Here is a 144,179-nt window from a genome sequence, read left to right as displayed (position 1 = left end):
TATGTTTAAATGGCATTTGCAACACAATTAATCTTTGTCCCTCTCCATTCTAATAGAGGGATTGGAAAACTGGAACCCACTAAATTGTATTGTGCTCCAGGTCTTTTAACTGATAGGTTCCCCTCTTGAGAACAATTATCTGACAGAGCATAGACCAACCTTTAGGCAGTTACAGTATAAGCATTTATGGAGGCACCAACGAACCAGGTATGGCATGAAGACTACCTCAAGGGCTTCCCTCTTCCTGCATTCTTGTTTCCTATTATATTGGCACATAGCCTGAATATATATTCTGAAAAAGATTTTCAGTGCCATATACTGTATTTCTGTCTCAGAATATTCTTCATACATTTTGTAACAGGAATTGTCATGTTCACCATTGCAATGTTTAATGTACATCGTAACGTTTCGCATGCCATGGTGCTGATGCGCGTTCCGGTTGGGAGGGAGCTGCTGGGAGACCTTGTACCAGGCTTTCTATCTGTTTTCATGGGGATGGAATGTGTTTGGGTTATCGTTTGTGTTCAAGGTCCTTTTTACCCGTTGATTAGCAGAAATCGTTAGGAGCACCTGGGATGGGGAATTTGAAACAGTTGTATGAGGGGGAGGGCTTACATTCGCACCGAGGGTTTTTAGTTTGTATTTGGCGTGCTTTTGCTCATTCTCAGCTTTCTTTGTACTTGCATACTATTCTTAAATAAACCAGATTTTATTCAAGCTCTTGCTTGTGAGTCTGAGAATACTTTAAGATAGGCAGCCATTACAGGAATTTACAAATGATGATTTGAGTTCATGCAATAGATGATGTGTTTTGATAATGAAAAGGAAAAAAAGTTTATATTGACATTACATACAGGAATAAATCAAGGTGTCACAGTGATCATGTCTTATATGGAGTCTTTTTCTCACTGTGAGAAGATGTTTCACTTCTGATTCCAGTAATTAGTAACCTAATTGGCAGCAATCATTGTTACTGTTTAATTCACTTTATTGGAAAGTCCCAGGCTGTGAGAAGGAAAAATAGGAAAAAGTGAATGGTAGTAGATTTGGGGGCTGACCTGACGACATGCAGCTATAGCCTAACAAAAGAAACTGGAAATCTGCTCCATGTTATATGATTCTGCACCATTCATTTAATCATCATCATCATTTTTGGAATAGTTTTTGAATGTTTTCAGTGCAGTTCAAATGTAGTTAGTAATTCAGTATTGCCCTAATTTAAGCAATGATCCTCCCTCCCCTCCCTCCCTCCCTCCCTCCCTCCCTTCCTTCCTTCCACTTGGATATCACCTGATTCCAACTAACTCTGGAGTGACTGAGATTGAGTGACAGTGGGTTTTTTTTAAAGTCACCTAGTGGATACATAACTATTGTGAGATCTGATCATCACATTTTTGACAACTAAATGCTATTCTGACAGAAGAGGCTTATACTTGTATGTAATAAATGAGCAACAGTTGCATATTTATTTCATTAAAAGGGTTGTCACAAAAGGCATGCTCTGCCCAGCAATGACATAGACACACCAGTGCCATAACTGCTTTCCCAACCTCCTGCAAATCTGTCCCAGAGAATTTGGAGCAGAAGATGGAAAGGAATACAGGAGACAAGAGATGAAGAGAAGTTCTGTTTCACACGAACGTATCCAATTAAGAGAGAGAAAGAGAGAGAGGTCCCATTCCCCATAGGATGATTATCCAAGTGACGCTGTTAGAGTGACCACTTTACAAAAGTTTGGAAATCTTAACAGTTATTAAACAAAATGTCAAAAGCCATGTGTCTTTATGAATTAATATAAAGTTATTATATTGAAATATAATATGGTATGATACAATATATTATAAAATAACTTGCACCACTTATTAGTAATTCCAGAGCTATATTTTAAAACTTAATCACTTCAAATCTTGTAGCTTTAGGACAGAGTACCCACTCTGAAAATTTTGGGAAGGGAGCCATCTTAGGGAACAAAAAATGTGGAAGGCCAACTGGCTTAAAGTAAACAATTCCAGCCCTGACTCTTTCCTTCTGCAGGATTTAAGGGGGGTTGCTAGCCTGGCCTACACCAGTGGAACAGATGTCACTATTGTACTGAAATGGCAGTGTCCTCCATTATTGTGAGATTTCAAAACCCTTCTAATCTTACACCTGTTGGGGGGAAGGGGAAGGCCACCTTTCCCAGTGCATCTTATCATCTGAAACTTGTACCATGACAGCTACTGAGCTCACAAAGCTGTCAGCTAAGCCTACAAATGGCTTAATGGTAGGTATATAACCTCCCATTAGCTCAGGTTTGCCTGGGATGCTGGCAAGTATCTACATGAAATGTTGCCCCGCCTGTCACAGCAGATAGGATAGCCAGGAGAGCACCTGGCAACCTCTTCTTGAATGTATCTTTTAATTGCTCTGAGGCAGCAGCTGCCAACCTTGCTAAGTAAACAACAAGTTCTGCACTTGCTCGAACAAACCTTGCCCTCTCTCTCTGCCCAGCAGGTGACAGGTGAGGCAGCTTCCCTGCCCCCCCATACAATGGCCTCAGGGATTAGTAGGTCTATCAGCACTTTCTCTGCTATGTTTCCTCCTGGCTCTCTCTCCAGAGAAGTCTATTCAGGCAACAGAAGTGGAAATAACCCTAATTAGATATTGGCATTCTGGCCAATTCCACCTGATATTATGTCCCTGTATAGCAGGTGTGCATGCATATCCCCTCTCCCTTCCACACCCACCCACCATAATAACAGAGGACTGGACTGGCAGTGGAGAGAAGAGAGTCAAACATTTGGCAGCTAATATCTTCATGAGGTGTCTTGTTACAATAAAGGATGCTTGTAGCATGGAAAAGTCTTGGGAAGTTTTTATTCTGGGTAGCAGAGTGAGTAAAGGTTTGGGACATCACATAACCTGAATTGGCACTGAAGTGATGGAGGCTAAGTTCTATCCCAGGGAGATTTGCCCTAAAATCCATGGTTTGGAAATTGCATTAGTAACCAGCTCCATACTGTGATTCATACAGAATTGTCAGTTGGAATTAAGTGCATTTGTTCACTCCTGGAAAATGATCCTTTGCATGGTAGAAAAAAACTTACTACACTAAGAGGTAGAAAGTAGTCTACCTCTTAGTCAGATCAATGCTAATCCATCCTAACCAGCAGTCATTTTGTTTATTTGAAGAGCTAAAGCCTTTGTAACATTTCAGCTAAAAGCGAAGCTATGATATTTGAAATATTATTGCTTCACTAATGAAGCACCCTGTATCGATTTACAGTTTGTTTAATCTTTAACAAAACCATATATACCAGGCAACAAATCTTTCCTGCCCTTTTGAACTTGAATTGCTTTGAGTTACATATAGTTAAGTAAGTATTATCAAATACTACTGGCAAATATTTGCTATTATTTCTTCTTTATGGAGTAATGTATAGGAACAGGAGTTATGGGCACTCACGTATAGAAGCCAGTGGCCAACTACTCATTGGAAATATGATTGGATGAACAGTATATGTTCATGGAGATTGCTCACATGGCTCCTCAACAAAGCATTAATAGTCAAGGAAGAAGCAGAGCTTGGTGTTCCCTTCCCCACCTCCCTAAGAGTTGATTGGTGTGCAAGCTAGTTGCTTGTTACTAACTGCTTCATAAGCTTATTTTGATTTGAGCCATTGACTAGATAAGAACAACAGCATACTGAGGGCAGAGACATTCCTCATAGGAGTCAATATCATTCTCACTTAAATGTTAAAGCTGTCAGTCTTTTTGAGAATCATGGGCTCAGATATCCCAATAGTAAGAAATCTCTCTGTAACCAGTCAGGTCTCAGTAAAGTATTTCTTTATTGAAAGATACAGTTCCATCAAAGTGGCTAAAGCAGTGCTTGGATACAACCCAAAAAACGACAGAATGATCTCAATTCGAATTCAGGGCAAGCCATCTAACATCACAGTGATCCAAATATACACCCCAACCACAAATGCTGAAGAAGCTGAAGTAGAGCAGTTCTATGAGGATCTGCAGCACCTACTGGACAACACGCCTAAAAGAGATGTTATTTTCATCACAGGAGACTGGAATGCTAAGGTGGGCAGTCAAATGACACCTCGAATTACAGGTAAGTATGGCCTGGGAGAACAAAACGAAGCAGGACACAGGCTGATAGAATTTTGCCAAGACAACTCACTCTGCATAACAAACACTCTCTTCCAACAACCTAAGAGACGGCTTTATACATGGACTTCACCAGATGGACACCACCGAAATCAGATTGATTACATCCTTTGCAGCCAAAGGTGGCGGACATCTGTACAGTCGGTAAAAACAAGGCCTGGAGCTGACTGTAGTTCAGATCACGAACTTCTTCTTGCACAATTTAGGATCAGACTAAAGAGATTAGGGAAGACCCACAGATCAGCTAGATATGAGCTCACTAAGATTCCTAAGGAATATGCAGTGGAGGTGAAGAATCGCTTTAAGGGACTGGACTTAGTAGATAGGGTCCCGGAAGAACTATGGACAGAAGTTGGCAGCATTGTTCAGGAGGCGGCAACAAAATACATCCCAAAGAAAGAGAAAACCAAGAAGGCAAAATGGCTGTCTGCTGAGACACTAGAAGTAGCCCAAGAAAGAAGGAAAGCAAAAGGCAACAGTGATAGGGGGAGATATGCCCAATTAAATGCAAAATTCCAGAGGTTAGCCAGAAGAGATAAGGAATTATTTTTAAACAAGCAATGCATGGAAGTGGAAGAAGACAATAGAATAGGAAGGACAAGAGACCTCTTCCAGAAAATTAGAAACATTGGAGGCAAATTCCAGGTCAAAATGGGTATGATCAAAAACAAAGATGGCAAGGACCTAACAGAAGAAGAAGAGATCAAGAAAAGGTGGCAAGAATATACAGAAGACCTGTATATGAAGGATAACAATATCGGGGATAGCTTTGACAGTGTGGTCGGTGAGCTAGAGCCAGACATCCTGAAGAGTGAGGTTGAGTGGGCCTTAAGAAGCATTGCTAATAACAAGGCAACAGGAGACGACGGCATCCCAGCTGAACTGTTCAAAATCTTGCAAGATGATGCTGTCAAGGTAATGCATGCTATATGCCAGCAAATTTGGAAAACACAAGAATGGCCATCAGACTGGAAAAAATCAACTTATATCCCCATACCAAAAAAGGGAAACACTAAAGAATGTTCAAACTATCGAACAGTGGCACTCATTTCACATGCCAGTAAGGTAATGCTCAAGATCCTGCAAGGTAGACTTCAGCAGTTCATGGAGCGAGAATTGCCAGATGTACAAGCTGGGTTTAGAAAAGGCAGAGGAACTAGAGACCAAATTGCCAATATCCGCTGGATAATGGAAAAAGCCAGGGAGTTTCAGAAAAACATCTATTTCTGTTTTATTGACTATTCTAAAGCCTTTGACTGTGTGGACCATAACAAATTGTGGCACGTTCTTAGTGGTATGGGGATACCAAGTCATCTTGTATGCCTCCTGAAGAATCTGTATAACGACCAAGTAGCAACAGTAAGAACAGACCACGGAACAACAGACTGGTTTAAGATTGGGAAAGGAGTACGGCAGGGCTGTATACTCTCACCCTACCTATTCAACTTGTATGCAGAACACATCATGCGACAAGCTGGCCTTGAGGAATCCAAGGCTGGAGTTAAAATCTCTGGAAGAAACATTAACAATCTCAGATATGCAGATGATACCACTTTGATGGCTGAAAGCGAAGAGGAACTGAGGAGCCTTATGATGAAGGTGAAAGAAGAAAGTGCAAAAGCTGGTTTGCAGCTAAACCTCAAAAAAACCAAGATTATGGCAACCAGCTTGATTGATAACTGGCAAATAGAGGGAGAAAATGTAGAAGCAGTGAAAGACTTTGTATTCCTAGGTGCAAAGATTACTGCAGATGCTGACTGCAGTCAGGAAATCAGAAGACGCTTAATCCTTGGGAGAAGAGCAATGACAAATCTCGATAAAATAGTTAAGAGCAGAGACATCACACTGACAACAAAGGCCCGCATAGTTAAAGCAATGGTGTTCCCTGTAGTAACATATGGCTGCGAGAGCTGGACCATAAGGAAGGCTGAGCGAAGGAAGATCGATGCTTTTGAACTGTGGTGTTGGAGGAAAATTCTGAGAGTGCCTTGGACTGCAAGAAGATCCAACCAGTCCATCCTCCAGGAAATAAAGCCAGACTGCTCACTTGAGGGAATGATATTAAAGGCAAAACTGAAATACTTTGGCCACATAATGAGAAAACAGGATACCCTGGAGAAGATGCTGATGCTAGGGAGAGTGGAAGGCAAAAGGAAGAGGGGCCGACCAAGGGCAAGATGGATGGATGATATTCTAGAGGTGACGGACTCGTCCCTGGGGGAGCTGGGGGTGTTGACGACCGACAGGAAGCTCTGGCGTGGGCTGGTCCATGAAGTCACGAAGAGTCGGAAGCGACTAAACGAATAAACAACAACAGTTCCATCTACATCTAAAGACTCAAGTGACTAAGATTCCCCAGTTCCCTCCTTTTACTCACCCCAGTTTCCCACCTTCGTTTGAAATTGAATATTTACAACTGCTATTGGGTTTTACAACATGATTCCCAGCAGCATTCTTCACTGTCCATTTGCTGATAAGATGGTAGCCACAACACTCTGGCATCAGCTTGCTGGTTCAGTCCATGCTGTCTCCACTTCTCACACAGTAATCACTCTTCCCCCTCCCTCCTTTACAACCCATGACAGATGAGAAGGCCCAGAAGGAGTTTTATAGCTTCTGGGGCCAAGCCTCTGACAATCTGCTTCTACCAAGCAGGTATATAATGCTGTCATTTGTCCATTGGGCAATCAAAGTAATATTTTTAAGGTACTTGCTTGAAAGTCTTAAAATGGGGGTAGAAATCCTATGGCCCTCCAAATGTGCAATACTCCCTTGGTTGTTTAATGTATTCATAGATAAATTTATAAGGAATGTTTGTAGTAAAGTTTTGATGTTGATTAGGGAAGTAAAGTGTACATGGACTTTTGTAAGGAGAAGATGTGGCCATTTTTGGCTGATAACCTGAATGATTTGAAGCAAATGTTAGACTGTATGATGCAGTCAGGGGTATGGCTCTAAAAATTAATCTATCAAAGTTGAAGGTCGTTGTGTAGAATGTTTACTGAAGATGGGGAAATGGATGGAGAAATGTTAAGACATGCAAATGCTGGTAGAAAGGTAATAGGTACTAAGTGGTCCGTTGCAAAGAATGAATGTTTGTTGAAAGAACAACATTAGTTGTGTATAAGAACATGCTTCTGCCATACTTACATGAAAGTGAGAGTAGGATATGTCAGGAGGAACATAGAAGTAAATTGAATGGAATAAGAATGAGTTACTTAAGAAGTATTCACATGCGCTAAAGGTGAAGATATAGGTTAAGAATGAATGGGTGCTAGATGAATCTGGATTGAATACAAATGTGAGTGACCAGTATGAAAGAGGTATATTGAAATGGTTTGGACAAATGAGGAAAAAGAGAGAAGTGAGGAGTCCAAAGAACAAGACTCAGTATATGGATGTGGTGGAAGCTAGGCTAGCTTGAAAGGACAGAAGGGTATGGAGGGTGTTGTGAATGTTTGGTGGAAGCTAGTTTTGGCAATATTTTGTTCTCTTAAAAAATCTTATGTTTTTAATTTCTTGGGCTAGTACATTTTACTCTGTTTCTGCATTCTGCATAATGTTGTTCACCACAAAATGGAATAACATGATGAGTATGTATATATATATGTATGTATAAACTTTTGATTCATCCTATTTTTCTTCTAAAATATTAAAAGAAAATATTGGATGTAGTCTTTATTGGACCTTCCTTCCTTCCTGGATCCATATTCATACACAGTGAAACTTTGATTTAATGGACCCTGTTTAATGAACTTCAGGTTCAGTCATTCAAATAACTGCCTGGACAACTCCCTGAAATAAGAGAAGACTGGTGCATCTGAAGTAATTTGGACAAGGCAGTTAAATATATACTGTGTGTGTGTGTGTATAGTATATATATTCTGTATATACATATATACAGTATATATATATATATAGTATATGTATTCTGTATATACATATATACAGTGTGTGTATGTGTATATGTATGTATGTATGTGTATATATGTATATGTATATGTGTATATATATATATATATATATGTATGTATGTATGTATGTATGTATATAATTCACATTTCTATTACTGCCCAAGAGGGGAACTATATATATATCAACATCCTCTGTAATTGCATCATGATGTCATTACTCAAATGACATGAATTGCCATGATGACACATTTAATGGACATTCATGAGAAATGGACCCCCCCATGGTCCATTAAAATGAGGTTTGACAGTAATAAACTCTAACAATTATTATTCCCACTCGTTATCTTTTATTATAACAACATAAAGCCCTTTAATTTAAATAATCATTATGAATGGAAAAAAACTAACATTTACTATTATGTATATTTATATATAGTCTCCTGTAAAACATCTTAAAATTCTGTACTATTCATTAAAAAAAAAACAACTCTGTTAAAAAAGTTAATTTAAAACAAGTATAGGAAAAATGGATGAGAATAAAAATAAGGCTGTATCTCTTGCTTGGGATAAAAGATAGAGCTTCAGTAGGAGATTTTAATTATGTAAAACTAGGTCCCCTTGATTACTAGTGAGAAGAAGAGGCTTCCGAAGATCAAGAAGTTGAAAAGGGCTATTTGATTATTCTTCTGGAGATGTCACTCAATAATTCATAATACCCTAAGTAGGATCCCTCTAGATTATTTTAGTGATTGTGCAGGCTTATAAAGGGGGAGTTAATCCACTAACTATACGGCTTGCAAAAGTCTGGATTAGCCACAGGTACAATGTAAATATCCAGTTGCAATGCAAATAATAATACAAACTCTAAACTATAGACTGATGTTTGTGAGAATGAGTGTGTATGTTGTACGAAGCTTTGAATGAATTATCTAATTCAAAGGAAAGGTGGTCAAATCATCCATTCAAATCAATTTTTTTGAAGTGCTTCTGAGATATTTGAAAGTGATCTGAACATTTGAAGGACTTTATGGCTTTGCAGAATCTCATACTTGTGTGGCAGCTTTTTATCGAAGTGGTTGTTCAGAGATGGTGGATTCTTCACTCTTTAGTAAGAGCTTAAGTTTTGAAAAGTTTCTATTTTTAAATTGAAGTAGGGTACTTTCCACATTGGTTCAGCAACAGTTTACTATAGGGCCCATGATGGGACAATTCAGAAGCTACTGTCCTTTTAACATTCCTGTAATCTCTGTGTTAGAAGAGATGCAGGAGAAGACACCCTGGAAACTATACAGTTGAAACTTTGAAGATTAATGTTCTCTAAAGCAGTGTTTCTCAACCTTGGCAACTTTAAGATGTGTGGACTTCAACTCCCAGAATTCCCCAGCCAGCATGGGAAATCTACTAGCTCTACTTTTACTTCCTAATTTGCATGAAATAAAACAGTTGCAGGAATTTAGATGCTTTCCTCATCCCTGTCAAACTTTTATCAAATTTCAAATCAATTAGAACTGTGGCTGTCTTCACAATCTCAAAATTCAAATTTGAATAAAATCTTAGCTGATTCATACACACAGAGATTGGCAATTAATAATTGGCTTATTTCAAATCAAACAACATGTTATTTTTAGAGCAACTTTAAATATATTTTCTCCATATGATTAGCACTTATTGCAAGAATGTACTTATTGCTATCAGAAAGGAACTTCAGCTGAGAAAAGTAAATTCTACTGAATTTACTGGACTTTACTCTGAAGTTGTATGTAGAAATCTGTTGCCTAAAATTTCAACTGTGGGAAGGAAGGCTCAGGTGGTATGGACACGTCATACGCAGCAAAGAAGACTCGGTGGTGAAAACAGCCATGCGCCTGGATCCTGGTGGCCAGTGGCCCCGTGGTAGATCCAAGAAATGGTGGCTGGACTGCATTAAGGAGGACATGGAATGCGTGAACGCCACCCCTGAAGATGCCTTGGACCGAGCCAAATGGAGACGGATATGCCGACAAGCGGACCCTGCCATAGCGCGGGGAAAACGCTAAGAAGAAGATAGGAATAAATATTTGGGTCATATCCTATGCTATTTAGATGTATAAATTCCAAAGATTCTGTATTTGAACAAATAATAAACAATGTCAACATACATAAATAAAATATTAACAACTAGATCAAATTTACACCAGAGAAAGAATTTAAAATGGTTAGCAGAGCCCTGTGAATGGGAGATGTTCTATAGCAGCTGGGAACTGGGAATCTCATTTGTTTTTTTTCTCCCTCTTCCAGCATGGTGAAATTAGGTTATTAATATTGTAACAGAAGATTTTGAGATTTCACATTTTTACTACTAGCACTAGAAAAATTATAAAGCTTGGTCCCATCAGATGGTATTCTCAGATAGATGGGACCTGGAGGGAGTTGGCACTGTTCAATCTGATTGGATGGGCAGATGAATATGGGAGAAGGGATCCCCTCAGAAAACCAGTCCTGGGACCATTTGGGGCCTTAAAGGTGACAATCAGCACCTTGAATTGCACTAGTAACCGGTGTAGCACCTGAAGCCATGTAGTCACCTGAGGGTAAAAGGAAAGCTATTACTGCCTGGGCTGCCATATTTTGTAATATTGCATTACATTATAAAGCATGAACCCTTTCTTTCCCTGTTTTATCACATAGTGTCTCTGGGCTAGGTATTTCCCTGTTCTTTTGTTGTTTCTGCTCCATTAAATGGTAGATTGCTATTCTTTGGGCAAGGGTGTAGTTTATAAAGAACTGTAAACACTGATGATGATGATGATGATGACGATGACGATGACGATGATGATGTCAATGACAAGAACAATGTAGCGGCAGCTGGCAATTTCAGAGCAACAAGAAAAACAGGTGTGGAAACTATTTTTTAAACTGGTGAAAAGGAAACAGAATTAAAGCTGGAAATCAGCAGTAGTCATAACAGCCAGAAAATCATGATGGGACTATGAAGTGGCTCACCAATTCAGGAAGGAGAAATGAAAAAATAGGAAATATATCAATTAAGAGGCTGTTCCAAGATAGCCAAAGAAAATGAAAGCATAATTGCAAGAGATCGAAAGAGAGGAAATCAGGTTTACACAACTTTCTGCAATGAGTTACATCATTTTTTTCCCTCTAGTAAAGATGTTAAGTTTTCCTTGGTATCTAAAGCAACATTATATCACTCACTGCAACTGGGTCGTGTCATTTTTTTGTCTTCAAAGTCAGATTGATACAAAAGTCTTTGTTCATAAAAACAAAACAAAAAGTCCTCCTCCAAATCCTTTTTACCTGACCCATGAAAGTTATCCTTGGAAATATTAATACTATCAAAAATGAAGAACATTTGTTATAGGCCATCATACAGAGGCAGAGGACAAAACTCTGTAGGAGGTTATCTTCACAGCTAAGGCACATTTCTATCAAGGATATACCGGTGACAGTAGCTGATACTTTAATCACCATTTGATGGACTCTGAAATGTACTGTGCATGGGGCTGCTTTTGGAGGCAAGCTTGCAGCTACAGGTGGTTTAAAATAAAGTGGTAGGAGTGCCTATAGAGAGAGAGAGAGAGAGAATAGCACCCATCCTGAAACCACTGCATTGGCTACTAGTAGACTTCTGGGCTCAATTCAAAATTGCCAGTTATTACCTTTAAAGTCCTGTATGGTGCAGTACTAGGAAACATTAGGCAATGCCATACCACAGTTGAATTTCCCCATTGGGTCTGGATATCTAGAAAGGATCGGTTGAAGACCCACTCCCTTGCAAGGTACAGTACATGTGCTGTGGAGTAGGTGTCAGGCCTTCTCTGTGGTGTCTTCTACTCCATGGACTACTTTTCCCCCAGAGGCAGAGGTGGCTCCAACTCTGCCTGTGTTTCATAAGGAAGTTAAATCAGTATTAGTCCAATGTGCTTTAACTCTTAGTTGATTCTGGGTACCCATCATAGGAAGTATAATTATATGATTGTTATTTTAACATTTTTATATTGTTTTTTTAAAAAAAACATTTATGTGTGGTTGTTCACTGAACATTGCCTGTTAGGATTGGGGTAGGTTATAAATATTGTTGAACAAATAAATAAAAGCCTATTTCAGCATCATCTCCCATTAAATGTTTAAAGCAAGTTTTAATACTTGCTAAATATTTGACATCTATGGCTGGTGTTGGCAACCATCCATCATCTTAAAAATTCCATCCACAAACTTCTCAAAGCTTAAAATGCCTCAATTCTAAAAAGCCTGCTGAAATGGGGTATACCCCTTGAAATCTGGCATGATCTTTTGAAGTGACAATGCTTGGTGCATCTTGTAAAATTGCAAGAGTTCTTTGGAGTTTGACAAGTTTCTGGAACTTATTTACAAAAAGGTATGGAATTAAGGGTTATGAGAAGGGCCATCTGCTTGTATGAGGAAATATTGAATATTATGCTAAAATGGCTGTTTGTCAGCAGGGGCTCTAAGCACTGTTTTTCATTTCTCTTTGACAAAAAGTAAGGCTGCCTGATGCATAATATGTGTTTATTAAATCCAAATTAAAACTTACCATACAAAATGAATTGATAATGTATAATATAATTGATATCCAGGAAAAATCATTTCTCAGAGTTTTGGTTTAGATGTTATAATGTTTTTAGAGTTCATTTAATTAGGTTCATTTAATTATTCCCATATTTTATAGCTTTCATTTCTTGTTATATTTCCAATTTCCTTTTTGTCTTTTTAAAATTTTTGTTTTTTTAGATGGTATCCTGCCTTCCATCCTGGAGTTTGAGGTTTGTGTAGCACTCCTGTTTTAATTTGCAAAAACAGCCAAGGTAAGTTGGACTGAGAGGGAGTAACTGGGTTAAAGTCATCCTGTGAGCTTTCACACTGAGGGTAGATTTGAATCTCAGCTGCTCAATCCTTAATTGAATGTTTTAATCACTATATCACACTGGCTGTAGTAATATGGACTCTAGTATTCTAACCTATGACGGACGCGGTGGCGCTGCGGGTTAAACCGCTGAGCTTGCCAATCGGAAGGCTGGCGGTTCGAATCCGCGTGACGGGGTGAGCTCCAGTTGCTAGTCCCAGCTCCTGCCAACCTAGCAGTTCGAAAACATGCAAATGTGAGTAGATTAATAGGTACCGCTTTGGCGGGCAGGTAACAGTGTTCCGTTTAGTCATGCCGGCCACATGACCACGGAAGTGTCTATGGACAAACGCCGGCTCTTCGGCTTTGAAACAGAGATGAGCACTGCCCCCTAGAGCCCCCTAATGTCAAGGGAAACCTTTACATTTACCTTATTGTCACCTATAGAAGAGGTTACTGATATGCAGGATGGTAAAAACCAAATGTGATTGTGAAGAGCTCCGGTTGAATTTATTCAAAGTGGGTGAATGCTAAAAATGGCAAATGTAGTTCAATTTAAGGAAGTATAAAGTGATGCATGGAGAGTTAGTTTGGTCCAATGGTTAAGGAGCCAAACTATGAGCGGGAATCCTAAGACATCTTGCATGAAGCCATTGGGGTGACTTTGGGCCATGCTCTCTCACTCAGCCCTAGGAAGAAGGCAATGGCAACTCCCTTCTAAAAATACCGCCAAGAAAACTGTATGGCCTTGTCCATGTAGTCACCAAGATTGACTCCAAGGCACAAGAAAATAAAAGTGAGGCACATTGGGGCAACTTCCCCAACTTAAAATTGGGTCTGAGCTCTTGTCACTAATATCTGGAAAATATCTGAGGATCATATTGGATAGCTCAATCATTATTTCTGTAATTTCTCATGATTTGTTGATTTCAGTATTGTCTTAATGGGTGAATTTTCTTTGCCATTTTTTAAAAAATAACATTGCTTAATTGTTTCTCATTAGCTTATTGGAGCATATTTGCAGCTGCTTTAAGAGGTTATCAATATTCTATCAGAGTGTTCACATGCACTCTGGAGCACCCTTCTCTCTTTGAATCTGAAGCTCAGCACAGACTATTATGCAGTGCTTGCTTCAGCTAACCAAAAGCAGCATTCCAAAAACAACACCAGCAACAATCTGTCATGTTCGCCGTTTCAATGTCTTTGATGCATCGTAACGTTTCGCATGTCATTAATTGGATGCGTGTTTCATCTTTCTCGGGAGGATGGGAACGGTTATCTTTTGGCTTTGCTTTGGAATGTATTTGTATTATCTACTGCGCTCAAGGTTACTTTCCCAGGCTAGCAACTCTGACGATTGCTAGCACCTGTGTCGGGCGGGGCTCTTACGAGGGAGGCGGGATACGTTTGCACCAAGGGTTTAAGTTTGTATTTGGCGCGCTTTTGCTCATTCTCAGCTTTCTCTGTATCTGCCTTTAGTACTCTAAATAAATCAGATTTCATTTAGCAGCCTCTTGTGAGTCTGAGTATTTGGGGCTAGGGCAACCATTACATAAAGCTGAGAAACTAAGTTCCTAACTCCGCTGGCCCCTGTCCAGGAAAGACAAGCGTCTAACCCTGTGAGGGAGAGAGCCCGCGATGACTGAACCCGACATCATGATGATGGAGGAAGGGGAACCGGACTCGACTGTGAGGCAGTCCGGCCGACCGTCCCAAGGTGGGGAGCTGTCAGCCATCCGAGAGGAGGCGAGCTCCGCGTCGGAGAGTGAAGCCGGGGGGCTGAAAACGGCCCCAGAGACCACCGTAAATTCTCCGGGCGAGCTGCTCACCTGGGATACGACCCAAGGAGATGCCACGGCAGCGGGGGGTCCCTCCTGGAGGCAGAGATACCCATTGTCCCCCAACGTGGTGCAGGTGCAGCCAACGGAGGGCTCACCCACTCCAGATCGGATCCGAGTGTTGGAGTCCAAAATGGATTCGTTGGAGGCTATATTGAAACAGCTGAGCTTGGATGTGACCTCGTTGCGAGAGGTCCGGGAAGAATCAAGCCAAAGGCATTCAACCCCCTCTTCCCAGGGGCTGTCCCCGGAACGGCGACGGGTGGTGCGGAGGCGCGAAGGGGACCAGTCGGTCCGGATGGAAATCGCAGCATCGCCAGGGTGATCGCCCCGGGGCCCCGTGCCGCCCCAAGCCAGGGGAACACAAGCCGCGGCAGCACCGGTGGTGGGGCGCAGCGCGGCGGGAGGCGGCATGCGAGACTTCCCTGTCAAGTTTGATGGGGACCCGACCAAACTCTCGTTCTTCCTGACGAACGCGAAAGCCTATATGGAAGAATGGGGGGCGTTTTTCCAATCGGAAAAGGCAAGGATCATCACCATTGCCACCAAACTGAAGGGGAGGGCGGCAGACTGGTATGTCCAGATGTGCCAGTCGGAGGCGCCCGAACTGGAAAGTCTCGAGGAGTTCCTCTGGGCGTTGAAGCAACACTTCGAGGACCCCTTAGCAAAGGAGAGAGCAAAGCGAGCCCTGAAGGAACTCAAGCAGGGGTTCAGATCAGTGGCCGATTATGCTTTGGAGTTTAAAGCGCTAGCTGGGAAGGTGGATGACTGGTCCCAAGCCACCATTATCGAGCTCTTCAAGGATGGCTTGAATACAGAGGTGCTGCGCTGGTCCCTGGGGAGGGACGACCCATACACGCTGTACGAGTGGATCCTGCTGGCGGGGAGGGCTGAACATGCACAGGAGATCTTTGCCCAGCGGAGGACCGCCAAGTCGGGGCGGGAGGTGAAGCCCAGCCGCCCATCGACCACCGGGGGGAAACCGGGACAACGACCCTGGGACGAGGAGCGGGAGAAGCGGTACGCCAAAGGCTTGTGCCTGAGATGTGGTAAGGAGGGGCATAGAGTGGCAGCATGCCCGAAGGCAAAGGTGGAGGAACGGCCCGGAAAACCGCCAGCAAAGTCCCCTGCATTGCCGAGGAAGCAAAAAGCTGCGGTGGCTGAAACCGAGGGAGACGATGTAATGTTCTTCGAAATTGAGGGGGAGACCGAAATCCCGCAGCCGGCGGGAAACGCCAGCCACCTGCTCTAAAGGGCGCCGCTGGGCAGGTGGTAGAGGATGGGCGCGAGCCTCCATCGGTGAGTGGCACTTACCGCATACTCATGGTGAAATTGAAATTGGGCTCCCAATCCAAGACTGTGGAAGTATGGGCCATGATTGATTCGGGGTGTTCCCGCTGTCTTATGCACCCCGACGTGGTGGCGGCTTTGGAGCTCCCCACGTTCCCTTTACAGCGACCCATCGCTTTTACTCAGCTGGATGGGTCCGTGGCAGGGGGCCAACCGGTCACCCACTTTACAGGGCGTGCAGCCTTGCAACTGGGCAGTCACCAGGAAGGGCTGTCTTTTGTGGTGGCTCCGGTTGGGGGGCCATTGGTGGTGTTGGGGGTACCCTGGTTGGTGCAGCAAAACCCCCACATAAACTGGGTCTACCGAACTATCACGTTTAGGGATGGGTTTTATCAAGCGGCCGAGGGGAAGGGTGCCCCAGAGGAGATGGTGGGGGTTGCGGCAGCTGCGACTCCGCCTTACCCGGCCTCTCCTCTGGAAGGCTTGCCGGCCGAGTACTGGATGTTTGCTGATGTATTCGGTGAAAAGGAAGCCGATCAGTTGCCCCCCCATCGAAAGACGGACTGTGCCATAGAACTGTTGCCCAACACCCAATTGCCTAAACCAAAAATTTATTCCATGACTCAGAAGGAACTAACTCTGTTGAGGGAATTTGTGGACAAAAATCTGGCGCGCGGATTTATTGAGCCGGCAAATTCACCCGTGGGGGCGCCGGTTCTTTTTCGCCCAAAAAAGGACGGGACATTGAGACTTTGTACGGATTTCCGCGGATTAAATGCCGTCTCAATTTCCAACAAATATCCCTTGCCATTGATAAAGGACATGTTGTCACATCTGGCCAAGGGCAAGATCTTCTCTAAGCTTGATTTAAGAGAAGCCTACTATCGTGTACGGATCAAGGAGGGGGATGAGTGGAAAACCGCATTCAATTGCCCGTTGGGAGCTTTCCAGTATAAGGTGTTGCCGTTTGGGTTGGCTGGGGCCCCTGGGGTATTTATGCAATTAATCAATGAGGTTTTGCATGAACATCTGTTCAAAGGTGTACTTGTGTATTTGGATGATGTATTGATTTATACTGAAACCATGAAAGAGCATGTAGCTCTGGTAAAGCAGGTATTGTGTAAACTCAGGTCGGCTGAATTGTATGCTAAGCTGTCGAAATGTGCCTTTCATCAGACCCAAATTGACTACTTGGGGTATAGAATTTCAGATAAAGGCATAGAAATGGATCCTGCCAAGGTGCAGGCTATCATGGACTGGGAGAGTCCCCGCACCCGCAGGCAACTTCAAAGTTTCTTGGGGTTCAGCAACTATTACAGATTGTTCATAAGGGGATTCGCTGAGATTGCCTTGCCCCTAACTGAGCTGCTGCGAACCAAAGGGGTGGGAGATACTAGGAGAGTCAAGAATCCCGGAGCGCTGTTGAGGTGGACGCCTGCTTGTCAAACGGCGTTTGAGCGCCTGAAAGCAGCTTTTGTCAAAGAGCCAATTTTACAGCATCCTGATCCCTCCAAGCCGTTTGTTGTACAGGCAGATGCTTCCGATTATTCTATTGGGGCATTGTTGATGCAGAAGGATGAGGCAGGATGCCTCAAGCCCTGTGCCTACTTATCCCGCAAATTCTCTGAGACTGAAAGGCGTTGGCATGTTTGGGAGAAGGAGGCATTTGCAGTAAAAGCTGCATTAGAAGCTTGGCGGCATCTGTTAGAAGGGGCAAATCATCCCTTTGAAGTATGGACTGACCATAAAAACTTGGAGGCTCTTAGTACCCCTCGAAAACTGAGCCCCAAACAAGTTCGTTGGGCTCAATTTTTCAACCGATTCAATTTTCAGTTTAAATTTATTCCAGGGAAAAAGAACTTCTTGGCTGATGCCTTGTCAAGGCAACCTCAGGACTCTGGGGCAGCGCCAGATGTGGTAAGCACCCTATGGACGGCGCCCCAATTGGGCATGCAGGCTGTGACGCGAAGCCAAACGCGCGCGCAGCAGCCGCCCACTACAAGCGCTGTTCAGCCAAGTCCTTTGTCAATTCCCTCCCAGTTGCAACAAAAGTTTCTAAAAGAACTAAAAACGGATACTTGGTTGCTTGCAAATAAAGACAATGTTACTTTTGACAGAGGCTTTGCTTGGAAATCCGACCGCCTCTACGTCCCTGAAAGCCTCAGAAAAGATGTGTTACTACGTTCACACGATGACAAACTTGCAGGTCACTTCGGGTTTGTAAAAACCTTGCACCTCGTTCGGAGGCAATTCTGGTGGCCCACATTACGTAAAGATGTCAAAGACTACATTGCCTCCTGCACTGTTTGTGCAATGTCCAAGCGCAAGGTGGGCAAGCCCCAAGGACTGCTGCAACCGGTGGCAGCCCCTTCTTCCCCTTGGGAGGAAATCTCCATGGACTTTATTGTCGAGCTCCCGCCCAGCCAACGCAAAACGGTCATTTGGGTGGTCAAAGACTATTTCTCCAAACAGGCGCACTTCATCCCTTGCGTGTCCATTCCGTCGGCCCGTCAATTGGCTCGCCTATTCCTTGTACACGTGTACAGGTTGCACGGATGTCCCTCCCGCTTGATTTCGGACAGAGGTACACAATTTACCTCGCAATTTTGGCGGGCGTTTCTCAAGCTGTTGGGCACGAAACAAGCCCTATCCACGGCTTGGCATCCTCAGACGGACGGGGCCACTGAGGCGCTTAACTCGACTCTAGAACAGTACCTTCGAGCTTTTGTGAATTACCAGCAGGACAATTGGGTAGACCTCCTACCATTTGCTGAAGTGGCTTACAACAATGCAGTGCATCAAAGCACTGGCCAAACCCCCTTTCGGGTAGCCCTGGGTAAAGACTTTGTACCTATCTCTGATCTACTACAACCTCCGGCTGGTGCAGTCACTCCAGATGATTGGACAACACAACTGGCTGACTCCTGGCCAATGATTCAAAAGGCATTGGCAGATGCACAAGCAGATTATAAACTATATGCTGATCGGAAGCGGGGCCCCCAACCGGCATTCCAAGTGGGGGACTCTGTGTACCTTTCAACAAAGTTTATCAAGTCATCCCAACCTTCAAAGAAACTTGCGCCTAAGTTTGTGGGTCCTTTCCCGATTATCGCTCAGATTAACCCTGTGACTTTTAAACTTGACTTGCCTCATAACCTTAAACGCTTACACCCTGTTTTTCATTGCAGCTTACTCAAACCGACTATTCCTTCTGACCGCTGGCATCGTCAACCTCCACCTCCCACCCCCATCATGATTGATGGTCAGCAACACTTCGAAGTTAAAGAAATTCTGGACTCTAGACGCCTTCGCAATTCTTTGCAATACTTAGTTCGTTGGAAACATTTCCCTCATCCTGAGTGGGTCGCTGCACCAGATGTAGCTTCCCCTGTTTTGGTAGCCCGCTTCCACTCTGCTTATCCCACAAAACCGGGTCCCTAAGTGTATTTTTAGGAGGGCGGTATGTCATGTTCGCCGTTTCAATGTCTTTGATGCATCGTAACGTTTCGCATGTCATTAATTGGATGCGTGTTTCATCTTTCTCGGGAGGATGGGAACGGTTATCTTTTGGCTTTGCTTTGGAATGTATTTGTATTATCTACTGCGCTCAAGGTTACTTTCCCAGGCTAGCAACTCTGACGATTGCTAGCACCTGTGTCGGGCGGGGCTCTTACGAGGGAGGCGGGATACGTTTGCACCAAGGGTTTAAGTTTGTATTTGGCGCGCTTTTGCTCATTCTCAGCTTTCTCTGTATCTGCCTTTAGTACTCTAAATAAATCAGATTTCATTTAGCAGCCTCTTGTGAGTCTGAGTATTTGGGGCTAGGGCAACCATTACACAATCATTGCTCAACCCTTGGCACCTGTAGTGACTAAAATCTCTTTACCCTTGCTCCATAAAAAAAGAAATTAAACTTTCAGTACAAACACTGCTCCACATCGAACAGCATGTTGCATATATTTATTTAACAGTTTACACTTGCTATGAGACTGCAAAATGGTTTCCCTTTCTTTTCTTAAGAAAGCCAAAGACATCAAGAATTTCCCAAGCAAACTCTTTTCAAAACAGCTAACCATGATCATGTGTTGCTGCGATGGCAGGTGTGAGGAAATGGGCTTGGCTGTTTGTGGATGCTCGCAAGTCCTCCAGGGTGCACAGTAGCCCGGGTGAAGCAAAACAGGGTGAAACAGTTCTCTTTCCTCTTCTCTCTGGTGGAGAATTGCTGCCTGCAAAGCACCAAGCAACCATTTAGGTTTGCTTGCTGCACCCTGCCGCCACTTTCAGTTTAGATAATATCAAGTGATATGTTCTAAGGTAGTGCTTCTCAGCCTCGGCAACTTTCAGATGTGTGGACTTCAACCCCCTGAATTCTGAGAGTTGAAGTCCACACATCTGAAAGTTGCCGAGGTTGAGAAGCACTGTTTAAGGTGAAGGTCCACGTTGGTAGTAGTGGGGGAGTATTGGCTGCACCTGAATTCAGGACCCAGGAAATGAGTGCAAGAAGAGCTCTGACCAGTGGGGAAACCAGATGGCCCACAGGCTGAGCATTGCAAAGCCCTGCAAATGAGCACTAGCTTTGCCGCTGTCTCCAATACATCACAGCTGAGCTGGAAATAAACAGCCTCACTTCTTAAAGCCAGCAGACATCATGGAATCACAGGGCTCCAGAGCAGCTTTTAATCCTTGTGTGCTAGTGCCTCTAGTATAAAATGTGAAATAGAGGTATTTTCTCGTATTTGCTATTCAGAGAGAAGTTTCTTTTGGACATAGTTTTCTATGAACAGAAGGGTAGCTGTGCTATCCATCGTATTGTGCCAAATATTGCTTTCTATAACAATTTCACATATTTTAACAAATCCTTACAATTAATATTCATTGTGTCTGCAGGCTGCTTATATCACAACCCAGCAATATTATTAACTCATAGTAATTGATTATTTCTATGTCGAAATAAAATTGTCAAGCCCCAACTGATTAACATTCACAGTAACATAAATGTAATTTAATCAATATGTATGGGAACAGCAGGAATGGTATTATTAGTGTTATGTAGGAAGCCCTTGGTGAATAAAACATAGAAAAAAGCTGTTACATTAAATGGAATTAATCAATATAACTTTAGATTCAATGATGCTGTGTTCAGATACTTTTGAATGCAGCAATTGCTTCCTATTATAGCACAAATAAAGCAAAGGATCTGTAAACTCTAGAAATAAAGAGTCAAGGATCACAGTAAAAAATGGGACTAAAATTAAATATAAAGAAGGCCAAACTAATGACAGCATGTACACCAACCAGTCTTAGAAATGAAAATGAAGATATTGAAGTGGTGGATGGCTTCTGCCTTTTAGGATCAACCATCAACAGTAAAGGAACAAGTAGTCAAGACAGACATTACAGACTAGCACTAGCAGCCATGAAGGCCTTGGAAAAGATATTCAAATGCCGTGGTGTATCTATAGTTACAACGATCAGAATAGTTCCAGCAATGGGATTCTCTATGAAAGCAAAAGTTGGACTTTGCAGAAGCAGAATAGGAAGAGTATTGATGTTTTTGAACTTTGGTGTTAGAGAAAACTCCTGAAAATATTGTGGACAGTCAAGAAAACAAACCAATGAATCATTGAACAAATCAATCCAGAGTTCTCACCAGAAGCACAAATGACTAGGCTCAAATTATCCTACTTTGGACACATTATGCAAACTCAGCTCTGGAGAAGGCTCTAATGCTAGGAAGGGTGAAGGGAAAGGTGGAAGGAAAGAAAGAACGACCAGCAGCAAGGTGAATGACCAGGTTAGGGACAGATTGTCACAGAGAAAATCTATGTGGTTGCTAACAGTCAACACCAATTTGATGGCACATAATCAATCAATCATAGCATAAACTGTGTGTTACTCCCCCAAAATAATGCACTTTCACATATGCCAGGACAGTAGATGAGGAAAAAATAATAAACTTTCCATTTTCTAGGCATGACATGAAGACTTGTCATTCTCAAATTATTTCTTCCTTCATTCAAATCCCACTATTTGGATAAGAGTAATATTCAAAATGTTTGTAGTTATAATCCAGGATTCATGTCTTTGGTGTTTTAAAATGACATGCTTTTCTAAAGCAGAAAGATGAAAAATTAAAGTAGTGGTGTCAGGAAAGCTAAAATGAGCCAATTTTCCATATTGCACTAGGCAGACCAACTCAGATGTCATTGAATATGGAAAAAAAAAAAAAGAGAGAAGCTTGTATAAGATCTGGATTTCCTGTCCTGAAGCAGCATACACAGGGTGGGGGGGAAGGTCTGATTTACTCAAGTCTTTCTTAATTTTATTCTTAAAACTTTTCTAAGACGAGCATGAATTTTATTTGTACCAATTATTGGCACACTTGAGACATAAAATGCATCCCTGGAAGATTACTCTTAAGGACCACTCCTCCTTCCATGCTCTGGGCTGACCTGGCTAATTTATACTAACTTGTGGCCTTTTCCCAGCTGCTTGTGCCTTGCTGTTTCCTATAGAGGCCCTTGGATCCTTAATAATGACACAGAAAGGAGTTCACCCAGTGCATCTTTTTACCCTCATTATAGTATTACTGTGATGTGACAGTTCACTTTGGTATGGATATGACAATCCAATATATCTCTGTGTGAAAACAAAGCTGCTTTCTGCTATATAAGGTATAGTTTTGACCACTGTCCTCCATGCATTCATAGTCTGCAGAATCAAAATATTAAAACTAGATTTAGTCATTACCTGTACAAAATTCACTGAAAATAATCAGATTGCATTTAATTGAATTGCTTTGTACATGTATTGCATATAACTTAGGAACAATCCTAACCTCCAAGTACTCTGTCATGAATCTCTAATACTTCTAAAGTATTGCTAGCAAAAAACTAGCAAGGTGAAAATAATAGTTGTGTGTCTTTCATGCTCCCTTGAGAGAAACAGAGAGATTCCTTACCACTGTAACCTGGAGAGCTGATCTAAAGGTTTTTTTGGGTTGGGAATTGTGGAGGGCTGAAAGAACTTTAGGTTCAGAGAACCCATAGATTCTCCCAGCATTCTGCATGCCAAACCCTCAACCATTTTCTTCCCCTATTTCCCCTGCAAAGAAAGAAGGAAAGGATTTTCCCCCCTGATCCTTCTGCAGTCAAAATTCTTTGAGGAACATCAAATAATCCTATGGTCTCTGTAGTACCATTCCACAGGCTAATCACTGATAACAAAATACCACCCAAATACCTTCCAAACCCACTCACCCACATGTGTCATGAGGCTCCATCTACTTTGTGGCCTTCATCCACCAAAACAGTAAAGTGTGGACCTTGGCCACCAAAAGGATGCCCATCTCTAATTTAGTGTATACAACTATTTTTAAAAAGAAATAAATCGAAACAATAGCCTATGCCACTTACAAACGGAGTAGACAACTATCATCTGAAACATATTCATGCTTTCTCCATCTTTCAAATATCCAATAAGTACCTTATTTTCTTTTAGCACATTTAAAAGAGGGGAGGGGGGAATAATCAACCAACCAATGTTTATTCTTGTTTTTATTTTGTTTAGAATATTTTGATACTGAAGCCCAAATTGTTACTTTTAAGGGACTGGGAGGGTCGAGCAAACATGTAGACAGAACAAAACTTTCCATTTGTATTATAATCTTGTGATCAATTATTTTTGTAAGCAAACAAGTTTTCTTTAAAAAAAGAAAAGACAAACAGCACCACTGATGAAGCATGATCCCTGAATTCTAAACCAAACACTGTATCTTAAAAGAAAAAAAAAATCAGTCAGTCACATTTAGTCAGGTAATAAAGAATAATAAACCACAGCAATGCCGCTGAAATCAATTGTTCCCCTTTCTGAGAATTTAACACAAAGTGTATGTGTGTGTGTGCGTTTGTGTACTTCTTTGGTAGAGGACTGAGAGGCGTTTTCATTTCTCTATCCAAGGGCAAAAATATCTATTTATGGTAAGGATACATAAAAGTGTGTTCCTCACGCATGTTAGATATGGGTTGATTTCACATTGCTTCAATCCTGGGCGGGAGAAAGACTTCCCTAAAAAAGGCATTGAATGGCTAGTGTCAAAAGAGATGTAAACATTCAAAATACTGACAAATAATAATAATAACATACAAAACTCAGTACCAAAAACGTTGATCAACTCAGGTGTTTGGAAAGCAGTAACAAAAACCAAACCAAACCAAACCCACCACTTTACAGCAGTACAAGAGAATTATGGCAACAAAGTAAAGCACTTTTCTTGTAACATTCATGAACAGTACAAAGACAACAAAGTATTTCTACCGGCTAAATTATCTTTTAACTATCAAATATAGTACAAAAAGAAATATGTGCTATAAAAAAAGCAGCTCCTTTAAATTAGGCAAAAAATACTATTTTGTTGGTTTTACAATGACAAAGCATGATGACTGAAGACAACAGGACTTCCCCCTTCAATTCAGAGACATTTGGCAACACAGGTCCATGCTTATCTGCCAACAGGTCTTCTCCCCAGTGTTGCACAGGATTCCTGCTGTCACCCACAGGAATTCAGTGTCTGATTCATCCTCCCATATGGAAGCTAAGATGATCCTGCTAGATGGGGTTTCTGATCTCCTCCCGAGTGCTGTTCCTTGGCCTTCAATGTATTATGCAAAACCAGAGACTAGAGCAACTTCTCTGAAATTGTGTGCGTGTTTATAAGGACTGCAGCATATGAACATTTCTCTTTAGAAACTGCATTATAAAGCACCATCTGCACCAGTTCAGAAGAAACTGAGCAAGAAATTCTATGGTCCTGAAAAGAGAATTCAGTAACTCACCCTGACAACACATACCACTTTTAAAGATAATCTATAGGACACATTTTTGCTTTATGGCTCAACCTTTCCCTCCCCAAACCAGATTACTGTCATGCACTAGATCATAGAGGGTAAATGGAATATAAAACTGTGAGTGCCAACTTCAATTTTTCACACTATTATTTCAATAAAGTAGAGGATTTCCACTTAGAAAACATTTTGCAAAAGACAAAATCCACATGGGAAATGTCCCAACAGTATGTACAGATCTTAACAATGTTTGTAAAAAAACATTAAAGATGATGGAATATCTTTCTCACAAAAAAAAACAAACTTGAAAACAAAGATGAAAAACTGTGGATATTTACCAATTTTTAAAGTAGATGTTATCATCATGCATGAATATGGACTTACAATGACTTTTTGTGCTGGTTGGTTTTTATATGTTGTATCACAGAGAACAGGAAAGGAGCTAGTGCGGCCTTTTCTCATATCCTGATTATCTTATTATTTCTTTTTTCTTTTAAATTAGCATCTGGAGCTGAACATTTTCAGTAAAGTGTAAAGAGGGAATGTGAGAAATGTAATTTTAAAATTTTCATATACACATGCTTTGGAATGAATGACAACTTGACTTGGGTTCCTGAATATCCTTTTTCCAGTATTTTAAGATGTGAAGCTCATATTAACACCCTACATTTTTGTTAGAAGAGATACTGAGGCACCCATGGCAAAAATGACAAATGTCATAAATGCCCTGGAAAGGTGAACATCTTTGTTTAGATCTTCCTAAAATGCACCAAGTTCTAGTCCTGCCTTGGGCACAAAGCCAGCTGGGTGACCTTGGGCTAGTCAGGCATTCTCAGTCCTAGGAAGAAGGTGATGGCAAACAACTTCTGAAATCTTGCCAAGAAAGTTGCAGGGACTTGTCCAGGCAGTCGCCAGGAGTCAGGACTGACTGAAACACACACACACACACACACACACACAGCACCAAGCAGAAATCTTGCTGCTGCCATGTTTTCAGGGGGCTAAACTATACATATTGCACTGCAAGAGAGGGAACATTGGCCCAACTGCCAGGAGGTGTCTTTCTCTCCATTGAAGGCCAATAGGACAGCTTTGTTTGCCTTAAATGACATCAAGTAGCTAAACATGACTAGCCACCTTGCACCAGGACCCAGATGTGTTCTCTATATGATTCCTGATTGGTTGGGATCATGCAAATCCTTTCAAGTTAAAAATGCACAGCAGCAGATAATGGAAACCAAAGCTGTGAACAGACATGAAAAATACATGTAGAAGATTAGATGACAGGTGTTTCACAGATACCTGCCTCATGGCCATTACACCTGTATGAAAAATTTAAATTGATCATTATTCAAACATAGCTCTAAGGTAAGCCACTCAGTTCTTTGAGCTGGTGCATTTGACTATCTTCCCCAAGGAAAAATGCTTCTCCTTTTACGAAATTAAAACAGCAAGTGCATGTTGTATTTTTTCAAGATATGAACAAGAAGCCATTTCCATGAGTTTCTTCCTATAAAGTTACAGTGCCTTTTCACGCAGACTAACACTGTGTCATGCTGCCAGTTGCCTGTGGAGGTTAGAGAGTTGCATATAGATTTACCCCAGCTAATGATCTCTTCCTCAAGAAACCCAAACTTTTCCACAACATTTTGTCCAATGCCCTAGCTACTGCCCTACACTATTTCAACATTCTAAGGACCATACTATTTTTTAATCTGCTACTTCAAAAATAATCCATGGGAAGGTGAAAGCTTATGTTCTCCCTTTTTACTATAGCCACTTAATTCGCAGAGGAGGAAGCTTTATGCATATGTGTATGTGTAAGTATATGTATACACACACACACACACACACACAGGATGCTACAGAATTTGAAATGAAATAGAAGGAAAGTTGCTGGTGTAAGAATTCCCTAGCATAACCGCACATGGATAAAGCACCCTTGCCCATTCTATAGATAAATTCATGTCAAAAACTTCCACAAGACAACCTTGTAGAGTATTGACATAGTACCAATATTTGGGCAAGAATGAGGGAAGACAAGAACATGGAAAATTAATGTAATACTTTTTTCTTCCAGTTAAGAAATATTATAAGTCACTACTGCCACCATCAGGCATTTCCAAAGAGCAAATCAAATTAATTTCAGATGGAACACTAAGAAATAGTAGCTTAAGATTCGCAGTGGAGAAATGTTGACAGGTATGTAATAATATTCAGCATCTCTTGCCAAATCCTTTTTCATACATGCTATATTAATAATCTACAAGCATGTCATCCTTATATATGCTGGCATGTACCCATTATGAAAGGAGTTACTTTTCCATCATTAGCCAAAGTTGATTTAGATTTTGATTTAACAGTGGTAGATCTGAGTCATAAAAAATTGTGTGGAAAGAGCTATGCATATACGTAGATGGGTGTATTAAATTGCAAAATGGGTACACAGGGAAGGAATACTAAAGCTTCCTTTGCTTGCTGTTTATCAGCAGGTAGGTTGCATTGTGCATGAGGCATCATTTTTTCCCAGCTAAGCTTAAATCTGCTACCAGACATCAGTAAACTGGGCCTGGGAGAAGATGCTGTAGGAACATGGTTCCAGTGAGTGTCTTTATCAAGGAATTGCTCAGATTCAGGAACATCCAGCTTTTAAAACATTTTTATCAATAGTCATTATATCTAGTTTCCTGCCCCACTTACTCCAACAGTTAAAACAGAACTGTTTTAATGTTATGTTAGCCACACCACATAGACAAACAAATGATGTAATCTGGAGACACCCAGGCAGTCCAAACTTTCATTCCAGACCATGATGCTTGCAGATAAATCCTATGCATGTTTATGATTTTCAATGCAGGTCAAAATGCATAAGATTGTGACTCTAAGTGCTTAACTTTCTCTGAATTGTGCTCAAATGTCCTATGGCATGCTGTGGGAGCTACCATTTCTTTAGGAATGATAGAAGACATTCCAGCTAAAAACAGTTCACAATTACTGAATCTGGGATTTCACCTACTGTATTTAATACTGTACCAAAAGGGTCTTTCAAGATCTTCTTGAATTTAGTGAACACAGAGACACATGCATGTTTAACAAGTCCATCTATTCTGAATTTTACAAAAACATGCCTTTTAAATCTATATTTTGAAAATAATCTCTCCATGGGTACCTGAAAGTGCTGAAATATGCATAAATCTTCTAAAATGAGTGCTTTAGTAAGGCAATTATAATGGTGTAATTTGTTTATACTGTAGAATATCAAGGCTAGGGTTAGCACATCTGCTATGAAAACAGAACAGGAATTTAATCCAGTCAAGCTACAAGACCTCTGGCTAAAGGAATGTAAGCCTGCTTATTCCAGCTCATTAAGGAAAATAGATTTCATGTTTAATATGGCCCCATAAAAGTATAATCTCCAAACAGTAGAGCTTTACTAATAGGTAGAAATGCCTGGAAGTCTTATGTACTGTTTAATAATAAGAGAGGATAAAATACATATAATACACTGAAGTATATTTTAATACTTATTTTTTAAAAATCCTCATTACATTAATACTTGAGAATACAAAATAAATGTAGAATTGTTTATTTCAAATAAGAAAATATTAGCAGAGATTCTAGTGCAGCATCTTGCTATTATATGAGGTGGGAAAAAAATGTCAGTTCTGTGAATGGATTACCAGGCATGGTTAGTAAGGTTCTACTGTGTGGGTAAGAATGGTACATTTCTCCAACATTTATTAAATTCTGGTGATTAAATTCATGTGATAGCATGCAAGTTGCTTCCACTTTACATTTTATGTTCACTTTAGAGGAAACACCCCTCACTTTTAAGATAACCAAGCATCTCCTCTTGTCAAGTTCCATATTTTTAACCCTTTACAATACTTTCCTTATCAGTACAAAGAACTTAGCAATTGCTACAGTTCTTCCAAAATAGTTTGGTGGCTATATATTTTGTATATAACTAACATAAACTACTAGTAACTACAATATTGAGAGTAAGATTGTAATATTGTATTGTAAAATACAATATTGAGAGTAAGGTTTAGTATCCCTTTAAAATCTCTTCATTCCTCTACAAGGCTATACAATATTTGTGGGGTAAGTTGTATAACAAAAAAAATGTTTTAAAATAAAAGTTATTTTAAAATATCCAAAGTTGTAAACATATTTAAAAGGTCTATAAATCATACAATTGCTTTGCTCTTTTGAATCTACAGAAACAAAGCATCACTTTTGGGTTGTTGAAATGATATCATTGCTCAAAACACACTTGTTTAGATATAATATGGTGTGTACTATGTATATATGTTAAATATCTCACTTTAGGACAAAATTATAAGTGAAATTTGAGGAAGATAAATGAATTAATAAATTCTATTATAATATTATTCTCCTTCCCCTGGACTTCTAAAAGAAAGATTCTAGTTTGTTACAACTTATCTGTTGCCTGGTTTAATTATAATCTACTTAAGTATGACAGCTTCTTATGAAGGGACCAAATTACCCACATCAGGAGCCAAAGGATCAAAGTCAATCACTGCTGGCAGTCTTGGCTCCAGGTATGCAAAACCTGCCTAATGGCCATTGCAGTGATGGCCTGCTGAGGGAACCCAACTCTCATTCTTTTTTACTATTCTCTTTTCTTCATGGGCTATGGCTGTCCCGCATTCTTGTGCTCTTTCACGCACCGAAATGTGGACCTGTGAGGTTTGTAAATCTTTTCACTGGGAAGATTGGCTTATAAATGGTAAAAATAAAATTCTGCACTAAGACATGGACAATGCTGTATTTTAAGACAGGAAGAATGATGGGCATTTCTTGAAGGGGAATTACCAGGGAGAGCCATGCACGCCAACACCACTCCATTCTAAAGCATTCCTAGCAACATTTTTCATCCAGATACAGTATGGCCTACAGCATTCCAGTTGTTCTTCTCTTTTGCTTTCCTGCATGAACAAGGAATGTGCTTTGGATTCTACCGAACAACTAAACAAGCTACACACAATTTGGAAGGCCCTATGCAGTCATCATGGCAGAAGGCGCCACAGCCCTTGCATACTATCATGGCTTTCAGCCTGCAAGAGCATTTCAGTTCCAACTCATCTGCACTGCTGCTGTCAGCAAATTTCTGAACTGGGACTTGGGCATTTTGAATAGGTAGGCTTGTGGCTGTAGTTGAACTACTCCCTAGAATCCCAATAGATTTTTCAATTGCAGAAGTTGCCCTTTTGAAACTTGTGCTACCAAAATGTATTGTAGGGTAATTTCCACGCTGCTGCTGCTGCTGCTGCTGCTGCATCTGTACTTTCGGAGCAGTTAGTGGGGCAAAAGGCTTCTGTGATTCTGAAAGTAAATAGGAAGGGAAGTCGGCATTTTTCAATGCAAAAGCTTTTAACTGTTCTTTGACTTCATTCTGATCGTAGGAAGCTTGTTTCATGCCTAGCTCACAGCTGCTGCTTAAGCCTTCCTCCAAAGAAACAGGTTCTGATTTTATATTGCTACAGACGTTTGCCGGCTGAGGCCAACTAAGTCTTTTGGTGGTTTCCATAGTAACTCCTGGTTGTTTGTGATCACATGGAGCTTCTGCACTGGGAGGGGGAGGGGGTGGAGGGGGTGGGGGATGTATTAATGATTTATTCTGCAGAGTTTGTGAGGCACTGGGGATGTCATCACTTTCCTTAATTTGAACATTTGGGGAAAAAACAGTTGCCAGCCTCAGCTGGTGAGGTGCTGTAGACATATTGACCTCTCCCAGGGCCTTCTGCTCAAGGTGCCTGCTGAAAGCAAAGGAACTGCAGCCAGAGGGGGCTTTTAAAGTTGCCTGCATCAAAGTGGTTGTAGTAACAGGGCCTCGGGCAGCCATTGGCATTTGGTAGAAATGCTGCTGATGGGAGGTACTCGCTTCAGTGTGGAAGCTGCCATTTTTCTCTACACTAAATAAGTTCTTCTGGAAACTGCATGAGGGCAACGGCCTTTTCTGCTGCTTAATCTCTGGACTGTGAGCTATTCTGCTTTGAATGGTGTGCTTGCTTGGCCACTCCTGTTTAAACAGCTGACCATGTCCAAGTTGATTCATGCTAGAAGTGATTATGCAAGGAGCCACTTTAACATCTGTATCCATTGATGGCTTCCCAGGCTCACATTTAATTTCACCAACTGTCCTGGCTACTCTCTTTTTGGAATGATTTTCACGCTTGCGGATTTGTAGGGGGGGTATATTTGTGACTGTAAAATCTCTCCCATCTCCATTTGGGGAACTGGAAGGGTTTTCTACTGCATTTCGCTCAGATGTGGCTGATTTACATCTGGAGGTAGTTTGCAAAGGCAAAGGAAGCCGACTGATTTCTAGTTTGGCCCCTAACCTGGGCTGTGGCAATACTTTCTCCAGTGGCAAGTTGCCTTGCAGTAACTGGGTGACTAGAGGATTGTTGGCTTCTACTGATGACAAGCGGCAACTAGAGGTTCCAGCATTTGTAACTCTTTTCAGTGTCTCTGTTGTCAATGACAAAGAGTGCTCCATGGAATCTGTAACAGATCTCTTGGAGCTCTGAGCTGGCTGTGAACTTGGGGCTATTTCTCCAGCCTGCACAGGCATTTCAGGCCTTGCAAAATCTTCTGTGTCCATCCTAAAGCATTTGTCGGATTCATTTCCCTCTGACTTAACAGGCAAGGCTATGCTTGTCACAACATTTCTTGCATGCATCTCATGCAGATGTACCAAACCTGCAGGCTCTGTTTTCACATTTTTAAAACAGTTATTCTCTGAATATTCCTTATGCTTACTTGGGTTAAGGTGACTGACCAAAGACTGTTCAGTATTCATTACCTCATTGTCATTCCAACAGATTCGGCTGTTAGGATTATATGGGTTGGCACAGATATTTTCGGCTTCACTCTTGAAAGTCAAAGGACCTTGAAACTGTTCTGAAAAACCCTGGGTAGGAGGAACAACATCCAGTTGTTTATCTTGAGGCCCAAGAGGCACTTCTCGAAGAGCAGTACATGCTGCTTGCAAATGCTTGCCCTCTTGCTTTGTTGGAACATTGTTAAAACCAGAGCTGTGCTCCAGATTTTCATTACTAAGTAGCTCTGGCCTGCTTATGACAGACACTTGAGGACATGTTATGTTTTGTAAAGCAGTTTCAGTCCTAATTGGCCTGCTCTGCATTTCCGTGCTACTTTCTGTACTTTCAGTGGAAAGACCAAGAGATAAGTTTGAATTCATTGTTGTCATTGTGTGGTCAACAATGACTTTACAAGGAATGGATCTGTTCACAGGTGCCTGTATATATCCTACTGAGGATTTACCAGGCACATCTAACCGGCTTCTCATCCCCGAATTTCTCTCTATGCCATCAGTACTCATTTTGGTGGAGTTCTCATAAGAATTGACAGTCATCATGTTGCTGGCAAATATAGAAATGGAAGTCCTGCCGATGGACTCGCCTACTGGAAGTGCCTCACCTCCATGTAAAGCTGCCCTAACAGAGAGGTTGTTTGACAAAGCACTTGGGTCACTGCACCCAGTTAGGGATATCTTATCAGAAGGATATCTACTTATAGACCCCACTGGAGGAATCAAAACAGAGCTGCCAGACAGGTGATCTGGCAAATTACTTGCAATAGATGAAGTTGGCACAGTGGTATACTGACTTGAAATTGCACTAGTTGCATTGCTACTTGGCATTGGTAATATTTTCTCCTCTAAGGAATCTGACAAGACTGTGCTGTTGGCTGTGGCTGGAGGAGCAGAGTTCTCATGACATTTTGGCACAATAGCAATGCATGGAGTGTCAGCCCCTTGGATGGATTTCAGCATAGTGATATTGCTAGGCTTTGTGTCTGTACTTTCAACAGACATTAAAACAGAGGACTTATCAAGAGTACCTGCAAAAGGAAGTTCCTTAATTGCTCCTGACATAGCAGTGCTACACACAGATCCGGGAACTGCATTCTTGTTATATAGAACTGAAACACTGTTACTTTCTGGAGAGGTAGAAGACAGCATTTTCTCACATAAATGAGACACAGATATGCTTTCATCAGAATTGTGAATAGGGACATCAGTACTAGTTTCTGGCAAAGTAGTGGCATTAAGAGAGTGTTGCAATACAGCAGTAGCTTCACGAAGGTGAGCAGATTTGTTGCTAGGAGACCGGCAGTTAGGATTAACTATAATTACACCAGTAGAACCTTCAATCTTTGTTTCAGAAGCCGCAGAGGTCTCCACAGTTGATGGACCTTCTTTTAAGGTGTGCTGAGACTTGCTATCCTTGTTGTTCTGGAGCAAATGGGCTCTTGCTTGGTGCTTTGCAAACAACTTGGCCTTTGTCTGCTCCTTGATGTGGGCCAACGTTCTGGTCTTTCCACCTTCACAGGGGCTCCCGAGCCCTCCAGAAACAATGCTTGCAGCTGCAGCAACTGCAGCTGCAGCTGCTGCCTCCCTCTGAGCTCTGGCTTGCTGGGCTCTTGCTTTGATATCTGCAAGCGTTCTGGCCCCTGTGTTCCTTCCGCTGCTCACGGAGGTACTTGGAGCAGCTCTGGGTTCTGGTTTGGAAACTGGCTGGCTCTTGATGATAAAGGGTGGGCCAATTTTTGAAAGTTGGATCTGGATGGGAAAAGGGAATATATGAAAACCATATTAGAAATTATAATTTACAGTGGCTTTAGGATTTTACCATATGATGGTGGAAAATCTTATTTAGCACAAGCAAATGCTTATTATTCTATATATGAATTATTACCCCTCATTAATGTATTGCTTTATGAGCTGAAGGAAATAACTATTTCCATTTCAAGGCCCTTTCATATTTTCCAGCATTTCTGCTTATGCTGAATACCTCTTTCTCTGTGTATATGTATTATTATACAAAATGTACTGGTTTGCTTTTCACAATCATATTTTCTGATTTTCAGTTTCATACTCAGAATGTAGCTGTTTGAAAAAAAAAATCACTGAATTTTCTATAGGCTTTGCAAAATTAGAAGCCAGAAAAAAAAAAACAAATTATTTTCACTGGTATTTTCTCTTTATTTTCTAGCCATGGTTATAATTTAATGAATCAGAGTTTAAATATCGTAACTCTACTTTTGATAGTATTTGAACACCACTTCCAAGTAGCTCTAAGGGAACTTATGCATGTACAATGACTAAATAAAGCAAACAGAATTCAATGTTTATTGTTTGTATTCTACAGAATGTGTATGGCTGACCATCTGCTATCTAAGTAGCTGACAAAGCTCCGCAAAGCCCTGAGGATGTCACTCTTTTGTCTCTCATATGATTTCTCTCATTTATGGTTACTGATTCTATTCTTTTTTCTTTGTATAATATGATGCATCTTAAGAACTAGCAGCATGAATGACACAGTTTATGATTTTACAAATGTTACAGTGAACAATTTTCCTTTTTCATGAATGCATTACTCAGTGGCAAAACAAACATTTGCAAGGCATATCGACAACTTCTAACACTGTGTTCTTGAGGGGGAAAAATCACTTTTATATAATATAGTACGTCATAATGGTGATATGTCAACTGTCATATAGTTAGAGGATGCTATATGGAAATCTATTTATTGGCACCGTACAAAGAAAAATGAAATGATTTTGCAGGCAAAAATGAGTAATGATAAGGTGCTGGTTATTTGTGAAAACTGTTCATGGAAACTGTTAGTTTTCTCTATCTAGAAATGTTTCCTGAATTAGCTAAAAATACAGTGCAGGTAACATGTAAGCTTCCAAATGTCTATTTCAATTTACCTTTAAGGGTGGGACTCTGGGCTCTTCTCTAGGTGGCGGCTCTCTTTCAGAAGAGCTTGTTGATGCATTACGATGGGCTTGGTCATCTTCAATTCTAGCTCTCTTCTCTTTACAGATTCCAAAACCATGGTGTTCAGCTGTCTTCCTCTTTGGAATCTCCAGGTCTCTGCTTTCACTTCTTACTTCAGGTGACTTGGTGGCTTCACTTGACTTTGAAGAATAGGAACTTTCAAACCGATTCTGTACAGTCCCTTGAATTTTGTGAGACTTATTTCTGCCTATTTCTAAAGATGATGTTGAGGTATATAGCTTATCATGAGACTTAGATGGAAGAGATTCATTTTTGCACCCTGCTGCTTCTGTTAGAACACATACTTCCAGCTGAGAGATTGCACTTTTTTTTTCAGATCGTTGCTGGCCACCATGGTTTCTCATTTTTATCGTTTCTGGAGAAGAGCTTTCTGCAAGAGAAGAAATGAAAGGGTTCTCTATTTCAGTATGCGACCTACATGTTTGATTAGTAAGATTTCTAGACTGGGATTCTTCTGCTGTTGAAGGTTCTGATATAACAGCTTTCATAGCATCAGGTGCACCTTGAAGCAATTTTTGTTGTGATGGAATATTATCTTCTTGTAGAGTATTAGGAATACCACAGATTTCTTCTTTCAGTGGTGACAGGGATTCTTCAGACAAACACAACGATTTTCTTTGCTGAATAAATCTTTCACTCACTGGAGAATTGGAAAGTGGAGATGCTTCTGAAGGTAATAGTACACTGTTTGAATGAGATGTTTCAGAAGCTAAAAGAACAGAAGACACTGAAGAAGTTTCAGATGTCAAGGGCAAATCAGACACTGGGGAGGTTTCCGATGGTAAAGGTAAATTAGAAACTGGTGATGCCTCTGAAGTTAGGGGCAAATTTGATAACAGAGATGCTTCTGATGTTACAGGTGAGGCAGGCATTGGAGATATTTCAGACATTAAAGAAGTATTCAGTTTATCATCAACAGGTTTTTGTTGAGTATCAGTTTCAGTGTTTTCAGTGCAAGACATGTCTGATGAACACACCGTTTCGAGAGATACTGGTGTACAAGGTTCCTCTGAAGTAGACTGTGTGTCACCTCCAGGAGATGCAATACTGGCAGATGGTTCTTCCGGGCTTTCAGCAGAAAAAGAAGTTTCAGAAATACAAGCATTTTCCGAAGACAGTTCATCAGGGTCACTTTGCAATTCCATATGTACTGCAACACCTCCACCAGTGAATAAGGAACCATTGAGGACAGGGGAATATTTTCCATGAGGACTAAACTCTTTTATGGATTCCAAATCTTTTTCTTCCACATTACTGACAGAATTTGTAGATGAAGCAGACTGTGAAGGTGATAAACTACTTTCTAACTGATCTGTTATGACTGGCATTTCTTCCTGGGGATACTCCAATCTTTCTTCTACCTTGATTTCAACATGAGATAACGGACTTAATACATCATTCATCACAACACAGGATTCAGAATTCCCTGTAAGTGGTAAAACATCCGTTTCTTCATTTGTACCAACTGAACTAACTGGTTGTTCAGAATTCACATGTTCTTTTTGGTTCTCTTCCTGACATTCACAAATACTTGTCTCAACCTCCTCAGCAATTTCTTCTTGAATAATAGATTCTTCAGGAATCAAAATGTCTTCTGTTTCCGCCATTAGATCCTTGGACGGAACATGTTCCATGTTGCAAAGTGCCTGACAGAAATCTTTCTCTGGCAAGAGTGGCAACTGGATGGTTTTTTCTTCATGGTCATCAAAAGAGGGCTGTCTTGAAGGACCAGGCAAATCCAAAGAACCACAGAGGGATTTATTATCATCTTCATTATTTTGTATTGATGTAAGCTTCCTAGATTCTTCCATTGACATCCCCAGCCTAGTCAGAGATCACAGTTAAATTATATATACATATTTCAAGAAACATTATATGTCAGAAAAAACATGAGTTTCATTCTGTGCTACAACATACAGTCTCTAGAGGAATCAAAGAAAATACCAAATTCCTGATCTATAACAGTGCATTTGACTAATAAAATTATTTTAAAATTGGCTAATTCTATAAAAAACAATGTTTGCCATTTACATGCAGGTCTTGATATTTAATTCCACAGTGATACTTAGTCAGCTAAAGCTAGGGCAAAGAGACATTACACAGTTACATACAGAAAATTACTCTGCCTGCTCTGGTATCCAGCCTTCACTGATATCATAGAAAATCCATCAGTGGGCTGGAGATTGTGTTAAAAGCCTGTCATCTCTGGTCATTTCTCCCCTAGCAGTTTATAGCTTCTAGAGTCATCCAACCATTATTGTGACAGTAATGAAATGACAGTAATGAGGACAGGCTCTATACTACTTCAGTGATGGTTGGATGATGCCATGAAAGTGCTATAAGTCTCTAATGAGGAAATGCCCTATGTTTACCTCAAGTTTTATTATTTTTAATTTCATCCACTGGTGTTTTTTATTTCAGTATACCGATAAAAACTATTTTTGTCTTATCTACATATTCTGCCACTATTAAGATAGCATGCCTGTATATTTAGGGTGCACAATATTTTCAGGGCTGAGGGCCTGATTGGCTTTTAGTGATGTGTCAGAGCTGCACTTTTAAAAAGGGGATATGGCCAAAAAAATGATTTATTGAAATCTGAATTTCATTTTAAAAATAATTAAACACAACTAATATAATTAGTCATTTAATATTTCCTTCTTGTGTACTCCTATTATACACATGTAAACTCTTCTTTGAGTCAGGTTCAACTTTATGGATACATCCATGTAATTTTCTTGGTAACAGTGCTGATGTGATTTGGCAGTGCTTTCTGGAAGCAAATTTAACAGCACTTCTTTCAGAGCACAAATGTTCACAACTACACTGTCTTAATATGATATAATATGCTATGTTTGGATTTGTTATGAGAGAGAGGTGACCTCATGGCTAAATAATTTTCTTGAAAATGTTTATATATTAATTTAATGCTGTTCAGATGAGCTGAACTACAATTCCAAACAGCCCTGACTAGCCAATAACAACTTGTACCTGGGATTATAGGGGGAGACCAGGTGGGCTAAAAGATGAATTAAGCCAAAAAAGGCACATCAGACTCATTTTTCCTAGAATGAGAAGACACTAGATAATTTGGTAAAAGTTCTGGTAGTACAGATGCTGTCTGTAATCTCTATACATATTTTAAGTACTAGTGTGTCAAAAATGAACAAAATGGGGCCACTGAGTCTTCTGAAAAAGATGGAAGATGAGATAGCCATTTTGGAAAACTAGAAATTATATTCTTTCTGGGCAAATTTGCCTCCATGGATTTCCAAACTCTAAATTGGGGAGTAATCTTACAAAAGTTTTTGTGTTAATCTGGATGCATTTTTTAAAAAAGTAATAGGAAAAATATTTTTCGTATCAGAACTATGAAATCTATTTGTCTCCAAAACCAGAAAATACTTATGAATATAATTTGCAAAAATATGTATTGATATTACTACAATGATATAGTCAATCTGTATACAATATTCCTAACCAAACAATAACTTTTAGATAACACTTCTTTTGAAAGCTTTTAATTTTTTTTTTCAAAACTGAAAATATATACAAAGGAAGTAAAATGGATGCTGTTCTGTGGATATAATATACGTGATCACCTGCAGTGAATTTGAGAATCTGGCATAAATGTCTAATGTAAATGTTCTTTTTCTGATTAGAAAATAATTTCATCTGCTTAAATGATTAAATAGATAATATTGAATGTGTGTATATAATAGCTTAATACTAGTTTATGAAAGAATCAAGCATATTACTCTGAACCCTTTTCCACACACAAACATTCTTCCACTGCAGTACTTTTGTATTTATATAAAATATAATATACATGTACTGTATATTTATATACATACATATATACATACATACATACATACATAGTTTTTATTCACTCAAGTCAATGACCTAGTAAAGAGGATTGTGTGGGGAAAAGAAGTACTAAAATGTACATAAAGAAGTACTTTATGTATATTTTAATGGTAATTTTTAGATTGTTATGTTTTTAGTGTTATTTTATTGTAAACCGCCCAGAGTCCCCCATTGGGGGAGATGGGCGGTGATATAAATTTAATAAATAAAATAATAAAAAATAATAAAATATTTTTTGTGATTATATTTTATCTGATTTTATTATCTTTGCTTCCCTCTGAAATTTGAAGGTTAAAAAAAGAATGGTTTTTCCTACTCTTATATTCTATTTGTATTGTATTATCTGTATTTGAATTTTATATATCTGTGTTTAATGTATTTGGGGAGGGGGTTGGTGGAATTTTAGACTACTTTTAAGGTATAAAGTAGGAGGCTGAGAAATGTTTGAAGAAATAAATCCAAGGAAACTATTAGCAATGGCAATAGGAACAAAAATAATTGGTAAATTTATTAGGCATTTATTTTTTAAACTAAAATTTAGTCTACATGAAAGACAAATGTATCTATGCACGTTGATGTATATCTGAGGCCATTTCTTTCTTTTTCTTTGATACTTACTTTTCTCCATAAAATCTTTCAAAGAACTTCTCTTTCCAGGGTTCTGTTTTCTTTTCCTTTTCAATTTCTTGCCTGATGCGCAACTGCATTTCAGGGGTAAATTCTCCTAAAAGATATAAGTAATGGAAGGTTGAATGGAAGGTCCAAAGAGTTAATCTAAGGGTTCAACTGAGTTTTGTGTAGTGTAGGAATCTCTGCAGGTGATCCCTTATACAAATGCTGTGTGTGCAAAAGTTGCTTGGCCAACTGTGCTGTAGTGTTTTGAAAGTTGGACAAGTTTCAAAGATTTTTTGCACATCCTGAAACGCTACCACACATTGCCCTCCTAAACATCATACTCCAGCTGCAATTCCTGTGCTCTGCTAGCTGCTGCTTGAGGAGCCCCCACCTTGGGGCAGCAGTTTTTTGCGAGGCGTGGACAGCTGCAGTTTTCCCCTATTACAACTACCGTGGTTCAATAGATAACTCCATCCAAAATTAATCTGAGAGAAACCTATGCTAAGATCGTATTTGTAGTGCTGTTTTTAGTATTTCTAGAGTGTATTGGTGGGATTTAGTCACATGCATTTAGGTTTCCAAAGCTGACACTGATGAAAATGCTTGTTCATATTTTAAATAAAAGTACCCAATGATAATCTATTGTGGGGTTTAATAAACAGATGTATTTAACACAACTGGAAGATGATCCAGTGTATATAATTTTGATATCTCGCCACTTTACATGTTCTTGATTTCATTTCTTAGATTTCTATCCTGCCTTTCCTCCAGGAGCTCAAGGCAGTGTAATAGCACTCCCTCCTCCAATTTTTCCCACAACAACTGTGCAAGGTACATTGGGTTGAGAGAGAATAAAGTATTAAAAGTATTGAAATGTATGTTTTCCTGGCTGTGACACAAGAAGGCATCTCTTTATTGAGGGAAAAACACTGTTGGTTAAAGCTAGTAACAAGTAGAAAATTACCTTCTGCCAATCGTTGTTTCCACCCTTGTGCTGCATATGCAAAGAATTCATTATTTAGAGCGGAACTACTGAGGCGCAAAACTCCATCACTTCCCATCTAGAAAATAAGCCGATGGTAGCAGAAGACACTGTCAGAGATTGCTTCAACTAAGAGTACATAAGAAGAGAGCTCCGATTATGTGAAACAGGGAAGGATAGAAAGTAGGAATAACATAGGGAATAATTTGCTAATATTAAATAGCATTTTCATTATAGTCATCAAATTAAATGCAAGTGGCCTAATCCAGCATCAGTGTGCCTATAATAATGTTCTGTTGATTATGACAGTGGAATCCTATTCTTGTTTACGTGGAAATGTTAAGTCCATTTTGTCCAATAGGGCTAATTTCCAAATAATGATGCAGTCTTCGTTTATGGTCTAGAAGCAAATCAAGCAAACATTTTCAAGATGGAACCAACAATAGCAACACTGGAAATATTGATGTCCAACATTTATTATTCATCTCTAAAAAAAAATAATACATTTTCTGTGATGTTATTTCAGTGATTAGCAAGCAATTATTAGACCAACAGTATCTCCAAGCTTTATACGAAGTTAAGAAAACTTAAATAAAAATCTTGAATTAAATACATTATTTCAGAGAATTGCAGTGGATGGAAAGTCAAAGCTAATAAAACAATATACTACTAGGATTCTGTGAGCCTTCCTTCAATCAAGTTTCTAATGATGATCTTGAGATGAATGAAGTGCAATGGATGATTTGCAATGGAGGTAACATATACAGATACATTAAGAGGGGTAGGCAACTTTTTTCTTGGTAGCCGGGGGCTATACTTTTAAATTTGTTTGATTCTTGAAGTCTACAGTGTGCAGAGTAGTGATACAACTATGCCATTCATGTAAGTAGAATTTCATTTAATTTTTTTCTTGAAAACATTTATTAAAATTAGTGAGCCAGGGTTTTTTTCTGTTGTTGTTTATTCATTCCATCTGTATCCTGCAGGAGTCCAATGACTTTCAAGTGGAGTTAATTTTTTGGCTGTTAGCCCCCAAATTTTAATGGTGCAAACTAGGAGGGCTTGGGTATGCAAAAATGGGCTTTATGGCAACTTTTGGCCCACAGGCAGCCCATCCACTCCTGCAGTAGGTGATGTGGCTTGAAGCAATTATTAATAGAATGGATAAGAAGGAAGACACTTTTCATGTAATATCAATGCATGATCACAATGTTATTGTAGACTTTGCAGAGTGCATTGTATTGTGCATAGCAAAGTATGATTAAGAAAAACCAAAAGAAGAACTGGCAGTTCTAGCTTCTAGCTTCCTCCATTCATCCAAATCTCTTTTTATACAGAATCAAGGTTAGAAGTCAGGCAACTTTTTTCACTAGAAACATTTGAAATACAAAAGTATCCATTTTACATCAAGTAGAGTTTCACACTTCTCATGATCTAATGTAATTATATTAAATAAAATATATTGCTCTCAAAAGGAAAAAGAATAGAGGAAAATCTGTCAATTAAATCTAATTGTTATGAGCTTCTTTTAAGTCTTCTGGTCAGTATCAACCACTATATCTGAATGTTTTTAAATCTTTAGAGTATGTATTCTCACATGGAAGGAAAGAAAATGAAAGGAAAACTTAAAATTTCTAAATAGACACTTAATTCAATAGTCTATGTTACAAAGATGGCACAATTAACCACTAAATTAAATTAGTATTTGGAGGAACATGCTAATAAAGTACTTTTAAAGTACACTATTAATTTTTACAGTCCTCAAGAAATGCTATCCAACAGAGAGAATGCTTTAATAAGCCAGAACAACAAATATGTCATGAGTAAGGATGGCGAGCAGGGGGCTCTCACCCAGACTGTCAAGCGCATGCGTAGCACTGAGGAACTGTTCAGCCATTCAAAGAGACACAGATCGGGACCGCCTTAACCTTTGGGGTTTATATGGCTGGGTTTTCCCACGCTTTCTCAGTTTGTTAGGATTCTTGTTAAGTACTGCTAATAAATATTAGAGACCAAGTCCTCGCCTCAGTGTGTTTCCTAGTAATTAGGACAAAATGTTTTTGAAAGTTATTTTCTTCTTCTGTGAGGTTTGGAATTCTGATTTTGTCTAGTTAAATACAATGAAGTTACTATTCTCCAGGCATGCAATTTATGAAGAATTTTGCAAAAAATGTTAATTTTAAAAATACATATTTAAGAGAAAAAATATTTGTTAGAACCTACTAGTTATTTCCATGAGCCAAGAAAATCTCAAACCTGAGTAAATATTAGAGGCCTCGTGTGGCGCAGAGTGGTAGGCGGCAGTATTGCAACCGAAAACTGAAAACTCTCCCCACAACCCAGGTTTGATCCCAGCAGAAGCTGGATCCTCGGGTAGCCGGCTCAGGTAGACTCAGCCTTCCATCTTTGGGGGTCAGTAAAATGAGTACCCAGCTTGCTGGGGAAGGTGACTGGGGAAGGCAGTGGCAAACCACCCCGCTACAGTCTGCCAAGAAAACGTTGCAAAAGTGGCATCCCTCGAAAGGGTCAGACATGACTTGGTGCTTGCACAGGGGACCTTTCACCTTCACAGTAAATATTAACTTTTTTGTAACTGGAGTACATATTATACCATGTAAATATTCATTCTATAAAAATTCTATCAAATCTTCATGATTTCCTGAAATATATTATTTTACACATGCTCAGATTCTTCTATATAGCTGATACATTAAGAAGCATTCAACCATTTAAATCCATTATCTGTTTGACTCCCTACAGCTCAATCCAATATTACCATTACTATAATATAAAGCTACTGCTCAACCTTTCTACGTAATTGATAAGCAGAAGTATTTCTCAGATAAAAGATTCAGTTATTATAGGTTGTAATTCTATAGTTAATATAAGCAGTAATAGATGTTACATTATTTGATTATACTATGATAGTAAAGCTTTAGCTTTATAACACCAAAGGCTTACTTTAGTAAATTAACATTGTATCATCCAATATTGATTTCCCATTTTTAAAGGGAAATATTAAATTATTGCATTTTAGAAATGTGTGAAGAAAAGATAATTTTAGATTCTTTCTTGAAGACATTTAAGAGGAAGGTGCCAGTAAAGAAAGTGATTAACTATCATGTTTTTTTAGAAATTTAATAACACACACAGATTAAAGCTATATTTAAGACAGTCTATAAAATAAGGCTGAATATTTATGTCATGACTTGACAGTTTGGTCAAATGTCATAGGAGACTGTTTTCCAATGTGTAAAATGTGACTCCATTTCATATCCAAATGTGGCCACTATAAAGTTTGACCTTTAATCCAATGTATCTTTCAAGGCATGAAGAGATCTGGAGTCTGATACTATAGCTTTTACTACTATTATGTGATATGAAATAAACACACTATCAAAGAAAGATTGTGGCATTCTGAATATTCAAATAGGTAATAAGTGTTAGCAAATTAATAGAAAAATGTCCATGGCTGGCAAGTTCAGAGCAAAAACATCCACACATTGTAAGTAATTTAAAAAGATCACTGAAAACTGCTGCATGAATTATAATCTAGTAGAAATTACAATATACCCAAACACTTCAACCCAGCAACTTCCCTAAAAAATACATTTTTCAACAAGGAAACCTAGCAGCTAGATGAGCATCCTTGACCAATTCTTTGGAAACAACCTGCTCTGATGTGTGCCATTCTAGAAGTAGTCCAGTCTAGCTCTATCCTTGGAGTTGGAGGGGTAACAATGAGGGAGGACTGCATGGAACTCTACATGCCATTGTGTGATCAGTGATCTAATTGAGTGATCAGCAGTGGTCTAATTGCTAGGATCACTTGGAATTGGCAACCAATCTCTCAGTCACTGAAATCTAATACTTCCTTTCCCTATAATGTTTTACATAAATAACAAAGGGATGTTTGTGTGTGCGTGTGCAGCTGGCATGAATGCAGAGTTTATGGTCACCCTTTGGAGGGGGAACAATGAGGGAGGACTGCATGGAACCCTACATGCCATTGTGTGATCGGTGATCTAATTGAGTGATCAGCAATGGTCTAATTGCAAGGACCACTCAGAATTGACAGCCAATCTCTCAGTCACTGAAATCCAATACTTCCTTTCCCTATCATATTTTACATAATGACAAAGGGGAGTGTGTATGTGTGTGTGCAGCTGGCACATACAGTATGCATATTTTATGGTCACTCTTTGCACCTTGAAACCCAGGAGAAACAAATCCAGGCTGAAGCTTTTTTTGGGTCCAAACTCAGAACAGACTTAATTTTACCATTGTGTAATGGGAAAACTAACATTCTTCAATTATCCTATCCTGCCATGGGAATGCAGGGTTTGATGATCCTGATGCATACCTTAATATCAACTACCATACTGCAGGGATACATCAATGATTAAACTATTCTAAAATACATAAATGCCAAAGCTACTTCAAAACAATACACTGTACAAGGAAGTGAGTAATGTTATTATTTTTTCAACATGGTATACACCAGATGAATTGGCAATATTCCCAGTCTGGATTACCCTGAGAATTCCAGATGACCCATTCCTTAGCCATGTGAATGAATCTTATATGGGAAGGCCAAGTGAAATGCAAAAAGAGGGTGGTATAGATTTTTGTGGAGAGAGGTTTAATTACATTTATATATTATAAATGATTCATCTTTAATCTTATTTTACATACTGAATGGGAAATGAAAAATTATTTTCCAAGTAAAATTATTTGTATTAACTGATATATATATTGCCAGTTTGTGGAATGTATGGGTGCTTAGTGGGACACATATATCAGTTATACATGTTATGATAAACTTATCCCAGTAATTTCAACTTCCTCTGGCTGTAGCTACTGTAAATGAAACTGAGGAAATATTGGGCCAAATATTAGCAAATGCATGTTGCAATGGACATGCAAATAAAACAACTAAATGAATATGTTTCAAAGTACCCCTGGTATCCCATGTGGCTGAATGGGTTACAAGTCAGCTGCACATTCAGTCACCATGTGGAGATGTTCATTGTACAACTGGCTCCATGAGGTGATCTTGGCCAGAATCATAACAATTCATTAAGACTGGGCATGGTGACAGATTTAAATCTGGCTCTGAAACTATGAAAAGGCTTAAAGTGCTTACCTACTAGGTGCCAATTCATATACTCTGCATACCAACATGACGTTCAGGTATATAAGCAATGCAGCTTGGTAACATAACATGAGTGATTGTTACACTAATTGAAACTGTCATTCATGGCTAGTGAATTGATATGTGAAATTTACTGAATCAGGTCATTAATCTATTTAGACGAACATTGTCTGTTCTGAGTGACAAATCTCTGGTGAGATTGTTTACTGACATTTGCTGCCTTAAATTGGTTCCTTTAAGGACCTGAACTAAGGACATTCTGCTTACAAAACTTGTGTTCATCCTAAATTACAACCCCAGAATTGCAACTGAATAATGCTGCCCTTGCCACAGGATTGCAATGCAAACCTAGTTTTATATTCTATCTCTGTATACAGAGGCTGTGTAAACCAATCCCAGTGTGTTGGAGACTAAACATATGTAAACAGGTATGTCTAAGAAAAACTGCAAGTAATCAAGAATGTATCTTCCCAAGAGAAGCGAAAGAAAATTGGACTGCAAACCAATTTCTTAAATGTAACAGCCACAATCCAGAAAAGTACAAGCAAAGGATCTATCAGCTTACTAGAAAAACAGGTTACTATTTGCAACAAACAATGCGTGGAAGTGGAAGAAGACAATAGAATAGGAAGGACAAGAGACCTCTTCCAGAAAATTAGAAACATCGGAGGTAAATTCCAAGCCAAAATGGGTATGATCAAAAACAAAGATGGCAAGGACCTAACAGAAGAAGATGAGATCAAGAAAAGGTGGCAAGAATATACAGAAGACCTGTATAGGAAGGATAACAATATCGGGGATAGCTTTGACGGTGTGTGGTCAGTGAGCGAAAGCCAAACATCCTGAAGAGTGAGGTTGAGTGGGCCTTAAGAAGCATTGCTAAGAACAAGGCAGCAGGAGACGACGGCATCCCAGCTGAACTGTTCAAAATCTTGCGAGATGATGCTGTCAAGGTAATGCATGCTATATGCCAGCAAATTTGGAAAACACAGGAATGGCCATCAGACTGAAAAAATCAACTTATATCCCCATACCAAAAAAGGGACACACTAAAGAATGTTCAAACTATCGAACAGTGGCACTCATTTCACATGCCAGTAAGGTAATGCTCAAGATCCTGCAAGGTAGACTTCAGCAATTCATGGAGCAAGAATTGCCAGATATACAAGCTGGGTTTAGAAAAGGCAGAGGAACTAGGGACCAAATTGCCAATATCCGATGGATAATGGAAAAAGCCAGGGTGTTTCAGAAAAACATCCATTTCTGTTTTATTGACTATTCTAAAGCTTTTGACCATAACAAATTGTGGCAAGTTCTTAGTGGTATGGGGATACCAAGTCATCTTGTCTGCCTCCTGAAGAATCTGTATAACACCAAGTAGCAACAGTAAGAACAGACCACGGAACAATGGACTGGTTTAAGATTGGGAAAGGAGTACGGCAGGGCTGTATACTCTCACCCTACCTATTCAACTTGTACGCAGAACACATCATGCGACATGCTGGGCTTGAGGAATCCAAGGCTGGAGTTAAAATCGCTGGAAGAAACATTAACAATCTCAGATATGCAGATGATACCACTTTGATGGCTGAAAGCGAAGAGGAACTGAGGAGCCTTATGATGAAGGTGAAAGAAGAAAGTGCAAAAGCTGGCTTGCAGCTAAACCTCAAAAAAACCAAGATTATGGCAACCAGCTTGATTGATAACTGGCAAATAGAAGGAGAAAATGTAGAAGCAGTGAAAGACTTTGTATTTCTAGGTGCAAAGATTACTGCAGATGCTGACTGCAGTCAGGAAATCAGAAGACGCTTAATCCTTGGGAGAAGAGCAATGACAAAACTCGATAAAATAGTCAAGAGCAGAGACATCACACTGACAACAAAGGTCCGCATAGTTAAAGCAATGGTGTTCCCCGTAGTAACATATGGCTGCGAGAGCTGGACCATAAGGAAGGCTGAGAGAAGGAAGATCGATGCTTTTGAACTGTGGTATTGGAGGAAAATTCTGAGAGTGCCTTGGACTGCAAGAAGATCAAACCAGTCCATCCTCCAGGAAATAAAGCCAGACTGCTCACTTGAGGGAATGATATTAAAGGCAAAACTGAAATACTGTGGCCACATAATGAGAAGACAGGACACCCTGGAGAAGATGCTGATGCTAGGGAGAGTGGAAGGCAAAAGGAAGAGGGGCCAACCAAGGGCAAGATGGATGGATGATATTCTAGAGGTGATGGACTCATCCCTGGGGCAGCTGGGGGTGTTGACGACCGACAGGAAGCTCTGGAGTGGGCTGGTCCATGAAGTCACGAAGAGTTGGAAGCGACTAAACGAATAAACAACAATTTGCAACAAGCAGAGGAAGAGGGGGGGAGTAGTGCCAGAATGAAGAAAATACAGTCTTTTTCTGCATATTTTGGGTTGCTGCCAACAGGTTAAAATAATTTTTCATTATAGTAACTGAGTGATTTCTATTAAAAAGGGATATAAATAAACTTTCCGTATTACCCAAGGATAAAAGTATTTAAAAAGTTGATGCTCCATTTTTCTAATGGAACATTGGGCATCAATCATGTGGTAGACAGTGTTTTTGGAAACCATACCATCTATCCATTACATTAACTGATACTGTGGCAAGCCAAAATAAATAAATAAATAAAACAATTTTAGTGATAAATTTAGACTCTGTAACCAAGCCCTTTTTTGCTTTGCTACTTAAGGCTCCCCCATAGACAACACCTTATTGGGCTCTACTAATGCTTCCAGAATCAAAGGTTAGAGATAGAAGATGATGTGCAACCCATTTCTCGACTTTCTCATCCTGCCTTAGGTGTCATCAGGGTAAAAGAGGATCAATTTAGGTTGTTCTAGATCAGGAGTAGATAATGATTCTTGTCTAGAGCCTTGGGAGAACATGGGCGAAGTCTCTGAAAATCAAAACTGGCACAGTATTTGGGATAAGAAATCTAATATCAAATGGCCAGGGAGATAATAGGTCACATAGATGGAAAGGTATAAACCATCTTGGAAGGGCATTGGAGATATATAGAAGAACGATATCACTGAGTACATTATAAGAGATACAGGAGCCAACTACCCTTACAGCATGATTGGCAGATGGTTTATTTATGTGAGTTCTTCATTACAGAGTGGAATATTCCATGGACTTCTTGTTTAATGGGAAAAAGTCAGCAGCCCCTTCATTTATCAACTAACCTCGATGGATGTTTCAACAAATTCTTTGTAGAAAGAGAAACTGATAGGTGATAGGTCAAAATTTAGAAGGATAATATAGGTTTTAGATTGGCACTCTGGCCAAAAATACTTCTATGTAATAAATGGTTGTTTCTTTTTCTTTTTTTTTTTTAAAGGTATGGAGGTTGGTCTGATAAGGAAAACAGCTCCAAGAATTCTGCCCCCCTTATTCCATGGCTTCAAAACATCTGTCTTTAGAAAGAATTTGGGGTAGGTAAGGAACAGCTGGATTTTCTTGGTGTTCTAAAGGCCAGAGATAAATAGAGGAAAAATTAACAAAAAGAAAGGTAATATATTCTCCCATTTGTTTTATTACAGAGATTTCATCTGGAAGAGTTATTTATTTTTTGATTTGTTAGATTTATAGACCAACTTTTCATCAGGAGCTCAACATAGATAGCTGTCCTTTTTTATTTTGTTAGTTCAGCTTATGTTCTTTTTGAGGCCAGCTTGATTTAGGCACAATGAAACATTTTATATGATGGCAGCTAGGAATCTGTAAATGCCTTGGTCTATACACCCACTGAGTTTAGTTCCCACAGAAATCAGACCTTTAAAATACCTTAAGAGATTTTGATAAAATGTGGCCTAGGTTAGGCTTCCTTTGACACCTTCAGAGAGAGATTCCTGTTGCTGCTGTGCCTGCTGGGGCTATTCTTCCTATTTGTAAAATGTTTCTACAGGTAGTCTTCACTTAACTACCATAACTGGTAGTTACAGTCTAACTATAGACTGGCAACTCTGTTGCTAAGCGAGACATCACATGACCACAACGGACTTAGGACCTCACTTCTGCTGCGGTCATTAGGAGTATGATATCATGTGACTGCAACCTGTGATTTTACTGCTAGCTTCTCCATTGACTCTGCTTGTTGGAAGCCAGCCGTGAAGTGCCAAATGGCAATCACATGACTGCCAGATGCTCTGATGGTTGTAAATGCCCGCCAGTTGTGAAGTACCTGAAACTCAATCACATGTCTGCGGGGACACTGTGATGGCTGTAAGTGCAAGGACCAGTCATAAAGTTACTTTTTCAGCACAATCATAACCTTGAACAGTTGCTAAACAGTGTAGTTGTTAAGCAAGGGCTACCTGTATGCTGGTCTTTGGCCATAATAAAGTTTTTGTTTGTCAAATATTTCTAGATGAACATGTGGTGCAAATAAATAATTTCCCACAGGTTTCTACATCCTAAAAGTTTTCTAAGCATTTATTCACACCCTGATAAAGAAGTCCAGTGCATTCAGAATCTGCTTAGTGATATAGAACTATAACATTAAAAGAATAGGAATTAATACAAGTAATGATATATGCAGAATCCAACTCTTCAATACTTCTCCATCCCAGGCCATTAACAACAATCACCCTCTAAAAAGGATTTTGGGAGGGGGAGGAAGGCAGGTAAGCAATGATTAGCATTGATAACCTGCTCAATTATACTTTTTTCTCCCTTCTGCCTGGGCCATTTTTCCTCTGTTCCTTTCTTGGGTTTTAAATAATATTCATGAGTTTTTATTTACAATTTCATATTGCCAGTAAGTCACTTTGATCCTAAAAGGTAGGAATCATTGTAATAAATAAGAAATAAGATCAGAACAGATCTGATATTTGATCATTCTGGGAAGACAAATGTAAATAACAGAGAGAGGGAGAAAAGAAAAAAAAATCCTATTGCATAAATAATATTAATGAAAACATACATTATACAGATATTAAATACATCTAATAATATAATAAAAATATTATATGGACATGCAATGTCATGTATGATATTTTTTGCAGCTATCTTGCCAACTGTGCATAACCTGAATAAGCTTCTCAGTAGATTGATGAAACTAGCTTGTCCCACGAGGACAAGTAGGTAATTTTGTTTTGTGATGAATAGTTTTGCAGAGAAATCCAAATTCTTCCTAAACACTAGCTGAAGGGTCATTTAATGCGCTTTGCAGATAGATCACAAACCCACTGGGAGGATGATAGCTCTATTTTAGAGGCTCCAGTATGGTGCTGGTAAATATCCATGGATGTAGAGATAATATTATATCTCTGCTGTTGGTATAGCTAGAAACAAAGAATTCAAAGGTGTGTCAAGGATGTTTGCCTCAGTCTCTCAACAAACCCACAGAATGGACACTGTCATTTTCCTTTCCATTCATGTCAGTGGGTGAGAATTTATAAGAACACCAGGAAAACAAAGATAAAAGTTGACCTGTCACTTGGCAATCTGGCTGTCAAGACATAGAAATGGGTGATTCCTGCACCATTGAAATGCTTTATTGTGGAATAAGTGAGACTGAGAAACTGGCTTGCTCATTCATTCATTCATTCATTCATTCATTCATTCATTCATTCATTTTCTGCCTTTCTGTTGACAGGCTTTCAATTGGATTTTGTCTATAACGTACTCTGCTTTGTAATCTTCCGTATTAGATTGGAGTTCTGGAATTACAGGTAATATTTAGTAGATAATCTCATTAAGAGAGGATTGCTGGATACAGGTAGTCCTCATTTAGCAACCACAATTTGAGAGAGAGAGAGAGAGAGAGAGAGAGAGACTGTGAAGATCACTGGTTGCTGTCATCTCATTTAGATAAAGCTTTCTTGTGCAGCAATGCCAGGGTTACTCTTGCATTGTTCTCAGGTGCAGAAATTTGGAAGTAAATATGTGGATTGGTCAGAAAATGATTTTTTAACTACTGTTCATTACTTTTGTATTTGTGAACAGTCTGAGGCAATCGCTAAACAAGGACTACCTGTATTTAAGGAATGTTTATAAAGAGACAATTGTATTTAGGACCATGTGACCAAGTCAAGAAGTTTACAGGCAACTGATAGATCCAATATGGTTCCAGAGAGAGCATGGAGATTTCCTGAGGACTTGGTGGGCAGTTCTCTTGATGCCTTAGCTGCTGTCCTGAATGAGAGGGTGGCTGGGGCCTTGGATTGTATTGCCTCTATGAGCGTCTCTCTGTACTGGAGAGTGTACCTTGGCTTACCTAGGAGCTCCAGGGAATGAAGTGCCAGAAGAAATGCCTGGAATGCTATTGGAGAAAGACTCAAAGTGAGTCTGACCAGACATGGCTAAGAGACCACATTAGGATTACCATGTACCAGTAAGGGCAGCGACATATCAGTATTTCTTTGCCCCTACTGTGTCTGTTGATAATCAGCCAGTGGCCACACTGGCCAGGGAGGACCACTTGGGATATCTCTTGGGCCACTGTAAGGATTATTCAGGCTAGATAAAATCACTCAGATCCGGACTCTGCCTGGGAAGGGCAGATCCAGGTGCATGGGGTATGTCTGGCACTGTGATCTGGGATGAGTTTGAGCTGGTGACCTGAGGAAGTGGACAAGGTTCCCCGTGCTGTCAGCTTAGCCACATGTTTACTCGATCCTGGGTCATAAAAGCAGGCAGAGAAGTGACTTGCAGTTGGGTCCATGCTGTAATGGTAAGTGGGAATGACCCTGAGAGACGGGGGGAAGAGATGCTGCCTGGGATATGATCAGATAAAAGGGGGAGGAGTCCGTAACTGCATAATGGGCAGAGAAAGAAACTTAGAAAGGGTCCACCCTAATTTGTCAGCCAGTAAAAGAGATGGTGGGAGATTTGTACTTTCAGACTTGCAAGATTGATGTCAGTCTCCCAAGTAGACCAGAGAGGAAACACAATAAGATGAGCTAATACTGCTTTATTGTAAGGCTACATTAACAGAATCTTGCAAGTCTGAAAGTACAACTCTCCCACCATCAGATTTAACTTCCCTCCCTCCCTCTCTCCCTCCCTCTCAGCTGGAGAAGTACCAGGGCCTGAAAGAGGAACTAGAGAGGATGTGGAAAGTGAAGGCCAAAGTGATACCCAGTGGTGGTAGGAACACTTAAGGCTGTGACTCCTAAGTTGGGAGAATGGCTCCAACAGATCCTGGGAACATCAGAGCTCTCTGTCTAGAAGAGTGCAATGCTAGGAACAGCTAAAATACTGTGCAGAACCCTCAAACTCCCAGTCCTCTGGTAGAGGACCCAAGGCTGAAGAAGACACATACCTGGGAGTCAGGACAATACCACCCCATAGGAGTGAGAAGGGATATATATATTTAGCTTTCATATATATATATATGAAAGCTAAATCTGGTTGGTTCAGCAGGACTGCTTTCATATAACCTCCTGATGCTAGGTTCAGATACAAGACAATTGAACTATCAAAGATCATGAACAATAAAATGATATTGTACCAAATTAATTTTGAGAGAGATAAATGAAAATATAATGATTAAGATATTTTATACATCAGTCCTAACTCTAAATATGTTCACATAAATTAAACTACATTAATCTATTCATGTATTGATTTTGTGGCCCTGATTTTATTCCTAACTTCATTTGTTATGTTAACTACAGTATTTATATGTATTCTAAATAAATAAATAGTTTTTGAATTGTCCTTCAACCATATTCTTAGGGTGTGTTACAACTTTAGTTTTGGGATAGAGCCTTATAAAATATTCACTAAGATTATGAAATTTGCATAGTTTTGATATGCACGAAATCTGTATACATCTCTTCTTCTTGAGAGAAAGAAGGTAACTAACATAGGACAAGCCTTTTCATTGGACTCGTCATGAATGCTCTCTCCAAGCTATTTCCAAGATGGGAAATACGCGCTTTGATGTCCTCAGACACTTTAAACCAAGTGTGGAGAAACATTAGATATCTTCTCCCCAGCTCCCCACTTCTCAAAAGAAGTGAAAGTCCGTGTTTTCCAATGTTGGCTACTGGTTAGCACAAAGACCAGATAGGCTCCCCAATGAGATTCAGAGGACCCCACTGTATTATCCTTTCAGAGGGCTGTAAAAACCTGGTTCTTCACCCAGGCTTTGGGTTAGGATAGAAGTGAACCCAGCAAATGTTAAGAGTGTGGGAAGGCTATGTGATGTTGTGGTGCTGCATTTGGGATATGTGTTGCTATTGTGGTCTATTCTATTTCTTCTGTTTTTATTTAATATTATTGTGAGCCACCTAGGATTATCTTAAGATAGGCAGTCATAAAAATTTATGAATGAATGAATGAATGAATAAATGAATGAATGAATATCCTCTGATTGAGGGACGAAGGCGATCAATAGTATTGATTATGTTGTCTTCTCCTATCAATGTAAGTTTCAATAGCTCTACATACATCTAAGGGATGTTTTTCCCTTCCAAAAGATGTAGAAAGTTAACAAAGTCAGAAGGAAATAAATATTATATATTGATATAGGTCAATCCTCAGGATTTTAGAGAACACTGAAAGTCTAGATCTTAATGGAGGAGTATAGAAACCAAGATTAATCAACATCATAAAATCACTGTGGCCAAGATTATCAAAGATACTTTGATAAACTAAACATTATGTCTGTTTCTAAAAATGGCTGTTTTGAGTGCTTTTGGAAGAGTATTTTGGATATGCTTCCCTGTTTCCTAATGTGAATCTTGGATGTCATGTTGTTTATGTTGATCGACACACACTGAATCTGTGTTCAAGTTAATCTGGTATCCTAAGAAGAATACAGTAACCTGTAATTGAATTCTGTTCTAGATATGATTCCTGAAATAATAATAATAATAACAACAACAACAACAATAATGCCGCCTGACTCCCAGTGACTCTGGGAATTCTACTGAATGGTCATCAGACCAGTAGCAATGTATGGGCAATAGGAATAGTGCCTATGGATTCCTCAAGAGTGGAATCACATTGTGGGGGAGCCACTGTGCCACTCTAAAGGACCTTGTTTCTTGTTGACTGGGAAGAGAATTTAAGTATCTGAAGCCAAAGCTATATATCTATTGGTATATTCAGGGCATGAAAACTCTGGCTCTAACTGTGCAAATAATTTACCAAACCTTGTAGCATGAGAAGTGGGGATGGAAAATCCCTAAAGTGGCAGTCTCTTTTACCTTCCTGATCAAGAGGCCTGTATGCTAAAATAGCATGACCATGATGAATTTTCTCTTTGTCCTACTCTCATCTTAGAAGCTGCTGGAAGTAATTTATTTATTTATTTATTTAGGTATTAGTTTACTATTGCTTTTTTCCCCTTAATTTTGGAAAGTCAAGGATTCTGTCATATCTGCCTGTTATTGTGAAAGTCAGATAGTCTTAAAGGAAAAGGTCTAAGAGGATGTCATTTCTCTCCCCAGAAGTGACTTAGAGATGTTCTATTTTTTTAATTCCCCCCTCCCACCAGTCTTTAAGTTTTCAAAATAGCACAAAAATGACAGATATGCAGCGCTGGGGGTCAGGGTGGATAGCCAGGGTAAACTCCAATGAGGGCTGTTCCTGTCTCAGTGGGAAATAAATCAGGTCAAATATAAGAAGGACAGAAGGAATTTTAAGGACTGAACAGGAAAGTGGGGTACAGGGAAATATGGTATAATACAAAAGACCAGGGTACAGAGCAAGGGATGGAGAGGGGTCTGCTCCTGGGGGGTCTTCTGGAGGGCTAGCTTGTCTACCAATCTTCTCAACACAGTACACATTGTGCAGGTGTGGGAGGGGTGTTTAGACATTTCCTTCTTAGCCCTGGAGCAGGGTCCTTTCTCCTTGAGAGCCATTCTCTACTTGTGGAGAGAAATATTAATTTACAAATGAGTAATACCCACAAGAGGTTGACTAAATTTAAAGAAATATGTTGAAAGCTAGTGGCTTTGTGTCAAAAGTATACATGTCTACTGTTAATTAATTAATCTATTAATAAATAACTTGATCTGAGATTCAAAGAACAGTAAAACAAACTCTATGAGCTCATAAGAACCTGCATATTTCAAATAGCAACATCTCTAGCTCTTTTTGAAACTGATGTGATTGGTTTGCAAATATTTCCTCTCCATGAAATGAGAGACCACTTCAAGGAGCTAAATTAAGTGGGGAAATGAGCATTAAAGTTTAATGCTTATTAATGCTTAAGGCTTTAAGGAAATGGGCATTAATAGATGTTTCAGGTATGCTGTAGGGTGGAATGACAGGAAAAGTGATTCGTCTACCTTGTTTATGTCAAAAGGACACCACAGTCTGAAAGAAAGCTCATCTTTTGCGGTCATGGCAAAAACTTTCTGTTAGACCTTTTCACCTAAAAGGTACTCCTTGGTTGTTTTTTTAATGGCCTTTGCTACTGCCCATCAGAACAATTTCCATAACTAAGTTATATATGTTGTGTAGAAACACTTGTGTCACTCAGTCTGAACAATATTAATCAAGCTAAGCTATAGAAAAATAGCAATTGAAAAAGATTTACTATGAAGGCAGTTACTGTACATTTTTTTACTTACCTGCCTATCTACTTCTGGAAGTAAAAGCAGGAGGTATTGTTGGAAATGCTGAGGTAATGAAAGAAATGTGTGTTTGTTTATTAAAGCCCTCAAGTTGGTATTCACAAGAATAGATCCTGGTGTTTCTATATCAATGTCCTCGGCTTTGGTCCATTTCAAGTGTCCTGGATTAAACAAATAAGAACACATTTAACTCTATCACAAACAAAAGAAGGAGTAGGTACATTTAATAAGTAAAATTCAAAATGTTTATATCTCATATAATATAGCAACTATCCATGCTAAGGAGAGGAGCGCTTTCTTTTCCAACACTTTTGAGAGCATGCTTCTTACACCCCACACTTCCTTTCACATGTGCATAGCATTTTTTCTCTTTTCATATTATCAAAATAATGCTGTCTCTTTATTTCATAGAAGGAACTACCTAAGTATAGAAAATGAGTTAACTTCCAGTCTCATTACTTCATCAAACTATGCTGTTAAAATCAGTTGCTAAGCAAAATGTGTTAGAAACCAATAAAATGTGTTAGAAACCCACAATAAAAGCTGTTTTAAAATAGAAACAGTACTTTTCAAGCAAAAGCACACTACATCATAAATTGTTCTTTGTACACTTTCATGAAGGAACCAAACCCATTAATACATTGTAAAGTTATGAATTAATCTTTTTTATAAGTCTACATTTTCATCTTCTATGAAGTTTGAGTTGGTAAGGTAAGAACCAATAAGAACTAGAAGACAAAACAGGATGCTGGAGGTCAACAACTGGTTACATAGACCGTGTTGCTGAGAAGAGTCTGGATTCTATGACAATGGCCTAAGTAACCTTCATGAAGGACTGCTAAAGTAGACACCACACTGATCTCATCAGGAGGATGCTAAACTAGAAGAAAAGGGAAACTTGGCAAGTGTTCAGAAAAAAATATGCACCCAAGGATTAGACCCAAGAAAGCAGATTATAAAAGGAAAAGCAGGAAGCCAAAATGCAAACTCAGAGTTTCACAGAGAATCCAGTAGTCGGTGCCACTCAAAATCTCAGTTGTTTCTGCACATATGCATAGAGTATGGGAAATAAATAGGGAGACCTAGAATCCTCAATTAACAAGACGATCACAAAGACTGAAATATGGTGGTTTCTACTTACAACTGGCACATAGCACAGGAAGGCTACAACTTATTCAAAAGGAACAGACCCAACAAAAATGGGAGGGGAGTGACAATGTATGTATTCAAAAAATATACTTGCACAGAAATTCAGTAATCAAAGCATTAATACTCTACGGAAAGCATTTGTATAAGAATAAAAGGAGAACGAAGAGACAGAGGAGATATTGTTGTGGGCGTTTATTACAGACCACCTTGGCAGGCAGAAGATATGGATGAAGCCTTTGTGTCAGATTACCAATCTTTCAAAGAGAAACACTATAGCAAAAGTGGAGATTTTAATTATAATGACATGCTGGGGCTCTAATTCTGCCAAGAGTCAGAAGTCCAACAACTGTTTGTCCTCTCTTGATGACAACTTTATTTGTCAGTAAGTGAAAGAACAACAGAGTCTGCCATCTTAGACCTAGTCATCACTAGCATGAAGGTATTGGTTGAAGTAGTAAAGGTGACTGGTAGCTTGGGGAAATTGGTCATGTTATCCTTGAATTTGTGATATCCAGGGGAAGACATCATGGGGCTGGGGAACACAGAATCCTAAAACAAAATTCAAAATTCTGTGTCCATTAAAGTGGTATTCTATCAAGGATATAAACAATAAAAACTCAGCAAATATGTTTTCTTATTTTGCTTAATTTAACTTTCAAAGTAATTTATTAGATGCACTTATTTTCTTTCTTCCATTCTTCATGAAACTGAAGACGGCTTACATAAAGTTACCAGAAACTAAGCAGAAATGCTTAGTTTGAGCAGGATAGTGGTATCATATGCCATCAGGCTGTCTCATGAGGTAATAATTCTAGTAGTTAATAATAGCTAAAAACGAAGACAACATCTAGCCCACAGAAATTCTACTTAGCCCATCTCCTGATTTTTTAGATTTATTGATTTACTGATTTATTACATTTATAATCTCTTTCCTGCAAGCTATCAAGGTGGCACACACGTGAGGGGAGAGGGGGAGTGACATTTTTCTTACAGCAACAGCACAGTCTGTAGTCCAAGCGAATACAACACATGCGCACAAAAACATGCAAGGAACTCTATGTTTATGTGAAGACCTGAGCCAGTTCTCCTGGTCATTCCAACATCTTAACCATCCTCAGGAATTGTTGAGTGCTAGAAAAACGTTCAGCTTCCTGGGAAACAAAAGCTATGTTTCCCAGGAAGCTGAATTCTGTACTCTTGAAATCCTGCCTCTGCATAGAATTCACTCATCTATACAAAAAATGTACTTAGTCAAAAACAAATTAGTGGAAAGGACAAATGGTCCTGTTTGAAAAAAGGTACAATACTTCTGCATGAATGTATACATTTCCATAACTTTTTAATGAAAACATGGCTCTCAGTCCCAGGCAATGGCCCTATATCTTCAGAACAACAACACATATATGTTAATCATGCTTTATAGTTTTATTGCATACTTTTTATTATTTTATATTGATTGATGTTTTTATTATATGTTTTTATTATTGTGAGCTGCAAGAATCTCTTATTGGGGCAGCTTCTAAATACTGTGAAATAAATAAATAAACAAACAAACAAATCAGCAAGTGAGCAAATAATGTTTTCTCATTAATTGTGGAACAGAACATTAGTTACTGGTTTGGACATAAAGGACTGTGCATAGACAGCTATACTTTTTAGTGGCTCATATTTTATTAGTTTTCTATACTGATGGTGCTGCAGAACTTAGGGAGCCTTCTACATTCCCTGAAAACTTTTAGTCAGATATCCTCATATAACCAGAGGCTCAACTGGCTGTATAGAAATGGAAAATTAACATCCCTTCTCCCAGACACAGAAGTATTTTTGTGCTTGCATGGACCTCTTTGAATTCCAATCATTTGGCTGTAAGTAAGCTATCCCAATATTATATAGCACAGAACAGTTTTCAGCAAAGATTGATGGTTCAATTATCCCCTGAAATGCCACACGATCTTCAAAACTGTAAATATCACAATTTAACAGTTACAAAAAATACAGCGTTCCACTTACTTTTAATGAGATTAGGCAAAGAGGATTGTATTCACTGGTTCTTTAAGTGGAAGGCAACCACATTTTCATTCATAAAAAGCAGCTGTGGCTACCTAATCCAGCATTCTGTCCCCACAATGCCCAGTTAAATGCCTGCGGCAAGGCAATATGCAGAATACAAGTACAGCAATACTCTCCTCTTCATGATCCACAAAAACTGGCATTCAGAGACATGCAACTTCAGAGACAGAGAGCAATACAGAGCCATTAGGACTGGAAATTATCGGTAATTTTATGCTTCCTGCATTTGTCAAATTCTTTTTTATAATCATCCAAATTGCCAGACATCACTGATTCATGTGTTAATAAATTCTATGATATGTTAATTGAATTGTTAACTATCTAATTTCATCAGATGGCCCCACGTTCTACTCCACTTTTTCTACACCACACACATTTTAGATACTTCTGTCATGTCCCATTTACTCAATTTCTTCTAAACTCATTAATCACAAATGTGACTTTATCTCATATGGAAGATGCTCATACACTTTCATCATTCTGGTTGCACTTTTTTGCACCTTTTGCAATTCAATAGTACTGTTTTGGTCATGCAGTGAGCACAACTGTAAGCAATAAACCAAAAGCAGTTACACTATGGATTAGAATGTGTTTCATTATCGATGTGACAGATTTATCTTCAGTCCTTTCCTAATGACTGCCACCACTGAATTTTAACTGAATGCACTGTTCACAAGAGCCTCAAAAGGGAATGTTTTCATCAAACCAGGCACTAAAAATCCATTTTTTTCAACAGTCACCATCAAGGCTTCAGACCTTATCAGCACACAAGTAAAGCAGATTTGTAAAATCTCAATTTGCGTTACTGAACAATGTTTGAAATTCTAATATTGTCTTGGAGATACTGTTCTGGAATTTTTCCAAAATCTGTTTTATTTTAATCACCTTAAAGAAGCAAACTTGACTACCTCTCTAACTTCTCTGTCCCCGCTAGCTATGTGCCCTGAAAAGCCTTTCTGGAGGTGTAGTTAGTAACCACTCCTGAATAGCAGAGATTATACCCATGGCTGTGGTAGGAGGAATGCAGGATTTGTTCCCAAATCAGAAATGGGCAGTCCAAGGGAGCAGAAATTTGCATAAATCTCTTGCTGGATAATTCCACCCTTGGCCTACAACAGTGTTTCTCAACCTTGGCAACTTTAAGATGTGCTACCGGCTCAGGAATTCTGGGAGTTGAAGTCCACACATCTTAAGGTTGCCAAGGTTGAGAAACACTGCTCTACATTTCTCCTTAATGCATGCCACTCCTTCAGGAATCCTGGATCTTCCAGACAGGCTCTTGGGATTCAAGAGGGAGGAAAATACGGGGAAGACAAGCATGGCCTTCCTATTTCTATGCTCCTAGATTACAAGCCATAGTTTATCTTAGCCCTATAGTCAGCTAATTTAGATCCTTATATTATCTAATATTTAAAGCATATTCAAATGCATGAAGAAAAATTCTCCCACCTCCTCTTCATTAATTGTGCTTCCAAGTTAGACTTTATGAAGTTGGCACTCTTCAGAGCCAGTCATTCTTTTACTATCAGAGAGAGCCTCTGAAAACTTCTAAGCATGTCATTGAAGGAAACTGAATCGTGTTTTATAGACAGGAAGCTATCAAAGGATGAAGAAAAGGATTTTATTTTATGCAAAATGTTTCACATAAAAATATCACCTGAAAAAAACCCATTTTTGAAAAGAAAAGCAGCCCTGTATGTCTGTCTCTTCTTCCTTTTCTGCCAAGCTGTAATAAATTACTGCAAAACATAAATGTCTAAGCACAGGTAAACTAAATTCTACAAGACGTTCAATCTGGTCTTTTAAAAGAGTAAGTGCTAGTTCTGGTTATTTAATTAAACTGGAAAAGGAAAGATATAATACAATGAAGCTTATCAACCACTGACCCAGAAATGGCCATTTTTTTCACATTTACAGCTTCTTCTCAAGATTCCTAATTCAAAACAATGCCATGCATTAAAAAGTAAATCAGCACACTTCACACACACACACACACACACAGACTAGAAATAGCATTGTTGCCAAAACAAAGATTTTAATTTTATTCAGATGGATGGGAAGAATGGTATATACTGTATTTAATGAATAATAGTTAAGTTTTTTTTTAAACTACAGCTTTAATTATGAAGCAAAATTTCTGTTTTTTTAGAATCAAGATATAATTCTGAATTAATTCACAAAGAATAAAAAGATAGGAAGAGAAACTTAAAGAAAAACAAGATAAGGAAGATACAGATGCCACCAATAGCAAATCGCAATTTTAAAGGAGAAATAACTTGTTTGTGAGCATATTGCTAATTTATTTGGGGTAGTCACACCATTAGCTAATAGTATGAAATGGCTCCAAGTTTAAGGAAGATAAAGAACAGTTATATCATTAGCATTTTCAAAATATTTTAAAATCTTAAACTAGGTGTAGGTTGCAAACAAAAAGCTCAGAAAGGAATAAATGCAGAGTGTGACTGGACACATGTTATTTCTTAATAGACCAAAGAATCCAACACAAAACAGAAACACTTGCCTGTTTATTTGGATACTGAGACATGTTTATCCTATTATTTAGTTATCTTATTGCCTAGGATAAATATATTGCATATCAATTAGCAAAAAGGGGAGGGGGGAGCCCAACATAGCACTTAAAAGTCTAAGAGGATGAATATAAATATTAGTTTACAATATAATCTCAGCTATTTTATGCTACTAAAGAATGAGAAAGGAAAGCCAAAGTTAGAAAAGAAATGTGACTGACCCAGAGAAATATGTAATAACACGTTATTCCATTGAGGAATAATGAAAAAAGATAAAGAGGGAAGAAGTAAGAATAGTCCTCCTGTGAAAAGATGGTGAAGCAAGAAACAGCTGGCTTCAAAATGGCCAATTTAGGGTAGCTCCAGTCTGTCAGATTGAAAAGGGTTTTGACAGAAAGGCCTGCTGGGGAAAGGTGCCCTGAAAGGGGACACTCCTGCAGAGTTCAAAGGGACAAAAGAACACAGCAAGGGAAGCCCTTGTGCACTGAAAAAATATCCAAAACATCAAGAAAGAAAATGTGAAATATTGTATAGTGAGTTTTCACCTTTTCTATGTATTCTATAAAGTAAAAAGATGAGGGGGGGAAAAAGGACATTTTAGAGACCTACTCACCTAAACCAGATTTTTTTAATCTCTTTAAATGCTGGCTCATTTGTTTTCCAGTTGGAGACTTTGGCCCATGTTTCATTTCTTTATCAGAATTGTCTGCTTCACCATTTTTAGATTCAGATCCTTTAAAAAAGCAAACATTATACTGAAGTGCTTCCCGGTTTGGGAAAAACCAAAACCAAAAACAAAGGTAGATTTTTTAAAAATAGAAAAAAGAAAAAAACCCCTGATAGTGACATCTTTATCTGTTACCCTATTTAAAGGTTATGTTTTCTGCTGACAAGTTGATTCCCTGTCACTAGAAGCAATGAAGCAAAAGCTCATAAATCCATTAAGTGATGAAAACAAGTTTTCTGAATGTAACAGTCAATAAAGATGTTTGCTAATCCAATATAAATAAGCTTCTTCTCTGATAGCAGAGACCTCTTTAAAAATAATAATGCTCCCTTTATAACGGAACAAAGAAATAAAAGAATGGGAAATCCTCCCTTGGTAAGTTAATTTTCTCCCACGTCTGGGGGAAAAAAAAACAATCTACAATAAAAAGTGACACAGATCTCTGCACGATTCATTCACAGTGAAGCATGTAACAGCCAAAAGTAAAGGTCAGGGTTGCACTGTGGTGATTAAGATGGTGCCAGAACACAAAATCTTATTAAAAGGACAACTGTTATTGCAAGACAGGAGTATGAGAGTAATTCGCACTCCCAGAGGAGTTGTGATGGTTATTTATTTGGCTCCCTGATGGCGCGCAATGCCAATACGTAGCTCTCCCATTAAGAATCAGCATCCAAAAAGACTACTTTGCATTCCTTTAAAGCAGCTGTTGTAATTTTAATTTTTTTTAGACACAGTCTTTCTCTCTTGGTCTTCCCCTCCCCCCTCCAAGCAATGGAATTAAATTCTTCCTTCTTGGAATTAATAAAACTGGTTAAAAAAATGAAAGCAGAATCCATCTTGTGGGAACACCATCATAATTTCTCAACTTCCTAATTTTGTACACTATAGCTCTCACCCATAGGGAGGGCTCTTTGACTAGAAACTGTTGTCGCAGTCAGTCTGTAGCTATTTACCTGAAGGTGAATCCGACTGCTCATCAGACACCTTTAATGGTGTCAAAACAACACGAGGAACAGTCTTGTTTACCATCATTGAGACTCCATTTCTTCTTTTCTGCTGCTGTCTCAAAGCCTACAAAGAACAAAACAAAACAGAAAAATATAACACAAAATGCTGCTCACAAGTGAATGACACAAAACATTCCCCTTTCATTCAGCTAAGCTCCTTAAGATAATAATATTCATCCAGCTGCAAATTTGTCACTCTTCTATTTCATCCCTCTCTCATTCAATCTCCCTATATTTTAATTTAAGCATAAAGAAGATGCACCTTTAAAATCCAGAACAATGTTGACAACAAAGAAGCATTCATAACTGTTTGCTCTACCTTAGCAGCAGAAACATGAGAACCCATGGAATTTAAAACTGAGATTTTCAAGTAAAACAAATCTAAAAATAAATATTTCAAAACCAGACTAAAACTGCATGTCTGTACATCTCTTGCAGGTGCATCTTCTCCCGCACACTGCTCAGTCAATCAAGTTAACACAGTGTCATCAGTATGTACAGCATGTAAGGGCTACAGTATTGATGCACTCACTCAGCCGTGAGTAGCGCTGCACAAAATCACTGCACATGGCAGGAATCATTTATTTCTGCGAAAGGAATCGGTCCTAATCTTGGAAAACCTTGCAGCACTTGGCTTCTGTCTGCTTGACTTTGGGCATTAACCTTCAAAACACGAACATGGTAAATGTGGGAGAAAATCATATAAGAAGAAATATCTACAAATGGGGTGGGGGGGTTGTGTGTGTGTGTGTGTTTCTGTGCATGTTTTTTTTTCCTGTAACTGTATCAGCAACAGGGAGGATAATGCAATACAAAATATGAATAGGAACTGAATAGCTGCCAGGATATTTTATACAATAAAATAACCCAAACTGGAAGGTTAGGAAACATGAATGTGAGAATCTGCCAGTTAAACAATTTACAAGCACAAATATTTAAACTGAACAAGTTACTACAAATCGGCTCACTTCTGATTATCTGGTACCTGCTTTTAATCCTCATTTTACATTCTTATCTTTGATTTGTGTGTGCATTAAAAAGACCACTAAATTTTACCAAAGGAGATCATGCTTAGCATGAATTAATATCCTTTGTCTTCTTACGAGCATAAACGACTAATGACTTGTGAGCTTAATTCTGTAATTGCAATACAGCTGTAGTCTATTTAGATGACAGTGCTTTGCACACAACACTTCAAAGGCAAAATAATTAAAAACAATTGCTTCCTATTTCTCTGGATAATAATATTTTAGAGCACAAATTCTGCCCCAGAAAGAACAATAAAAAAGAAACAACTGGGTTATTTAATGGATATTTCAGTGCAGAATTTATCTGAGTGGCATGAATAATAAAGAAGAATTTTAAAAAATGGCTGTCAACCAACAAAATAATTTAAACTGGTTTAGTGCCTTAAATCATAAAGATTTACATACTTCTGCATGTTTGTCAAAATATAACCATATATTTTTAGTATATTGAAAGAAAACAGCTTCTCTTTAATTGCATGACAATATTTACAATTCAGTGAACAAAAAACTACCTATTAATGGAAGAAAATATAACTTTAATATTTGCTTCCATCAGCATGGAAACTTGAAATATAGGATATTTCAGTTACAGTAATATAACACAGTGAAATAGTTTCAATACGAATGTTCAATTCCCATCAATATTATGGCAAATCTTGGTTGTAAGGCTTATTGATACTGATTTTAGCTGAGCTATGTGAATTTTAGTAGCCTGTAATTGTTATTGAAATAAAAAAATGCATGTATCCAAACTGAAATGCCTTCTTTTACATTTCTTTATCATTAAATTTGGTGGCGTGTCTACATAGCCAGCCTAGCAGCATGTTCCACTGATTAACTGGAGAGCAAATTTCATCTGCAATTAAATGTTTAGTTGATTAAGCAACTAATTCAGTTAGGGGTTATGATCTCAATAAATACCAATATTCATGGCCCTGAAAGGACATAACACAGTATATAAAAAATCTAAACAAAGCTATTACAAACAATGGAAGTCATCACCTCTGATTTGCAAGTAATAGCCATAACTATTTCTGTCAACATTTGTTTTACCCCTCCAAATTTAAAACAATACAACTGTATTGTTGTACATAAATTACATTTCTAAAAGTACTATTTATTCAACAACAGAAGTGGCAGAAATGATTTTTATGGAGATTTAGTTAGACAAATATGCCTTACAAAACCTCATGAATCACCATGGCACAGTTCAGATGCGCTGATTCCCTCCATTACTGGAGTAAGATGGCAATATACAAACCACAGCCTATCCTCTCTCCCCATATCCAAAAAGGATTTCAGCCAAACCTCACCTGCTAGCTCTGTTGCTGACTGCTCACTAAATGTTACCATACCTGTGCCTAGCTCCTTCCCATTCTCTACAAACATCATATGAAAAGATAGCATATTTTTTTGGAATATGGAATCTAAGCAAGTGATTATCATTTACAACCACAGGAAAATGAATGACAAATTAATTATGTCTTTCCACATAGTGAATACTGGGAGACATTGTGACAGCAAGGACAAAGACACACATAAGGTAATGTCTAAAACAGCATTAACAACAGCAGATTAAGGCCTCAACAGATTTCAGAAGAATGATGGAGGGAGGCATGATGCAGAAGGTGGAGGAGGAAGAAGGAAGAAAACAGGTGGTGAAGATGATAGAATCACATGGAATGCATATAATTCATGCAAAGAAGAATAAGGGAGTTTTAACAAAAGCCCAAGATAAGTCTGGAATCACTTTGACAAAACAAGGGATATTAAGAAGTTGTTGTAGAGGAATATAGAGATAAACTTGAAGAAGGAATGGAAGAACAGTTAAATAACCATCAACTTAGTCCTGGGAAAGAAGAGGGATTGAGAAAGAAACTCAAGGTAACCCTATCTTGATTTTCTCTGGTCTAAAAAGGGGCAGAGAGAAAACAGTAAAGTTCCAGGAATCCTTAGGATGTCTGTTCCCTGACCTGGCCTAATTTGACATCAGTAGAAATGTTAAATATGCACAGATCATAGTATGGTATGCCATTGTAGTACATAACCCTAACCCCTAACCCTTTTTATATTTAATGCTTCTTTTATTATTTTATTTTATAATTTTATAATTTTATTGTTTTATTGTCATTATATTTTATTGCATTCTTATGACCTGTGGCTACAACAATAAACTTTACTTACTTACTTACATCACATGTATTGGGGTAGAGTGGGAATGTTAGTAGCCATGAAAAATGCAAAAATGTAGATTTGAAAGGAACCAAATAGTAATTTATAGGCTTTCTTTGAAAGTTGTGGAAATGCAAATGATCAAGATTGAATTTTCATAATTTTGAATCACAAAGTCACACTGAACTACTTATTTTTAATGAATACACAAGAAAATAGACACTAAACCCCTCTTTTTTCCATCTCTGACTAGAAGCAAAACTAGGTGATATCAAAGTTCTGGTGGATCACTGTGACTGATCAAGACTTAGCAAACTGAGTCCATAGACAGTGAAGATAAGGTTGGACATAGGCAGTCTGGTGCCCTCCAGAAGTTTTGGACCACAAGTCTGATAAATCTCAATCAATATGGCCAACAGTGGGGGTAACGGGGCTTCTGTCTAAAACATCTGGAGTGTCAGATTCCCTCTGCTGAGAAAAAGATGTAAAAAAAGTATGCTGGGGATAGATATGTAATCATGGGACAAGTGGATATCAATCACAAGAAAAAATGAGGGGAAAAGCCCTTAATCCTCCTAGTACAAGGTAACAGGTGCAATTATACTTATTTATTATTTATTTATTATTCAAATTTTGTTACCACTCATCTCCCCCAAGAGGGACTCTGGGTGGTTTACAATAAAATTAATACAATAACAATACAAGTTAAAATCCCATAAAAATAAAAGAAGTTACTAATATAAAATACAATATATATAAAATCCAAATGGCTCTAAAGATTCAATCCAGTGGGAGGGGCTCTAAGGTGCGAGCCACCCCCAAGAATGGCTACCCACCTTTCCACCCCAGGCGAGATGGCAGAACCAAGTCTTCAGGGCCTTCCTGAAGGTCGGGAGTGAAGGGGCCTGCTTCACCTCCGGGGGCAAGATGTTCCAAAGGGCAGGGGCCACTGCAGAGAAGGCCCACTTCCTGGACCCCGCCAGATGAAATTCTCTTACAGATGGGGTCCATAACATGCCTTCTCTGTCCTCTCTGCATGATCAGGTGGGGTGGGTTGATGTGATGGGGATGAGACGGTCCCTCAGGTAACCTGGCCCCATGCCATGTAGGGCTTTAAAGGTCATAACCAACACTTTAAATTGGACCCGGAAGCAAACTGGCACCCAGTGCAGCTTGCGCAGCAAAAGTGTTATGTGTGTCGATCTAGGGGCACCAAGAATAGCCTGCATGGCTGCATTCTGAACCAGCTGAAGCTTCCGGATACTCTTCAAGGGTAGCCCCACGTAGAGTGTGTTGCAGTAGTCTATATGGGAGATGACCAGGGCATGAATGACTGTTCGGAGGGCTTCTCGCTCCAGGAACGGGCGTAACTGGCACACAACCCGAAGTTGAGCAAAGGCCCTTTTGGCCACGACTGCCACCTGCTCTTTGAGCAGGAGTCGTCAGTCCAGGAGAACCCCCAGATTACGCACCAGGTCTGTCTGGGGAAGTGCAACCCCATCCAGAACTAAAGATGACAATTTCCCGGAAGCAGAGGCACTTCCTGACATGGATTAAAACCCAATAATTTAAGGTAAAAGTAATTAGACATCTTTCTCAGTGGAAAAAAACAAACAGCAAAGGACCCTCAAGAACCTGTAATGGGAATGGTGCTATTAACTGTAACTTAACTATTCTCAAAAACAAAAGCAGTCCAAACTCAAATTCCCCATTAAATCTCTTCAGGTCCTTATTATAACTTTAATCATGAAGGAAGTAATAGTTTCCTAGACATAAAGTTGATGATTATTAGCTGATACAGAGTACTTTTTAACTTCATACAATTTAAAACACAGATAGTAGGTAATAAAAAGTACTGTCCTGACATTTTAGCATAAATACAGGTCAACCACCCTGCTTTTCATGACATTTACTGTATCAAAAGTGACATATACATTAAATGAAATATAAACTAATTGGCATATAAATAATCTAGAAACAGTCTAGTCTTTATCAGTGTATCATTTAATTATATTATGTAGTCTGCAACAATACATTACGTTTGTCATGCATGGAGATCTATAAATAAGGAATCTACATTCTTAAAATCCCTGTCAGAAAATGTTATAATAAAGATCATGCTTACAAAACAAAAAATAATTTAAAAATCCCATGTAAACTGTGACCCATAGTCAAGGAAATCAATATTTTCATAAAACCCAAATGTAAACAATTCTAATTTTTTATTATCAAAATCAATTCATTTCATATTTAGAATCTTATTAGCAACATCAATTTAGGTCTGAAAACTATTAAGTATCAGTTTTCTCTAAAAACTTTCTAGAATGTTTGACGTAGCAAAGAATCAAAGTACCAAGTATAAAAGCAGAATACTGTATGTCTGCAAGGCTGCAGCCAATTTATTTGACAGAGAGTAATAAAACATGCTGACCTATAAAATCACTAAAGCATCTGCATCCTTAAATACGCTGCTTAACATTCTCTTGTATACAAGCTCAGATTCCAATAATATAAAATGATGGTCAACATTAGGTTCAGAAATCATTTGTTGATAATTTATACTGAAAGATCTAGCATGTGTAAGATAGAACAACATTCAGTGTCAATTCAAGAGAAGTATGTTCTTTCCAGTTACTATTTTTATCCTTAACCCATTACACAGTATTCAACAAACATTTCATCAATACAAATGATTATACCATAATTTTTCTACCTTGACTTGTTTTGCCTGGATTGATATTGCACATCTCTATTCATTTTCATTTTGTGGTGCAGGAGCATCTCCAGCACTATTTTTTCCTTCACCACAAAGGCAGTGTCAAATAACCTAGACAAAAAGGGGAGGGGGGGGTCCATTCTGTAGTTCCTACCTGCATTGTGATTGCCCCTGCCAAACACTACGGCAATACAGGTATGGGGAGAAGCCACAACCCACACTTCTGGCCCCAGGCTTTGGGACATGGGAAATAGCAGCATAGGTATTAGCACTCCCAAGCCATATAAGCAACTTTCTCAGGATCCTAAGAAGACTATTGGCTGTGGGGATAGAATTGGAATGGCATTATTTCTGACTGCAAAGTCATATTTTAATCACAGGGTTAGTTTAAAAGTCCAGGCTAGTATAGCTTTCCCTTGCTCTACTCACTTCATTATAAGAATAGATTTGCTGTATTGCGATATGTTCATTGCTTCTTTGCTTTGTAAAATCATACAGCACAAAGTTGTTTTACCTGCATCATTTCAGTCTGTGAAATAAATAGTGCTAAGCAAAGCTCCCCAAGCTAGTGTATTTCAGATATTTTGGGAATATGACTCCAGAAGTACTATTGTTGAAGTACTATTACAGATCTATGTGTAAGAGTCCTAACACAACTAAAAAGTATCAAGCTGTAGAACACTAGTCAAAGGTTGTTAATGTCATATTTCCCCACTACCAAAAAATGGCCCCGAGGTTCACTGATTCTGCTAATTCCACCTGTTTAAAATTAATAGTGTTCTTATTAATTATTCTGTAAACATGTATCAGAACAACTGAGAATTCACAGGTGCTTAAAGATCTATGTTTCACGTTCTAAATTTGTTAACAACAAAAAGCACGTTAAGAGTTACACATTCCTCTTTCTTATATAATTTCCAGAAACAGGAAAAACTGTTATGTGTAACCATAGATGCAAAAGTATTCATGCTAACACTGATGGGAACAGGAAAGGCAGAAAATATATCAACATTCACATTTTCAATTGCTTTTTCGTTTTCATTTTTTTTTTTTAAGAGGACAGGCATTCCTTTTTAGAAAAAAAATGTATTAAGATGTTAATGTGGTCATTTGAAAAATCTCCTGTAGGGAAATATTATCTCTCTTCTACCACAGCACAAAAGCAAACAAGCTAACTAGGAAGCACACTGCACCCTGCTGCTTTTAATGGCACTGCTGTTTGTTATTTCAACAATAAAACAAGTTTAGAATCAAAACAGCATTTTTCTAAAACCAGTGTTGTCAACAAGTTGTGTAGAACATCAGAGAACTAGCATCCAGTTTTTCTTTCATTAACTTATTTGCTGAACCAACATTTGGTCAGATAGCAGATTTTCTGGAAAGATGGGAAGAGAGCAGATTTACAATATACATCTTGCTAGGATCTCAATTCAGCATCAGTCCATACACTAAATTAGTGTTTCTCAACCTTGGGGACTTTAAGACATGTGGACTTCAACTCCCAGAATGCTGGCTGGGGAATTCTGGGAGTTGAAGTCTCCACATCTTAAAGTCCCCAAAGTTGAGGAACACTGCACTAAACTAAAGTGCAAACAGCTTTTTTGTCTTCTGAGCATTTTTAGTTGAGACATTATTAAAAAATGTATTTTGCAATAACCACATTGTGAATCAAAATTACAGGTGGCCCTTGTTATTTAGGGAGATTTCATTCTATTTGACAGTTGTAGATAATGAAACTTTGAGTCTTTTGGAACTGGGAGGTTAGATTCTGAAATCTTGGAAAATTACTGAAAGCTACCAAAAATAAAGGGGGAAAGTGAAAGTAAAGATATTGTATCTTGGCCATCTTAGATCTTCTGTTTTCCCAGTCCACAGGCTAGCAATATTTTCCCAAACCAACAGTTTAAGTCAATCACCTCTAGCCAGCAGCAGCAAAAATCAAAATAGGAAACTCTGTTGCCTCCAGCAACAAAAATCAAACATCAACATCCTTTTCCTCCTTAAAACCGTGGAAAGTGTCAGTGTTTTATTCTGAAGACAATTCCACAGCTGTTTGGTAGGTATAGGTACCATTGTAAAGTAGCTGATGATCATGGCTTGGCTGGTCCTGATTTCCAAAGCCCTCTACATATTCATTTTGTTTTTTGTTTGTTTCTGATTCTTGGGGACCTGATGGATATCGTTTCACCAGGAATTGTTTATTTGAATCCTAGTAAGCTTGTGCTTGTGTCATCAGCCACTTGGTCTACATTTAGCCTCCTTTTTGATAGGCTTTGACTTTTCCAAGCATCAAAATTTTCTTCTGTGGCTCTTACCTTTGTATTATGTGTCCAAAACATTTAAACTTTAGTCCCATTATTAGAGCTTTCAGCGAGTAGTCTGGTTTTATTTCATCTACTGTAGTAGTGAATGAAATGTTTTCTTGCATTCCAAGGCTTTCTCAACAATTTTTTTCAGCAAACCATTTCAAAAAATCAAATTTTCTTATTCAGTCTAATGATCCAACTTTTACAGCCGTATCTGAAAGTTTAACTCATACAACTGGGAAAATCATAATCTTAACAATGCGTACCTTTGTTGTAAGTGCGATGTTCCTGGGCTTTAATATTTTGTCTAGAGGAGTCACAGTCTTTCTCTCAAATAGCTGACATCATTTTATTTCATGACTACAGCCATTATCCCTGTACTTTTTTTACTTTCGGAAGGTAAAATCTATTATTATTTCAACTACTTTTCCATCTTTTTCCATTGGGTTGGTACTGCCTGTTGACTTAATCTTAGTTTAAAAAAAATTGAGCAGCAGACCAGGGTTTGCACTTTCTTCTTTCTCTTTCACCCTAGGTCTTCCTCAATTCCAGCTATCAAAGTAATATCATAAGCCTATCTAAGATTATTTATGTTTGTGTCAACAATTTTAATTCCAATTGCTATTTCTTCTACTCCAATATTTCTCAGGGTACATTCTGCATAAAAGTTAAACAAATGAGATAGTACATGATCTAGATATACACCTTTCCCAATTCTGAACCATTTAGATGCTCCATATTGTTTCCTGGTCAACATACATTTTCTTTTCAGTAAACAGATGGGGTAGCCCATGATTTTAAGGGCTATTCACAATCTGTTGTAATCTACATTGTCGCTCTTCTTTGTATAACAGAAAAGCAGAAATATATGTCTTTTTGGAAGACATTATCTACAGATGTTAGGAATATGATCTTGGGGGGACTTCCCTCTTTTGATTCCAGCTTGTACATCTGACAGTTCTTGTTCATTGCATTGCTAAAGTCTGAAGAAGGAATGCAAGAGGTTAAATAAACATTAGCTCATTCCTGAGAAAGAGCAAGGGGTGAGAAAGAAACTCAAGATTACCCTGTCTTGATTCTCTTTGGTGTAAGAGGGTTAGAAGGGAACATTTTCAGGTTTTCAAGATTCTATTATTATACCCTACAATGATATTGTGGAATTCCAGTATTCTTTGTGATGTTTGTTTCCTGACTTGCCTATCGCAAAGTGCTGATATCAGTCTTGAAAGCCTTTATTGTCTCTAATCATACAGGCATCAAACTGTAACTTTGATTGTGGAGATGTCATCAGATTCTTGGGGCACCTCAATATTCAGAGAACAATTTGCTGAAGCATTACTGAAATATCAACAACAAATGGATGTACAAATAACAAATTTACATGATGCTGTGGTACAGCTAACACAAAGTTGGGCAAAATTTGTCTCAGTCAGGAGCAGTTCAGCAGCCTGCAGCCCAACAGATGTTTCTTTGCTGTCATGGGAGAAGCCCAAGATCAATTTCTGACTTTCACAATGGAGTGTGGATTGTTTATGATAAGTTGGCCTACAGATTGCTCCAGGATGAATTTTGTTCCGAGTCTGCTCAAAAAAGGGGCAGTCAAATGGGCTGTGCACCTCATTGAGGGCAATGATCCATTACTGGATAATTACCAGAATTTCATGAAAAGATTTAGAGCAGCATTTGATGATCAAACTGGGACAACAGCAAATTGAGAGATTCACAAGCTAAAGCAATGCAACTGCAGCATTCATGAGTACATATTGGATTTCCAATTATATGCCAGACATATGGAGAATGATCTGGCTCTGACTAACCAGTTTTGAGGAGGACTTGCTGATGAACCGAGGGATGAGTTAGAGAATTTGGAAGAACAATTCCAATGTTATACATTAATAGATGGGTGGTTGAAAGAGTTGAGGCACAGAGGAAATAATAAGGGGAGGACGTTTTACAGCCACCCCTACTGTCCCCAGTTCAGAGAACAGTGCCAGAGACCCCATGCATATAATAGGAGTGGTAAAAAGATCCCTGTCCTCAGCAGAGAAACAGAGAAGGACAGACCTCAGTTTGTTTCTACACTGGAGCCCCAGGACAGCTAGCCAAGATCACTAAAGTACAGATATCTGAATCAGCTGCAAAGCAGTGCACCTGTGAAACTTCCGCCCATGTAGCATGCAAGCTCTAAAACTTCATCTTTGGGAAACTTCACAAGTCCCCCTCTCAAGAGCTCAGCAAGCCAGCCCTCAGACAATTAAGAGCAGCTCAGGCAGCTTACAAGAGGTATTTTATTATCCTGTAACCCTTTGTTCAATCTCAGATATAGAAATACAACTCTCAGCTTTTATAGACTCAGGTGCCACAGTTAATTTCATAAATGAATACAACAGTTTAAATTGCTTACACAATTATTAGAAAAAACCAGTTATTTATTGTGGAAACTACTGACTGACAAGTGCTTCAAGCTGGTCCTGTTTTGCAATACACAATACCTTTGCAACTGACAATAAATGATCATACAGAATTCTTGCCACTCTATGTCCCAGCTGCCTTAAAAGATCTAGCATAAGGTGCTAGATAAGGTGCGGGAACTGAAGTCTCTGTCAGACCTTGTTCCCTCAGTTGGATCAAAATGGTGCTTTAAGCAGCAAGAAGGCAATTTCATGTTTGGGTAACTCTTTGCTGAACTGGACAGCCACAGGATGGCTAGGGGCATTGTCAAGGAGCAAGAGAACCCTAAAAGCTAGATTCTGGGAGGCCAGGTTCTTCTCCACCTCACACACAAACCAGTTGCTCACTGAGTCAGAGAAAAGCACTGTGCTCACCTCTGCTTGCCCGAAGACAGGGAGCTGGTTTTAATTTCTTCTGTTACAGGGCACAAGGGTTATACACTCGGCACAGGAGCACTAGTTTGATCATGCAACCCCTACAACATTGCCCCACACCAAAGAGTGAGGATGTCTAACTGAAAACAGAGCTACAGGGCTGTGAAAAGCTGGGGGGGGGGGTATAACTGTGGAGCTCTTTCGCTGTGTGTGTGTGTCCCATATTAATCTCCCACCACTGACCACAGCACCCAGGAGGGAACTTTGAAGACCCCGTCCATTTGGAAAGCAAGGGGGATTGATGACTGTGCATGCTCCAGAGGGATGCATCTGTTGTTGATTAAATGTGTGAATGTTCGTGTGTGATGGAGCATAGTGCCTAACACAAGGGATGCCTTGTAAGGGTTAGCAAGGTCATGGGTTACATACCCCCAGAAATGTTACATAAGAATGTGATAAAGAAAGCAATGTAAATCATACTGTGACCTTTACAGCTGGAAAATAACATATCATAACACTATAGGCAGCCCAAGCACCTCTAAATTCCATTCTACTAATGGGACTCTATACCTTCTCTCCCTAGTGATGCTAACACCATGTACCATAAGCAATGACTTTTACTGGGTCCATATACTAACTCCCTTCACACCAGAGAAAAGGCAACTGTTTTGTTTCTATTATCTGTCTCCTCTCCCTCCAGGTTCATCAAGCAGCTTGCTTGCTCCTTTTACTGTTTGTGTGCCATCCATATATTAACCCCCTACATCTTTCTTCTTTCTTGATGTAGAGATGGAATGGCATTTGCTTCCTTGCCAGCTTGATGCTGAGGACATTGTACAGTATTTAAATCTTTGAAACCAGCATTTGCTGGTCTGACACCATTTTTAGTACCTTCTGCCATAAGCCAGTTGTAGAGCCACAGAGCTTTCTCACAGACTATTTGTTAGTGGCATGTTTCTTTGGGTTTCATATTCTAGCCAAAGACTGAAGGCCTTTTCCATCCATCCCATTCTAGTATTACATGGATGGAATGCTATCTTGAGACACTAAAACATGGATATCACACTTGCACAGATATTGGCTTTATAGAGTGAACAATAGATTATAATATTATAATGGTGTACAATGGATGCCATGCTGTTTCAGCAGTTTCATCTTCTCACTCAAGGACAACACTATGCAAGAACCTTTGCCTCTTCCCTTAGCGGAGCTCTCCACTGTGCACTGGCTCATATTTTACTCTGGAGGAAGAAAACATTTCCTAAGACATGTATGAAAAGAAGACAACCATCTAATGTATCTGCTCTAACCTGGTGAGCAAAAAAACCTGTGCAGACCTCCTGCACGTTGTATGCTGGTAAATGGTAAGTGTCATTCTTGGCAGCACTGTCACAGCTATGTAGTAACTTGAGCGGTCACTTCTTCAAAATAGTGGGACCAGGGATGGCATGCTAGAGTTGCAAACTATTTTATGCCACCTAAGAATATTTGACTTCTGCTTACATAATGATCAGTGTGCTACACACACCCTGAAAAGATCAATTTCTCAAGCTGCAAGCAAAGGACCATTCTGAAATCAATGTATCTTAATTAGCACCCTTCAGGCTCCCAGAAGACAAGTCACTTCTAGGACATAATGGGACTAATAACCATGAGGTGCAACCAAACACTGTTTCCTTGCTTCATTCTCCACCCACCAACCAGCTGTAGAAACAGTGAGCTGTTTTTTTTCCTTGTCCTCTCTTGCTGCAGTAGTTAATTCTTCACAGTCAGGGCATGCAGACCAAAGGATACTTTGAGTAGCAACTTGTGTCCAAGGGAAAAGTTCATTTGAACCTAAGATCAAGAGGGTCCAAAAGCATATGCATAGTATAAGTACCCCTTACATTTTGTTATGTCTAGAACCATGCAGCCAAGTAACCAGTCATCTTAGGCAGCCCTGGCATACAGATTTCTCACAAAGTTTGGAATAAGATAAAATAGAATTCTGTACAACAATTGGGTTCTTTCACCTTAAACCCTTTTTCTGGGTTTTGGCATCTGGGTACTGCCAAACTTCCTTAGGTTGGCCCCAGTTTAATCAAATGTATTATTTCAAGAATGGGATTGTGAAAATTACCAAAAATCATGAACTTATTTACAGAACAGACTGGGACTGCACTTGCTGGTGTAGTATATTGTTCCCTTCCCCCCTCCCCCATTTTTATCATGATTTAATGGTTATATGAAAAAGGCCTGCATTCAAGCTGAAGGCCCTCTCCAATGCTCGCTGAATGCATGGGCATCTGAGAGGGGCCCTGCTTTCCCTGCTGAAATGTTTATGAACTAGGCTTTTGAACCTTCCAAGCTGTATATGTAATACAGTTTAAAAGTATTTTTTGAAATCATAGAATATGTTCCAGTGGCAAAGTAACTATGAAAAGTAAAATCATTTTTTCCTTTGATGTTAATGAATTGATATCAGTACATGGACTTGCTACTGGTACTGCCAAAGAAATAAACTAACAATGTCTATGGGAAATGACAACTTCAGCAATATATAATGATGAACCTTTTTGTCAAAAATTACTGAGGCATGCTGGAAATGACCTTACCAAGCAGAATATCTACAAAGAATAAAAACGTTGAATAACTCAGATATACTTACCTGAGCAGTGTTTCCCTCATCACTGTCTACATCAGTCAGGCTGAAGTCCAGCTCACAACTCTTTATTTATGCCTCAGCCTTGTCTGCATAGCTGTACCACAAGAGAAGACCTACATGGTATCTTCAGAAAGATTCCGACTTGAAGTCCTGGGTTGCCACTGCCATTCATTGCAGACAACGCTGAACTAGATGGACCAATAGTCTGACTCAGTATCTTTCAGTAAGATAGTAATGGGCCACTTGCACCAGGCAGATGGCCCCCAAACCCTATTGTTTGGCCTTTGGAGCCTTCCAAGATTGAGTTGCCAAAATTCAACAGAAAACCATTGAGTATCCCCACAGCAATTTCCCATCAAATGTGGCTGGAAACTAAGGGTTAAAAGAAATCTAAAACACCTAAAAGGAGGAAGAATTGACCTTCAAATTCCTGGCCCTGCAGGAATTAGTGCAGGAACTTCTGCAGTCTGTCATTTCCATATTTATGTCGGTCAACTATACTGACTTCTGGTCAGGCCAAGTGGTCTAACCTTTAGGTATATGAATCCAATCCTTTTACCAAGGAGATCAAGATGATTACTTGAGGGGCTAACAGCAGTAGCCATAGCTTGATACAAGGGGACCTTCATGGACAAGTAAGGACTTGAATTCTGGTCCAATAGCAGATCCCAGGAATGGCTGATAGCAATTTCTAGAGTCACCCAAACCAAAATAACTTGTGCCAAAATAATTCACATCACCTCAGTGAAGGCTGGGTGATACAGAAGTAGAGGTAAGTCACAAACGTGGAATGGTTTGAGTCTAATGGTATTGTTTCAAGGACAAATCATTCTCAGTGAAAAGAACTGGCAAAAAAGCAATAAAGTCTGAATCACATTATCTTCCATTACTGTCATCTGTTATCTAGTACTGATTTTAAAAAATATACTGAAATATAATCAGAGGAAATATTCAAAGTTCCATTCTTTTGCCTAACACGCTGAGTGGTGAATGAGAAGAGTTTGGAAACCAGCAAAAAAGCCAAAACAAAAATACAGCCAAGCCCACATTGCTTCTGGCACTCCACAATGTAAGCAGTTTATTCCCAGAACGTGTTAAAGGTTCACCTCCTGGTATCGCAAAATAGATCCAGTAAGTTAATATCAGGTGGTATGTGTCACATGTAATTGCTTAACGTCTCTGTGTATTCAGAAGCACTGTAGGCTATTTGTAGTAGAACAGAAGCACATTATAAGTACATAAAAGCAAGAGAAGGTCTGAAGAGTAGATATACAATAGCAGAACTGACTCCCAACAGCAATTTTCTGAACAAAAATTGCTGCTTAAAGTTCATTCACCTATCAGATAGGATCCACAGTTTGGAGTTAAATCAAATCCAGCTGCCTGCATCTGGTGGTAATGAATACCTGGAGCGTAAGAGGAAAAGAGGGGGGAATTGAAGAACTCCCCCCCTTAAGGCAAAACACATCAGCTGAGAATGATAATCTTTTTTAGGCAACATCTTAAAATGGAAGTTTTCATTGACTGTTTACTATTGCAGGATAGTATTTGCATTTCTGTCCTAAATATTATATGTTATCAAGGCAACTATAATGGTATTTATGGATTTTGCCCTGAGTTGATATTTGCTTATTTCACCTTGCTGCTAGGCTTAGTATTTCCTAAGAAAATATTTATACATATTTAAGTTCCCTGTGAAACTTTCTCAGCTATTGCTTTGCTATCTCCTTTCCAAAGGGATACCCAATCACGTTAATGTCTTGTGGCACTTTGAAGAGTAATACATGTATTATACAAGAAGTTCTTTTGAACTGCATTCTTCAGATGTACATAGTATTACTTACACACACACACATATATACACACAGACATTTCCCCCATGGTGGAGCAGTGGAGTGGGAAATTATAAAGGGATGCATCAGATGGGAATATAAAAGGCACAATTGATGAAAACTACCTTTTAGATACAGGCCATTGACAGAACAGTTGTTACATCTGACAGAGACCATCGTGCGTTGACAAGCTAATTAATGCAGTGATATAAGAAAACTAGTTCTTTCTTCAAACTAAAGAAATAGTATTAAACCTATGAATTGTACCTCAGCTGTTTCACAATGAGACCAGTCTTTAAAATTCCTTTCCCCAAAGACCGCCACCTTGAGGTTAGTGACAGAGTGTCCTATGTAGCTGAAATGTCTTCCTATTGTTTCTGGATAGTGCCATTTCTGATGCCAGATTTATATTCAACTATTCTTTTGAAAGCAATTGGCATTGCTGACAGATAATGGCATATATCACACTGAAAGATGAGCAGATTATGAATCATGGTGTTACTATGAGTGCTGTTGTTTAGTCTTATAATAGCAATGTCAAGATAGATATGGGAGAGAATGAAAGCTGTGATTATTCAAATGTCAGTGGCAAAGAATTACGAGGAAAAAAAGCCACAAAAAGCAGAAAAAAATACACCCCTTCTCCACAAGGTATAGGAGCTGTTAGGTATTTATGTTTGTCCCACGCTAGCCCATGGGAGAGTAAAGCCGTATTTTTCCCCGACTCCTACTCCAGAATTGGAAACAAACCAGGATGAGTAACCCCCAACCTGATACAATATAGTTGAAACTAATTTAGTTGGTCCCTGAAGAACCACAGATTTGGCTGCAAAGCAGTCAGAGATTCATGCACATATCTAACAAAGCCACTGAGGTGGGTTTTTTTTTTTTTTTACTGATTCCTTCAGGAATGTGAGATGGCATTTTAGCATGCCTTGGAGATGTGTCCAGGGCATTAGAGGCCTATAAACTTATAAGACACAAGTCCAGGAAGTTGCAAGACACATCTCCCAGCATCTGAGGCTTCCAGCTACTTTTTACATGGTTCCATTTCGGTAATGTTTCTGCTTCAGCCAATACCCTTGATTCTGAGCAAGATGCCTATTAGGATGGAATTTTGCAACTTTTGGATAAAATACTCCTTTGTATAAAAAGTAAAGTATTGAATAGAAATAAATGACTCAGTTCAATCAGTTTAGATAGGCAAATTTAAACTCTGGCTGTTTTAAATAAATAAATCCATCAAGAAATGTTACTTTACCTGTTTAAGTGCCTTTTTGGTATGCTGCTGGAAGGAAGACACCAGCTTGCTTTGCATTGGTGCATTTGTAAGGCTGGAGTCCCGAATGGAAGACAGTTCTTCAGGTGCTTGCTTAGGACAAACTATGAATACAGAAAAAAGATTAAGTACTTAAACTACAGGAGATTAGGCTATGTCTTTTAATTTAATTTCATTTCGAGATCTTAAAATATCATAGAACTGATCTAGTCAGGAAGATCTCAGGGCATGGAATATCTGCAAGGCTGTTTAAGGAAAAAAAAACATGGGCAACTGCTAGGTAAAGAGGTAACCACCAACAGCCAATCAGATGATCAAAGACACACTTAATATGAACTTGTGAAAGCTGCAAATATCACCCTAAATAAGTCTGAACTCTTATTGTTCTTGGCAGAGAATAGGCTTCCATCCACAAAAAGCTTCTGCATGACAACTGGCAATGAAATCACACAAAACTCAGTGTTGTCAAAACATCTATTTTCAATTGCATGCTTCCAACACATGCTGAATTCAGGGAATGCTGATACCTACAAATTAACATCTGTGTAATGTCTTTCATTGTAATTTTAAAAGGTACTATCTGCAATAATGTTCAGAACTACACTGAATGTAATAAAGAGAACCACCAGTCCAGGAAGCAGAACAGGAGGATGCTTACCACCTTGTGTAAACATTACAAAAGTTAATAGAATAACAGAATTTAACAGCCTTGCAAGGACCCTTGACCTAACAGGTTAGTGATAAGGTTCAACCAAGTAGAAAAAGGGACAGCAGCATGTAAGTCAATTCTACTCCATGTTTAGTTCCTACATTGAATTATAAGCAAGCTTTAAATTTAATGCTGTTAAATCTTGTGAGAGAGTGCTGAACAATAGCAAAGGCATGCCATGATGCAGCTGGGAACTGAGTTATTAATAATTAGCATCTACACGGTATTTTTAAACAATATTGTAAGAGCCTTATACATGCATTATTAATAAATGTATGAGCCTATCTAATTTTGAGGCAGTCTGGTTGCTTAATCCTACACTTTCTAGTCCAGAAGCTCTTTACGGGCATAAACAGAGTTCTTTCCCCTTGCCTGTTACCTGGAATGCTTTTAACTAGAGATGACAGAGATGAGGCTTGCAAACTCTGGCCTGTGAAACACACATTCCGCAACAGAGATGTATCTCCTCCTCTAAAACTTCCTCATGCAGATCAATAATTTATGTATTTAAAAATAAATAAAATACCCAGAGATAAAAGTACAACTCTATTATTATCTTAATAGAACAGTTTTGGTGGGGGGAGGGACAGAGTGGAAAGAAAAAAAATAGCTGCAAGCCATGTTAAAGCAGCGTTTTAACTAGGGCTGTATCCCTTTCACAAGAAGCAAAGTTGGGGATGGAATTCTGCTGATTTTCAAGAGCTTGTTAAAAAGAAGTGGCATCTGAAGCTCCCACAAATGCTGATATTGTAAAATGGCAGGTGGCCACCATAATTCCCCCATTTGACAGAGAGAAATGGGAAGCACCGCTTCAAGAAAGTGCTCTATGTTGACTCTGAAGCCAGTCGATCAATTTTTGCCACTGGCACTAGCACAGAAGCTATAGTTATTAATTTGTATCATTACAAAACACATAGATTATAGTGTTACCTATTTTCAGCTATAATACTACGACTGTGAGAGTGGACTGAATTTCTTACACTGATTTCTTTGGCAAAGGTAGGGACAAAGATACTGCAGTTACAAATAAACCATTCTACAGTACAGATCATATCTGGAATTTAGGCTGGAAAAGCAGGTTTCAAGAATGGGCAGTAGGGTTGTGCTTTGCAAAACACACTGGCCCAAGTGATTCTCCATTCTTGAAGTATTAAAGCAAGTATCCTCATTCTGTAAAAGGAATCACAGCTGCTTCAAACACTTTCCCCTCCACTCAAGCCACTTTTGCTATGCTGTCAGCCCCAGCAGTAGTGCACGTACACACACATTACACACATACATAACCAAGAAAAGCATTGAAAGCAGTTTCATCAGTGGTAGGGAATCATCATTCGTAACTATTTTTAATATAGTAGGAAAACCCTCCATAGTATTTGGTTACAATAGACCATGTATCAGGTTATTTTGGTTTGTTTGTACATCACCCAGAGACATGTCACGTGAGGTGGGCAGCCATATAGATATGATAAATAAATAAATGTTATTACAAGAAGGATAATATGCTGGATCTTAATTATCTCTCTTCATAAACTTTAGAAGAGCTAACAATAGCCTAAAATGTTAGAAGATACATCAAAACATGAAATAGCAAGTAAAATGTTTTAGATTTTTGTAGTATTTGTATACATAAGCTTGACAGTGGGTAATTTTCTTTATGTTGATGGATTCTTAGTTGCTCAAACATATTAGAAGACCTAACTACCCTACAGCTGTACCAATTAGTGATTTTCAAGTTAATAACTGGCAATTAAAACTTCTAAAGAGCCACCAGACTCTACCTGATCAATCTTATGGAAGACCTCCACTGCCTTATTTAACTCCTGGATTAATTTACAACAGATCATGTAGGTATCTCAGATAAAATGAAGTTTCTTTTTCCCTAACTATTAACAACACATGTAAAATTAATAATTATTTTAAACAACTCTGTGTTTGAGCATTTGAGGCAAATATTATACCAAACATTTCCAAAGTTAGTGTATATACAAGTAAAGCAATTGACCTAGGGCCAAAGAAAACCTAGCTTCAAGACCCCCTTTAGCTATGTCAGCTCACTGGATGACTCTGGCTGGTCACTATTTCTTACTCTAACTACTTCACAAGGTTCTGGTGGCAGGAAAAGAAAAGGAAGACGGAGTGCTTTGTATATTACCTTAAATTCCAAGAAGCGATATAGACTATCAGTCTAATCAGGGATGTACAAATAGTGAAGGCAAACAGAGGAGGTCACTTGGGGCCTGCAAGCCTGGCCACAAGAGGCCCCAACAAGAGGCATGGTGGAGAAATGGCATAAAGAGAGGGATGGAAGGAGGGACCACTGCTGCTTCCTCTCTCTTCTGCTACTGCTGCTGAGATAGCCATCTCTGAATCAGCACCACCACCATCACTGCCACCACCAACCTCCTCAGTTAGAGGAGGGATATTTTGAAGTAATCAGGCCCATTACAGTGGTAACAGCATAGAAGAAGTAGCTAGGGGACTCTCCTTCTCAATTGCTGCAGCTGTGGGATGGCTCTGAGCTTTAGCTTTGCCTTGGCGTCCAGAAAGCTGTACCCTACTCCCATGACCAACTCTAACAACTACTGCTGCTGCTACTGCTACTACTACTACTATTATTATTAAGAATGATTTTTGGCTAGCAGCTGTAGGTGCCTTCCTAATTATTCAGTATCTCCTCTCCTTTCCATAGTGATTTGATATGTTAGCATTTAATGCAGAATGATAGAACTTATGCTAAATGGAAACCTCATAAATCAAAGATTGAAAACCCATGAAAAGGGATGCAAAGCTGAAGAAAATGAGTCTAAATTAACCTGAACATAATATAGAACTTTGCATACCATGATGAAGAGATGTGGAAAATTCCATAATGAGGAGAGATACCTGCTTTCAATAGTATGATTTTCAGTTTACACATTGTAATTTATTGAAAGGTGTTACACTTTCTAGTTCTGAGTAATTAGAAGAAACCATGGATCTTAATGAGATTTCTTTCTGAATAAGCATGTCTAAGGCCAGCAAGAAAAAAAGGAAAGTTACATGTTATCTCTTTATGATTAGTACTTAACATTAAGCATACAAAAATAGCAAGAAAATTATATTAGTTTAATTTGTTTCTCAGCTTAGATGCTTTAAATGTTTAAAATGGGCTAAGCTAGAAAAGCAGCCACTTTAATTACTTTATAGAAAATATTCCTCTGCCTTGGGTATTTGTGCAATATAGTATTTCTTATGTGATAACCTAAGCATATAAAACTGCTGTTCTCAAAATAGCAGTTGCTGGCAGGGGCTGCTGTTATTTCTTATTAAACTGGGCAATTCTGTAAAAGAAGAAAAGGCAGAAAAGATAACTAAAAATCCCCAGGAAACAGTAGAAGCAAAAATAGGCTGTAACCTTCCTCCATCAGTCTCAATTAGCTCTTTTCTCAAGCTCAGGAAACTGAACAATAAAATGAAAATGGGGAGGGGGAGGGGGAGGGGGAGGGGGAGGGGGACCCTGAGAGAAAATATGGAGAGGTCAGCTTCAAATGAATTCATAACTATTGTGTACATAGAAGAATCCTGAACTGCTTCAGTCTTCCTTTCTCCAAAAATACGTCATTGTCCACTTGTTTCTGATTTTATACTACACAATTTTACATTGTTACAATAATTTTAAAATTATGATGTTACAAAGCGTAGATTGACATTCTTGTTTTAGCACATCTTCCTGCTTTCAAACAGAAAATATCTACTCATATTCTAAAGATATTGAATTATACAAAGCATGCTCATAGGAGCAAAACACAACTATAAAACATTGGTTAAAGTATCTTATCAATTCCATACATTTTCTCAGGGTGACCCAAAATTGTATGGGCATTGACATAAATAGTCTTGCATAGTCAACACGCATATATCAAATAATCAGCCAAATCACACAGACCTCTCTAGAAACTAAATTGCAAAATCAGAACACCTTTTCTCTAGTCAGTCAGCGACTCCTTTTTTTAAATGAAAGAAAAAGCAAACATGGTGTTAAGTTATAATACAATTAAAAGGAAGGAAGGCATCTTCGATCAAGAAGTGACTTTAAACATACTATAGTTGTTTTGTGCAAGCTGTTAAAAAATTAACACATTCAAGTGACCAAGTGAAATTAAAATGTATGTATCTATAGGACAACTTATTTACATTAAAAGAAGCAGAAGAGAAAAATACCTTTGTTAGTCTGTGTGAGTGTATGTGTACAGGTACATGAACTGCAGCTACACCCTATACATCCACTCTGAATTTGAATGGCTTATAAGGGAAGCAGTAGGGCACACAGGAAGTGGACCTTCCTTTCCTGATATATATTATTATTGACATTTATCAGTGGTAGTTGACAATGGGATTCTGAGGTATCCTCTGCAATAATCTGAATTCTCTTGCTGGAATATAAATAGTTACAACAGAGGCAGCCCAATATTTGGGCAAGTTTCAGGTGACCTTTTATTTCTTCTTTTAAAATCCTTTTTCCCACTGCCCCTCAAGACTACAAAGATACTTTTTAAAGTACTTTAAGTTTCAAAAAGGCACACAGAACTAAATCTGCAATTTTGGGCACTTGGCAACCCATTCACTAGGATTAGAATATGAAACGCAGTTAATTTTTTCTTTGTCTATACACATTTTCTACGAGTTAGCACAAAAATACTGGGAAAATTCTTTTAGAAGAACCACAAGTTGATTTTAACACTACACCATAATTATCTTCAGACAACATATGGGAAGTTATTCCATTTTATCATCAAACAGAGCATGAAAGATAGGAAAGGTCAAGAGAAAATGACTGGCCAATGGGCTGGCATGGCTGAATGGGCTGTAACGTCATGTTTCCCATATCTAAAACTCAACACTGCAGCTTTATTCTCAAATTTAAAAGGAAAGTTTTAATGGCTATGTTTTGCTACTGTAATCATACTCTTGCTGCAACAGCAGCAGTAGTATAGAGGGACAAGAAGAGAATAATACAGACAACTTGAACTGGGATAAAGAGACACATCACTTGTGGGGTGAGTTAAAACTCAGTTTCTCATGATAGATTCTTCCATTAGTCAAATTGCCTGCTAATCAAAGTTACTTTCAGCAGGATTGCTCAGCAAGTTACTGACTGTCAGGCCTGCCCAGACTGAACCACTGAGCAACACACCTAGGAATACCACCAACTGGGTCTAGCCAGGAGTACAGATTTTCCCAGAGCTGAGTGGAAATGCTGGATGCTGTACAAGGGCTCTTTTGGAAATCCCTTCCTATAATTATGTAGGATGTCCCAAACCCCAACAATCCACAAAATAGATTTGCAACATTGTGACTAAAATATAACAGAAATGCCCAGAGCTTCTGTTCATATAGTTTAGGAGAATGACCACCCAAAAAAAAAAAAAAAAAGGCAGAAAACTCCAATTACACCCATATAAAATTTTTCCCCAATAGCTACATCACTAGCAATAGTGATCAAAATAGAACAGGTAAGCCTAGTTTTCCCTGTTGAAAATCATCAACATAAGATGTGAGCTAGGCAGTAGAAGGACAATTATATAGACTCAGAGCTGGAGAGAGCCATCAGGCCACTGAACCCAGTCATGCCCTGTTTGAAAATCCAAATTAAATATCCCCAGTGGCTTTCTTCTTGAACACATCCAAGGAGCCCTGGATATTACCCTTTTCTGAACTAAAAATACCATTGGGAGAATTATCATCAGAGACAGTAAATGGACTAATTATGTTCAACAATCAAAATCAGTGAAGTGTCTTAACAGGGAAAACAAGAGTTGGGTGCGAGGTTACATTTCAGCAAGGGCCACCTGAGGAACCTTCATTTCACCCTGAAAAATGGACTGGATGAATATGATACAACAGGAGAGAAAGTGTGCTTGTGAAGGACAAGGAAATGCCCATGTTTGTGAAAATGTGCTAGATGTGCAAGGTCTTTATTTCCATTTGAATCCAAATTGTAGCATCAGAAATTGAAGGAAGAAAGCCATGCCATTAGATTATACATGAGGTCAGCAATGCAGTCTGTAAATGACAGGCCACCCACCCCGCCTCCAGATCCCAGAGAACCCTCCCAATCTCTCCCAAAGAAAATACTGTAGAACACTTAAAAATGCCACAAGGCCTAAGTAACACTCTTCCAAAACACTAGCTTAGTTTAAAAGCCCTATGAAGATCAAAGGCACTTTAAAACTAGCCATATCTGAGTCCTGAATAGAAAGTATCTTGTATTTGTGCTATCAGATTGCAGGAGAGGGGAAAATAATTCTATAGCTTCATCAATTTTTCAGCTGGTACAAAAACAACTTGAAGCCCTCAGAATCCTTTACAGCAAGGTAATGAATAATTATGATACATCTCACTATGAATCTTGTTCTGCGACACCCCACCAACAGTGGAGTTTTGAGGGTGTTTTGTGATGTATACCATATTCCCTGAAGCAGTAAGGCCCGAGAGGATTGGTGAGTGCTCCATTGAAATGGAGGGGTTGCCCTGAATCTTTCTAAATTTTTAAAAAACATACAGGAGAATGAATTCTCTGAAGATAGAACATTTGAAACACCATTGCTTTATTGCATTGTTCTCAGCAGAAAAGAAAGACTTGCTAGATATTTAAGGCACAGTTAACCACAAATATGATATGCAGATTGATTGCAAGAAAAAAGACTTTATTCTCACTCTTAACAACAGTGTGGGCTGCATATATAGAAGGGCTCTCAGGAACTGAAAACAATCCTATTGCCAGAGTTTGAGTATTAGTGGTCTAATTATTGTAATTGATAAGTGTTTAAAATCCTTTAATCCTGTACATGTTAAGTTGGCCTTTGAAAATAATACAGAATACTGAAAGATTAAGAAGTTAATAGCAACAAAAATCTGTTTACACATGCTCGTATACTTAGATAGACAACCAATCTACTAGGTACTGTTGCTCCTTGTAAAGTCTGTTCACAGTTTCCATTTCTAATGAGCATTATTTTGTCCCAAAAATTTCCATGCTAAATACAATAAACAATAAATAAAGCAAGCACCCAATCATTTACCATTTTCTACTTAAGAGAAAAACAGCATTCTTCTAGGATGAAAAGCAAGCTGTTTAAATTACTGTTTCACTACATTATAGTTACATATTGCAATATTTTATAAAGATTTACTAACGTATTAAGAGCGTAAAATTACATACCTTTAACTTCAGCTTTGGCTAATTTAGGTGGAAAGCAGTCTGCAAATTAACAGTGTTGTAAAATACTGAAAGCAAATGAAGTCTACTGAGCATCATTTTTTAGAAGAATGCCTGAATGTAAATAAAATGTGTAATTCTGCACGCCATTTTGAACTACCTATCTTTAATATTTTAAAAATATTTTCTGCAAACTCCAGTTCTTTCTAAAACCCTGGAAATTGCAGAATCCAAAACTCTTACCCATGAGCCATCTGGTGTAAAAAAAAAATAACATATCAATGCATCTGGTGCATGAAACATAACAATTCAGTCCTTCAGATATCAAGATTTCCAAATCCATTAATGAGATCTCGAATGAGAACTGAATCATTTATTTTTTAAAAATAGGCTTTATCAAGGCCAGAAACTTAATTATATGTATTTGAAAAATATGACAAATGAGCCAAAATAAAAATATATAATTTCCTCAGCACATAAACACTCGATTAAGATCATATGATAACAACAATAAAAATAATACCTTACCTCCATTTTCTTCCCCATTGCTATTGTTAGTCTCAGCCATTTCAGTGCTGTCCAACTCAGATTCACAACTTAAATCCAATGTTCCATCTGCTGGGCATGTAGTGTCTTCCTTCTGGGGGTAAAGACATATGTCATCATGTTGCTTGTCACATTTCAAAAATGAATACGCTTCTCAGGAATGTTCTATAACTAAAATGTGATTCCTGACAATTTAAAAAATGAGGAAAAAGTCTCTCTCAGGACATAGTACTGTAAAGCCTTCTGGAAAGTTATATAAAAAATGCAGCTTATTTCACACCAGTGTTATAGAAACCAACTTGCTTTTTAAAAAATCCAACCATCTAAAAAATGATGCAGAAAAAATCAAGTATCTTTTTTATGTTCCACTTTTATTAGGTGGAACATAATTCTATAATTCCATAACAAATTCCACAATTCAGATTATATTGAATAGATAAATTCTACAAGATGGTTTCATGTTTTTTCTTCTCTTTTTGTAAAGCCTAACTATACCACACAAAGGAAAATCTAATCAAATGCAAAAGCTGCTTTGGAATTCTGGCAGTTGATAGAAAATAGCCCATATTTTCTATTTCTCAGAAAAAGTGCTGAATATTCCATTTGATTACTTCAAGAAAATGCCACATTCTATCAGTTTCAGAATAATGCCTCCTCCTTCACTCAGATATCACTATTAGAGTAAGGATTAAATTAATAGTTCTGCTCATTCAGATAAAATCATTACTTGAATCACAGTTTTACATTTTCAGTTTCTTGCTAACTCTAGAATTGTCATTCATGATATAAAATCCTTCCAAAAGCCTCATTCACAAATACAATGTGTTGAGATTTAACCATAAAGCAAACAAAACCTTTGCTTATTTCTGAAAAGGCAACTTTTAAACCTCAGCTAGGAAAACAAAACAAAACTATATATATTCCTGAATTTTGTTTAGCTGAAAAAGTTTACCTGAATTGGAAATCATATTAAGTGCTATCTTAAAAATGTGTCAGACAGGTTACCTCCTTTCCTTACTCAATGACTACAATCTACTTGATGATTTTTATGACTTGTTAATTCAATACATAGTCTTCATGGCTCTGGGTAGCTTTGTTTCTAAAAATATGCAACTCACCTTGAGTGCGTAGAGTCCTGCCTTGCCAGGAATTTTGAAGAATGTCCCATCACCAACACGGGTGTTGGTATGAAGCATTGCATTCAGACAAGCTAATGGAGAAGTGCCACTGAAAAATAAAAATAAAGCTGGCTAAAATGGAGTGTTTCTCAGAACCCTCTTCCCTCTTTTTAAAACTCATGTTTCACTAAAAAAAAAAAAAATCCTGAAAACCTCCCAACATCTACATTACAATAACAGGCCAGTTGAAACTTAATCATATGCATCTGCCCCTTCAGCTTCAGGCAAAAAGTCTGCAAATTATAATTATGCTATTTTCACACAGTAAACAGTTCAGCATTGAAAAAGAGCTAGAGTCCAAATATTTATGTGAAATTACTTTGCAAATAACACCATAATGCCTTATTTTTAGACTGTTATAGACAATGTGGCTGTTGCACATGAATGATCAAAATGGTACAAGTTCATGGGCAGCTGCATTCCATAGGATGGAGAGGCAACAAAAGAATGCTAAAAGACTCCTGAAGAGCCACGTTTAAAATTGCAAGGGGTAGCTATGAACAAATATGAGCAGCATTGCTTTAACACAGCCAGTATAAACCATACATCTTGGTATACAGTAGACACCAGTACAGTAATTTGAAGCCATTCTGGGATGGGCACCTTTCTTAAATATACTGGGAGTTCCTTTGATTTCAAGGGAATCTACCTGGAAGTTTAGGATCAATTGCTGTTTAAGAAATAATTCTAATATACAGTGGTGCTTAAATGTTTGTGAACCCTTTTGAATTTTCAATCTTTCTGCATAAATATGACATAAAAGATGATGTGATCTCCACACAAGTCCTAAAACTAGATAAGGTTAAGCCAATGAGTCAAAAACATCATACTTAGTTTTAGGACTTGTATGGAGAATGTGTCATGTTTTGGAGAAGTATTTGTTGAAGAACTTTAACCATCATGACTATAATAATTCACAATTAATTACTTAAAAGGGAGTATCAGATTACAAGCTTTTTTCTTCATGCAAGTTTTAATAAAGCAACACTAACATGAATGGACTTTAATAAAGACAATATTTTAATTCAGTAGTAGCAATTAGAAGGCATTTTGTTACTTTGAGTTATGATTATGTCCAGATCAAATGTTGCATATTATAGTAAAATCTTGCTTTAACGGACCATTCAGTGGGGGTGTCTGTTCCTCCAAAACTTCTGTTAAATCTGAAAGTTTATAAATTGCAGCTATTTGTGTAATTTGCATAATGTATCATTCATGTCAATTTATGTCAGTTGCATAAACAAATAGTAAATTGACGTAAATGACATAAATATAAGAAAATTTAATGTACATGTAAGTGCCCTGTGCAGACTACTTTGGATGTAGTGGACATGTCCATTATTCCAGGGGGATATCCACTTAGAAATTTCATTTGTTGCATCCAAGTCTGCTAAATGGGGTTCATTAAATTAAAGACTTGTAACAGCAAAATTGGAGCTGGTATCTAGGAACCAGGCAATCATTTTTAGTATGGATTTTGGTTGATATAACTTGTAGCTGTTTTGTGGTCCTTTTTGTTTCAAATACATAGGATAGAAACATTTAAAGAAATGCATGAATATAATATTGGAAATCCAAATGTACATGAATTATCTTGCTAGGGTAAAACAGATAGCTTAGTGTTAAATACACAGAGTATTCAATATCATCTGCATAACTCCCACAGGGACAGGTAAGGTTGAAAAATGGCCTTCAATGAGTTTTAATTTTAGAAGGAATTAGAGCCCACTTCCCCAAATTCAACACAAGTAGTCCTCACTTAACAACAGCAATTGGGATCGGCAACTCCATCGTTAAGTGACACAGCCATAAAGAGTGACATCATGTGATCGCACTGACTTATGACTGCGGTTGCAGCAGTTTAAGTTGCATCATTAGGCGAATCCTGCTCCTGCTGGCTTCCCCATTGACTTTGCTTGTTGGAAGCCAGAAGTGAAAGTCAAAATGGAGATCACGTAATTGCAACCCGGTTGCCAAGTGCCTGAATCATGATCATGTGATTGTGGGGACGCTGCAACTGTCGCAACTACAAAGACTGTTTGTAAGTCTCTTCATTCAGTGCCATCATAACTTTGAACAGTTGCTGAATGAGTGGTCATTAAATGTGGACTACCCATACATCCTGATTGATTAAGTTCATAGTGGACCTCAGAGGAAATGTTATTTCTTTTCCTATGTGTGTGTAATCTCTATTACAGTCCACAGAACTCCTCCCAAAAATATTAGGTAGAACATCTACAAATCAGTAAGTACAAAAAAAAAGTATTTTTAAAAGAAGCCAAATTTCTGACTTATCAAATTAAACTACCAATGAAGTCAATATAATATTTAAAAACCAAGATGCGTCAAAGGTGCCCTGGCAGTTTTACGAAGGAATGAATAGTACACAAACTTCTCTAATAAATGTTTAAATAGAATGCATATCTGACATGCAATTACATATCATATTTATTAGGCCAAGATTAATTAACTTTTATCTATACACACACACAGAAACACATCATTTTATATCAAGTGGAACTAGAATTAATTATGAAGTCATGTCCTTGGGAATTGAAACAAATGTTGTCATGACTGAAAACTGAATAAAATACATTGTTTTGATCTAAATACCTTTAAAGAGAATGTTTCCCCTACAGTGTTTTTAACATTTTCTTCTAAAACATTACAAAAAGACTATATACCCAGTTGTCACACATCCATCTTCTCTCTCCATTAACTACTTGTTTAATTGCCTTTCCACTTCCCATTTGAATCATCAAACAGTCCTAGACTTAATTTTTAAAAAGAATAGTTAAGATAAATAAAAAATTGCAGATAGCTGAGTACAGAAGAGAAAAGTCAGTGATGCTATACCAAGTGATAGCTGGAGTGATCTTGACAGGGCAAACAAAATAACGCAACAAGAATGAATGGATGGATGGATGGATGGATGAATGAAAATGTATGTATGTATGTATGTATGTATATTTTACTGAGAGTTTATATAAGCAGAAACTAAAAATATAAAACTACAAGGAGGGGTAGTAATTGCATACTGGCAGGTTGAGGAAGAATCCTATTTAATACTCAAGAGTTATTACATTCACTTTAGTCCTGAACTACCCCAATAATTACATAAATAAATCAAATAAAAATGTATTATTGAGACCAAACATTGTACACAAAAACCTTTGGATGTATGGCATAATATGGATATTCAGATCAATCCAGTTTATTTAAGAAGTGATTTCTCAGCTAAATGCCAAGATTTACTATTATTCTATTCAAGGAATCAGGTAGCTTACATACTGAGGAAAGGGAGCAGTAGATGCCCTTAGGAGAATTAGTTCTTCCTGTTCTGTTTCTTTTTGCATGCCAAGCATTGACTTTTGGTTTTGAATTAAATGCTGTTTTCACAAACTTCAGAGCAGTGTTTCTCAACCTTGGCAACTTTGAGATGTATGGACTTCAACTCCCAGAATTCCCCAGCCAGCATGCTGGCTGGGGAATTCTGGGAATTGAAGTACACACATCCTAAAGCTGCCAAGGTTGAGAAACACTGCTTTAGAGACTATATTTGTTTTCACTGAGATTAATTAATGTCCAGCATTTGAAATCATATGTATTTATTTTGTTTTATCTATTCAAATTCAGCTAGGACAGTTAAAATAACTTTGTCAATTATTCAAAATGGAAACTTTTGAGTATGCGACAGGAAACGTTTCTTCCATTATCTTCTTTATATTTGTAGATTTCAGCTCTAAGGCTTAAATTTTGTCTCTCATAATCAATAGGTGAAGATAGCATTCAGCCTAGCAGCTGTTAGAAGCAAACAGCTTCACATTATACATATATACCAGAACAGTATTTATCACACTTTGCCATACTTATCAATATCAGGATCTTTACAACATTATTGATACTTTGTCTGAAATTTAAAAAGCTGTATTTTAACTGTAAATGTATTATTAGGTGTGAGCAGACATACACAAAGAAACAAAAGCATCCATTAAACCCTGAAATCCATTAATAAAACATACTTTCTATAAAAAAGAGCAATAGGCAGAACCCCAAGACAAATAAACCATGGAAGAAAACCAAAAGAGAACACAGCAAATACTAGTGAGACTATCTTTGAGAACTTCCCAATCTTAAATATTCCATCAGCTAATTTATTACCCTTAAATATTTTTCAAAACCTATGCTAATGTTGACTTCACTTCTTTTTAAATGATCATGGTGCCATATTCTAGAAATGTACTATTAATTCTAAGCAGCTGTTAATTCACAGTTCCTTTCAGTAATAGAAGTTTACACTATTTTGTGCCTTTGAGCACCCTCTGCTGGACTCTGCAGCCAAAATCACTCAAGAGACTCAACAGACACACACTGTATGCAAGAATGTAAAGTTATTTAAAAATACCATGGAGAGGAGTCTTCAGTACAGTGCAGTTTGTTTCTACAAGTTAGGTGATAAAAATATTGTAATGAAATCTAAGTTCAAAGAACTTCAAGTTAGAACTTAGTATTCCTCTTTAACGTAACAGCTATCCCAACACCATATCCAACATCTTGTTTTAAAATACATGGCGTCTATACGTAGGAAATGTATAGGAAACGGAGGTTTAAAGAAACTTGCTATCCTACACAGTACAAATAAAGTTCCTCAACCCTAGATTCAAATCAGTTGCAAGGCTTAAAGAATCTATTGCTCAGTTTACCTGGAAGTAAGCCCACTTGTTTTCAGTAGAATTTACCCCCAGATAAGAATATATTGGATTGCAAAATTAAAAGCACAATTCTAAACTTACTTACTAGGAAGTCCCATGAATACAAGAAGATTTATTTCTCCCTGAGGCTTAAGGTTATACTGTAAAAATGGCTTGTGATCCCTTGTAGGATTGAAATTTTATAATTCTGTTAATGGCCACAACAAAGACATCACATTTGTTTGATAAAAAATAGGGCTTTCAACGTTAAAAAATTCATTTTATCAAAATTAATAAACATAAATATGTTCGTATAATCCTACAACTTTCAGAGAGGACAACAAACAGAAAAGCAGATGGACTCTATTACAGCACCACTGGAAGACCTAAAAGACCAGGCTGGGGACAGATTATCCTGGAGAAAATCTCTTTATGTGGTTGCTAAGAGTTGACACTGATTTGATGGCATATAATCAATCAATCAATCAATCAATCACGGTTTTCAGAAAATAATAGGAACAGTTGATGCTAGGATCCAGTGGAAGTCTAAGGTATAGTAGTGAACAGAACTATTCATGCACATCCACAGACTTAATAATGTATACTGATGGTTAGATTCCCTGAATAAAGGCATAACTCTCACTTTCAGTTATTACAATTTAATAACTACAGTCAAATAAGAACTTCATAAGCCTCACTACTTTGGTGGAAATTTCCATGCTGGGATAACTGCATACAGTCTTCTGTATGATAATGTTTTTACCGTTGTCCAATTATTAGAATACTAGTTTCATTTTCATTCCTCCTTTCTTTCATACAGCATCAATTTCAGTTTCCTGCCATGACCCTAAATCACATGAATTAGAAAAAATGGTATGATAAGGCATTCTAGAGCTTGAAGAAACATTAAACATAGCATTTAATCATCTGAAGTCAATATTAAATTGCCAAGTTTGAAAAACACTGATATAAAGCATGAAAAAAAAGTAAAAACTCTTTGCACTGGCCATCTCAAACTTAAGGATCTTCCCCCCCCCCCTTTTATTGCTTAGAAAATCCTCAAAGAACACCAAGTCAGTATCTTCTGAATAACATAAATATCAAGCATTTCACTTTTCCACCTGAAATAACAACTGTTATCTGCCTTCCGACTACTAACTACAAATGGAAATTATACCCAAACTTTTTGTGTCAAAGGACACATCTGACATTTTATGAGAATAATTTGCTGACTCAGAAAATGCCTAGCATGATGGGTGTGGCAAATCACAGAAAGTCAATTTATTGGAAGACCAACTGGAGAAATTGTTCCCTGCCACCTAATTCAGCCTCTAGGATATTTTCAACCCTAGGCTGATCTTCGTTTGTTTGTTTGTTTTCCTAGACATGTGGGCATGCTTTCAAACAAAGCACTTTTCATCATTTTTCTTTTTCAAGGCAACCTATACAATTGAAAAGTTTTGTTAGAAATAAAGATACGTCTTAGAAATGAATACCAACCTTAAGACTGATACTTTGCTTTGCAAGAAGCAGCTTCCTTTTTAATTTTGTTTAAAACTGAAATAATATATTCAAATATATAAAGGGTGGGCACAGGGCTTGGTGGGCAACAAGGCACTGTCCAGGGATACAGTGATGCCTAAGATACCATGTTGGGGGTTCCATATTTAAGCAATGATTAAACACTGTAATTCTATTTAATGTCATTTCAAATATTATTTGAAAGTTAGAATTAAATAACTGCTGAAATAATATTGAATAATACTATGGCATAATCCTATTACCTGCAAAGACATTTTCTCTTCTCCCCTCCCCTCCCTTTCCTCAGACAAAAAACCTTAGCTAACATATTTGGCAACCTTTCACAGTTTCACAGAAATACTGGGACGGCAACTCCCAGACTTCCCAGCCAGTGGTCATGCTGGATGGGAATTCAGGCAGTTGTCATCACAACACATTTAAGACTGCCAGGTTGGGAAAAGCTAATCTATGAAAAACAAGCACCAGCTTCTGCATGCATCAGTAACTTTCCATAATAAGCCCCAACAAATTGCTCTGTAGTTACAACTGTTTAATCTTCAATATAAAACCATGAAGCACATTGCTTCAATTACAAGTATGCCAACATTTTATCTTGTCTTCCTTTTATCTCAGAAATCATTAGACTGAGTCAAGGACAATTTTGCAGACCCAGCTGAACATCTCTGGGCCAAGACGTTCTGCTACCTAGAGCAATCCTAATGCATCTTGATTATAGCCAGTACTTCTAAAGTGTGACTGCCTCTGGAGCCACTTGTTTTGCTTTCTCACATAGCTAGATCAACCCTGCACATGAGTTGCATAAGAAGCCAATTCTCATAATTGCAGAAAACAAAATTATACTCAGGAATTTTATCTGCTCCAATCAATCTTTTCTGTCTCACATGGTCCTCGAGTCTCAGCTTGACCTTCTAAAGACATTACTCCTTCTGCCTCTTCTACGCTATATTTAACTGTAGATGGATCTTGGATAAGAAATGCTGAAGCCTACTTGTCCCTAGCATTTCAGCTTCTTGATCCAGGAAAGGGCGTAACTGGCGCACAACACGGAGTTGAGCAAAGGCCCTCCTGGCCATGACTGCCACCTGCTCTTCGAGCAGGAGTCATGAGTCCAAGAGGACCCCCAAGTTATGCACCGAGTCTGTCTGGGGCAGTGTGACCCCATCCAGAACTAAAGATGACAATTTCCCAGATCCCAAGGAGCCCTTAACCCACAGCCACTCTGTCTTACCAGGGTTCAGCCGAAGCCTGTTGTTCCCCATCCAGGCCCCCATACAGCCACCAGGTACTTGGAAAGGGTGGTCACAGCATCACTTACTTCACCCGGGATGGAGATAGATAATTGAGTGTCATCAGCATATTGATGATACCTCATCCCATGGCGATGGATGACTTCTCCCAGCGGTTTCATGTAGGAGCGGAGAGAGTACCGAGCCCTGCGGCACCCCACAAAGAAGGGGCCACAGGCTGGATCTCTCGCTCCCTATCAACACCAATTGGGACTGGCCTTGGAGGAAGGAGGTGAACCATCATAGAACCATGCCGCCCAGCCCCAACTCCCTGAGTCACCCCCAAAGGATACCATGGTTGATGGTATCAAAAGCCGCTGAGAGGTCAAGAAGAGCCAGGATGGATGCGCTGCAATGCACTGGAGCTGCAATGCCACTACTTTCTCAACCACCTTCCCCCAAAAGGGGAGGTGGAAGACTGGATGAAAGTTGTCCAATACACTAGGGTGCAGCGATGGTTTCTTGAGGAGGGGGCACACCAGCACCTCCTTAAAGGCAGTCAGAAACACCCCCTCTCCCAAAGATGTACTAACCATCACTTGGACCGAACCACATGTCACCTTCTGGGCTGCCTTCACCAGCCAGGAGGGACATGGATCTAATTGGGAAGTGGTGGCATTTACAGTCCGGAGGATCCTGTCCAATTCCTCAGGCCCAGTAGGATCAAACTGTTCCCAGATAACTGGGTAAGTATGTTCTTCGGGCATTTCCTCATACCGTGTCTCACGCTCAGAGTCCAACTTGGAACGGATCCAAGTGATTTTATCCTGCAGATGCCCAGAAAACTCCTCAGCATGGCCCTGTGGGTGAATTTCTGAATCCCCTTTCCCCAAAAGGGACTGGGTGATCTTAAACAGGTACACCGGGGGCATTCCGCGATGCAATAAGAGCGGAGAAATACTGACATTTTGCCAGTCTTACCACCACAGGGTAGGCGTTAATAGTGGCTCTAGCTTGTGTTCAGTTGGATTCAGTCTTAGTCTTCCTCCAGCAGTGCTCTAGATACCTCTTAATCCTCTTCAGAACCCTCAGCTCCTCCGTAAACCACAGGGAGTGTCGGGTTTGGTGGGACAAGAGGCACACAGGCACAATCCTGTCCAAGGCCCCAGCCGCCTCCCTATTCCAGGCAGCCGCCAGGGCGTCTGCTGGACCACGCAGCAGATCATAACCCCCAGCTTCCCCTGAAACCCTACTGGGTCCATCAGTCACTGGGGATGGTCCAATCGAATGGGTCCTGCCTCTCTGAGGAGGGGGGTGGCATAAGAGAATCTCAAGGTCACCAGGGCGTGATCCAACCATGACAAGAGGGAAAGATGTAACTCTCCCCTCAGATCCCATTGCCACTGCTCCGACAAGAAAACGAAATCCGGTGTGAGGCTGCTGTCTCTAGATGAGTCCCAAACAATCTGAGACAGGTCCAAGGCCACCATGGTGGCCATGAACTCCCAAGCCATTTCTGAGGCCTGCCCCAGGGAGGGCAGGTTGAAGTCCCCCAGAACCATAAGCCTGGGGAACTTCACCACCAAACCTGAGACTGCCTCCAGCAGCTCAGCAAGAGAGGTTGCTACGCAGCAGGGAGGCTGGTACAGTAGCAACACTCTCAACTGTTCTCAGGAACCCAACTTGAAAAACAGGATCTCACAGCTGGCCACTTGTGGGGCAGAGCCACTGGAGGCCACTAGAGATTCCAGGATGACAACTGCCACCCCTCCTCCCCTGCCCTGAGGTCTCGGCGGGTGCCATACTTGAAACCCAGCCAGGCACATCTCCGAAAGAGGCACCCCTCCTTCCAGGCCCAGCCAGGTTTCGGTGATACACGCCAGGTCTGCCCCCTCCTCAGTGATCAAATCACATATGAGAGGGACCTTGTTGTTGACTGACCTGGCATTAAGAAGCAGCAGCCAGAGGTCAGGGCCCCCATGAGTCTGCTGTTCAGGACCTGGGTCTGAGCATGGAGGGCTGGAACATGCCACCGGTAGTAAACACGGGGGTGTCTTCCCCAAAGATGGCCCGCCCTCTGGCTCCCATCATAATGTCCCTGGCCCATTACCACCTCGATAACCTGCCCCGCCCTACAACCCCCCGAGTCTCTGAATTCATTAGCCCCTAATCCGGGACTCCCAAAATCCCTGGTTGAAAATAGGGATCCCTCCATTCACTCATACAATCTCACACACTCTCAATCAACCACAAGGCAATGGTGGGCCCTTCCAGCGCACCAGCTCATGCTCTTGGCATTGTCAGAGCCCAACCACTGCCTACACACGCACTCATTGTGCCCCTCCTCAGCCTCTCTCACTGGTCAGCAGGAAGGGCACTCCATCCACTACTCCTCACCCTCTGCCTCTCGCTCAGGGTGTTCTTGCATACTCCTTCCAAACCTGTACTCCCTCCCATGTCTCACACCTGAGAGGAAATACCCCATTTGCCTTGGAGGGACCCTAATAGCCCCCGTCATATCTAGGACAGTTAGGGAGGGATGGCCAGTTCCATACCCAGACTGAGTGGTCCAGAGGTATCTGCATTCCTGGTCCTGCACTGGGGGCCACTGCAGGCAGAGCTAGGGTTTGTTTAAATATATAGCGCACTGGGGACTTTGTGACAGTTTGTGTGTGTGTGGGGGGGGTGCTTCAGTGTTGCGGCTTTCCAGCTAGTGAGCTAATCCTCATGCAAGATTCATTGTGATGCGAGTTTGAGACCATTGGTGGCTATAAAATGGAATAAGCTTGAATAACCATGGTCTTACTATTCCATTTCTGAAAGTCAGTCATATGAGCCTCCTAGGAATCTTAAAAACCTGGGCTTATTTCAAAGGACAATTTATTCAGACATTGAGCCATAGTCTCTTTATACGTGCATACAATTCAGTGTTTTACTATTTTACCTGAGTGAGATATAGAGCAACAGTCTTAGCACTGGATGCTCCACTGAATGTTTCGTTTCTGCATTACCTCAGCTTTAAAACGACTGATGATAATATGGCCACTTTCATTAAACGGAATGAAAAATGTTTAACAAGCACAAATAACTTCCTGGATTTATCTGCAAAACATCTCCTGTTTAAGTTTGTTCTTGATATAGAGGTTCATGGGGACAAAAACTTTGAAGTAGGAGTTGGGGAAAAAATCTTCTGATTCGTGTTTTTAATGCAAATTTACCTAATTGAACTTCCTGAGCCAATATGGGAATGGAAATTCAATCATACTCTAAATATTTATGTTTCTGAATTGTGAGATGCCTAACAAAAACATGTACAAAAATGTATACATTTGGAAAAAGTATAGCATATTTTAGTAAAAATCGCTTTCCTATGTAAGAAAATGTGTATATTAAGAAAAGCACATTGCAAAATGTATGTGAATTTTTGTACTGACTTTTTAAAATGACCGATATATAGTTACTATTTTTTAATTGATTGATTGATCATATTTATATGGCTGTCGATTTCACATAGCATGACTCTGGGCAGTGCACAAACAACCACAGAAACAATTTTAAAAACATTAAAAAAGTACAAAAAAAATTATTATTATAAAAGGCTAAGAGAGATCATCAAATTATAAGCAGTGGAGCCACCTAGTCAAATTACCATTCCGTGGAGCCAATGGAGCCAATCTTACCTCGGGGGGGGGGGCAGATGATGTTCCACTGGGCGGGTGCCATGGCGGAAAAGGCTCGTCTCCTGGGTCCCGTCAGATGTAACTCTTAACAGACGGGACCCGCAACATCTCTCTTCTGCCAGACCTGATGGGATGGGCAGATGTAATCAGGAAGAGGCGGTCCCTTAAATAACCTGGCCTCATGCCATGAAGGGCTTTAAAGGTCAAAAACAGCACCTTGAATTGGACCTGGAAGCAAACTGGTAACCAATGCAGCTTGGAGGGCAGAGGTATAACATGTGCCACTCTAGGGGCACACATAACTGCCCATGCCATCGCATTCTGTACCAGCTGAAGCTTCTGGATACTCTTCAAGGGCAGCCCCATGTAAAGTGTATTCAGTAGTCCATCCAGGAGGTGACCAGAGTATGAGTGACCGTAAGCAGAGTCTTCTGATCCAGAAACAAGCGCAACTGGTGCATAACACGAAACTGTGCAAAGGCCCTCTTAGCCATGGCTACCACTTGTTCTTCAAGAAGGAGTCCTGAGTTCAGGATGACCCCCAAGTTGCATACCAGGTCTGTTTGGGGCAGTGCAATCCCATCCAATACCAAAGATGGCATAGTCCCAGAATTGGCAGGCCCGAAAACCCAGGGCCATTCAGTCTTGCCAGGGTTCAGTTGAAGCCTGTTGTTCCCCATCCAGACACCCACCACCTCCAGGCACCAGGATATGGCATTAACAGCATCACTTAATTCACCAGGGGCAGAGATGTATAATTGGGTATCATCTGCATACTGATGATACCTCACCAATGGCGATGGACGAGGTCACTCAGCAGCTTCATATGTTAAAGAGGAGCTAAGAGAGCACTGGACCCTGTGGCACCTCACACAGTAGGGGTTGAGAGCAGAATCTCTCCTCCCCAATCACCACTGGCTGGTATCGACTCTGGAGAAAGGAGGAGAACCAGCACAATACAGTGCCACCCATCCACCCCCAAGCCCCGGAGCAGATCCAGAAAGATACTATGGTCAGTGGTATTGAAGGCTGCTGGGAGGTCAAGCAGAGTTAGGATGGATGCACAACCACCATCCCGCTCCCACCAGAGATCATCTAAAAGTGTGACCAATGCCATTTCCATTCCATACCCAGGCCTGAATCCTGACTGAAAGGGGTCCAGACAATCTCACATCCAGCAACCTGTGGAGTAGCATCCTGAAAGAGACTCCTGGATGACAATCACCACACCTGCACCGCTGCCCTGGAGTCTCAGCTGATGCCACACTCAAAACCCCACTGAGCCCATTTCTGAAAGGGCCATCCCCCTCTTCCAGACCCAGCCAGGTCTTGGTAATACATGCCAGGTCAGCCCTCTCATCTGTGATTAAATCACAGATGAGGGAGGCCTTATTACAGACTGACCTGGCAGTAGCCAAAATGCCAGAGGCACTTAAATTCTGCTGACCAGGCACAGAGGTTAAGATCATATTCTTTCATATTTACCATCATGTGCTTACAACCTCTGTCCCCATGTTACTTTCAAGCATTCCAATAAAACAGTAGACTTTGTAATTTGCAGCATGACTGTATTTATGTTTATTCAGAAGTAACTTCTAGTACATCCAGAGGGCCTTATTCCATAGTTAGTTTTCACAGCTTTAAACAATGACTGTTTTCAATGACTTGAATGAGTTCCAAGCAGAAATCTGAACCTAGAACCAAGTACTCAGATCTTCAGTCAACCTGTATGGTAGAGATAAAGAACCAGTTGGTCTCCAGATACAGGTAGTTTTTGCCTAATGATTGTAATTAGGATTGGAATTTCCATCGCTAAGCAATGCGGACATAAAGCACAATGTTATGGGACTGTGCCACTTAGCAATGGCAGTTACGGCAGTCACCAGTTACCATAGTTAAGCAAATCACCAGGGGTCATTAAGTGAAGACCACATGTGACCACAACTTCAGACTTTCTGCTGGCTTCCTCATTGACTTTGCTTGTGGGAAGCCAGCAGGGAAGGTTGCAAATCATGATCACATGACAGCAGGATGCTGCAATGGTCAGAAATCCAGGCCAGTCGCCGAGCGCCCAGATTGCAATCACATGATCACAGGGGCACTGTAATGGCTGGAACTTCTAGGACCGGTCATAAGTACCGCTTGTTTAGCCTGGTCGTAAGTTCCAGCAAGTGGTCATTGACTGAGAACCACCTGTATTACTAAATGACCATTTCTAATAGCTCCAGGAATAATAAATACAATTTATGCCACTTTTAGTTTCTAGAGCAAAATGGGATATATAGTTAACAAATATCTAAATAATACAATTTAGTTGTATTATTGTAATACAATTAAAATACAATGTCAAGTCTTGGCTAGCTGCCGTTGTTCGCTTCTCAGGCAATTATGGTCTCCTGCATGATATACAGCCCTTCTTTCTACCTGCCTTGGACACCACTTTTTCTTGGACCACTGACCCAAGCTTCATTTTCTCTTTCATTTGTTTTGAGGAATCGTTCAAAGCAATCGCTGTTATGTGTTGGAACACTCATACAATAACCTTGAAAATGCACCATCAGTTTTCAAGTCAGCTTGATTTGAGCCCTGCTGGGCCTGTTATGCCACAAGGCATGTGAACAGACTCTGCAATTTTTTTTGTTCCACAAATATATTAGCTTAGCCTGAAAATTAAATAAAATGTTAATTGGTAGGCTGAATTGAATAAAGTTGGTTTTATATGCAAGAAAGAGATTTCTACACAGTTCATTTAAAAATTATTGTAAGAATGGATAGTCATGGGCACTCTTTGCTCCCAATAATATCCTGTGTAGAATTAAGAAAAAAATATTCTCAGCAAGTTTCTGCAATGCTTTCACATTCCAAAATAAGCAGAGAGAGACTAAAGCAATTTAATCTCACAGCAAGAAAGAAAACCAGCTGTAAAAATCCAGAGTGTAATATGAATATCCCTACTGGCAAGCCTTAAACATAACAAAAAAGTTGCATTTAAAGTGTCTCATTTTCACTGAATATTGCAAATGCATATAATCCATATAGAGAGTCTTTTGCTAAGAACGTATGCATCCATTTTAAAAATAATAATTCTACAGAAAAATATTTTGAAGGCTGCGGGCACTTAAGAGAGGGAGCTACCTTTTTTCTTTATAGTATTTATTCTATTTTTCTTTTTAAATCATGTTTATAAAAATCATGCTTATAGAAAACACTACAGAATATTCATGGTATATCCACAGGTGCGAAGATTACTGCAGATGCTGACTGCAGTCAGGAAATCAGAAGACGCTTAATCCTTGGGAGAAGAGCAATGACAAATCTCGATAAAATAGTTAAGAGCAGAGACATCACACTGACAACAAAGGTCCGCATAGTTAAAGCAATGGTGTTCCCCCTAGTAACATATGGCTGCGAGAGCTGGACCATAAGGAAGGCTGAGAGAAGAAAGATCGATGCTTTGGAACTGTGGTGTTGGAGGAAAATTCTGAGAGTGCCTTGGACTGCAAGAAGATCAAACCAGTCCATCCTCCAGAAAATAAAGCCAGACTGCTCACTTGAGAGAACAATATTAAAGGCCAAACTGAAATACTTTGGCCACATAATGAGAAGACAGGACACCCTGGAGAAGATGCTGATGCTAGGGAGAGTGGAAGGCAAAAGGAAGAGGGGCCGACCGAGGGCAAGGTGGATGGATGATATTCTAGAGGTGACGGACTCGTCCCTGGGGGAGCTGGGGGTGTTGACGACTGACAGGAAGCTCTGGCGTGGGCTGGTCCATGAAGTCATGAAGAGTCGGAAGTGACTGAACAAATAGACAACAACATCCTCAGTTTTTACAACTGACCATCCAATGGATCAAATACAAACTATACTAAGAGTTTAGTTTAACTAATCAAGAGACTTAACAGAATACACTATGAAGCTTTCCATGTTTGAGGACCAGATGCAGGTTATCTGACTGAATCTCATTATAAATCAAAGTGTAATTACCATTATCAGAGTTAATAACTTCAGAACATGATGGTAGGCTGAGTGGACCCTATTTTTGATGAGCATTTTTTTAATGGCAACATACATTTTGGATGTGCTAATGAGAGAAGCAGTGGAAGTCCTGTGAAACTGCTTATTCCACATACAGTAGATTCTGACTGCCCAAGAAGATGGTCCCCACTCTTCCATGAAGTGCAGCAGGAGGGGACTCAGAAGTAAGCATTTTCTTCACTCCTGATTTTTAGAAAACTCAGCTGTTTAAAAGAAAATTCAGGAACAGAGGAGCTAGTGGGTTGGTTGTACCTGGGATGATTGGGGCTGCTAGTTTTATGACTATTTGTGCTGAATTGTTACATACTGATCAATATGATTGTTAGATTTTGCTTATGATTTGGTATTTGGTTTTTTGGTGATTAACTTTTTCACACATTGTATTGCCTTATTGTATTCTTTGCTTATAAGCTGCTTAGAGGCAGAAGGACTGAAGTTGCATAAATAATAAATAAATCTGATCTTTATTGCTGGACTCTGAAAAATTCCTTCATTCTTGTGGCTGGCTTAATTGGTATTTTTTCATACAAGGACTAAGAGTATTACTAGACTCTGGACCAGCTGCAGCTTCCAAATGCTCTTTAAGGGCAACTCCATATAGAGTGTATTATAATCGCCTAAATGGGAAGTGACTAAGGCGTGAGAGACCATGAACAGGGCCCCCGAATCAAGAAATGGGTGTAATTGGTGCACAAAGGGAACCAAGGCAAAGATCCATTTTCTTTAATAAATTGTATTGATTATTAATTATAGACTCATTTTTGGACTTCCTGATTGCCTGAGTTTAATGACCAGCAAGGTTTGGTCCCCAGAAGAACTTCTGGGAAAGGCCCTGGCATTACAGCTTGTACTGATACAGATGGAAGCAACATCCACTTCTAGCTCTAGCATCTAGCAATAGTATCATGTCTCAGATTCTTCCATTTCGATCTTGTTGCCATGCAAATTCGAAAGAAAAAAACAGATGAGTGGACTTAATCAGCATTTGGCCTAATGAAGAAAGAAAAGTTGCCAAGACAGAGAGAGAAAGCAAAGAAAAAAAGCTGAGAGCTTCCCTGCTGTTACACTCCTCAATCATTATGGCCATTGGATTGGTGTCTTACCTCACTACTTTCCAGCAGCTAGTCCCTTACTGCTGCTTTGCAGTATTATCTAGCATTATTGCTCAACAACATTATAAGCATTTTCCCCAGCTCCTCCTTACAGCTGCCACCACAGTCATATTGCTTGCATTTAACCTCATATACACAAGGTTGACCAAAGCTGCCACAGGCCATGACATTTCCAGGTGGCAGAATGATCCATGGTGGGGTCAAGAGAGAACAGCATGCTGCCTGTCAATTCCAGAACTGAGGGATGGTCAATAGATAATAGAAGATAATAGTGCAGGCAGTTAAGGATACTTTTAATGTCAGACAAAAGTGCCTTTTTTTTCTCAACAAATTCTTGAATGGCTGAGCACTATATGAAAATTATCCTTAACCTTAACAAAGATATAAATATGGTATTGCTTGTTCAATGACAATTGCAAAGATTATGCTTCCCTTCAAAATAGGCAAAATAATAGTGGTAATTTTTCCTTATCAGTTTCCTCATGATTTTTCTTTCTTTTCATTTAGCATCGGTTAAAAATAAATTCTTGCCGACTTCGGGGGGAAGAAATGGAAGACTGAAGACAGTTCTGCATTTTGCAGAGCTGACGACTGCAGCTAAGAACAAGGAGCTGATGAGTAGATTGGCTCCTTCGACCCTCTCTGGAGAAAGAGAGGACATGAGATTGCCCAAGTTGCACTCAGGACAGTTGCTCCTCACAAGGAGACTGCAAGACAGTGGTCTCCAAAGAGTGGGAGAACTGGGAGATGAGGGAATTTGTCATTCTTGCTCCAGCCACAATCAGAGCCTTCATTGGACACGAAGTTCGTACTTCCTTTGCTAACCATCTTTGGAAATTGCCTATTAGGGGCTTTAAAGAAGTTAAAAAATGACAAGGCTAGAAATACTAGGTGAGTGCCTTCAATCCTTAATATAAGAAAATGAAATTGTATCTTTATCAGCTTTAAGAATTCAAAATAAACAGCACAAAGCAAGACAAGGTTTTGGCTATAGAAAGTTTTAAATGGATTAAGGGCTCAGAAAAAGTTGGAATATTTGATTTTGAATATTAAGATTCTGAAATTAATTTCAAAGAATAAATTATTTTTGATATTGGAGACATAACAAGATAAGCAACTTTATAATGGTGTTCAGTGATATGGTTGAGGAATGGCAACAGGACTTTGAATCAACAATGTCAGATATGTTGTGTGCTTTTATGAACACCCTGTTCCCAGAAGGACCTGTTACATCAGAAGATATGGTCACAGAAAAAGATTTCCAACAAAACTTATCTGGCATGATTATGGAGAACAATGTGAACAGGATTTATCACTGGATATACCAAAATAATAATAATAATAATAAGATGAGGCTTAAAAATTAAGAAGGAAATAAAAATGCCAGTTTAAGAGAGTAATTGGAATAATTTCTTCCTGTTGGACTTACAAAAGAAGCTTATTAAAGTTTTGAAGAGATTCGAGACAAGGGATAATGATCATTTGAACGGATTAAAGATCAAGATTTTTTTATGTAAAAAGAAGAAACATAAAGTTGGCTTATTTGATCATGGTTAAAATGGGACACACTGAATATAAAATTCAAAAGAGTGATATCAGATCAGATCTAGTTCATATTCATTTTGCTAATTAATTTGTAGCCTGCTTTTCAGACTGAAATGAGTTACCTGGCTTGTCATGATGGCTAATTTTATATTCATCTCAGACAAGCGAATTGTTATTTTCAACCCTGTTCTACAAACTGCCATTCTGTACATTGGGACCAAGAACAATTTTCTTTCTTTCTGTCTCTAAGCCAAATAGGAGAAAATCTTAATATAAATATAACAAGATTTTTATGATTGAGGCAGCTTGGAAGGTTATTTTTTGCTACCTTGCTTTTGCATCACTCAATATCTGAGATCAATCATGGTTCAGAAATAATCAAGGATCAAGCATATGTGGCCTGAGTTACTCATTACCTCATCATTAGATATACAGTACTAGTCATAGGTATCTATTAGAAGCCACAATGATGAATAGGGATCATAATGTCACTGCAAAAATTGCATAAATTATATCATTTGTGTCGGTTATGTCATGATGTGATTTGTGTGATGACAATATAACATTAAGAGGAATTTAAAAGTGGAACCAATTATCCAGAAAAGTGGTGGGCTCTCTTTCACTGGATGTGTTCAAGAAAACACTTCAGAGCTATTTGTTGTGGATGTTTTAATTTGGATTCTTGTTCTGGGCAAGGGGTAGACTTTAAAATATACTCTGGTGAGAACTGTAAAAAATATCAGTGATAATCCCTCCTTCCCTTGAAGTGGGAGTTAATTTTTTCTTTTACTTTATATTGTATTCTTTAATTTTAATAGTGAATCTTGTGGATTATCATAATCATTTCTTCAACAGAAGAAATCATTTTTCTTGTATGAATGCAAAGGACACCACAATTACTATAAATCTCCCAAAGGCTAGGTCTGGATAGTAGGTTTAATGGGAGAACTGCCTGGAAACTACGTAACTTGTTCTAAATTCCTTGAAAGAAAAATCAAAGAGATAGTGTAATGAATAAATAAATAAATAAATACTTTTCCCCCCTTGCATTCAGAATCCAAGAAAAAAGAAAATCAACAGAGATTTTGTCTGTAGAAAATATTCCCTAATGTTACATCCATTTTAGCTAGTCACAGAGATACTAGGTTTATTTTCCTCTTTTCAAAGGATACTTTTTAAAATTCTGTAGCCACTTCAAAGGAAATCATGAAGCAGCCCATCTTTTAAAAGAACACCTATAACAGCAATTTGTGCTAGTGAGAATTGCAGGATATGTGAAATACAATATGGCTCTTTCAGTGAATCACAGCTCTAGTTCTGTTGCAAATATTCTCAACCAAATTGCAACCCCATAAAGTAGCAATTTGAAAAGCAGACATTTAAGGTAACATATTAAGCCTACAAAAGCAGAAAAGAAAGGTTCTTCAGATAAGAAATTTAATAATACAAATCCATGTGTACAAAATATAACCCCTACTTTTAATTATAGCTAGAAGTAGCGGACTTTCTATTGTATGGAAATCACAGACTTCAGGCAGCCTTCTCAGCTGGCTCAGCTGAAGACACTTTACATGATACATAGTGAAGGATTGATAGAGTTTTGCCTATACTGTTGAAATCATGTCTTAACCTGCATTAAAACACTCGCAGGTGTAAACCACTGGCAGGGGTCATGATTGCCCATTCAGAAAAGGGGGAAGGATGGAAAAAGGAAGCCTTAAGGTCTTGTACAGCCTCATGTGGCGCAGAGTAGTAGGCGGCAGTATTGCAACCAAACTCTCCCCATGACCCAAGTTTGATCCCAGTGGAAGCTGGATTCTCGGGTAGCCAGCTCAGGTCAACTCAGCTTTCCATCCTTTGGAGGTTGGTAAAATGAGTACCCAGCTTGTTGGGGAAGGTGACAACTGGGGAAGGCAATGGCAAAGCACCCCGCTCTATAGTCTGCCAAGAAAACATTGTGAAAGCGGCGTCCCCCCAAAGGGTCAGACATGACCCAGTACTTGCACAGGGGACCTTTCACCTTTCACCATCACAAGGTCTTGTTGATCAGACTGAATTAATTTACACTTGTAAGGTATCATAATATAATCCTCTCTTAATTTAATAGTGTCTTAAAATACAACCACAAATACTCTTGTTTAAGAACAAGTGTACAGAAAACGTGGAAATATTTCTTTATCTTATCTCTGATTTTGCAGTGATCCCCACACATAGGCTCTAATTCTGGAAGAATGCAGGACTCTTCTATCTTCACCTGCCTTGTACTTTGGAAGGACTTTGAACAATAAACTACATACAGCTGTTAATTATATTTGGCAGTTACAATCTTAGATAACAATGACTTTAATCAGAGGCATAACTATGGGGTGTGGATGGAGAAATAGGTAATGATTGCAGTACATGAGGAGAGAGGATATTCCCTTCTCTGCCTAGCCCATAATACCCACCTATTTTGTAAACAGGAATAATATAGGATGTTATGAAAAAATGTCTCCTACTGATGCCAGTGGGAGATTTTTTTTCCTTCTAATTTTCCTAACTGTGAAGGAATAGTTAGTGATGGGTGAGTTTTAGGAAACACAATAGCCTATTATCTTGTTTATTAATTCTATACTAAATGTAAACAGTTTATAAAGGCCCCAAAGTCTGATTCAGGTACAATTTTTGGACTAAAAACTGCAATCAGTGGGTCTCATTAATTAATGTTGGTATCCAAATTATTATTCAAATAGAATATTTATTCAGAAATGAGTCCTAACGAATTCAAAAGAATATGCTTTATATTTTCAAATAAACATGTCTTATAGCTCCTTGATCATTGTATCATTTAAGGCAGGAGAACTGCAGATATGTTGTTTTCCATAGCCAAACTGCAGCTGACTCTCTTATAAATGTGTTATAAAAAGAAAGGTTTTAATTTGTACTCTTTCCACACCCCAAACCCATTCTTGAAACATTTAAACATCACTCCATCAGTCTGTGGTGCTCTCTGAGCTTGGTTATTTTCTTGCAGACGTTTCATTGCCAGACTAGGCAACATCTTCAGAGCTAGAAGGGAGTGGGGTTTGCTCTGTGTTTATGTACAGCAGCTTGCCCTGCCTGTGTTGGTGGGGGTGTTCTCTCCTTGGGAGTTCCTTGATTAGGCTGTTGTTTACTGCTTGATTGTTTGACTGAGTTGGTAGTTCCTTGATTAGGGTATTGTATACTGCTTGTTCATCTGGTGTTAATCCTGGTGTTAATCTTTGCTTAGCTGGGTGTTGATTGCTGGCAAGGAGGTATTCTGGTCTTTTTGTTTCCCTTTTAGCTTTTTTATTGTCTCTTTTGAATGGTATGTAAATGTTGTTTACCTCTATGTATCTGTTGATGGCTGCCAAGCTTCCAGGAATTCCCTAGCTTTTTTGGATTTAGCTTGGCCTAGGATGCTCACAGTTTCCCAGTTGAAAGTATAGTTGAGTCTGTCCATGTGTTGTGAGATTAAGGAGTTTTGCGAGATTAAGGAGAACATCAGTCTTTCAGGACCCAAACTGTTTACCTTAGCAGTTGTTTTTCTTTCCAGATACAGAGAAAAGGACTGCCCAGATGACAGTATTTTTACAAGTGATTGTTGAACCAGAAAATACATTTAAAAACAAAACAAAACAAAACCTGAAATGTGTGTATTAGACAATATTGATCTCTTATGTCTATGTACTTTCCCATTCATGTTAATATGCAGATATTATTTCTCAGATGAGCTGCCTTATAGCTGTATTTTTGTTTTGTTTTTTCTCCCTGATGCACTCATATTTGGGGCATGAGGAACAAAACTCAGGCAGCTAAGGGAGAGAATGCTTTAATCTTACTATCTGACAGGCTCTTTCTCTAATTGGTTCCTGAACAACAACAATATAGGGTTGAATATATAGAAAGGATTGAAATGTGTATCCATGGTAACTTTTTCACTGATATGGTAGTAAAGTTCTGACTATTTTAAGCCTTTTCCAGGCAGATCCAAATCTTCCTAAAACCCTTCTTTAAGATTCCCAATGAGCTTTTTAAACAAGCAAGGCACCTTGTTCCGGGAGCATTTTTGGTCATAATAATCTTGGGCTTTGCAATCCAGTAGACCTCTTTCTATAAAAACTGCCCAGTCATACAAAGGAAAGCACCGCTCTTTATGTGCAAAGAGTAGAACAAATATTAAAGGGTTAGGAGCAGAGAGCTTTTGGCAGAGGGCTATAACTTTTATTGGTCCCCTAATTTTCAGACATACCTCTCTGGTACAACATGATTGACTTGTTGCATGACTTCTCTTCCCAGGCCAGGCAAACAGCCCTTGCTGGCAATACTTCTCTCTGCTGTGTTATTTGGGGCACCATCCACTTGCTTTCTTGAGCCAGTTTGGTGTAGTGGTTAAGACATCAGGCTAGAAACTGGAAGACCATGGGTTCTAGTCCCACCTTAGGCACAAAGCCAGTTAGGTGACCTTGGGCCAGTCACTCTCTCTCAGCCCTAGAAGGAGGCAATGGCAAACTACTTCCAAACAACCTTGCCAAGAAAACTGCAGGGATTTGTCCAGGCGGTCTCTGTGAATCAGACATGATTGAACAGATTAAAAAAAACAAAACACTTTCTATCCCTGTTGATCCTTGCGTTCGCTTCAATCTCTTATTTCTAGTCCTCGTGATTCTTCTTCCTCTTTACACTTTTCTGCACTTTTCTTCTGATTTATTTATTCCTGAGCTAATGACCCAACTCACCCTTAACACTTTGTGTGGGTTGCTACAAATAGACTCCAATGATTGAACCCTGCTCTAGTCAATGCCTGCTTCTCTATTGCACTGTTACACAAATGGGTCCTTTCTAATGTTTCTCCAAGCCCAGCTAATTTTCTGCCACTGACCTGGACTCTGCATTCACTTCTAACTGAAACCTACAATCTGGAGTTACCTATATCCCCATCAGTGACAATGGAGAAATCGTCATTCAAAGTATCATATGTATGATATATTGGGGGCCTTTTGGCAAGAGACTGTGACTAAGAAACATAGTTCTGAGAAACATAGTTTTAGGTTCTTACAGTATTTGACAGTGTTGGTTCTGCCCATTAAACATAATTACAATTGTTGAATTAAATGACTTCACACCAGTCTTTTCTCTGCCACTGTCATTCTATTTACATGGTTCTTCTGCATGTGTATTGTGAAACCAAGCTTGTGCTGCTTAAGAATGAGTGAATGAACAGCAATAGCAGCACCAGTTTATCTAAAGTGGACAGGCAAGTGCTACTGAACCTTTTCAGGTCTTCTATACCTTTAATTAAATGTTTACTGATTGCAGGATCTGCCTATTTTATTGCCTCTTACTGAGAGCTGAGTTGGACCTGGTAATTAGCATTTAGGAACTGCCTGGTAATCACCCCTTAAAACTGCTTGCCTGATTATCCCTTATTAACTGTTTTTATTCATGATATGCAGATTTACTTATGACCTTTTTCACATTTATCTTTAATTTTAGATAGTAAGATAAAACTATTTTGTTAGATAGATGTAAAATTAAAGAAGGTAAGTTAGTAACTAACAGCTCCACATCTGCAGGGTGGAAAGCTGACAATGGGCAACACTTAATCAATAATCTCACTGCACATTTAAAATGAAGCAATTAAATGGACAGCACCTGGAAAAAAGGAGTATTTCATTAATGTTGAAATGAAGCTTTACTGAATGGGACACGTGTGGGTAAACATTAGAAAATGATCTTGCCCACGTGGAAAAATATGATTGTAAAATGAAATACTCTTTTAAAAAGCTGTGTAGAACCAATATGCTTTCAGATGATTGCAGAAAAGGAACGGCTTTTAAGGGCTCTAGCTAAGAGCAACATTACTGTTTTTTATTAGAACATCAATTTCTACTCTGTCTTGCCTTCAGAATTATCTAGTAACACTGTCTATTTTCAATATTTGCTGTAGCAGGTGACAAACTTTAAAGACAATACATGTGTCATCTTGCTACTCTTTCTCCAGGAGAAAACAATGTTCCATTTCTAATATGATTGGCAGTTTATGCATTTCTATCACACTGGTCTTCCAGTTTTTACAGTGCTGAATGGATCAATTATGTTTTCAGTGATATTATTCCTCAAAGTTTTGTTTTTAAAATCCACGCTGTTAAAGACAATGTACTTTTTTATTCTGTTCCCATTACTTTGATTTTGGCCATTTTCCCTCAATTTAATTTCTCCATAATCACCTCTTCCTCCTCCTCCTCCTCCACATGGGTAGATATGGTAAAAAATAATATCATGAGTATGAAGTACTTATTTTTAATAATATGACTAATAACAGAAGCCACCATTCAGTGGTTTTATTTTTCAAAAAAAAATGGCAGCATGTAGAAGAATAAAAATAATTAAAATTATTGTTCCACACCATTTCATTTTCAAGTCAACATATTTATCTAACTCAGAATCCATATTTTTGTATTCATTTCTTGGATCTTTCCTATCCCAAATTCTTTGGCAGTTGTGCCCAGTAGTGAGTGCAGTTGTAAAACTTCTGATGCAAAATTCTATATTCATTAGTATATAAATGTAATTGCTTCCCATATTTAGTTTCCACCACATACTCATTACACTCTTCTACATTATTTGTTTGTTTATTTTCTGTCCCGCCTTTATTATTTTTATAAAAAACTCAAAGCAGCAAACACACCTAATACTCCTTCCTTCTCCTCTTTTCCCCACAACAACCCTGAGAGAGAGTGACTGGCCCAAGGTCACCCAGCCAGCTTTCATGCCCAAGGCAGGACTAGAACTCACAGTCTTCTGGTTACTAGCCTGGTGCCTTAACCAGTAGACCAAATGTAAAGTAAATTGCATAGTTATATGCTGTAAATGGCTCTGCACTCTATTCTTCCTTTTTTAGAAATGCTGCAAAAAGATTAGTGTAACACAAACATAAAGGTTATTAAAGATATTTTAAACAGCCTGCTTCTTAGAGTTCTCTAATCTCTAAGGAACAATGTACAATGGCCTTTTCTCTTAGTTTCTTCTCTCCTAGTTAATGAATATGTAATGGTACTAAATAACAATATATGGCAATTCATAACAAGATACTGTCAATTTTTTATTAGGACCCATATCTGACTTTTATTTTAGCCTTCAGATTTTACTCTCTTGGCTTATGGATAGAGGTATCTTAATTCTACTAGAAGGCAGTTCCCAGATGAAGCTGTGGGCAGGTGGGCCATATCTTGGTAAAAAACTGTAGTTGACTGATAGAGTATGCAGAACCCAGGTTCAACAAATTGCTTCTCCAGAGAGGGCTGAGAAAAATATCTGCGAAAATGATGAACAATTGCTGCCAGTCATAATGGGCAATCCTAAATTGTACACTATATAACTTGTAATGACACGTTTCATTATAACACAACTTCCTTTGTACTGTTTCTGGACAATAAGTTAGGTGATATTCAAGTTAGGTGATATTCAAGTATGTCAATTGAAAGCAATTTTATTCAGCCCCCAAAATTATTATTACCAGATATTGATTGTCACCCTGTGTAGCTGGCCATCCATTAAGGGTGGACTTCAGATTCTCTTGGGCTTCCAGATTTACTTAAAAAATAAATGTCTCTGGATAACCAGGTTGCATCAGATAAACAGGACAGCTTCCTCCCAATTTCATCTGAGATAAACGATCTATTCTTTTTATTTGAATCTGGCAACACTTATATATAATATTAGTGAAGTACATTGGATCTGAAATATACCACCACACTTCATTTTTGTACAAGGCTTGTCCTTACAAATCATGTCAGAAATTGTATATATTCTATGAAGGAGGGAAGGCAGGAACACTGCTATTAATTCCTGCAAGAGTTAAATTACTTAAAAGTGCAGTCTACCACAATTACATAGGTAAATTCCAAAGAATTGAGTGAAACTTATCCTTAGGTATTATGAATAGTATCTTTGTCATATTTTCCTTTTAGAACTTACCATCTATTACTTAATATTTTTATCTATACAGAATTCGCATTTCCCTCATTAGAATTCTTTTCTAATCAATGACTCATAAACAATATAGTACTTTTTGAACTATAAATAAAATTATATCCATAAATTCAATAATAGAGATTAAACTGTACAAATACTGACCTTGTTTCTTTCAACCCTTCTTTCTGAATTACTTCCAATATTTGCTTTGCAGTCATTGGTGAATTGGGATGTTTTTCCAGTGCCTAAAAAGAAGAATACACATAAGAAGGTAAACAATAGTTATCTACTTACAGTTCAATGATTGTGCTATTATGTGTTTAATATAATGCTTTCTTTAAAAAAAAAGATGAAAAGCTCTAGATTTTCTATCAATCACTCTATAAGCAGTTGTAGCTTCTAGCAGGGTTAGATTGTTAAATCAGGGGCAGTGTCTTAGTGGAATGCACAGAAAGATTCTTCCCACGGCAGAGAAAAAATGTGAATTTTATTTATGATTACAAATACAAGACAATTTATTTCAAGGAAAGTATCTGTTGCTACTATTTCAACGATTTATTGCCACTTACCCTGCAAGTTTAAAAAACTCTTCTATTTGCTATCAAAAACAATGTTAAGCTTCAAAGACCATATATATATATATACACACACATATATACATACACATACATACATACACACACACACATACATACATACATACATACATACATATATGGAGCAGCTGGATAGCATAGTGGTTAGAGCACCCCCTTTGGAGCAGGAGACCGGAGTTCAAATCCAGACTTGTGCCTATGTTACCAGTAGGGGTCCTTGGGCAAAGACCTCCTAACACTTCACCTGCCTATCTCAAATATGAGACTGACCCAAACTAAGAGAAATGTAATTGCCCAGATTAACAAGGTCCGCGCCAGATGTTGAGGAACCAGCACAATCTGACAATAAGTGGGCTACTGGAACAAACCATACATGGACGAATTCCCTCATACGTTTCATATATCCCCTCTCATTAGGTCTACTGTTGTAGTAGCATTCCATCAATTCCAGGTTCTCTTGTCTTGTCCATGTATGGTTTGTTCCAGTAGCCCACTTATCATCAGATTGTCCTGGTTCCCCAACTTCTGATGCAGACCTTGTTAATCCAGGTGACATCTGAGCCGGCATGACTCTCTTAGTTCATGTCACTGTCATATTTGAGGTAGGGAAGTAAAGCATTATGGCATCTTTGCCCAAGGACCTACTGGGAAAGTAGTTACCAGCCAGGATTTGAACCCAGGTCTCCTGCATCAAAGGGAGACACTCTAACCACTATGCTATCCAGCCACTATATATAGATATAGATAGATATATAGATATTAAAAAAGAGTAAAAATAGTTCAGTCCTGAAATATACATTCCAGTTTCATATGCTGGTCTTTGATTGCAATAAATATTTCTTCTTCTTCAACATTCCAGTTTAGCTCAGTTTTCTACTTCTTTGTCTTTCTTGAAAAAAAAAATAATCTTCCATAATTCTACCTAAGTAATATGAAGCCTCTGCTTTTTTTACACAAGGTTTTCATTTCACCTAAACACACAATTAGCCCAGGGTATTTAACGTGCAAATGCAGAAAATAGCATCACTGTATATACTTAACTCCTAGGTATATTTTCAACTCATTACTATTTAAACTGGCATACTTACACCCATCCTCAACCACTCCTGAACTGCTCTCCTGATGAGTTCCCAGCAACCAACAGAACAGCACAAACAGTGTAACACTAAAAATAAATTAATGAACATAATTGTAGAACGGATAGGTCTTCCAGTTCCTCAAGGAGATACTGTCAACATCATGACTGTAGGGATTTGTGGTCAGCCTTTGCAAATATATTGCTTTCAAATACAAGGAAATAACGAGACCATACATGAAATTCCCCAGCTGCAAATATGTTATAAAATTTGAAGGTTGAAACCTACATGTAATTTAATTATAGATGTAAAATGTTCCTTTCACTGAAGTTACATGTCAACAACACCTACAGGTATAACTGACAGCTAAACTCTGACTGTGCAACAAAAGCTAAAATTTTCAGAGGATAATATTCTTTTGAATTATATACCTAGTATATGGAACCTGACAACTGGACAACATAAATGGATTCTCTGTGCTCTTACTATGACTTAAAGACTGATACTGCAGCATTGGAAAGATAAATGTATGGCCCCATTTACTCAATGGATTGGGGACCTGATTGTACTTGCCACTTATGAGCAGATTGCCTATAGATGTAGACTTTGTACGGACAAGTATAATGAAATATGGGACTCATTCATACAAATTACAGTAGATTAAAAAAAAATGATAGTCATGACTTCCAGTGGGAATATGGCCCACTGAATAGCTGTGTCCACAACCTCCGTGGACAGAACTGACAGCGGAGGCTTTTTTGGGGGCTCAGGCAGGCTTTTTCCCTGAAGCCCAACAGCGCTTTCATGATAAAGAAAATGCTCGGAATCATCCCATCTGCTCTCCAAAACACCATCTTGCAGCCAGAGAATCGCAAATAGCGTTCACGACAATCCAATAAGAGATGACGGGAGGCAGGGATGTCATCATTTCCACACAGCGCTGTAGCCTAAAAAGGACATTAGGATGAGCCACCCCACTTCTAAATCACTCAATTTATATTTAAGTCTATGTACCCCAAGAGAGGCTTTCTACAGCAAGAAGAAGTGGACTCTCTTGGTGCTTATTGTTATTTCTGGATTAAAAGTTTAAAATCTTTTAAAGTTTTGGCTTGTTTTTCCATTTAAAGATTAAGGAGGATTGAGAATAAATAATTGCCTCCCTGTTATTATTTTTGTACTGAATTTGAAGGATTTAATGTTTTCCTGCACGTTGAATTTGCTGTTTTGAATCTCCAGCCTTCTGTTCACTTTCCCTGAGAGCTGCTTGTTAGCACACTTTCTCTTGTCTCAATTTCATTCAGAAACTTTCAACTAACTCATTAACTCCTATCTGCCTGAGTCAAGTATCTAGGGGCGCCATAATCTACTGCCTGAAACATGGAAGATTTCAAGGAGATTTTCTCAGTTCCGTTGTGAGCTTAAGCAGACCTACAAACAGATCTTGTCAGATCCCTGTTAAGCTATTTTGCACAATATTCAGGAGATTGTGGAAAATATCTGCTTTAAAATGTGTCATCTGGCTGGGAACATTATGGAGGAAGCTGAAGATTTTAACGATAGAGATGTTTCTACTGACAGTAAGACTGAAATCTTTGTTGAAATGCCAAGCAAAGAGTTCATTCTGGTGCTGAAGGGGTTAAAGGGACAGCCTGAATTGCAGATCACAAACAGAGTTGTTTTTCTGAGGGATTGTTATGGGAAAGAAAAGGCTGTGTTCTGTGGCAGGTTCTTTCCTGAGAAGTCTAAGTTTTTAAAGGGGCAGTTGGGCTGTTTGGTTTCTGTATGAAAAATGCCTTGTGTGTAATATGGAGATATGTAAATGTTTTGGTATATTTCGAAGTGGGCTAAAAATTTAAGAATGTTTAATTGGTATGAGGTTTGAGCCTGCTCAGGACTCCAAAAATGAAACTTATCCAGAGTCAGAAGGGGAAAACGAAACTTTACAGGAAGGACTTGAAGAATCAAAACCGAGAAGTGACTCAGCAGAGCAGGAGAAATTGCAGACGCTGATTGGACAAACTCCAGATGGAGATTTGAAGCCTCCAATCAGTGCTCAAGAGAGGAGAGCAGAGAAGCTCATGAAAGAGAAAGAAGCCCGACTGGCTGCTAAAGGAAAACAGCACGAAAAGGAGCGAATAAAAAGGCAGGTGCGCCAAGAGCAAGCTGCCAGAGACAACCGATCCTTCAAGCTCACAGCACTGCAGAAGAGTCCTTACCAGTGTCAGAAGCCTTGCCTGGAATGAGAGCCAGCGCCTTCTGCCATTGCGGACCTGCTTCCTGCACAAGTCACTCCAGTCGAGCCTCTCCTTGCTGTCCCTGCTGAACACAGTCTTGCGTCCATCTCCAAGCCTCACCGTGTCGTTCCAGTGTGATCTGGGTGTGCCTCCAGATCTCAGCCTTGCCTAGACACTCCAGATCAGTCCAGCCTTGCCTTCAGAGCCGAGCCTTGCCTAGATGCTCCAGTCCAGTCCAGCCTTATCTTCAGATGCAAGCCTTGCCTAGACACTCCGGTCCAGTCCAGCCTTGCCTCCAGATCTGAGGCTTGCCCAAACATTCCAGCCCAGTCCAGTCTTGTCTCCAGATCCAAGTTTTGCCTAGATGCTCCAGCCAAGTCCGGTCTTGCCTCCAGAACCAAGCCTCGCCTAGGTACTTCAGCCCAGCCTTGTCTAGCCTCCGTGTACCAATCTGATCCAACCTGCATTCCAGGGCACAAATCTGAGTGTCCAGCCTCTCTTTTGTCACGCACTCTAGCTCCTTCCAGTCTTGCAGCTTCAATCAGAGGATTGGCTGAGTTCTGCCTCGCTGTCTTGCCACAGTCTGACCCTGCACTGTTGCCTGAGTGTCCCTTGCCACATGGATGGATTTGATGGTTTATACAGTCAAACTATTGCAAGAACTTCTGCTATTGTAAATAGTTAATTCAATAAAGAATTTTATTAATAAGTCTGCCTGGCTGTCTCATAGTCTGAACAGGTCAACTGGATTGATAATGAGGCTTTATGATTTCATTTATCTTTAATGAGTTGGATTAAGACTTACTGAATTCTTTTTAAGATTTTTAAGATTTATAAGTATCTATAAGGTATAATAATAATTGTTTGGTTTTTAGGTTTAAAAGGGTTAAGATTGTTGTAGTATTATTAATTATAAAAGTAGACAACTTACATGTTTTTATAATTTGATTTTTATTATAGTGGGCAGAAATATATAGAATAGTGGTAGGAAGGAAATAATTAAATAAATGTTTTGTGGGGAGGGAAGTTGATTTAGAGATTTATATACTTTTTTTAATATAAGGGGAAGGAACAATTGCACTTAGTGATTTATGTATGTGCTAATGGAATGATTTATAGAAATAATGTGATCTTGGTTTGATATAGACTAAGGGATTGATTATGGAAATTGCTGTATATTCTTGTTGAAAGTTGGAAGTCACTTCTTTATGTAATCTTTGAAAATTTATCTCCATCAGCATTATCATTGTGTTTTGTATTTTTTGTATTTCTTTTTTGTTATTAATTAAAAACCAATAATAAATAAATAGCTATAATTTCATATTGGCTTGCAGTAATAAGGTAAAATGAAATGAAACCTCTTTCCAAACTATTCCACTGAGCTACAGTTGTTTTTTTTTAATTTCTCATTTATATGTTAAACATTCTGTCTGTTCTTTTCAACTCACATGAAACATACCCTGTCTGTAACAGAGCTAATACTTAATTCAGAGCTTAATACATAGGCAAGCATAATCCAAAACTGAATCAAAGGTTTTGGGAGACAAACAGAACTTACAAAGAAAGGAACTGCAGATACCAAATAAATCCAAAAGGACGGGTTGTCAAAAGAGCAAAACCCTAAATATTAATTGCATACGTGACAGTGGACATATATAGGAGCTCAAAGAAATTAAGTAACAATTTATTAAAAACAAGAAGAAGATTAAAGGAGAGAGAAGGGAAGAAGAAAGAAATGCAACTGAACTGGAATAGACCTAGAAGGACAGAAGAAACTATAGTCTAGGAGACAATGCTATGAAGGATATTGGCTATTCTCAAAGGTGAGCTTATTCACTGTGGAAGATTCCGTTTCTCTTTCCAAGTATGGGTCTCAGCACACACTGGCAGTGCCTCCCTGACAGTGGGCTAATTTGGGTAGCACCCTTCTCTATGACATCACAATCTATGCTACAGAAGAAGTGCCAACTGTTGTAGAGCAACTAAAATGGAATTTCATGTCTGCTTTAATCTTGGAAAAAATGAAGGGAAGAAATATACTGAACTAGACAAGGGGTAAACAAGAGCCAACTGCAAGGATGGACATAGAAAATCATCCTTACAAAGGCAGAGCGCTAACAAAGCAAAAATGATAAAAACAATTTGCACAATACAAAGAAATTAGTCAAGCCCACAAAGCAGATTTCCATCATAACCAAGAAACAAATAGAGCAAGTCAGCTTCCTAAAATGTTAAAAGGATAAGGACTGTGAAGGAGTAAATAAATAGCCCATTGTGTCAATAACTTTGACTTCTATATAACCTAGCATAGCCTGGGATTTCAAGCATCTTGCTGACTTGACGTTTTTATTCATCTAACCCTTCCGAATAACATTACCAAAAAGAAAAGAAAATGCTTTCCCACAACAAGAGGCAAATATTTCTTGAGTCTGAACAATGTTAAAAACAGGAGTCAAGTATATTATCTGGAAAGAACAAAGTCATTGTTTTGACATAGCATATTAAAGAAGGAGATGTTTCATTGACAAGGGCAAATGTGTCACGAGAAAGCATAAGGTAAATACTTCAGTAATTTTTTAACTAGGGTTGAAGTGGTCATTATCTTCTAGGATAATAGTGATATGCCTGAGAAATGATCTATTAAAAGTAAACTACTCCATCTCCCTCCTTCTCTCTTTCTAGTGGCCTTTTTAAATTTTAATGTGTCTAAAAATGAAGACAAGTAAGTTAAAATGCTATTATATTATACAAGAAAAGCCATAATGCAACAAACAAATTGTTTTACATTTAGTAAAACTGATGAGAGCAAACGAAAACTCATACTATCCCCACAAAATCATCAATCACCATCTGAAAGCTTCAGAATAGAGAAATAAATGGTTCTCTCTATTCTAATGGTTATTCTTTTGTAAACTATCCTGCAAAAGAATGCTAGCAAACTGACACTTTTTCATCAACATTAAGGGATGTAGGCTAAACAAATTTTATTCTACATGAGACCAACCCATTCCCCCCCCCAAAAAAACAAAAAGCCCTACAGCTTTCAGTATTCTATGGATTCTAAAATATGGCATTACATTAAAGCCTAAAACAGCAAACACCTTCCTAAGCAGGTCTCGGGACTCTGATGAAGCTGTTGAACAAACCAAAGTGAATACTGTGATCAAAAACATGGGGAATTTTACCTAGGTCCCACACATGTTGACACAACATTATTACTGACCTTAAGGTGTTGAGACTTAGGCCAAGTTTCTTAAATTCAATCCTGATTTTCCTTACTGTATCTAGGTATTTCTTTCTTTCCTGTAAACCTTATGACAGGAACACTTTGCAGCATGTTCATCCAAATCCAAGCATGAAACTACAGAGTAAATATCATCACCAGAGAACTACAGATTAATCACAACCACAAAAATGCTTGCCCTGATAAAAATGATTTTACACTAGGTTATAGAAGGCTTTCACAATGGCCACTGAAAAGGGGGAAAAAGCAAAAATTTTAGAAAAAGGTCCTGTTGCACTGCCATTTAATGACATAGGTGAAAACTGGGAGGAACAGGGTCATACCAATACTGGTTCTAACTATCAAACAAAGCAACTATCCTTGATAGAATGGAGAGCTGGTATTCATGTTGGAATACCCAACAATACCAATGACTTGCCACACCAGGTTTCTGTTGGGAGTCAGAAGTGAAGGAGGAAAATAGAGACCTGGTGTAGATTAGACTGTGTTTTAAGGTCATGTCATTAGGGCTTTGGATAGACCCACAGCTCATTCCAGTGAACCGTAAGCATACTTCCTTTTGTACTTTTCCAACTTCAGAATGTACTGTTGTGTAAATAATTGCCTGAGTGCTATCAGAGGACAGTTATCTAATTGAAGGGTATGTTGACTAGGTAAGTGCAGGCTGTGACTCAAAGAATTTGAAACCAAAGTGCATCCCTTTATCTGGATTTCTATGGGAGGGAGCACAGAATGGAGAGAGCTAAATTTCCAGTAGTCTCTAACTGGCAATGAGAAGGGAAGGAATTGGGAGGTTTGAGTGGAAGGATGTGTAAGAATAAAGCTCTAGGTCTTTACTCCACTATATATTTCAGCAGTCAGAGTAACTAGTTTAATTAACAGTAACTTCAGCTAAAGACGGCTGGTGATACTAAGAGAAAAATTGTCCAGACCATGCACCAAACCAGTTCTCAATAAAACTCTTTATTAAGAACTGTTTACAATCAATAAGTCCTTAGAATAAGGAAACTGAAGTAATCAAGATTAAGCAATGTAGCAAGGCCACTCTAGGTATTAACTGGGAAGAAGGCTGGAACCAATTAGAGCTCAAGTGTTGGACACAGCAGATCTCAAACTTGAATCAATCTGGAACAACACAACTCCAGAAGGCTGGCTCAAGGGATCTGGAGGCAAGGTTACAATCAACAAACAGGAATACACTGTGGAGTTGTTTTGAGTTTCTTTCTCACACTTTCTAGTTTCCTAGCACTCAAATACCTCTTCTGTAATGGTTCAGCATTCTCCTCCATCTTTTCTGAGTCAAACCAACATTCTATCATACCACCTCCCCCCTCAGAGTCACAACATGTCAGGCCCAGCCCAAGAACAACGAAGAGTCAGTCCATTCAAACTCCAGTTCTTTATTTGCTCACACCGTATAGACAGAATCTTGCCAGACTAAAGCTACTCTAACTAACCTGAGGGGAAATAACCTGGGAGACTCTAGGGTGGGGCTATCCTGAACCTCTTCATTTTCCCACCATTGCCTCCCAGACTGTGCTTCCATTTATCTCCTCCACCTCCTTGCAATGTGCTCCCTCCTTCCTGAGAACCAGCGGCACTGCCGAAATCCACCACACAACACCCTTCCTGTACATAAAAACAGGCCAGGCAGTTCATTAAGGTTAAGCCTGAAATGGAAAATTCTGATCACGCTGGAATGTGACCCCTTTCCCCCTTGGCAGAAACAAGAGATCATCTTCCTGGTGGTATTGTCTGGTGAATCCAGAAGCAGTTCAGGGGGACAGGACTTGTATGAGTATTTCAGATGAATACTCATGAGGAGCTTGGATTCAGAAGAGTCCAAGCTGGAAGACACAGCTTGGGACACACTGGATGTATGCCAGGAAGAGTGAGAATGCCACTTTGGAGGCCCTGGATGAATAACAGTCTCAGGAGGAGACTAACAATCAGTCATCAGGGGCTGACAGTCAGGGAACATGAAGGTGATGAGGGGTCAGATTCAGGACCTCCCCTCAGCCCTAAAGCACATCACACAGAGTGCCAAGCAGCACAAAGTTGTTATGTGTGGCTTCTCACCTATCAAGGGTATTCCAAACCTTGATTGCCTATGCCCACAGCAGGTACTATTTAAGAACTATGACTGTTAGCAATCCTCTGTTGGAAACAATTGCTCTGGAACTCTGCATTTGTCCCTTGAACCCATTGGCTGTAGGAACTCTCCTCCTTTGGACCAGGGCTGGCTGACAACCTACATTTGGACTCTTGGACTTCTGGACCATGACGGAACCATGTGACTGCTTCTCCCCTTGGACTGGTTGTTTGGAACTCTTTGCAGGCAAGCTCTCTAGGGATTGGGACTTTGTTGCTCTCTGTGTGTGCTTGCATACATGCCCTGCCTGCCTTGTCTTGTAACTGCACAAACCTGAAGTCTTGTAACTGAACTCCTGGAGGGAGGGGTGTCTGGCTTGGGACAAGTCAGAATTGTCAGACAAGTTGTGTGTGTTAACATCTTCTTCCACTTCCCAGGACTGCTCCAAATTCTTGTGATTTGTCTACTCCTGCACTGGGTAGGTTACTCCCTCTAAGAAACGTCTCCACTGCTGAAATGCTGTTTTTATTGTCATCAACCCTTTATTGAAGATACAGTTCAATTCAATTGGGAGGAGTCTTGAGTGAAATGTAAAATGTAAGAGGTCCTTCACTGAGGCCTGGAGAAGAACAGCTCCCAAAGCAAAGTTTGAGTCATCACTCTGTACAGCAAAGGAGCAGTTGGGATCCTGATGTTTGAGTAATGGTTAGGATAAAAAAAAAGATTCTTCCAGCCTTGAAAGGCAGTTTGCTCTTAAACAATTTAACTTGACTATTCTTTTTTCAGAAGTTGAGTTAGTAGCACTGTGCATCCTGCAAAATTAGGGAGGAATCATCTGCAAAGGTTGGCAAACATTGGAGATCTTTAAAATTTCTAGGTGCCTGTCAGTCATGTAAGCATGGATCAAACTTTTGTAGGATCCACCTGCACATTTTTTGTAGAGATCCAATACCCCAAACAGTCTAACTGAAGAAGATCAAACACACATCTGTCCAATTTAGCGTAGTTTGTTTTTGTGTAGGAGCTGTAACACATTCTTGGCGTCAGTAGAACTTGGGGAAGTCTTCTGGGAAAAAATAATCTATATACAGTATATACCTGTCCAAAATATCTGAGAATATGTTAGTCAGGAGAACACAGTAGGGTTGTCAATAAAACCACAGGGCTTTAATATGTATTCAGATTTGCCATATTGAGTGTCAAAAGCTGTTAAACATTCAAGTCCTTCTTTCATCCAAAGCAAATTGTAATCCCAAGTCCAGTTTAGTGAATGTATGCCTTCTGAAGGCAGTCTAGAAGATCTGAAATAAGATGCAGTGTGTAGTGGTCCCTAATGGCCCAGAGTTTAGAAGCCTATAACCATGGATATGTGTCAAATATTTTTCTTCTTTATAAAAAATAAGGGCACAGGTGCAAGAAACGTAGAAGAGTGAATGAAACTTTTTCCCCCCCAGCTTGTCATCCAGAAGCTCTTTTAAAGTTGCTAGCTCCTGAGTAATGGGATATTATCATTTAGCTGGCATCTGGACTACAGACTTTACATTCACGGTACAGTCACATTCCCAGTGAGAAGGCAAGGGAGCTGTTGCTTCTTCTCCCAAAACATCAGAAAAATCTGCATACTTCGAGCATGGAAGGATGTTCAGGCAGTGGTGTGGAAGGGGAAGAAGGGAAAGAATTGAACTCCTGTACCTGGTACTGTTGACATTGAAAGGGGAAAAAATTGTCCCCTGCTTCCAGCAGATGTCAGGATTATGTACTTGCAGCTAATCTATCCCCAAGACAATTGCAACACGCAAGAATGCAGTCACGTACATTGGCAAGAATCTGCGTGGTCCTGTATTTTTGGCTGCAGAGGAATTGTGCACTGCAAAATGGGGCCTGACCAGAGAGGCAGCCAACAATCTTCTTAACTTGCACAGGCTTTTCCTGCTGTTATGTGGGTAAGTGAATCTGTTGCACCTTAGTGAAGGAGACAATGGTGTTAGCTACGCTACGCAGATCACCATCACCTTTTCTTGGATCTCTTAGACAAACAATAATAATGCTAGTATGGCCATAAAAGTCCTTAGAAGGCAAAGGAATGCTGTTAAGAAGGAAATGGATGGAAGAGGAAAGGCACATCAGCCTCAAGGATTTCCTGGGTCTTCCTCCCCTTTGGTTAATGCTGCAGCACCTAACATTTTTCCCAATGGTGCTACTTTAGTGTAATACTGATACCCCTTCGTTGCAGCCTCTGCCTCTCACATGTGTATACCCTCCCACACTTCAGTTCTGGCAAGCAGGCATCTCTGTGCCTCTTTCTGCCCACCTTACTTTCAAAGTGCACAACATTTCTCATTTGTATCTCCACTGCTGTGTGGAAACTCCCACACTCAGATTTCTGCTGTCCTTCCTTGCCTAAGCCAAGGGTTTGCAGAATGTTTAATTATTCCTACAAATAATGTAGGAAAAATCTTGTAAGTTTTAATTGTGTTTGAGAAATTAACTTGGGGAAAGGGAGAAAGGAAGGGAAGTTTGTGTGCTGGCAGTTTGTCCTCTTGTACTATGTGCAAAGCCTTTTCTCATCAGTTGATCAAACTTCTGAGTAGGAGAGAAAGGAGGTTGAAAAGGAGGCTGAAAGAAGATGCAGATGTACCCACCTCCATGAAACCCCAAAATATAAGATGAATGTTCCAGAGAAACTGAAGGCAAATGAATGTAATATTAAGTCTGGAACAGACTTCTGATTCAGGAATTGTTGTTTGAACACATGGTTCATTTTAATCTACAGGTGGTCCTCGACTTACGACCATTCATTTAAAGACTATTCAAAGTTACAAGTGCTGGAAAAAGTGACTTGTAGATGGTCCTCGCACTTACAACCTTGCAGTGTCCCCACAGTCACATGATCAAAATTTGGGCGCTTGGTACTGGCATGTATTTATGATGGTTGTAGCATCCCAGGGTCACAGGATCACCATTTTTACCTTCCCAAGGGGCTTCCAACAAGCAAAGTCAATGGGGGAAGCTGGATTCACTTAACGACTACAGCAAAAAAGGTGGTAAAATTGGGTGCAACTCACTTAATAACCACATCACTTAATGACGGAAGTTCCAGTCCCAATTGTAGTTGTACATCAAGGACTGCCTGTATCACTAGTTACTGGAAGTGCTCAAATATCTCTGAGAGTTCAAAGTATGTTAATTGTCTGTATTTTCATGTTCTCTGCACATGAGATTTGCATAGGGTTTTTTTTAATACTTCTTGAACCCCCACTCCATCCAGGTACTTCCAACAAAAGCCAACAAGAAAACCATCACATGGTCTGCTCTGTAATCTTGCTTCCCTTTTATGTCATTATGTAGGATATTTTTTTAATATGTTGCTTGTGATTCTACCAGTGCTATAGGTCCAATTTTTCCTACAGTCAAGTTCTTTTAAGAACCTGTTCAAAGGAGAGGGAAAACAGACAGACAGACAGACAGACAATGTGCCATCAACTCTTAGCAACCACATAGATTTTCTCCAGATCAATTTGTTCTCAGTCTGGTCCTTCATGTCTTTGGTGCATCCATCACCACTGTAATTGAATCCACCCACCTTGCTGCTAGTTGTCATCCTTTTCTCTTTCCTACCTTTCCCAGCATTATAGACTTCTCAGGAAAGCTAAGTCTTTGCAGGTGTCTGAAGCATGATTATTTGAGTGAAGTCATTTGTGCTTCAAATGAGAATTCTGGGTTGATTTGTTCAATGATACACTTGTTTGTTTTCTTGGCTATCTAGGAAATTTTTTCAGGAGTCTTCTCTGACCCCAAAGTTCAAAAGCATCAATATTCTTTCTGTCCTGTTTTTTCAAAGTCCAACTTTCCCTTCTATAGAGCGTTACAGGGAAAACCATTGCCTGCACGATTCTGATCTGTGTAGGTATAGACACGTTAGGGCATGTAAACGTCTTTTTCAAGGCCTTCATGGCTACTCTACCAAGTTATAGTCTGTAGTGCAGACATATTTAATCTTAATTCCATTTTTTCACTGTGGCCCTTGACCTTCATTACTAGAGCTTGAAGATCATTTGCATTTTCAGCTATCAGAGTAGTATCTTCAGTGTAGTGTAGCTTATTTGTGTTGCTCCTTCCAGTTTGAAAACCACGCTCATCTTCTTCCAATCCAGTTCTTCAATACTTATTCTGCATATAGGTTGAATGGATAAGAGGAGAATATATAGTTTGACTCACTCCTTTGCCAATCTGGGGGCAGTCTGTTTTGCCATGTACTGTCCATAATGAAGCTTCCTGTCCTGTTTATAGGTTTTATGTGAGGAAAATCAGATAATCTGGATTCCCCTTTTTCTAAGCACATTCCAGAGTTTGACATGGTTAACACAATCAAAGGCCTTTCTATAATCAATGAAGCACATAATGACTCCTTTTTGGTATTCTTTGGCTTTCTCAAGTATTCAATGTTCATCAGCAATAATTACTTATTTTAATAATGCTTAATTTGCAGTTAAGGGTTGTTATATTGCCTCAGTTCACTTCTATTATTTTTAGAACTTTTTGGTATTGGCACCATCTTGATAATTTCCCTATGGCCCCAGCTACTTGTATTTCAAGGGAGGTGCCAAGTCCATTTTGGAACTGAGCAATTCCAATCTATCCCTGTTCAATATAAACTGTCTATCTTTTTAGTATGGTATGCCCCATAGCAACACCTTGAGGATGTCTTTAATTAAACAATTTTAGCCCATTTTACCCATTTTTTCCAGTCACCTGCTTCTGCAGTGTGCGGTTCCCTGAAACCTGGAGACTATGCCCTCCATCATCTGTGAGTCCATCAAAGAATCGCCATGATAGACTTGACTCTTCCAGGTGGTGCCAACCACTCTTACTGTCCTGCTAATAACCCATGCCACCATCAAGTGTGAAGTTCAGAGGATGCATGCATTCCTTGCTGGGAAAGTGATCAAGACAATGTAGATGACAAAGTCCTGAAAGTGAAAGTGGCACTCTTTACACTTTTGGGGCTGCTTGGACTCTGCAAGGCTAATATGGCTTCAGCTTTTCAGAACTTATCCCAACTGCTTTAGTTTACTGACTGTTTATCTATTTGATCATCTGCAAGAAGTGGGAGATGTGTGTGGGGGGTAAAAAATCTGTATTTCAGATTTTGTGAAGAAATGGGACAGTCAATTGGGACTGAAGAAGCTTAATTTCTGATAGCATAACACCCCTCCCCCCTGGAGGTAGCTAATACTGCTATACCCTCCCCATACCTTTTTGCTTTCCTCTGTATCCACTCCCTTAGTAGTAGCCTATGGAGTGGTGAAACTATGGCATGCAAGTATACCTTAAGGCTTGAATATTCTCTCTTTGGGTAGAGGGTTGATGAGCTCTGGGATACTTCCATTTGTGAGGAGGGGATATTCATATCCTCCACTCTATTTGTCTGAATGACACTCTCCATTGAATTCAATGGGCTGTCAACCTCCCCGCAGTGCTGCCAAGAATTCCTCTAACCCAAAGAATCCTGTCTCACTCTGCCCTATGGGAACACATTTATTGGGTTACTAGCTTAATAAAGGCTGTGCCTCCTAGTTAGGATGTAGTTGGTATACTTCTCTGTCCTTTCCTGTTCCTGGAAAGTTTTACACACATTAATTTTTCTTACAGCAATAACTGGTGGAGCTGTAGCCATTTATACCACCAGTATGTTAATTATTTAACTTTATGAATATGCACACACACACTCATTATTTGAGGGAATAAAGCATAAAAAAGCACTGCCCTCGGGATGGAAGGAAATTTGTGAGTTTTGGTGACTTACCCTAATGTGACCCTACTCCAAGAAGTACTTCTGGGCTCAATTTGGGAAGTTTTTCACACTGTGCCTTTACAAGGACACCTATTCCAAAAACTCATAACACTGAGTTTCACACCTTGTCTGAACTCTCTTCCCAGGTCTGTGTGTGGTACAAATTGAACAAGTCTGTTCAGCTGAGTTGGTTTTTAATGCCACTGCCATTAAAAAACCTACTTGGTTCAAGTAGTTTTGCAAATTTGCAAAGCTTTAGACCTGTTCACTGCTGCCAAAGGGAGAAGCTTGCACCCTGCTGGAGAAACTTGTTTTTTTTAAATCTCAACAAGAACTTTAATATTGAACAGAATGCTCCAATCATTAAAATGCCATGCTTTCCTAGGACTCAAATCTCTTTTCTGTAATGGCTTGTCATTCTCCTCCCCCTTCTCTGAGTCAAACCGACATTCTGCTGCATACAGCTGCAGATCATAAAATCCAATCCAGTATAGTTGCCTGGAACCAAAAAAAAAATGCAACTAGTTCCATGTGCTCAAGGAATACAAGATTTGAAATTCCCAATTACTTCTTTGTATTCAGGCCATTTACTTGAAACAAAGACCCTTGATAGCCTTTCTACAGTATACCACTCAAGATAGTGCTGTCAACGCATTTTTGCACTGGCAAAAACAATACCGGGATGAAATTTGCTGTTCTGGGTGCTGATTCCTATCCTACCTATATTACTTCTGACTTCCCTCCAAGGTAATGACTGGCAAAGCTTAATAGATTGTACCTTGATCATGTATCTTGATGCTATTCTTTTGACAGTATCAAGGCAAGAGAAAAATGCTACTTCAATATGAGGATAGCTAGCGACAAACTAAGTGTAACTCATACATGGGCTGTGGGCACAAAAAGGTAATATCATGGAGACAAGGGAGAAAATAAGTGTGACCAGGGCATGATTGGGCTGTGGTTAGTTGCAACCAAGGGCACAGTCTATTTCCCCAATGCAGTTTAGTCCTGTATAAATATTGTTAACATAAGGCCTTTTGACAGCTGTAACTAACAGCCTCTGCGAGAAAAAAATACAGTGTTGGTTAGAACAAGCATATTACCCTTCCTCAAATCATTTTTCTCAGGGAAAAATAAAACTGTCAGCTCAAGCATAAAACATTTAGACACAAGAATGTTGATTAAACTGTAAAAGGATACTGGGAGGTGAGAATAGTTCTGGGAAGCAAGGCTATTAGGTTGTAACACTTAAGGAGAATTAACACATTAACAGTACAGTAATATTTATTCCAAAGAACACAGTCAGTCCTCTCAATATACCAGTATCTGAGTAATATTACTTACATCACCTCACTGTTCTGATCTTATGGAAAACCTGATGTGCTGCTATATCCAGTCAAATATTATGCTGCTATATCCAATCATATGGGACGCGGTGGTGCTGCGGGTTAAACCGCTGAGCTGTCGATCGGAAGGTCGGCGGTTCGAAACCGCGCGGCGGGGTGAGCTCCCGTTGCTCGTCCCAGCTTCTGCACACCAAGCAGTTCGAAAACATGCAAATGTGAGTAGATTAATTGGTACCGCTTCGGCGGGAAGGTAACGGCGTTCCGTGAGTCATGCTGGCCACATGACCCGGAAGTGTCTATGACAACGCTGGCTCCAAGGCTTTGAAACGGAGATGAGCACCGCCCCCTAGAGTCGGACACGACTGGACTTTACGTCGAGGGAAACCTTTACCTTTACCTTTTTATATCCAATCATATGCATATTCTAGAGCACCTTCTTCACCACACAAAACCAAAACTGACCAGGTCTGCATAGGCAAGGCCATCAGTACTATCAAATTCATCATTACGTTTTTGGGGATTGCGGTATCACATGGTTTGAGAATCTCTGATATAGGCAACAATTAACAGTTCAGCAACAGCTGAGATCTCCAATCTCATCCACTTAGTTACCTTCCTCCTTCACCCGCTGACCCAGTAAAGTGCTTATTTCAAAGTACCTGGCCCCTGATCATCTTACCTTCCAATCATATTTATCCCAAATATCCCCCAATCCTATGGTGCCTAATGCCACTTACCTACCCTGACTGTGCTATTACTGCAGCTCTACTTGCTCACTTTACCCACTAGCCATGCCTTCACTTGCCCATTCCTCAGTCCCTCCCCCTTTTTCTTTTATTGTAAAAATATGGGATTTGTGTGGTGAAGGTGGTACTCTAGATATGGTTAGTGGGGGGTTGTTTTTTGGAGGTGCCTTTTAGTCAGTTTTTGACTCCTGGTGACTGCCTGGACCAGTCCCTGCAGTTTTTTTGGCAAGATTTTTCAGAAGTGGTTTGCTCTTGCCTCCTTCCTAAGGTTGAGAGAGAGTGACTGGCCCAAGGTCACCCAGCTGGCTTCATGCCAAAGGTGGGACCAGAACTCACTGACTCCCAGTTTCTAGCCTGGTGCCTTAACCACTACACCAAACTGGCTCTCTAGATATGTTACCTAGGAATTATTGTTAAACACATCTGCAGATGAAAAAAGTTCCTGAAGGGGCTTAGAAAGTAAGTCTCTTATGTTCTATAACTGCATTTTTTACTTGTCTTTGCCAAGGTAATCTTCCTAGCCTAAAACAAGAATTTTGGGAGTTGAGCTTCAAACTATTTGCAGAACAAGGAATAAGAGAAGTAATTGGTTCTACAATCCACAGCTTAAAATAACCTGCAAGAATTCATCTATATTTATATAATATTATTACAGAAAGCTGCAACTTCAGTTATATCATAAATCTTTCAATTAAAGATAAAATGGAGACAGACGTAACAGTTGTAATGAGCTGCAGATGATGCTATGTACCTGTTTTGTGCACTCCTAAATAACCCATTTGGAATCAAATCCAAGCACTGTGTAGCTGTATCAATTTCCATTTGTGCTTCAAAAAGTAAAATGGCGTTCAGACTTCTGGAGGAAGAAATGGTGGATTGAAGACAGCTCCACGAAAAATGGAGCTGATGACTGCAGCAAAGAATGAAGAGCTGGCGAGTAGAGCAGCTCTTTGAACCTCTCTGGACAAGGAGAGGACTTGAGATAGGCTGACCATATTTCCTTGAGACAAAAATGGGACATTGGAATGGCAAAATGGGATGGGGTTAAACTTATGTAATGTTCCTTATTCATGAAAAAGACAATAAAAAAAAGTTATCGACAGTAAGCTGGGAAGGTGCAGGAGGGGGAGGCGTGGCAATGGTTGGGTCCGGAGAGGCTGGTGCAGGGGTGGCGTTGGGTGGAGAGGTTGAAGGAGGGCTGAGGGCAGTGGCGAGCTGGGATGGGAGGACAGGAATGGAGGTGGCAGGAGGCTGGAGAAGTGCAGGAGGGCTGAGGGTGGCAGTGAGCTGGGACGGGAGGACAGGAACGGAGGAGTCTAGTGAACAGTTGTCCCTGACAACCTGTTCCTCTCTGGTGCACCCTTTTATTTTATTTTCTTCCCGCTGTTTTGGCCTGAGAGCCAATCAGCTTCTTTTCTGCTGGGCACACTTTTCTGACAGTCTTCCACTGCACTGATTGGTGGCAGCGACTCTTCCTCTTGCTCACCGCCGATCAGCTGTTCCTGCAGGTCCCACTCTAGGTTTCTGGCTGGATTGAGAACTACTGCCAAGTCAGCCTCCTTTTCAACTTCAATTTCAATTTTTTCCCGCTTTTCCCAATAACAGCTCCAACGTTCTTAAAAAATGGGACAAAATTGACATTTATATTAAAATGAAGGGACGATCAGGAAATGTTAAAAAAACAGGACTGTCCCATTCAAAATGGGACGTATGGTCAGCCTAACTTGAGATCATCCACAAGTGCTCCAGACAGATGCTCCTTGTGAGGAGACTGAAAGACAGCGGTGTCCGGTGGGTTTAGAGCTCTGAGAGACAATGGAATAGCCATCTTGCTCAAACTGCAGTCAGCGCCTTTGAAAGGACACCAAGTTCACAACCTTCCTTTTCTAATCACTTTCGGAAATTGCTTGTTCTTTTCAGCTACTAGAAACCTTTGTAGTGACAGCACCAGATGAGTTTCCCTTCAATTCTTAGTGAAAAAATGTTTTCGCTATAAGTTTAAAAACATATATATATATATATATATATATATATATATATATATATATATATATATTGGAATAAACAGCAAAAGGTGATTAAAACTTTGATTTTAGAAAGTTACAAACAGACTAAGGGTCCAGATAAATTTGAAATAAGATTTTGGAATTAATTATAAAGAGTACTTCCTGTGGGAAAATGCTTTTGTTCTGATTTTTTTTAAAAAAAAATATTTTAAAAATTGGACACTAGAGGGAACTAAAGATTACAATTAAAGAACAACAACGAACTCAACCTACAATTACAGAATGGAGCAAAATATTCTGACATTGGACATGAAGGATATTTTTGAAAAATGGATTCAGAAGTTAATATTAATAGTGTCAACAGAGACATCTGCCTTTATGGAGAGACTGTGTCTAAAAGTTGCAATGGAAGAGGAACAACTTTTATGTGTAAAAAAGCCAGAAAATATTGGATTCAAATACATGCAATAATTCAGAAGATTTTAAAGGCTAATGTACAATTCAGACCAGAGACTTTTCTTTTGGGGCTAATGGATAAACAGCTGGAAAAAAGTCATGGAACTTTGTTTTTATATATAACTGATATTATATGCTCAAAAGTGGAAAGGTTTGGCACTACCCACAATGGAGGAATGGTTGGTGAAGATGAAGGAACTTGCAGAAATGGCTAAATTGACTTTTTTGATTAAAGACAACATATACATTTACTGCTGATTGGAAACCCCTTATAGATGTTTTGCATGAAACAGAAAAAAAAAATGAAATTTCAATTTGTAGTTTTGATAACTAGAAAATATTAGATAATAGAAAAAAGAAAGGTTTTTTTTCTGTAACCACAGAGTAAGAGATAATTTGTAATCATACTTGTATTTGCCGTAGAAATCGGAAGCTTTTTTCCTATTTCTTTTTATCTGTTTTTTCTTTTTGCACCTTTGTCTTTTATTTTTTTCCTCTCTTTACTTCGTATTAGTTTTTGTTAGTTTTTACTTTCTTTTTAAAGCTTTTAATAAAATTTATACAGAAAAAGGAAGGAAGAGGAACAAGTGTTACCTGACATAATCAAGTTCAAAGTGGATTCACAAATGACAGGCTACAAGAATGAAATGGAAAAAGATGTTATACTGGACGTACAAAAGAACCAGCTGATGTTTTAATAATGAAAAGGGATACACAAACAATAAACCAAGAGAGTGACCTGGATAATTTATCTATATTGGATTTACAAAAGAGGGTTGTTAAAAGTTTTGAAGAATCTCATGAGAACTTGATTTCTTTTCATTTTTCTTTGTCCCTTCTCATGAGATTCTTGACATTATTTGAATGGACTAATGATTAAGATTCTTAAAAGTAAAAGGAAGGAATATGAAGTTGGTTTACTTGATCAAGGTTAACATAGATATGTTGTTATTTCTTAATGGACTTCTGCTGACACTGGGATTAAAATGACGATGCATATTAAAATACACTTATGGATTTATGTATAGATAAGAGATGGGATATGAGAAGAAGAGATCTTCTGATGTACTTTAAGAGGAGGTGATAAGTTACTAAAATTGTTTATACTTGTGATGAAGATTGGAAGTCATTTCTTCATATATTTCTTTTTCTTTACTGTATTCTTACTTTTCTTTCTTTTCTTTCTCATTTTTCCTTTTTTGCACTTTCTATTCTTCTATCTTTCAGTTTGTATTAGTCTTTACTACTGTAATTATAATTTTTAATAAAATTACTATTTAAAAAAAGTAAAATGGCTTTCTGGGAAGAAAGCAAACAAAATGGCTATGCATATACATACATTTGGAGACAGCTAGGAACAGCTTCTGAAACAGCCGTGTGACCCTTGCAAATAACAGAGCTCCTTTAATGACTTGAAAAGAAGAGCATTATAGTTACTCCTGTATGAAGAGCATTCAAAACTATTATCCCATACCAACTTCCTGAAGGGATACAGATGTATGGCCCTCAGAATTCTGACATCTCATTTTGCTGAATATGACATCAGCCCAAGTACTGTGTGAGCCTTTTAAAGAGAGACTTAGGGAGGTTGTATATGCTATGTGTGGCTGTAGTCATCTCACAAGATAGACATTTAAGATTTTATCTCCAACTGGATATGCTGATCTGAGACTGCTCCATGATTTCCTATTTACTAAATTTGCTAAAAAAAAAAATACTAAAACTAAGCTTTACCTAATAATTCAGCAATAAGATGAGTTGTTTCCTTCATTCTGTAGTGCCTAAAAGGCTTTTCTTACTATTTTGTTTGTTCTTATGGCATAACAGTATTGAACTATTAGTCATTAAGTCACAGAATTTTAACATTGTCTCACCACACAATTATTTTTGCTTGTTTGACACAGATCAATTTTTTTACCTAGTGTTCAGAAACTAAATATGACAAGTCAGGATTCTGAACTAGAGGCAAGTATGGCAAGAAATCTTTACAGACACAGAGATCCTTTTCCTAGCTGTCAGTGGTATTTTAGTTAAATGTATAAGAGTTAGCTTTCTAACAAAAATCAACCACAAGTCATGACATTTATCTTCCTATATTAAGAGAGAAAGGGCATCTGCAAGCTATCCCAGTGCTTGGTATGAGATATTAATGTCATAGGATTTAAAACGGTTTCTACAGTCCATGAAATAAATGTAGAAAAACTATGTTTAGATACATTTTCTATAGCTATTCATAAAAATTCTCAGTGACTAAAACTAATATTATAATACATTTTCTAATAAAGAAATATTGGTCTTGTATCATCCATGCAGCTAAGCTCCTTACTTCACATTTCGTAGGTTGCATTATTTATCACCAGAATAGAGGCCATCAAGACACGTCAACTGAATGAGGTCTGAAACATGATCCCATCTTCGATTTTTCTGTATCAGTACAACATATGACAAAGCACATAACACATGGACAAAGCTGCACATTTTGGGAATAAATCCACTTATACTCAAGTTATATGAAGCACTGAAATAATAATATGCTTAAGGTGACATAAAAGAACTTACTGCGCAATGCAAGTGCACTCAGCATTATTCCAGTGTTGGAAGCAAATACATCACATTCTAAGTGCCTCTGATACGCTAAAAATAGGTTGAGCTGCATTCACTGGATAAGATTTTTCTGCAAAATAAATACCTGCAAATTGGGAGGGGGCACTGTCTTACATTCACTGAAAAGAACAGAAGCCTCTGCTAAAACAAATGGGCAAGTACAGACACTGGTACTGAAAACAAAGGTGCCTGCAAAGGTGGGGTAGGCAAAAGGGAACAAGTGACAAAACATTCATCCTGATGCTGCAATGCAAACTCTGCCCCTTATGCGCTTGCATTTGATGTCACAACACAAGGATAAAAGGAGCTGAACTTGTGTTATGTGTCATGGAGTACATCTCATCATTTTGGCATCATCATGGTTAGGAATGGATATCAATGGCTGAAAAGTGTGGATGCCCTAGAAGATCAATCATCATTTGGGATGGGATGCTTGCCTGCTGAATTTGAACCTTTTCTGTAATGCCTAAAAATGGTTTTCAGTCCCCATCAATTACTTCTTCTCTTGCCTCATCTCCATCCAGTGTTGTTCCTCCCTTCTCTTCCCTTTCCTTCTTGGGCAGTGGCACTTCTCCTTTAACTCATCTCCATCCTGTTTTCCTTCTTTTTGCTGTTTCTTCAATAAGGAGGGGTGGAATATGTGTGGTTTGCATGTATAACAAGGAGAACAATTGGTCTGTGCAGATGGAAGATCAATTTTATAAATGGAGTAACCTTGTTTTAAAGTTAATTAATTTTAATCAGCGTTTATTCATTTGACTAATAAATTTGTGCCCTAATTCTGCCCTTTTAGGAATATAACTCCTAACAGATTAGATATATCTTGTGATGACTAGGTATTATATCTGTTACTCAGGGACTGGTAACACAGGGTGCCATCTTTAGTCTTTATGTTTTATTGATGTATTGTAATTTCTTATCAGCCGCCCAGACTCATTGGGCATGCAAGTTTAACAACAGCAACAAAAACAAATCTCCCACTTTAAATTCCAGATGCAGAAGAGCTGAAGACTGTTAGGTGTGAGTAGAAGAATGGATCTTAAAGAAGCTTGGAGCCTGGTCCAAGGAAATCCTTTAATTGTCAGAGTGGCAGTGTTTTGAAGAGGTATTTATTGGCAGGGAAAGCAATGGTTAGTAAACAGTAGATATTTAGTACAGCATAAATTGTTAGACATCATATTGCTGTGAAAGCTAAGAAATTAACCTAAATTGTAATTTTAAAGGGATCAGTTTACAACTTTTTAATTTCAGTAATAAAGTTAATTTTGTTCAAACATTATAGAAAACAAACTATGCTGTTCTAGTCCTTCCCCATGTTCCTCTAAGTCACATTACATATATACAGATAAACAGGGTAAAATGAAAGAAATTTTAGAAATTTCTTTTCTAAATTACAAAAAAGAAAAATGAAGTAAGAAAAGAGAGGCCTCAGAGACAGTCCAACACAGTGGCAGGGTGTAAGATGCAGGCAGGAACAGCATACACTGAACAGCACAACCAAGTAGCTGGCATTGTGTACAGGAACACCTGCACGGTGTATGGGCTAGACCCTCCCAAGTCCAGATGGGAGAGCCCACAGAAGGTTGTGGAGAATGACAGGGCTAAGATCCTGTGGGACTTCCAGATCCAGATAGACAGGCAGGTACTGGCCAATCAACCAGACATCATAGTAATAGCCAAGGACCAGAACACAGCGGTGGTGATAGATGTAGTGGTGCCAAGTGACAGCAACATCAGGAAGGAGTATGAGAAGCTGGAGAAGTACCAGGGCCTGAAGGAAGAACTAGAGAGGATGTGGAAAGTGAAGGCCAAAGTGATCCCAGTGGTGGTAGAGGCACTTGGGGCTATGAGTCCCAAGCTGGGAGAGAGGCTCCAACAGATCCCAGGAACCACATCAGAGCTCTCTGTCCAGAAGAGTGCAGTGCTAGGAACAGCTAAGATACTGCACAGAACCCTCAAACTCCCAGGCCTCTGGTAGAGGACCTGAGGTTGAGGAAGACACATACCACCCATATGGGTGAGAAGGGAACTTTTAAAATCTTTTTTCGCATTTTATACTTACATTTTGTTTCCTGACTTAGTCCAGAGTGGCAATCTCTCTCTCACTCTCTCTCGCTCTCCCCCTCCAACTCCCCCAGGGGTACAATTATAAAGATAAGTTTTAACTATATTGTAGTAACACTTGGTTTCTATAGGATAGCACTGAGATCTTCATGCTACTACTAGGCTCCATTAATTCAGTAACTTTCTTTACCACAGTAATGATACTTTGAATTTTGTTTTAATTTTCCTTAGTAGTGGGCTTGTCTTAGAGGGTCTCCCAGTGTTTCCAAGATGATCTAAATATGAGAGCAACTTAAAAGAGGAAATTTTTGTTCTATCAATTATATCAAACCAAATGCAGTTCTTGTGACTAAACTAGTAAAGTTGATGTCAATTTGTTGACTATGTCAGTATTCCTGACCCTGTTTCCTGTGATTTCAACACTCACTCTAATCTATTGTTACTATGGGTTTTTTTTACTTAATTTTTTAAATCCATTCAATCATGTCTAATTCTCAGAGACTGCTTGGACAAGTCCCTGAGGTTTTCTTGGCAAGATTTTGGAAGTGGTTTGCCATTGCCTCCTTCCTAGGGCTGACAGAAAGTGACTGGCTCAAGGCCACCCAGCTGGCTTTGTGCCTAAGGCAGGACTAGAACTCTCAGTCTCCCAGTTTCTAGTCTGATGCCTTAACCACTACACCAAACTGTCTCTCCACCTCTTAATTATTATTATATTTCTACTTTATATTTTATATTTATATATTTCTACTTTGTGTATGTAGTCTTCTGAATGCAATTTGCTTGGATTGAAAGCTAGAATATAAACAACCCCAAAACATACAGGTTCAATCCTGTAATTTAATGGTTAACGTATCAAGATTTGCTGTTACAGGGACATGGGGAACTTAAAATGAAGTCAAGCAAACAACTGACTGCAGAGGGATTTAGTTTTCAATGGTTTTCATATGCACAATTAAGAGAGAGATTTAATATAGATAAAAAAGTAATTGAAATTGAAAAATGCAAAATGCAAAATGCAATTTGAAATTAAATTGTGCACAAATAATGAACATGTAATTGCTAAAATGTATAAACTTTTGCTGAGATTTGAAATGGAAGAACAAGCTAAAGAGTGCATGATAAAATGGGCTAAGAATTTTGGTTATAATATGGACCAATGGAAAAGAATGTGGTTAAAAGGACCGAAATTCACATTGTGATACAATTTGAGAGAGAACTTTTATAAAATGATGTACCATTGGTATATGACACCAGAGAAATTATCTAAGATGTATAAAGGTACTTCTAATCAATATTGGAAATCTGGAAAACATGAAGGGTCATTCTACCAAGCATGGTGGACTTGCAAAAAAGCAAAAAAAATATTGGATACAAATACTGTACATATAATGATACGAAGAATTTTAAAGACTAATATAGAGATGAAACCAGAGCTTTTCTTACTGGGGACTTATGGATAACCAATTAGAAAAGACCTATGGAAGATTAGTTTTGTATATGGTAACTGCAGCAAGACTATTATATGCACAAGGATGGAAAAATACCGAAATACCCACAATGGAGGAGTGGATTGTGAAGACGATGGAATTTGCAGAAATGGCAACACTTACCTGTTTGATCAGGGACAAGACAACAACTACTTTTATCAAACACTGGAAACCTCTTATGGACTTTTTGCTGAAAATGGAAAATAATGGTGATTTATGGATTTGCTTATTAAAATGTTGAATATGGGAAGAAGTGAATTATGATGTGACTTTAATGAGGGAGGAGAGAGGACAAGTTTGTTTGTCACTGCTGTAAATAAGATCAGAAGTCAGAAGTTCTTTACATATTTTTTTTTCTATTTGTATTTCTTAATTAGTTTTCTAATTTCTCATGTCACACTTTTCTTTTTTCCTTTTATTTTCTTTAATCTTACTTTATATTATTTCATGTTTATCTTTTTCTCTATGAAAATTCCTAATAAAAATTATTTTTAAAAAATCCCTGCAATTCACAGGTCAGGTTGGAAAGACTAGCATATGATGCAATGCCTCCAATTCTTTTGTACCCTTTTTAAAGAAATTTCTGTGAATTGCATCCAATGGTAGCAAATGTCACCCCAAAGGTCTATGCCTGTACAGCTGAAATCCCATTTTCATCTTTACACATGTCAAATCCAGTGCTTTGATGTCAGATGTGCAAGTCAGTCCACAAGTTGTTATGTTGGCTGTTCTAGAAATGCTTGTAACAATACACTATGCTAATTCTTGCACAAATGTAATGCAGTCATTAGATTAGGTATTGCTTTCATTATTTGTTTTTCTCGTAGTTCTGACATGCTAGCATGCAAGGTCACCTACCACATGTTACATTCTGCTCATGTAACATTGATATTAATCCTGTGATCCTTTGCTAAAGTTTTGTTTAGTCAAGGGTAGAAAACTAATGAGGGGTTAGGGATTGCAACTCACTCTCCCAAGTTTCTTCTCTTGGTTCACCTGCCATTAGAGGTTTCCGCACGCGTTAGCTGGCTTCGTTCATTCACCGCATTTCCAAAGAACCAACCCGTGTTAGCTTCACATTCCTTTGCCTCAGGCTTTTCAGCCAAGGATGCTCTGCTGATGATGAGACACCTGTTAATCACTCTAACGAACTGCCGAGATGGGAGGGGGGAGCTCAGGAGTGAGAAACAGCTTGTTTGCGAGACAGGGAAGAGGGATGAGATCAGAGGAGGGAAAGCATTACTTTGAATGTCTTGGCACCAAAATCTCACTTGGGGCTTTGATTACTATCCTGTGTTAATCGGATCCTCAATAAAGAATTCTTCAAGCTTTCTAATGGACTGTCTGGAGAATTTCTAAGTTAGGATCTTGGTGCTGGGATCGTCACATGGAGAGCTTCAGGAGGTCTTCCAGTGACATATTGATGTCATCAAAAGGAGAAGAACCATTTTTTCAGTCTTTTCTTCTTGCTTGTAAGGAAGACAAGCACAGAAATGGCCTCTGGGATATCTTGGACATTTGCTGCCAGATTAGCAATGTAATCACATGATTCTAGGGGGAACAAACAAGATGCTAGTTGGACACCCTGCTTTTACTGTATAGAAAGGCAACAGGACCATATTTCTTATCTTTGTTTTCAGGATGTCTATCTCTAGATAAGGGAAAGAGCATGAACTTAATCAGCTAACAAGATACCATTGTTTTGTTCTTTTTATCTGAGGATCCAGCTAAATAAGCAGGGCATAATACATTCTACCTTAAAATAGTTTGAAAGGACAATTATTTTTAAACAATCATACAGTAGACAATGTGTCTATTTTTTGGAATCTGTTTTTTAAAACCAAGTTAGAATTAGGAGTATCCATGCAGATTACAAAATTTCATGTACATACATGGTAAAATTTAAATTTCTAGAAAGGAAGAAATTAATAGATTTAAAGGATAGGTTACCTCTCTTCAGCTGCATGTGGTCAAGTAATAATAATCTTGTTAAAAAAAAAGTCTGCTGAAGGATTTGCCACTGGATTAGTGTGCGTGTCCAGAATTGCCTGTAACCAATGGAGGACTGTACAAGATCAGCTATAATTGTACACAGTGCAATGGACAGAACATACACAAATATAAACACAGAGATATTTAGCAATGAGATACCTTTGGTGCTAAAAGCAGCGCTGCCTTTCTAGATTTCAGGGCCTAAAGTTTAGATAACTCCATTGCCTTGCCTTTGAAATAGATTAGTTATCCTTAACTATCAGTCTCAGGCCGTTTTTCCCCTCATCTTTTCTTAATCTCTGGCAGGACTGAAAGTTGGTATAACATTTCACAAACGTGATGGTCTAATATACCAAATATAATTTCTACTGTTTTAATGATTTGTAGAAAATTCATGAAGTAATATGGAAGGATAATTTTTCACCACATACCCAAGATTAATGTTTCTAAAGGAGCCATATGATGGCAAGCTACATATCTTGTATCTCCATCTAGGTGCTCTAAACTATCTTTCCCCAACCTGATATGAATGGCTGTGCTTGCTGGGAAAGATAGGAATTCTCCATAAATCTGAAAGGCACCAAGTTAGAGACAGCTGCATCCCTTTCATCTTGCTTGTTCCCCAACTAGTTCACTCAAATACTTGGTTGATGAAGCTAGGATTCTAATTTTACCATCTATCAGGCAGGAGAAAAAAGTGGACAATGAGCAAAAGGTGGAATAGGCAAAAAGCCACAAAATCTACATGCTTTCTTCTTACTTCA

The 144,179-nt window shown here is 38.8% G+C and overlaps 1 protein-coding gene across 1 annotated transcript; it reads right to left on the bottom strand.

The window, feature by feature from the left end:
• Positions 1-29,704: 29,704 nt before the first annotated feature.
• Positions 29,705-115,917, bottom strand: ASXL3 (ASXL transcriptional regulator 3). The gene is made up of 11 exons (XM_063299239.1): positions 115,841-115,917; positions 89,808-89,916; positions 88,672-88,783; positions 80,219-80,340; positions 63,381-63,498; positions 62,311-62,430; positions 55,948-56,111; positions 40,216-40,312; positions 39,255-39,360; positions 34,676-36,590; positions 29,705-33,521 (listed from the first exon to the last, which is right to left on the bottom strand). The coding sequence occupies exons 1-11, from the start codon at positions 115,894-115,896 to the stop codon at positions 29,889-29,891; spliced, it is 6,552 nt and encodes a 2,183-aa protein (XP_063155309.1). The 5' UTR covers positions 115,897-115,917; the 3' UTR covers positions 29,705-29,888.
• Positions 115,918-144,179: the final 28,262 nt, after the last annotated feature.

This window comes from Candoia aspera, chromosome 3 (genome assembly GCF_035149785.1).
Source record: "Candoia aspera isolate rCanAsp1 chromosome 3, rCanAsp1.hap2, whole genome shotgun sequence".
In the NCBI taxonomy this organism is placed as follows: Eukaryota; Metazoa; Chordata; class Lepidosauria; order Squamata; family Boidae; genus Candoia; species Candoia aspera.
This window is presented reverse-complemented; position numbering and strand designations above follow the sequence as displayed.

What these genes read in the sequence shown, in the direction of transcription:
- ASXL3 (XM_063299239.1), bottom strand. Translation starts at nt 115,896, where the DNA reads ATGACTGCAAAGCAAATATTGGAAGTAATTCAGAAAGAAGGGTTGAAA. An exon ending in CAGGACTCTACGCACTCAAG is followed by an intron (nt 88,784 to 89,807) that starts GTGAGTTGCATA and finishes CTTTACCCCCAG; the next exon opens with AAGGAAGACACTACATGCCC. An exon ending in CCAGAGTCCCACCCTTAAAG is followed by an intron (nt 33,522 to 34,675) that starts GTAAATTGAAAT and finishes TTTCCCATCCAG; the next exon opens with ATCCAACTTTCAAAAATTGG.